Below are 144,179 nucleotides of genomic sequence, written 5' to 3'. Positions count from 1 at the left end.
TCTGGTGAGCACTGACCTAGAGGAAAAGTGAAGTAAGAATGGATTTTACTCCCCCGTCGAGTTCGTCTTACTCATTGGCCACAACTTCCCACCCTGGCCCAGAAACACATACACTGACGATCCTCACATGCTGGCCTCAGCCCCCCTCCCCTGTATCTTCCATCCACGCCACTCCATACATTCATGTCCCATCCATCATGCTCACAGTGTACTTACCTGTTTGTCTGGAGGACCGTAGAGTAGCGTGTACTTGGGGAGGACCCCAGCCACCAGGTTATCCAACTCCTCTGGGGTGAAGGCAGGGGCCCTTTCCCCAGACACTGTAGCCATTGTCGCTTCCAGACTCAGGTCACAGCAGCACTTGCAGTGTAGGTCCTCTCCTGTTGAAGGTCAGGTGTCAAGTGAGTGAACAGATAGAAAATGGCGGTCACGTCCACGGCGGTGCGTACCGTCACCGCCGGCGTGCATCGTCATTGGCTCCTGGAACCCATAGGGCCCAATGATAACCAATGCTGAATTGTGCAGTGGTCTTCGTCCCTCTAGTGCAACGCTGCACAATGCCAGTGCAGTTACCTCATTTCCCCTTGTCCTTCCTTACAGGTCAGGCAGCCGCCATTTCAGGGGGCCACATGGCAGGGCAACTAACTGCGTCACATCACTTTTGTGCAGGAATACGGACAGACAGCGCCACACACTGATTACATCACAATTGTTCAAAACACCCTTGTGCAGGCTATGTGGTGTATGACCCTCTGCTCACCCTTCTCCTCCATAGGGCACATCCGCTGGGGCAGATGATGAGATGGCATCATCCTCCGGTATACAGACCCCTGGTGGACCTGTCAACAATGGAAGACAGACACAGCATTATCACCTACAGACTTGATTATGCCACAATCCATGAACTCTGTGCCCAGTTGGAGCCGACCTGATGTCAGCTATCTGCCATCCCACAGGAATCCCTTCTCTAATGCAGGTCCTGTCAGTGCTCCATTTCCTGGCCAGTGAGTCCTTTCAAACAACAGTGGCCATGGCATCAGGAATGTCACAGCCAATGTTCTCTAACGTGTTGACCAGAGTGTTGTCTGCCCTGCTGAAACACATGCGCAGCTACATCGTTTTCCCTCAGGTGGAGGATTAACCCACAGTAAAAGGTGACTTCCATCCCCTGGGACATATCCCCAACATCATTGGTGCAATTGATGGTACACATGTGGCATTTGTCCCACCCCGCAGGAATGTACAGGTGTACAGAAACCGCAAAAGCTACCATTCCATGAATGAGCAGATGGTGTGTTTGGCAGACCATTACATCTCCCATGTGAATGCCAAGTATCCTGGCTCAGTGAATGACGCTTACATTTTGAGGAATAGCAGCATCCCTTATGTGATGGGGCAACTCCAGAGGCACCGTGTGTGGCTAATAGGTGAGCCCAAGGTCCCCACACAGTTTAAATCGGTGTCTGGGTCTGGAAGAGTCCATAAGGGTTGGTGTGTGTCTAACAGTTGTCCTTCGATATTTGCAGGTGACTCTGGTTACCCCAACCTGTCATGGCTACTGACCCCAGTGAGGAATCCCAGGATAAGGGCAGAGGAACGCTACAATGATGCACATGGGCGAACTAGGAGGATAATAGAGCGGACTTTCGGCCTCCTGAAGGCCAAGTTCCGTTGCCTCCATCTGACAGGTGGCTCCTTTTACTACTCACCGAAGAAGGTGTGCCAGATCATAGTGGCATGCTGTATGTTGCACAACCTGGCATTGCGATGCCAGGTGCCTTTTCTGCGGGAGGATGGGCCTGATGTTGGTCTTGTGGCAGCTGTGGAGCCTGTGGACAGTGACGAAGAGGAGGCAGAAGAAGAAGATATAGACAACCGAAAAAACATCATCATGCAATACTTCCAGTGAGGCGCAGGTAAGAGACTGGCACTGCTCCTCTCATATCAGACTACAGTAGGACATTGCATGATTCTGCCTTATTAGCTCTGTGTATGGACCCTGACAGTTCACTTTGCCTTTCCATTTCACAGATCTGGGTACCACTTTCTGCCTTCTGCTATGTTTACTGCTGTCTAACATTTGTATGTGAAAATGAACATTGACATTGCTATTTTTCAGAGAGGTTGTAATAACACATTTGTGAAAGTACAGACTGACTCCAGATTGATTTGTGATTCAAGGGTATTTATTTCAGTGCTAATAAGTGGAGGGGGCTGTGCAATGGGATGGGGAGATGGTGGAGGAATGTCCATGGTGGAGTCCAGTCTATTGGTATCACAGGTGCATTGTCCAAGGGGGCATAGGAGGTGGAGTAATGGCAGTTCAGGGTTGTCAGGCTGACATAGAGGGACAGAAGGGTGACAATCAGGAGAGTCTTATTTCCTGGCGGGGTCTTGGCAATGTTCTCTGTCTTGTTCCTGGATCTCAGGGACCGTTTGTGGGGTGGTTCTCGTTCTGCAGGGGGTGGGGTGCTAGTGGCCTGTTGGTCCTGTGGCGGGACCTCCTGTCCACTAGCGCCGGCGGAGGTTGAGGGCTGTTCATCATTCAGGCTAGTGTCAGGGGCCCGTTGGTGTGTCACTGTGTCCCTCATGGTGTTGGCCATGTCTGCCAGCACCCCTCCAATGGTGACCAAGGTGGTGTTAATGGACTTCAAGTCCTCCCTGATCCCCAGGTACTGTTCCTCCTGCAGCCGCTGGTTCTCCTGAAACTTGGCCAGTACCATGCCCATGGTCTCATGGGAATGGTGGTATGCTCCCATGATGTTGGAGAGTGCCTCGTGGAGAGTGGGTTCCCTGGGCCTGTCCTCCCCCTGTCGCACAGCAGTCCTCCCAGCTTCCCTGTTATCTTGTGCCTCTGTCCCCTGAACCGTGTGTCCACTGCCACTGACCCCAGGTCCCTGATTGTCTTGGATTAGTGGGGTTGCCTGGGGTCCCTATAATGGTGGACACACTGCTGATTGACGTGTCCTGGGGACAGAGTGATGGGCCCGCTGGGTGGGAGCTGTGGTGGTGTTTCCTGAGGGGGGAGGTTCAGTGGTGGGTTGGGACTGTGGCAGGGGAACCGACTGTCCATAGGTCTCTGATGGGCCGGGCTGGTCATCTTGATCCAGGTGTCCAGAGCTGCTGTCATCAGTGTGGGCCTCTTCTGTGGGAGGACTGGATATGTCTGGCACCTCCTGTCCAGTGACGTTGGGTAGGGGTCCTGTTGGGGTGTAAATGCATAGTTATTGTATCTGTGTGTGCCATCTTGTGCAATGGGTGAGTTACCCTCTACTCCTGTGCTTGCCTTATTGTCTTTGCCCTTGTGTGATTGGTGATCTTGGGCCTGGGTGAGTATCTGTACTGGACATGCTTTGGTGATGGGTGTCCATGCATTGGTGTAACATGCAGGGCTTGGTTTTGGGATGTGTGGATTGTGATAGTGGGGTATCTGTGGGGGGTTGGGGTGATGGGTGTGAGGGTTTGGGTAGGAGTTTGTGATAGCATGCAGGTAGGGTGGGGGGGATATAGTAGTAAAGATTTGCCTTACCAGAGTCCAGTCCTCCTGCTACTCCTGCGAGGCCCTCAGGATGCATGATCGCCAAGACTTGCTCCTCCCATGTTGTTAGTTGTGGGGGAGGAGGTGGGGGTCCACCGCCAGTCCTCTGTACAGCTACCTGGTGTCTGGATACCACGGAACATACCTTCCCCCGTAGGTCGTTCCACCTCTTCCTGATGTCATCCCGTGTTCTTGGATGCTGTCCCACTTCGTTGACCCTGTCGACAATTCTCCGCCATAGCTCCATCTTCCTAGCAATGGATGTCTGCTGCACATGTGATCCGAAAAGCTGTGGCTCTACCCGGATGATTTCCTCCACCATGACCCTGAGCTCCTCCTCAGAAAACCTGGGGTGTCTTTGAGGTGCCATAATGTGGTGTGGGTGATGTGTGAGGTGATGTTTGTTGTGCTGTGTGATGTGTTATGTTGGTGTGTGTTCTTTGAGGTGCGTGGATGTTGTATGAGTGATGGTGTTGTGTGCCTGTGGATGCTGGTGTTGTGTTTGCTAGTCTTTCTCTCTCTGCTTCTTCCAAAATGTTCACTGTAAGGGGTTGTGGGTAATGTGGGTGTGTGTTTTGTAGTGGTGTGAGTGTGTGGGTGTGGTGTGTGTATGTGTATCAGGTGTGTGTATTTTGAATTGTCCAATGTGGTTGTGTTTTGTAAATGTGTGTGTATTTTGAGCGCAGCGGTGTGTACCGCCAATGGATTACCGCGGTTGAATGACCGCCTAGTTGATTCGTGGGTCGTGATAGTGTGGGCGTATTCCTGTTGGGGTAACGGTATGGGTTTTGCTATTGCCAGTTCATCACTGACCTTTGGTGTGGCTGACTTGTGTGGGTGTCTGTATTGTGGTGGATTACGAGATGTGGGTCGTAATACCTGTAGCGGATTTCCACCGCATCCACAGTATCTTGACGGCCGTCAGCACGGCGGTAAGTGGGATTTACTGCCAAGGTTGTAATGAGGGCCTATGTCTGCACAAATGTAATGGTAATTTCAATTGAAACTGTGTTGTCTGTAATGGCAGTGCACTAACACACCATGCATACTCCACTCTAGGCCACTCCACGACACTCTGCCCCATTCATGACCTCCACGCTATGCCACTCTACTTCACTCTATGCCACTTCACTCTACAACACTCTTCACCACTCTGCTGTACAACACTCCACTATACTACACCAGACTCCATTCTATGGCACTCTACTCCTCTCTAAGCCATTCCACTCTGTGACACTCTACCCTTCACCACTCTATGCCATATTCTACACCACTCCACAACACTCTCCATCACTTCACTTCACTTCACTCCAGGCCTCTCTATGCCACTCTACTCTGCGACACTCCACAATACTCTATGACACTCCACTCTATGACACTCTATTCCACTCCACTCTACACCACTCTATGACACTCCTCTCTACAACACTCTAAGCCAGTCTACTACACTCCATGCAACTTTACTCCACTCTATGACACTCTAAACTATGCCACTCTACTCTAAGAAACTTCCCTCTACACTACGTCAGTCCACTCAACTCTCTGACACTCCTTACTACGCCACTCCACTCTAAGAAAACGTTACTCCACATTACTCCATTCTATACTATGCCACTCTACAACACTTCACTTTACGCCACTCCACTCTAAGCTGTTCCACTCTATGACACTTCACTCCATGATAGTGTACTCTTTGACACTCTATGCCACTCCACTCTTCGCCACTTTATTCCACTCTGTGCCACCCCAATCTAGTCCACTCTGTGACGCTTTACTCCATTCTATTCTATGCCACTCTACCCAATGACACTTTACTCCACTCCATTTCACTCCACTCCATGCCCCTCCACTCAATACCCCTCCAGTCTAAGACCTTCCACTCTAAGACACTCCACTCCACTCTACGCCACTCCACACCATTCTACAACACTCTACGCCACTCTATGCCCCTCCACTCTACGACACTCTATTGCACTCCACTCCATGCCCCTCCACTCTACGACAGTCCATTGCACTCCACTCTACGCCCCTCCACCCTACAACACTCCTCTCTACGATACTCCACACCACTCTATGACACTCCATGACACTATATGTCATGCCACATTACGCTACTGTATGACACACTACCCCACTGTGGATCACTCCACTCGATGCCACTCTATACCACCCCACTCTACGACACTCTGTGCCACTCCCCTCTATGACTCTACTCCACTCTTTGCCTTTCCACTCTATGCACCCACTCCACTCTACACCACTCTAATCCACTCCACAACACTGCACTTTACTCCACGACTCTCTACTCCACAATAGTTCACTCCACTCCACGACATCCACTCTATTCTACTCCACAACCCTCCACTCCACTCTATGACAATCTTCGCCACTCCACTCTCCTTTACACCACTTTTAGCAATGCTTTAGGGACAAACGCTGACCTATACTCACTGACAAGGGAAAAGCTTGCTTGCAATGTGAAGTCGGTTTATAAATGTTTGCCAAGGCTGATCTGGTTACCAGATCGGCCCTGCCTAGGACATGGTGGCAGTATGACTTATTTAGAGAAGATTTATGGCGTATTTGTTCCCAAATCACGATAATCGCTTAATAAAGCAGTCGGCGCTTGGTACACATTAACTTGGCAATGTCAATCTAACTTCCTCTTTTTTAAAGATGAGCAGATAGTCCCCTGTTGATAATCATGACTCGAGCTCCCTCTGCTCCCGGTCTCTATGGGAATAAATGACATAAGCACTTTAAAATAACTTTATAATAATGTGCTGCTTTTGGCTGGAAACAGCGACATTTGTTAACAGCTGTGCAGTACACAGAACATAACACAATAACATATGAGAAATTAACGGCACAACACAACAAAACTCGAAGCAGAATGCAACACAAAACAAAGATTACTACACAACGACACGCAGCGAAAACGCAGCATATCCATGCAGCTGATAATGGCTGCCCACACACTCATGTCCAGAATCGATGCAGGCAACGCCATTCTCTCATGCCTGCCTACTAAATCTTGCTGCCACTAAAGGTTATCCTCAGTTCAATGGCTCAGATAATCACAGAAAGGAACAAATCGGTTTACATCACCACCATTCTGAGGAACCTTCACTGACTTCATCTAGAAGCCCACATTAAGTTTAAAACCTGCTGCCTCTCAAACAATGACTTCACTCGGCAAACCAATCTATCTTGGTTGGTTGGCTGATCTCCTGAACATTTACGCAGCCTCAGAAATGTTCCCGGACCAAGACTTCGTTGCTCTTGGAAATATTCACATTGTGTACCGTTCTAGCTCTAAAACAATTCTGCTCTGGCTCTGATGCAGCTGGCTGATAAAATTTCTCTCTGCAGAAATGATTAGCACAAGGGTTGTTCGAAATTCACAAAATTATGCAAAATTTCGGAACATTTAAATTTCTCGGCTAGCAGAATATTTTAGCTCCAAATGCGTCTTTGCGTTAAACATTTTGTGCTAAAAAGTACTGCAGTTCTATTGTCGTTGTAAATATCTACCGTGAGCGGAGCAGACTTACATAATGTGGTGTAATTCTGGGAATTTCGCTCGATAGCAACATGAAATTACAATGCCAGGATTAAGATTTCGTCCAGGCCTCACTTCCACTGAACATCCTCTCATAATGAAAAGCCCTAAAGTCTCACCTGTTAAGGATTAGCCTTGGCAATTTTTTGTATTGTATTGTAATAGTATTTACCTAGTGCTTACTACCCCTAACGAAGTGTCAAAGTGCTTTTCGGAGAGTAGCATGCTACTCCGGAACCCAAGAGGAATTAGAGGTGGATTAGTATACGGAAATAGGAGTGCAGTTTCAGTACTATTATGAGTTAATTTGAGCAGAGGATATGTGAGTTTGTTAGTTTGATTCACTAGTGTAATGGAGGGACAGATGAAGGAAGAATCCAGAAGTGTTAACTGGGAGTTTATAGTAATAGGATGAGGCTTGGTATGAGGAAAGGAGAGATGGATGAGGGAAGAGTCTGTGGGAAGGGTTATGGAGAATCATAGTAGCAGGAGTGGTTTTGGATGAGTCAAAGGTGAGATAAATGAGGAAGGATTTAGTAGGGTTGTTTGGGAGATCATGGTAATAAACTGAGGTTTGGGTGAGCTAGATGTGGAAGAGGTGTGGTGAGCTTTGGCAGGGTTATTTTGGAGATGCAAGTAGTAGAATGGGGTTGGAATGCTGATGGGTAGACAAAGTAAAGCTTACAAGAGAGTGCATTTATCTTTTTTTATTTATTTATAATTTTATATATATGTATACTTTTGTAATCATTATTTTTCTTTTTCATTAATTTATTTATTCAATCAGTATTATTTTCTTTTTTTACTTTAATTTACTTATTTATAATTTGAATTTTATTGATAGATTTTATTATTTATTTTTATTAAATTCTTCTCTAGTACAATAGAACTAGAGAAATAAATAGATATGTAAATACATAGTAAGGGAATATATGTTGAAGGAATATAATAATGGGTATAATAATATGAGAAGAAAAGTAGTATTGTATTAATTTTCATTCTGTTACATTCCTTAGCATTTAGCTTTGATATTCAGTCGCACGCTGATACTACCTTCACCCTTACATTGGTTCCCTGGTTTTTCCTGCTTATGCTGTGACAGTTTCATGTTTCCTTCTCAATCTGAATCCTTTTCTTTCTCCGTTCGCTTCTCTTCCCTACCTTTTTCCTCTCCTAACGCCTATGTCCTTGTTCTGCCTCTTCCTACCTCAAGGCTACAGTTTGATTCCTTAAAAACTGTTTCATGTTTGTTATTTGTAAAACTCTGTTTTTTCTAAAGCGTTTTAATCCCTTCTGATGTAGCAACACTATAGACAGGCATTTGCAATGCAATTGGTCTTGTGTTTACGCGAGTTAAAGCTATTACCCAGGCGCCCCCCAGAGCCTGGGGAAGGGCACCCTTAGTCATGTCGCGGGCAGGAGCCCTTCTACCGCTCCCACCATGAAGGCGTTGAGGCAACGTACACGCGATATTGCTAACCAGAAGCACATCATCAGGGGGCGCGGAGGACCTGGGGCATGGAGGGTATTTACATCGTTGGAACCCTCGCATCGCCCTCCTTGCCCCTCCGATCACGGAAGGACAGTCACTGTCACGCCCAACAAAGGTTTTTGGACTGTCTTCATCGAGTTGCTGGAGTCCAGGAGGCAGTCCATCAGTGGAGTCCACCTTGCGTCCAGGAGGAAGACCATTGGTGGAGTCGTCCTCTGCAGGAAGAAGGTTAATGGGAGTGCGAGGGTGGCATGAGCGGGAGATAAGGGGGGCGCCTGGCGTAGCTCGTCGGTAAGGCAGGCTTCGTTTAGACGAACTGATTGAACTAGTATACCTAGGAATTGCTGTCCCAGGGTGTGATCCTTGTGATAACTATTTCTCTCAAATGGTCCGCTGTGCCTACGGGAGCGCTTAAAGGCCGAGGACAGACGCAAAGTGCTGCGTTGGAAAGGCAAGGTGGCAGTTAATATAAGGATAAGTGCACTGTAAACCGGCTCTGTTGTAAAGTGCAAAAAAAAATGTCGCTCATTGTCTGTAGCTTGTAAGATCATCTGGGTAGAGGGGAAGAGGCAAACCACCAGTATTAGGGGCCCGTTGGCTCCTGGTCCGAGTAGTCATTTCTCGTCGAGGTGCGCAGAATGCGTTAGATGCATGTCAGTTTTTGTTGTCTGTTGCCATTGGCAACAAATAGATGCGGGACAGAGAAGCTCTTTTGGGAAACAGCGACCTTCGGGTCATACACTGCAAGGCAGCATTAAACCGAGGCTACATGTGCAACGTCATTTGCTTTCCCCCTAAGGTGCGCTCGGGAGGGAATTTAAATTAGCTAACAACAATGTGATGGTTGTTCGGAGTACGAGCAGACCTCCAAACCAATGTTTGTACTTTATAATCGAGGACCAAAGACTGAGGTGAATTTTCATGTTGGCGATAATACCCAGCGCTTAATTGGCGTGGGGTATATTTTAAACAGGGAAATATAAAAAAAATAAAAAAAAGAGAGAGAGAGAGAGAGGCGAGTATGGTAATCAGTTATGGGGCACAAAGGGGCTTGGTTTGGAGTGCTGCATGCTTCCTTTATTATAAACAAGGATAGTAGGCCATGCAGGTGGTATGAAGTTGGGGGTGTTGGTAAGTACCCCCCGAGTTGTTTCACACATGCAAGTTAATGTAATAGAATGGTATGTCTTGACAGTAACTCCTTGCACGCCACATTTTGATGCACGCCTGCATGGGCACAGCCGGAAGCAGGGGGATTGGTGAGTACCCCCTCGGCACAATTGTGGTTTTCGTTTGTCATGCATGCAGGTGTTGTAGCTCGGAAGGGGGATTTGGTAACTACTCCCTGCTGCTTTTATATATATATATATATTTTTATGTTTATATATAGTAAAAATTGATATGTTGTCCTGGTTCATGGTGGATGGCATCTGGGTGCATGTATCTACCTAACGCATCCTTCTCTTCTATTCTTTTAGAATAGTAAGGCACGGACCCCAAGCATGTCCAAACATGGCCCCTAAGCGCCCGAGGCCGGCACCAGCATCTGACGCACCTATGTCGCATGCAGATTTCCGCTTCCTTGAAGCGAGTTGTGGAAGATGGCCAAGACCCATGGCGTTGATTGTGCCCTCCAGAATCTGGCGTAAGGTCCAGAAAAGAACCCACACTCGGGACCAGAACCCCCCCATCTAAGAGTCACAGCCCCCCAAAAGCAAGTAGTAACACGCATTCCAGTAAGCTTCCTACGCCCATCCGTCAACACATTCTGGCACACCTTCTTGGAAGGTACAAGAATTCGAAAGACACCCATACCCTGTATCACAGTTTTAAAGATGGATTCTGCATACCTTTAGGAGCCCCCTCTACTCCGGTCCCACCAGAGAATCAATTGTCAGTCCTGCGACACCCAAAGATAGCACATGAGAAAATCATGAAGGAAGTGTAGGCAAGAAGAGTAATGGGTCCTTTCCCCCCCCACCCCCCCCCTTAAGGACCTGGTCTGTTCACCCCTAGGTCTGGTCCCTAAGAAAGATCTCAGGAAATTTCACCTAACTCACAATCCTTCTTTTGTCAAGGCTCATCAGTCAATGAAGGTTTAGCCCAAGATCTCTGCTCGGTACAGTACACCACCTTTGATGAAGCGCTGGGCAAGTTGCAGAAGTTAGGCAAGGGGGCCCTGATGGCCAAGGCCGATATTGAATCAGCTTTTCATCTCTTGCCAATTCACCCGGAAGACACTCACCTTCTGGAGTTCACATTTGAAGGACAGTATTTTCTGAGTCATTCAGCAGGTTTCTAGAATGAGAAGTTAAAGATGTGGTGGACACAGATGGAGTTTTGCACTACCTGGATGACTTTTTTGTTCATGGGACCCACAGGCTCTACGGCTTGTGGGAAGGCTCTGCTGGGATTCTAACAGTTGGCCAGTGCACTAGGGGTGCCATTAGCCACTGACAAGACTGAGGGCTCTCTACACGGATATCATTACTGGGCATTGATATTGATTTTCAGGCGGGCGTGTGCAGACTCCCGGCAGATAAGGTCATGGCTTTCCAAGCCTCCATTGAGAGTTGTCTAGCAGGAAGGAAAGTCTCCTTGCGCCAGTTGCAAGTGTTAGTTGGACAGTTTAATTTTGCATTACGAGTTATTTCTATGGGAGAGCCTTTGAAAAAAATATTGCAAGGGCTATGGCAGGTCTTCGGTCCAAGCACCATCACACCAGACTATCATGTAAGGTCAGGGAGGACTTGAGGACTTGGAAGGGCTTTCTGGATAACTTTAACCGCACCCTCCTTTGGCAGCAGCTGTCACAATCTAGCACAGAGCTGACCCTGTTTACGGATGCGGCGGGCAGCGTGGGTTTTGGGGTGGTCTTTGGTACCAGATGGGGCATGCAGCACTGGCCAAAAGAGAGGAGGGCCTCTGGGCTCACACAAAACGTTACCTTTCTGGGGCTCTTTCCTATTATGGTGGCAATGCGGATCTGGGGAGGCATTTAAGCCAACAGTGGGATAGTGTTTTGGTCAGAAAGCATGTCTGCAGTCATGGCTATAAATAATCAGAGGTCAAAGTGTCCATTCGTGTTATGCTTGCTTAAGGCCCTGGTTCGCAGTTGCTTAGCCCATAGCGTGTTTTTCTCAGCAAAGCATGTCCCAGGGGTTAATAATGCGGTGGCTGACACCTTGTCTCGTTCAAAGTTGGTAGAATTCAGAGCACTGTGGCCAAAGACGATGTAGTCTTCCCACGGGAACTATGGAAGCTTGGTGCCCTATCGCCTCTGACCTGATCACAGCATCAGAGATGCCAAAAGCTAAACATATGTCTGAGTTGTCTTAGCAATATACAATGCTTCTTTGCATTCCTCAGTAGTGGTGGAGCGGTTTCATCCAGAGGGAGTCTTGAAGTTCCTGGTGCTGCAAAGGGAGAGTGGTAAGTCTCTGCACTTAGTACGGAGGCACCTTTCCGCAATTGCCTTCTTTGCTGGGTTGAAAGGGGTATCGGACCCAACAAAAGAGCCAAGGGTGCGGAGGACCATTGTGGGTTGGAAACATATGACCTCCCCTAAGGAAGACGCCAGGAGACCTACTGAATTGGCACGACTGGCTTGATTGTTAATGGTCCTGGCAAAGGTGTGCATTTCCCCCTATGAACTTAGCCTCTTCCGCTTTGCCTATTCGCTATCCTTTTTTGGTGCATTCAGGATTATCAGAACTGGTTGCAGCCTCCAAGGCTGCCCTGGGGTCAGGGATTGAGCTGTCCGACCTTATCATCACTGATAGTTGCATGCGAATGCTCGGAGATCTAAGACGGACCCACATGGTAAGGGCACATGGTTGTGCCTCGGTTCAGCCCCAGGGACCACCTACTGCCCGGTGGCACTGGCAGGCAAATTCCTCTGGGTGAGGTCAAAGGGGGGTTGCTCCAAGTTGCTGATACACAAAAATGGGTCCCAGCTCACCCACTATCAATTTACACTGGTGTGCAAGCGTGCCCTATCAATTATGGGTGAGGAGGGGTCAGGGTTTACTTTGTATTCCTTTCGCATTGGCGCAGCCACTACAGCGGCTGCTGTGGGGCTATCTGAGGATGCCATCAGGAGGGTTAGTAGGTGGAAATCTAGATGCTATGAAGCTGTGTGCACCCTCATTTGGTTTAGGCTTCATCTCTGACCTCGATTCTTTGCCTCTCTGTTCTAGTGGTCAAGCGTAGCACTATTCATGTGTGCTGGTGTGGACAATCCTTCATTCGAAGAGCCGCTCAATACTTTACTGACTCTTGCCTGCAGATAACCCTGAAGAAGTCGGTTTTCAACATTATTGGGCGGGTAATGGAGGCCTCAAGCTAGGCGATCTATTTCATCACCTCGCAAAGGCATTCGACGAAGGTGCTGTCCCTCCCCCTGACATCATTTTCATTCACACGGGCGACAACAAAATGGTGTCCCTAGGTAGGCAGGGCATTAGGGAGGCCCTCTTTTCCGCCTTGTCTAAAGTGAAAAATCGTCTGCCAACAGCAGCCTTGCAGTGGTCTGAAATTATTCCGTGGCTGGAGTGGCTCAGGGGGGTGTTCACCAGGGCAATCAAAATGACTCGGTTATTCGGTCAAAAAAATCATTGCGAATTCATCTATGCGCACGGTACAGCACAACCTGATACAGGTTACTAAACCCGAGTTATCACCATGATGGGGTGCATTTGTCAAATAGGGGGCCAAGAGTTGTTCATCCAGACCATTATTGGAGTTATAATCTGTCTTGCCCAGAGTCGTTGGGGGGGGAGTGTGAGTTTACTGGTTAGATCCTCACCCGGTGGCAGGGGTTTCGGGCGGGAAACAGCAGGAAATACTCTGAATATGGACTCTTGGCTGGACTGACCCCGGAGCGAGGCAGGTTTCTGTGGGCACTGGGCTGGTGAGAGAGGAGGGTTGACCTGCCAGTGGCCCTGGACTCTCTTGTCCTGGATCCCTGGTTGGAACTTCTGGGGGACTATGCCTGTGTTCAGCTACCCCTGTGGGGCCGAAGCGCTATGTGGTGCCCTGGGATTTAATGAGACCACCCTTCTGGAGGGAAGGGATGCAAAGTTGTTGTGCCAAAGACGTTTTGGTGATGTCATCTGCTGACTGATGTAAAAGCCAGGGTGGTGGTGCGGTTGGGGCCTGCTCCTACAATGTGCACTGCTGTCCTAGAGGCCACGAGACTGTCTACACGAGTGCTGAACTAATCGGCTGGCTTCCGGTCTTGTACAAACCTTGAAATGTTTGAGGTTATATTTTCATACTTTGGATGTCTCCAAAGTATTTGTATGACAATTGACAATATTCCTGGACCCGGGGTGGTGGTGTGTCTTTGGGTGGATGGTTCACAAGTGGTACGTGATTTTGCAATGCGATATAAGGTTTAACATGTATGACTGTAATACTGTAACAAAGGGCTACGCCTGGGCTTCCCACATACTTTAAACAGCCTGATATCTTTTGTTAAAGGGGGTGGGCGAGTTGCCCGTTGTGCGCGCACTATACCCAGGTTCCCCATCAGAGCCTGGGGGAGGGGCGCCCTTAGTCGCGTCCCGGGAAGAAACCCTTCTCCCCCTCCCACGATGAAGGCGTCGAGGCAATGTACACATGAAGTTGCTAACCTGAAGCGCTTCATCTGGAGGCGCGGAGGACCTGGGGCAAAGAGGGTATTTAAAGCTTCAGAACCCTTGCATTACCCTCCTTGCCTCTCCGATCCCGGAAGGATAGTCACCCTCGCACCCAACAAAGGTTTTTGGTCCCACCCACCCGTCCCTCAGTGCAGGAAACAGCAGGGAATACTCTGAATATGGAGTCTTGGCTGGACTGACCCGGGAGCGAGGCAGGTTTGTGTGGGCACTGGTCTGGCGAGAGAGAAGGGTTGACCTGCCGCTGGCCCTGGACTCTCTTGCCCTGCCATGAATGCTTGGTTGGAACTTTTGGGGTCAACGCCTGTGTTCAGGTACCCTGGCGGACTGATGCGCTGTGCAGTGCCCTGGGATTTCATGAGACGACCCTTCTGGAGGGAAGGGATGCAAAGTTGTTGTGCCAAAGATATTTTGGTGATGTCCTCTGCTGACTGATATAAAAGCCCGAGTGGCGGTGCAGTTGGGGCCTACCAGTACAATGCGCACTGCTGCCCTAGAGGCCAAGAGACTGTCTACACGCGTGCTGTAACTAATCGGCTGGCTGCCATCCTTGTATAAACCTTGAAATGCTTGAGGTTATATTTTCATACCTTGGATGTCTCCGAAGTATTTGTATGACAATTGACAATACTCCTGGACCTTGGGGGGATGGTTCACAAATAGTACGTGATTTTGCAATGCAATATAATGTTGAACATGTATGACCATAATACTGTAATAAAGGGCTACGCATGGGCTTCCCACATACTTTAAGCAGCCTGGTATCTTCTGTTAAAGGTGGGGACAAGTTAGCCATTGTGCACGCACTATAGCATTGTAAACTCCTAACCAGACTTTTCTTTCCACATAAACTGAAAAGTAAACCAGTTTCACAGAAGCGAGCCGACTGCCACCATGAGCACAAAGCAAACACACAAAAGGAAACAGAAGTCCGCTCGCAGTGAAACTTATCGGCAAAAGTGAAATTATCCATGCAACCGGCAAAAGTGCAAATATCCATGTAACAGGGTCAATGTCATGGGAACACATTTTTAGTGTTCTACCGGAAAAAAAGAGGCAAAGAGTGAAACAAAGCAGCATCTACTAAAATATCAAAGGGGCTGGTCCACCTAAAACTGATAGCATACCTGTGTACATGGACAAAGAACAGGGAAATACTCAATAAAAATCCTGACATGCTGGACTTGTTACAGGGTACAAAATATTATTTTATGAAAATTAAAGCGTGTCTTTAACTGGGCACAGAATGGTTTAACATAAGAATGGACGCAGGAAAATGAAGTGCTTGGTGTACCTACCACTTGAGAATGCTACAGTCAAGATTATGCCTCGGCCTCTGTGGGACTAATGGACAGGGCAGGCCCATGCATTGTAAAGACCAATAGGACGACCATGGGACAGAGTGGAAGAGCCCTGGTTCTCCAAAATATGTACTGGTGGGTCCACTGGTACTCCCCGGCGCAATGTAACCACTGGGTTAAGGAGTGGGCACTGTATGGCCATAAAGATAGGGTGGTGGGTAGTTATAAAGTAAGGTTTTATTTTAAGGTGTAGGTTTGCATAGGGTCAGTACACTTACTCTTGAATCTATCTTATTCAATGTAGTGGTAATCTCAGAAGTGGTAATCTCAACAGTGGTAACCCCTGCAGTGGTAATCTCAGTGGTAGTAATCACAGTAGTGGTAATCTCAGCAGTGGTAATCCCTGCAGTGGTAATCACAGTAGTGGTAATATCACTACTGGTAATCTCAGTGGTAGTAATCACATCAGTGGTAATCTCAGCAGTAGTAATCCCTCCAGTGGTAATCTCAGAGATAGTAATCCCAGTAGTGATAATCTCAGCAGTGGTAATCCCTGCAGTGCTAATTTCAATGGTGGTAATCTCAGCAGAGGCAATCCCTGCACTGGTAATCTCGGAGGTAGTAATCACAGTAGTGGTAACTTCAGCAGTGGTAATCTCAGAAATAATAATCACAGTAGTGGTAATCTCAACAGTGGTAATCCCTGCAGTGGTAATCTCAGAGGTAGTAATCACAGTAGTGGTAATTGAGCGATGGTAATCCCTGCAGTGGTAATCTCAGCTGTAGTAATCACAGTAGTGGTAATCTCAGCAGTGGTAATCCCTGCAGTGGTAATCTCAGAGTTAGTAATCACAGTAGTGGTAATTGAGCAATGGTAATCCCTGCAGTGGTAATCTCAGCTGTAGTAATCACAGTAGTGGTAATCTCAGCAGTGTTAATCCCTGCAGTGGTAATCACAGCAGTGGTAATCTCAGCAGTGGTAATCCCTGTAGTGGTACTCTCTGAGGCAGTAATCACAAAAGTGGTAATTCAACAGTGGTAATCCCTGCAGTGGTAATCTCAGAGATAGTAATCACAGTAGTTGTAATCTCAGCAGTGGTAATTTCAAAGGTGGTAATCTCAGCAGAGGTAATATTTGCACTGGTAATCTCAGAGGTAGTAATCACAGTAGTGGTAACTTTAGGAGTGGTAATCCCTGCAGTAGTTATCTAAAAAGGGCTAATTTCAATATAGTAGATACTATGTAGCTGTATATGAACTCCATTGTATTTTAGGTGGTGACATACAACCCTTCGTGCTGGGTCCTCGGTCTGATATGTTCATTGCATTTGCGTGTGAATAATGCTCAAACATTTTCTGGTTATAATGAGCTTCCCTGAAGAACATGTTTTAAACCACTTCCTCCTCAGCGAGAAAAAGGACCTCTGAACTGAGTACAGCACAGCGCCTTCCTGAGGGGCACCATCCTCACCTGAAGGTAAACATCTTCATTCGTTTAGTTTTTACTCAGCAGGCTAGGACCTAATAAAACAATGGGACTTGGATAGAATCTATTTCACAAGCATTTTCAATGCAATGGGTCTTGCGTTTACTCGAAGTTAAAGCTATTAGCTTGTAAACTCCTAACCGGGCTTTTCTTGCTACATAAACTGAAAAGTAAAACAGTTTCACATAAGCGAGCCGACGGCCACCATGGGCGCACAGCAAACACACAAAAGGGAACAGAAGTCCGCTTGCAGTGAAATTTATTGTCAAAAGTGCAATTATCGATGTAACCGGCAAAAGTGCAAATATCCATGTAATGGGGTCGATGTCATGCAAAGCACTCGACTATTGCTCAGCGAGATTGCGCTGCCTACGAAATAAAGAGAAAAAATAGTGCAGAAACCATATGAAAAACATGAAGCCGCAGATGTTTTCGGTAGTTGGCCTGTGCGCTCAAGGCTGGCTAAACACCGGAAGAGGCATGACGTATTGATTCGTTCCACTAATTAAATCAAGCTAATTTTAAAAGGCAAGCCGACTAACCAACCAAACGGATGGGCATGGTTAAAAGCCCACAGAGGGATTACACCAGGGACAGAGCACAAACCACTCTGCCCCTGGAGTAATCTCTCTTTGGGCTTTTAACCACACCCATGTCAAGCCCATCTGTTTGGTTGCTTCATCGGCTTGCCTTTTAAAATTAGCTTGATTTTATTAGTGGAAGGAATGCATACTCAACCCTAAAAAATGGTTAATAAATCATTAAAAACAGCACAAGAGCACAAAATCAACACACTACTGCAGCAAAATGTAACACAACAAGTAGACACAAAGGCACATATTTATGGGCTTTCGGCGCAGGGCAGTGGAGCAAGTCACCTTTCTGCACTGCCCTGCGTCGAAGGGAAAGGGCAGGAATGTGCTGTATCTATGGAATATGGCGCATTCCCGTCCTTTCCTACAGCGCTGGCACCATTTTGACAACCTAGCAGCATTGCAGGCACCCTTCCATCATGGTGCAAGGGTATCTGCATTGTAAGCAGGATTGTTTTTGTGCAGGAAGGGGCACCTTCCTGCACAAAAACAACACTGGGAGGCTTTTGCCTCTTTGTATGAGGCATATTTATACAGAAGTGGCACAGCATCACTTCTGAAATGGAGGGATGTGCTGTATTTACACAAATACAGTGCACTTCTGTGTTTCCCCTAGTGCTGGCGCTAAATTTATCTGGTGGCGCCAATGCAGGCATCCTTGCACCATAGTGCAAGGGTGTCTAAGTTCAAGGGAATGATTGTTTATATGCTGGAAGGTGCCCCTTTCTGCACACAAACAATCTACAATGGCGCTTTGTTACTTCTATTTGTGGTGCAGAATGCAGCACACAGAGAAGTAGCAAATCTTCATTATTGAATGATTGTTTATGTGCAGGAAGAAAAACTTTCCTGCACAGCTAAACTCCCCCGCAAGCTGGAAGTCCGGCTCGTGAGATGAATGTAAATTCTGGCATACATGCTTGCTTATGGCTAAAGAGTAGCACAGAGCTATTGTGAATGACAAAAAAATACAATTTCCTGAGAATAGAGTTTTTGAATTGAAGAACTTGCTTACTTAAGACATAGATTGTTTGACCTGAAACCGCAACAAAGATCTGCATAATTTGAAGAACTAAATGAATGGGATTCTGTCGCCACTAGGATGGTGCAACAGAAAATGCTGAGAGATCAGGTTGGTAAGGCTGTACATAGTTGGATAGATACTAATTTGCGTTTGAGGGAAAAGGCATGGCATACTGAAGTAGCTGAAACAGTGGGAGTGCTTCCTGTGACTGCTAATGATCCTGTAAAGAGAAAATAAAAGTAAAAATTAGACAAAGAGTGGTTTGGATGAAGAGGATGAAGTGATAGATGGATTGTTGACTGGGATGCACTAAACTTTGTCGCTGTTGGGCCGCTCCTGGGCCAATCACAGGGCAGGAGCCCTTTTAAAAAACTTTGCAGCGCTCCCACCTTGCGGGACGCTCGCGGGCGGTGCCCGGGCGAAGCCCGGGCCAAGGGCGGGTCAGTCCTGCGCCCGTCAGCGGCTGGCAGGGGCCGGGCTGGGCCACCCTCCTGATAATTCCTTTGTGATTCTACGAATTGGTCGCCAGGCCTCGAGCAGGTATTGCATCCTCTCTGTGATTTCTTGTGTTTGACCGCTTAAGCCTGCCTCCCAGCCTCTCAGCTAAAGACTTTCAATATTGTGAGAAAAGTCATTTTTCTTCGTCTTCCTTTCTCCTTTTTTTTCTCTTCATTACTAACAAACGTCTGCTACTATACCTCTCAGTAAGGAGCTTTTGTCTCTAGGCAACCATTACGGAACCTCTTTAATTAAAAATTAATAAGAATGGGGAAGAGGAAGCAATTTAGCGCAAAAGACGCTTCATCCCAGAAAGATCATGCATCAATATTAAAGTTTATTTCAGGAGCCATGGGGGTAATCGATAAACAGATTATTAACGTAGAAGAAAAGATATTAACCCAGAATGGGTCGCTAGGAGCTTCTAGCCCCCTTCCGCCAGTAATAACCCCTGTCAGCCCGGCTAAGCCTGTGGTAAGCAGAACTCAGTTTAGAAGCATTAATGGTTGTATCCAAGACACAATTGACTCCATCTCAGACGCTGATGAGCATCCACCTTCACCAAAACGCAAAAGGAAGCCTCAACTAGTAAAGAAAGATAATGCATCTAGACAAGAGCCACCCGTTAATACTAGACGTGATCGTTTGGAAGTTCAACTTAACGTATCCATGCAAAATGCACAAAATGGCTGCCAGAACATAAAACCTGGTCACAGGAATAAACAACACATGGTGAAAGCGAAAACCAACAACTCAGAGTCTACGAACGCCGTAGAACAATTAGTCAGCTCATGTTTTGATCAAGTAACAAAACGCTTAACCCAATTGGAGGGAAAAATTGACCTATTGTTCAATCTAATGAAGGCACAACCTGTAAATCCAATGGCTTTAACTACCCAACATTCTGGCGATATAGACTCCAATGTGAATCCTCCCGCAATCCATCAGACCTTTTCATCTACTTCTCAGATCACACAAAGATATGCTGGTTCTTGTGCTCCACCTGCTAGAACTAGCAATCCACAATTTCAAAAAATGATGTTAAATAGTGGGGAACACGCAAATATTGCGAAACCTTGCCGGGGTACTTCTCTAATATCAAAAGGAACACTTGATCTCCCGCCCGCGGCAATCCCCTACGTGATAGTCCTCGCTAATGTTCCTACCCTATCTGGAGATCACCGGGAATCATGGACACCTTTGAGGAATAAATCCTTGAACTGGATTGCAACTCGCCTGAAACCTGGTATGACAAATACACTTTTCGAGGACATTAAGATGGTCAGAAGGGTGAAATGGGTGGGCAGAAACCATAAAACGTTTAGGGGCGATTGCGAAGTCCTCTCATTTAAAACCCCCAAACTGGTTGAGGACATCTTAAGAAACCTAAGTCCACGGCAGATTATCGATCATGGCATTGCCCTGCTTCCTCTGGGTTTCTTTTATACGAGTATTACAGGTCATGATGGTCCTGGCCTTTATTCTGGGGAACAAACAAGCAGGCCTGAGAGCCAATATACGATCCCCACTGCGAATAGATTCCATGGGCTTAGCTCGGAAGAAATAGACTGACTAACATCTGACAAGGAATTCAGTAGGTCCAAGCACACTACAGAAATCATAGTCCCTGACCAATTAGATGGTGATAGCTTGGTGGAAAATTCTGGAGAAGAACAGACGGATATGGAATTTTCCCCCGGTCAACCTACCAAAGATGAATCGCTCCCATGTGGCTCCTCAAAAAAACTGTCCATTTGCGCATTTCGTCGATTGACCTCTTCTGCTTGCAAAGAAAGCAACACCATTCTAGGAAAAAATCAAGCAAGCAATAAGTTTCCTGTGGGGCAGGGTACTAAATCGCAGAGGAAGAACTTCTCATTTTTATTTTGGAACGTGGCAGGCCTCCAATCTAAAGCGAGGAATGAGGTCTGGTTAGAATACATTCAATGCTTCCCTTGGGTGTGTCTCCAAGAGACCTGGTCTGTGAATCCGACTTACATAAACGGTTATAGGACATTCCATACCCCTGCTGTCCCCTCCGCATGGGGCAGGGCCAAGGGTGGTTTATGTACCTTTATTTCTAATAAGTGCGATATAATCAAGGATATTGCTTTAATTTCCAATACGTTCTACTAGGTGATCACATGTGAACTAAAAAATACCGCACAATTGGTGGTCATTAATTTTTATAACAACGCCCCTCAACAAAGCTTCCAACTTGTACTCAATCTTCTACAGGAACATCTAGATTGAGTCTGCAATTCTTCGCATAAACAGCTTTACATTGTATGGGGTGGTGACTTTAATATATATCTGTGCCCTCAAATGATTAAGGGATTTTGCCCTCTCGCCTTTGGCAGAGATGATGATTTACTCCACTTCACACATAATAATCTAGGCAACTTGCTGAATGAAGCCTTATTCAGATATGACCTCCTTTTGTGTAATAGTCTGACTTATGGTAAGCCTCAATTAAAACCTACTTTTAATGGCAGGCATGCTAACACTATAATTGATTTTATTTCACTATCCAATAAGTACAATACTCAAGACACCACGTTCAGTGACCACAATCCTCAAACTTTAGGCCTCACATTCCCTCAAGCTACATCTAAACACAGGGATTCGGAAGAGGCGGTAGTAAATATTGAATTGGGAGCAAGAAATGGCTACACAATCCGGTGGTCAGAGATTGAACCTATAGGTTTCATGGAACAAGTAATGAGCAATTATTCCAAAGAATTTAATATCTGTCTCTCAGACAACACCAGTCCACAAGATTGTATTAAAGCTTTCACCGTAATCACCACGGGAATAAAACAGTCCCTTAAAGTAAGTTTTAGCAAATCGAGAACAGAGGCATATAAAGGCTGGTTTGATGCTGAATGCATACAAGTCCTTAAGAATCTAAAACACTACTTGCAATCACAAAACTCTGATAAACATGAATTAAGTCTTAAGAGGAAGGAGTACAAAAACGCTATAAAGAAAAGGAAACAGAACTTAAAAAACTAGGTATGGCAATCCCTTCACGACGCAAGCCTCCAGAACGACAATGTTAAGTTCTGGAAAATCGTGAATTCTCCCCTCCTATGTGATGGAAAGTTACCAACAATTGAAATTGCCATCACGGAAGAAGATCGGGTTGCTTTCTTCTCTGCTATATACTCCTCATAAAATCTGGCTTTGGAACCAAATCTCCCTAGATTAGACTCTCATCCCATTTCTCCACCATTCAGCCTAAATGAGGTTATTGATGCTATTAATGCCAGCAAAAACGGGAAAGCCCCAGGCCCAGATGGAGTCCCAGTTGATATTTATAAAGCCAACGTGTCACTCTGGGGCCCACTATTGACGCAGGTGTTACGCGCCTGTTGCTCTACAGCTTTCATCTCGACCTGGGTCGAGTCTATAATTATTCCAATCTTTAAAAAGGGAGATCGCCAAAACCCTGCATGCTACCGCCCAATCTCCCTGATCGACACACTTGCAAAAATTGCGGGACGAATTGTTCTAAACAGACTGCAAGACTGGACAGAGGACAACCATATCCTCTCAGACTTGCAATATGGGTTCAGGGCTGGGATAGGGACGACGGAGCAAGCTCTCAACCTAGATATCATACTTGGTAAATATACAAGGGCTAAGGCCGGTGCCCTATACCTTGTATTTGTCGTTTTGACCTCTGCATTTGACTGCGTGGTCCATTCTAAATTGTGGTCCATCTTATTGGATATGGGGGTTGACACTGCCATAGTACATTTCATTAGGGAATTGTACGCCGGAGCTAATGCCAGGGTCCGCTATGGGCTCCAGGGGGAATGTACTTCTTCATTCCCTATTGAACGAGGGGTACGTCAAGGGTGTGTGCTAGCTCCGTTATTGTTTGCCCTATATATCAATAAATTAGAGGTGGTTCTATCCGATGCCTGCAGAGATCTCCCACAAGTAGGCCCTCGAAAGATCCCAGCGCTCTTGTATGCGGATGATGCCGTTCTGATGGTCCGTCCTCCAGTAGCCTTGCAACGTTTATTAACAACTTTTGATAATTGTATGGATGCTCTGGGTCTCAGAATTAATTACTCTAAAACCTTTTCAATGACATTTAGCAGAAGTTCCATAAACAAATGTCAGATCATGTTAAAAGGTGCGAAACTAGTTGACATAGGATCATTTTCATATCTAGGTATAACGTTTGACAATAAAGGTACATGGGCACAAGCTATAAAAGCGAGGAAATTGTTATTCACAAAAACCCTCCCGGCCATAAAAAAAAATTCTAAAAAGGTTGGGAGAGTGACTCCTAAAGATATGATGTCACTGTACAATGCGAAATGCGTTTCGGTCGCACTGTACGGGGCAGGACTTTGGGGACACCGGGACTGCAATACTTTACAGCTAGTTGAAAATGCTTTCTTAAAGACAGTTTTAAGTGTCCCGATATCTACCTCAACATCAGTATGCCACTCAGAAATGGCAGTAACATACCTCACAGATTTTATTCGTGTTCAACCAATTTTACTCTGGCATAAAGTATGGACCTCCAATCCCGCGAGACTGAACAGGGCTATTATAGAAGATGCACTTTCTCATTCACTTACAATTCCATGGCTAAACTGCATAAAGAATTTTCTCGTGGAGCTGGGCCATTCTGAGCTGTATTTTACCCCAGACAAAATGAAAACAATCTCTAGGAAAGATTTGAAAAACATCTGCCTCACTCACCTGGCCGATTCCAGATGGGACATAGAGGTAAACAAATATAGCGTTAGGAGAAATTGTATGCTGCAACAAACAGATGGCATGGAACCTTACCTAAGCAACGTACTGAAGCCAAGACATCGGTTCGTCCTTACACGCTTAAGTTTAGAGATTTTCCATCGCCTTGTCAGCTTTCCTCTGGCTAATGATTGGTCCCTAGCTTTGCAAAAAATTTCCTTGTGACACAGTCTCTGATCAAAACCAATGCATACACTTTTCTTCTGTAAATGTTATTCAGCCCTGAGGAAAACGTTTGTGATACCACTTTTAAAATCTATGCATTTTAAACAATGTCAACCAGCTTTTCTGTACCTTTTGTCCCTTCCATCAATTATGGTCTGTGATGGATTAGCCTCATATCTGTGTGCAGTGATTAAGGCCAGACTACACTACGAGGCAAATGTGTGAGGTCTTTTAAGTTCTATAAGCATTTTATCAAAGAGTATTTCTTCTGTTTTAACTAAATTGTTTTATAGATTTTTTTACTAGCGCCATCCATCCTACTTGGCTATATTTATATTCTATCTATTTCGTACTTGTCTGTTTCATAATACCGTTTTTTTGCATGCATAATCGCTTTTATGATTGTTAAATTCAATCGAATAAAGTACTTTTGATGATGATGACTGTGACTACTTTGCCACCTTATGATGAGGTTGGTGAATTACAGCTGTGTCCTCAGACTGGAATTTTAGTAGAATAATTTTCAACAGAGAGTGGGACAGTAGTTGGTCATGATGGTCCTTTAATAAGTACATCAAATATGCAACAAATAACTGATTAAAAAGTAGATCAAAATAAGGTTAAAAAATTACATTTGATGAATTGGTGCATTTAAATGTGGAAGCAGGAAAGTGTGCTTGGCGTGCATATGAAAGACTTGAAAGATTGGAGAATGAGATGATTGTAGATTTAAACAAAAGAATAATACACAAGCTATATATAATTGAATAAACAGAATTCAGGTGAGCAAAGAAAAACTTACACAGTTGGGAGTAAATTTAAGGAGAAATGATTAGAGAATGAGAAAATGTGAAAATGTACAGGTGTGAATAGATTTCAAAGCCATTGAAGAATTGAAGAAGCAGAGCTATGAGTGACTCTGAGTGTGATACTGAGGAAGGAGAAGTTCCACCGACAGAAGTGCCAGAAGGTGTTCATGTGCCTTGCAGTTGACTTAATTCATGGACTTTTACAAAAGATTTTCCAAAACTTAGAGATGAACCTGAAAAATTGTATACTGTGGAAAGAATTGTAAGAGTGTCAAAGGTATTATGGGAAGGCGTGGATGCATTGTTTTCAGTTAGAGTGCCAAATGATTTCTAAATTGAATGCAAGAAGTAGCCAGATGAAGAACCACACAGGAGTCCACCTAGTTATAAGCATTCATCAGTGATGATGGAAAGATTTGCTGAGATTATTCAGCTTTTGAAGGGGAATGTTCCAGTGAAACAGGTAAAAAATCATGAGACTGATACAAAATGAAGATGGGTCAGTTGTAGCATATAATGAGAGACTGATTTAGATCCATAAATAACACACTGGAATGTAAGACCCAGCAGAGGAATGAACTATGCGTTTTATATCAGCTATTGTGTTGTGTTTGCATTCAGAGGTGAGTTTGCACCTTGAGCAGAGTGTGATGTGTAGGCAAGCAAAACCAGAGGATGAAAGTATTGCAGTCATTAATGTGATGCTAAAAGGAAATTGTCCGAAAAATTGATGTTGGCACAGACTAAATTCTTTCATCAAACAGGGCAAAGATTTACACCTTAAGGATGTGATGCACAGTTTCAGGGTCCTCTGAAAGTTGGTGGTGGTCTTAGAGCTGAGGCTTGTCGTATTTATGGTAAAGAAGGTCACTGGATGAAAAATTGTAATTTAGTGTAAAACCATATGCTATTGGGACACAAATGATGCTTCAAATGAACCCTGTGAAACAGAATGATTCCCATGGCGCAGCATTGGATGAGTAAGTCAATGCCACCAGTCCTACATACTTCAATGCAGAAAGTGCAGCATTTCGGGCAGTTCTACAAAAGTATGCACATGGCTCCATCTCTCCCGCCTCAGATGCAGAATAGTACAAAGGGACTGCCATAGGATTTCCAATTTCAGCAAAGTACAGTTGAACCCAAGTGAGAAATTAATTTCCACAATTTGTGGCTACACACAGGAATTCTGCAAGGACTGAGTAAAGCCAAATTATGGTCCCTAAGAGGGGAGAAGGGCTGCATGCTAGGCGCCGTAGAGGTAGGCCAGAATGGCCCATTTGTAAGAGCGGTTAATGGCAATCTTGTTTCATTTTTAGTTGATACTGGTGCTTCCCATTCCACAGTTAAGCCAATGGAAGTTCCTAACCTACCCCTCTCTGGAACAGAAGTCCAAGCAGTAGGCATTTCAAATGAACAAGGGATTAACAAGTTGTCAGCAAATGTCCCAATAAAAACAGGTTTAGACATAAATGAACATTAATTAATGATTAATGAAACAATTCCAGTAAATCTGTTGGGCCATGACCTATTGTGTACATTGAAGTGTGTAATTTATTGTATACCAGATGGTGTCTACATTCAAAGAAAAGGTCCTGATTGTGACTTCAAGATGGAATCACAAGAAGTAAGAATTTGAATATTCCTGGTTCTCACAGATGAGGACTTACTCCTACATTTAAACACACACAGTGAAACAAGAGGTTCAGGATTTTACTGGAAAAGATATTGGGCGTATTAAAAGTGTAAAGCCAGCACAGATTATCATAAAGCCAGAAGCTGTTCATCAATGCATACCCTATTATAGACTTTCTGGTAAAGCTGAGGAATGGGATTTATCTATGACTGAAAGGATTTTGCAGCAGGGCATTTTAAGACATTTTGTGAAACCTGTGTAACTCACCGATAATGGGTCTTCACAAGCCAAATGTGAAATGGAGGAAAGTTCAAGATTTGAGAAAGGTTAATGAGTCCCATGCTCCACATTGTCTTATGGTACCAAATCCAGCAGTGACTTGTTTCAGACTGCAGCAGATGGTGGCTTGTGCTTGAGCATGATGGCCGCCCAGTTTGTAAAGGACGTACAAAGAGCTCTGACAAGAGCAGAACACCGCATCTATTCCCTAGCACTCCCTCTGCGCACTAAATCCTGTGTTCACCAGCATGTCTGAAGTTTATATATTTCTGGCTCCTCAGCAAATCTAAGATGGTGGACACCATTGTTCTATTTGCGCCAGAGAAGCCTGATTGGAGAATTGCGGTTGCATAAACTCAACGGTGAAGAGCACGGATATCAAAAGGACCCACAGTGCTGGAAACAGACCTGTTCAGATTGCTGCCTTGCCTTCACAAAAGCCTCCAATATAGTGCCAGCCTATCATCTGATCCTGCGACTCCAATAACTGAATCAGCTGACAACCTGGACAATGAAAACGATGGCGAGGGATCTATCCTAGCCTGAGAATTGCAACTGTAGGGGCAACTTACACATCTTCAGCCTACCAGAAAATGTGTGGAGTGCAACACAAACTCCTCTGCTGAATTTTTAGAATCATGGATTCCACACTCCCTTTGGCTCATCTCTGAAAAAGTCTTTGAAATAGAGAAGGCACACAGAGTTCCTCTAGGTAAACCTTCCAACACATCCTCTGTCTCATCGATGCGATCAAGAACAGTCATTTTCTGCCCACTGCGCTATCCCCATATAGAAACGATCCTAGCTCATATGAGGAAAATCCAATACATTCAATGGAACAGAACCAAAACAGCCATAGTGCAGGACTATTCCAAAACTGTTGTTATCGGGAAAGGCTTTCTGGTCCTCCGCCAACCACTTCGAGATCTCTACATCCTTTCCTCCTTTGTGGGCCCTGCCAAATTCTGTATCCCGTTCAAAGGTAAACCAATGTTCTTCACAACACCCGCGGATCTCCAATCCTTCTTAGACACTGCAACTCAGACAGATATAGTTACTAGAGGTTGTGACAAATGGAGCCTCCTTGACAGCCTCTAATCACTTCAGATTCTATTTACACTAAGCTTATCACGTTATATGATGCATGACTCTCTCCCTAATTTTCATCCGGTGTGCTTTCACCTGCTCGGTATGCTTTTCAGTATGTTTATGTGGTGGTTGTTAGAAATGGGGTCTTTGGTTGGCAGGCAGGTTACCCCCTGTCCAAGCAAGGACCCTCACTCTAGCCAGGGTAAAAGAGAATCACCCTCAGCTAACCCCGCTCACCCCCTTGGTAGCTTGGCACGAGCAGTAGGCTTAACTTCAGTTAAGTGTTAGGTATAAAGTATTTGTATCAACACACACAGTAACATAATGAAAACACTACAAAATGACACAACACAGGTTTAGAAAAATAGAAAATATTTATCTAAACAAAACAAGACCAAAACGACAAAAATCTACAATACACAAGACAAGTTATCACTAAAAATGCAAAAAGAGTCTTCATGTAATTTTAAACACAACACTAATGCTGTTAGCGTGAAAATGTACCTTGGGTGCATCAAAAATAAACCTGCACGGGCGAATGTGTGTCAAAAAGGGCTTGCGATGTGTTGATTTCACTCAAGAGCGAGACCTTGTGTCGTTTTTCCTTTAGTCAGGTTGGCGTGCGTCATTTCTTCTCTCCGCAGGAGAGAGATGCATTGATCTGGTCAGCACTCTCGGGTCCGGGCAGGCTGTGCGTAATTTTTACACGCCCAGTGGTGTTTGCGTCGGAAATCCAGTTACACAATGGTCTGAAAACCACACAGCGCGGGTTGCAATCTCACAAGCCTCTGTCAGCAATGCTGTGTGTCGTTTCTCTAGCCCCGGGCATCGAACTTTGGGTCCCGTTGCAGGCGAGTGTAGATTTTCAGCCGCAGAGCCAGCGGTGCGTCGATTTTTCAGCCGCAGATCGGAGTCGCGTCGATCTTTTCCCCGCATGGCAGTCTGTGCGTGGATTTCTCACTCTTGGGCTGCCAGCTTCTCCTTTCAGGGCCCCAGGAACTGGATGGGCACCACTTGGCAGGGTAGGAGTCTCTCCAGAGACTCAAGGTGCTGGCAGAGAGAAGTCTTTGCTGTCCCTGAGACTTCAAATAACAGGAGGCAAGCTTTAAATCAAGCCCTTGGAGATCTTCACAAGAAGGAAGGCAACACAAAGTCCAGTCTTTGTCCTCTAGCACAGGCAGAAACAGCAGCTGCAGGATAGCTCCACAAAACACAGTCACAGGCAGGGCAGCTCTTCTTCCTCAGCTCTTCAGCTCTTCTCCGGGCAGAGGTTCCTCTTGGTTTCCAGAAGTGTTCTAAAGTCTGTGGTTTTGGGTGCCCTGCTTATACCCATTTTGCCCTTTGAAGTAGGCCTACTTCAAAGGAAAGTCTCTCGATTGTGAAATCCTGTCTTGCCCAGGCCAGGCCCCAGACACACACTAGGGGGTTGGAGACTGCATTGTGTGAGGGCAGGCACAGCCCTTTCAGGTGTGAGTGACCACTCCTCCCCTCCCTCCTAGCACAGATGGCTCATCAGGAAATGCAGACTACACCCCAGCTCCCTTTGTGTCACTGTCTAGTGGGAGGTGCAACCAGCCCAACTGTCAAACTAACCCAGACAGGGAATCCACAAACAGGCAGAGTCACAGAAATGGTATAAACAAGAAAATGCTCACTTTCTAAAAGTGGCATTTTTAAACACACAATCTTAAAAACAACTTTACTCAAAGATGTATTTTAAATTGTGAGCTCAGAGACCCCAAACTCCACATGTCTACCCGCTCCTTAAGGGAATCTATACTTTAATCAGATTTAAAGGTAGCCCCCATGTTAACCTATGAGAGGGACAGGCCTTGCAACAGTGAAAAACAAATTAGACAATATTTTACTGTCAGGACATATAAAACACATTACTATATGTCCTACCTTAACCATACACTGCACCTTGCCTTTGGGGCTACCTAGGGCCTACCGTAGGGGTGTCTTACATGTAAGAAAAGGGAAGGCTTAGGCCTGGCAAGTGGGTACACTTGCCAAGTCGAATTTACAGTTAAAACTGCACACACAGACACTGTAGTGGCAGGTCTGAAACATGATTACAGAACTATTTATGTGGGTGCCACAACCAGTGCTGCAGGCCCACTAGTAGCATTTGATTTACAAGCCCAGGGCACCTTTAGTGCACTGTACTAGGGACTTACTAGTACATCAAATATGCCAATCATGGATGAACCAATTACATCCACATTTTGTATAGGAGCACTTGCACTTTAGCACTGGTTAGCAGTGGTAAAGTGCCCAGAGTAACAAAAACAGCAAAAACAGAGTCCAGCACACGTCAACAACCTTGGAAACAAAGGCAAAAAGTTAAGGGAGACCATGCCAAGGATGAAAAGTCTAACAGTGGTTGGTCAGTTCCCTCCGATAATGTTAGAGCTGACATTGTAAGTATTTTGCACCTGCTTTATATGTCCTTTACGTTAGTCATACAATTGTGGTTAAGTGGATTACCCTACCTGGGTAGCCACCAGTTGTATTTTTATATGGATGTGCTTATGTTATTATCACTGACTTGGGCTTGGTCAATGTATGTGTTCATGAGATGGTGCTGAGACCTGCGTACTTGGGCCTGGCCTGCTTGTGGCCTACCTCTCTTCCACTTGAAAACAGGAGGGAAATGCAGCTTCTTGGGTTCGGTTTGTGCATAAGTTGGGGCTCTGCGATTGGCGTGTTTTCTTCTCTTTTTTTTGCTCTTATGCTCTTCTCTCCTCCTCTACCTCTCTTCTATCCTTCCTCTCTCCATTCCTGCCAATATACAGATCCCTTGGCAGGATTGTACTACGACTCCCCCATACTAAAGATGGTTCCCACATTCTTGGCAGTTACCCTCTTCTCCCCAGAGCAACCGAATTGTTATGAGTGCAATCGCTCATGCTATACAGTCAGATGCATCCATATTCAGGCAGATACAAGTGTCTCACAAACATGCTAGCGTAGAAGAGCTGCTTTCCTTTCTTTCTCCTACGCACACTCACTCAAGACTCTGTCCGACATATGGATGGTGCCACTTAAAATTCTCTCGCTAAATACTAAAGGCCTGAATCACCCCGTGAAACGCAAAAAGATCGCAGACTATTGTAGCAAGTTAAAAGGAGACAGAAAATGATTACAGGAGACATATATCTCCAGCAGAGATGCCAAATTATATTGTTCTTTGGTTGCCGAATCATTAATCTCCCCACCAGTAAACAAAAAGAGCAGAGTTATCATGCTATTTTCTAGGAAATTTGAAGTCACTGTTCTATCTCATATATACGATTATCAAGGCCTTTGGTTGAGCACTAAGGTTAAAAGGAAGAACAAGGAATTCACTACTGTGAACATATATGCCCTGTATAATAACTCAGTGGAGTTCTGGGAAGGACTCAATAAACGAGTTTCGGAGCGCCCTTATAAACTGGGAATCATCCTGGGTGAGAATTTGAATCTTCTGACGGAGGGAACTTTAAATAGACCGTCAAGACAAATTCTGGGCTCGCAGATCCCATAACCAAATGAAACTTTGTTGTAGGAATAAATGCCTAATCGATGTCTGGAGACTGTATAACCCGTTAGACAGTGATTACACATTTTGCTCTCCATCATACCACTCTCTCTCCAGGATTGACTATATCCGGGTCAACAAATCACTTTTACCAATTACCCAAAACCCAAAAATTGAGCCGATAATCATCTCGGACTATGCCTGCATATCTGTTGACCTCGAATTTACCGATTTTCCTCCCCTCCAAACAATGGCGCCCTGAATACGACCTCCTGGAGGATGACAAAACTAGGGACAGAATTAATACTGTGATTACTCAATTCTTAAGTGAAAATGCTCCAGATGGTACGTCTGCTCGTATCCGATTGGATGCCTTAAAGGCGTCATTTGGAGGGGCCATAATAAACCTTGTCTTGATAAAATTAAGTCCCTACACACACGTCTGACAGATATACAATTTGAAATAAAAACACTAAATGAGTGCATTAGACACTGCTGGTTTGAATGCTGCACCGACATTGTGCAATTTACAATAAGAATACAACAATATTTTGAGCAAGAGTGCTCAGAACTGGGTAGAAATCACTAATGCAGAGAAAACTATATCTAGAAACAAAGCTGGGAAAGTTTTGGGGGATTATTTGAAAAATACTAAGAATAGGGCCATCATTTCTGCTATTAAGAACAGCGCCGTTAAAATTCTTACATCTCCCCAAGACGTTCTGTAGGTATTTCACACTTTTTACGCTAACTTGTATACACCCAGCGAAAGGTTGCACCTGATATCTGCAACTCCGATTTGAGCTCATGCGCCATCCCTTAGGTTTCACAAGAGGACAGGGCTTTTCTTAATGCACCTATTGAGCAGTGCTTAATTTGTGCTTGTTGTTTCCGGTGCTGAGCACCGGCACTTATTTTTGAGGGCCGGGGCTTATTCTTCTGCCTTAAGCATTTGCTGTGAGCAAAAGACACATATGGGAAAGACGGAGGAAGACAAAAACGAAAAAGCGTCACAAAGGGAGAAAGCAGAAAGCTGCAGGAGTGAGCTGAAGGGACAGGGAGTGGCTTTATATCGATTAAAGAGGCCCGAGATGGCTTCAGGATTACGCCGCCTCAGTATTCCATGCTCGTACATTTAATTGCAGCATCTGCGTGTTTAACAGGGGGGCTTTGGGGACCAGAACGTTTTTATTTACAAATTAAGCACTGCTATTGAGAGATAGAAGATTGTGTCCGCTACTGAATGCATCAAGGTCGTGAAAGCCACATGTCCCAAAGCATTCTTGTCTAAATCTTATAAAATATTTTGGAATCTACTGATTGACCCCCCAGCCCCCTAAAATCTGTTTTTCATGGCTGTACTTCCTGAGGAATTGTTACAGACTCGGCATCAGAGGCTAAAATAGTAGTCATTTCCAAGGAGGGGAAGGATCCCTTGGAAGGTAGAAACTTCAGGCTGATTTCATTAATTAACATCGATTGTAAACTGTATGCCAAAATCCTCGCATGGAGAATAGAGAGTTATACTAAAACCTATTACTCCCACCCAGACTGGTTTAAGGCAGGTTTACTACCAACAACATTAAAGTATTTTGTCACACTCTCGTCAAGGTGCGCTATGCTAAACCCCCGACAGCTGCGTTAGCTCTTGGTGCAGAAAAAAAATAGCCTTTGACAAGGTCTCTTGGACTTTCCTGAGGGCCGCCTTGCTTAAATACCAACTAGGAGTGGAATTTACTTGCACGGTAATGGCCCTATATTCGAATCCGCTGGCGAAAGTCAGGGTCAACGATCATCGATCTAGACCCTTTCTGTTAATCCAGGGTACTTAACAGGGCTGCCCTTTATCTCCACTTTTGTTACTTTTAGTGATTGAGCCCCTCCTATTTTCCCTTAAATTCAATAACGACATTAAGGGCATTCACTTCCGCTCAGACAGCCATCTGGTTGTTGCATATGCTGAAAATGTGTTAATATTTATGTAAGAAGCAAATACGGCCATTCCTCAGATTATGTTTGAAATAGAAAGATTTTCCCTGGTATCAGGTTATTCGCTCAATAGAACCAAGATTGAGGTCTTCCCAATAAGTGTCCACTGCAAGTCATCAATATTGGACATCTCAGGCTTGAAACGGCAACCTGAGGCCTTTAAGTAGCTTGGCATATGGTTTGATAAAGACCTGAATATCTCCTTAATGATCAACGAAAATAAAACACTGTCCAGAATGAAAGACCTACTAAGCAATTGGTCTCCCAAAACACATTATGTTGTGTGGTCAGAGATACGATTAAAATGATGACAGTTCCATTGGTCAATTTCCTTACAAGTATGCTTCCCATATCCCTCTAAACCTCCTTTTGTAAATCTGTGGATAAACCAATATCAGAGTTCCTTTAGCAGGTTAAAAGGGCTAGGTTTTTCGGAAATCCATTGCAGCTGAATAAAACCAGGAGTGGCCTTAACCCGCCTGATTTCCCAAGATACCAACAGGCTTTTTCGGTGGCACAGGGCTAATGGCAGTTCAGGGAAGCAGGTGATTGCTCTACTCTATGGCTACAGATTGAATCTTGGTTAGGTGACCCCCTCCTTCTTAGCTCTATCCTCTATATTTGGGGTCTCGCAAGACTACCCTTGGATCACTCTAAGCACATACTATTAGACACGATTTCTGATTTACTACAAATAGATGAACTATTCAGTAAACTCATCTGGCTCAACTCTGGTCATCTTATGGCACAAACCACAAGATTAAACTAGAAGGGAGGATGGTGTTCTGGGAGTAGTGGGCAAACAAGGGCATAAATACAATAGGGGATCTAGGATGGCCCCTCAACCCCACCCCCTTTGCTGCCCTACATGTGCAATATGATATCCCCATCATAGAATTTTATAGTTTCTTGAGACTTAGAAGGGCCATCAGGAAACTACCAAGACCTCACACTCTTGACCTCCCAGAGCTATTGGGTAGTTTTAGGAAGCTAGGCCATTCAGCTCCAGGCCTCTATAAATTGTTCAAACCTTCTAGAAAGCACTTCCTTAAAGGCCTAATATAGAAAAGCCTCCCACATCACACATGCAACATGGAGTAGAATTTGGCACTCCCCTTTTATGGCACAAACTACCCCACACTAGCTCAATCTAAATTTTGGGTGATACATCACACATACTGGACACCATCCAAATTAAACAAATTGGGCCTCACCACAAGGGACAGCTGTTGGAGGTGTGGAGAGAATGTGGGGTTCTCTTGATCACATGTTTCTCTCCTGTAAAATGAATCAACCTCTCTAGTTTAAAATACAGCATGGAATTGAAGATATCTTTAAGGTACCATTGACAATCAACGTCTTGAAGATGACATTGAGATTTCCAGCCCACCAACACACCACAGATCTCCCTCAAAATGACCTATTATTGTTAGACCTGAAGTTAATATTGTGTGTCAAATCAATATTATTAGAGTGGAAGGCAGCATCCGAAGTCCCTTTCAATAAATGGTGGAATACACTATGCTCCACTAAAAGCACAGATAATATAATGTACAAAAAGCTACACAGTACACCTAGCGCAAACCAACTTTGAGAATCCTTCTATAAGTACGTACAAAAAAATCAAACCACCATGAGCACTCTGCAATCACACAGAACGTATAGTTAATTTGAGAGCTCTCAATTGGGTAGTGAGTATTTCAAATCTGCCACTCCTGGTGCTGCAAAGCTTACCATCATTACTGGATACCCCTCCCCACCTTCTCACTTTCCCTTTCCTATATATTATTTGCGTACGCTGCAGCTTTCCTTTATTCTTTTTGATTCCTTGACATGGCGCATTTCGATGGAGATACTATATTAGTTACTCTTTAGGGAAGTTTGCATTATATACCTTAGGGTGTTATTGTTGTCCTGAGCCCCCACACACCTTTACTTCCTCACTTTTGATTTATATCCGCTCCAATTTGTATGATAATTTTACTCTGCATGTTTAATGCTGTTTTGGATTGTCCTGACAGTTTGTTGCTATCCCCTTCCAACACGTACTGTGCAAGTCTTTATTATGCTCAAAATGACAATAAATTTGGTTGTAAACAGACTGCAGCAGATGTAGAGTAGGTCCACGTTTTTCTCCATTCCTCTACATGAGGACAGTCAGTATTGTTTATGTTTCAGATTTAAAGATAAGGTGCAGGTTTGAAAAATAATCTCAAAATGGTATACAATGTTCTTTAATATTCTTTCAAGGACTCCCATTGACTCTGGTTTGATCCACTCATGTCGCAGGGGAATGCTAGGTAGTAAGAATTGTGTGGATCCGTATTGATTCCAGTGGTTAATTTGAAAACATGTGATTTTAGGTAAGGTTTAAGGTTTGCAGGGCATGTGGGTAAGAAACCGTCATGGGATCCACATGCAACATGTCACCCTGGACTCCCCAAGGTGTTGTATTTCCAGCAATCTCTTGGTTAGGTAGGTTTCTCTAGGAGACAGCTGAGCTGGGGCCCAATTACTTTAGCTACCCTACAGCGAATGTCCTCACATTGAGGTTTGGGGGCTTTAGAGTAGTGGGTGCTACACTGAACTACACAAACGGGGCAGTGTTTTCTGAAGATGAGTTTCCAAGGAAGATAAAGCTAGGTGTCTGAGGCAGTTAATGCCATTCACATCAGTACGTATAGCTTTACATTATGTTGGCATAACATGAGAAGGTTTTCCTATAAGTAATGGCCCAACAGTCCCCCCCCCCCACTCCCTTTCAACACAAACATTTGGATTGCTGGGAGGATGAACAAAAAAAGTTCAAGACAGTGAAAAGGTTGGTTGTGCTAATTTCACAGACGTTCTTATCCAAAAATGTCATTAGACTGAACACTGGTGAATATGTGTTTTACACTTCATTGTTAGTACCCACAACCTTTATATTCAACAGCAATATTCAATCCATGACTGGAAGTAAGGCCAGACAACATGTTGGTGCCTGCCAGAACAAAGGTTGCCATTTCAAGTCCCCAAAAGAAAACAACTTGTAAATTAGATGTTATTTTTATAGAGGAGAAGTGATTTAGATTTTCATAATAGAGGCTTCAACATTCAATAGCAATGCCATCAATGGTCAGCACAGTACAATTTCCAAGATGTGAGTCAACACAAATATTATAAATTCCTGCGTGGGATGACCAACTGTCCACACAGGGCACCAGAACTCTTTGGTGCACCCATCCGTCCTCTGCCTCATACCAGGGTTTCTGCATTATTCGCTGCTTAATCACTAGTGGGTTGTGTCCTACTGCACTTGTAATAAGGTGGATGGGGTATCCTTGTCATATGCGACAGAGTATTCATTTGCCAAACTATAAATGAGGCCCTAAGAACCCTAATACATTAAGACACAAAACAATATAAAAGGGGAATACAGCATAGGGCAGAGACAGGTGAAAGGCAATTAAGTCACTAGCAATCATCAGATTAAGTCAACCTGGTGTTTGCTGGAGGGTCTAGGCTGCATTAGAGGCATTTGGGGACTCTCCTCTATTTGGTTATGCCTACTTCACTATAGATAGCCATAGGTCTGAGAATTTTGTTAGTAGATCACCTTCTGCAGCTGCAACTTCTCAACCCTCCAATTTACTTAAAAAATAAACATGGTGTGCTCACATGCACTTCTCTGCCAACAAAGTGACTTGACAGACATGTAGCTAGGCTATTAACCAAACTGCTGGTGGTTTCTCAGTTCGCCCTTGGGACGAAAACACTCAGGAAAAATACGACTGTATAGGGTTAGGGAGACCATGAGACAAGTCAGGGCAGCTCAGCGGTACAGTGCACTTAATAAAAGTCACAGAACACATGGGATAGAAGAAGAGTGTAGGAAGAATACTATTCCACATAGCCATGTGTTATTCCAATGTGAACAGTGTTGCTGTATACAACCCAAGCCTCATTGCTCAGTTCTCTGTCCAGCAGAGGAGGTAGCAGCATGATTTAGGCCAGCACAAGCTGGCCTACTGCTACTATACCTGGTCCTACTGCCTCCTTCCTGTAGTACTATTACCTTTGATCTTTGTTCTATCCAGCTGGTGGTGTGGCACCACTGACGAGAGGGTAATTGCTGAAATGGGATTAGGGAGTCCCAGCGCATCATAACCTTCCTTACTGTCGGGGAAAGAGGAAGCAAACACCCCCTAGAGTAAAACACCCACCTGTACATTCAGGGTGGACTGGCGACGCTAGGCCTGGAGCCTCTGTATACTCCTAAGACTGGGAGGGACAGATAGTGGACTGAGGTGCTCTGAATATCCCAGGACAGAAGTGACTGACAGCACTGAACAGAAGCCCTTATAGGTTCCCAGGGCCGTGATGGCATGGACGCAACTAACTATCCACAGGGTAGGAAGTGACTGGACATGCTCTGACTGAAGCTCCTATATTCCCAAGAGAGCGCAGAACAGTCTATGTCGTTAAATATAAATTTGACTTGCTGTGCAAATAAGCTTGTGTCTCAATGTGAGGGACACTGTGAGTGCTTCAGTAGGACCCGTCTGTGGGTGCCTAGATTGCTCATCCATCCTCTTTTGGAGCTACAAAATATTAGCAATTTGTTTGTGTGGCAATGTAAAGAGAATGCCAAGACAAGAGTGGCATTAAAGCCATGTGTGCTGAAGTCTGCACAGTTAGATCTGTGTACAAAGTTAGCCCTAGTTCTTGTGAGCGGGTTTGAAAGTGCACATGATATTACACAGTCTTTCAACCACCCAGGTTGGAGCAGATGGCTCAATTCACAGCTTGCATATCAGTCAACTCACTGCCAGAGGGATGTCACTGACTCGCAAGGCTTTACCTGACATACGCCCGTGCTGCCAATATACTGTAATGTATTATACTACACTATTTGTAAAGTGTATGTCAATAAATAACATGAGTGAGTCTAAATGTCAGCTATATACAAATGGATGCAGAAAGCCCAACCCACAGGTGTCACCTAGATTAAGTAGAGCTGTGCTGCTTAAAATGACTTATGCATGTTTGTGTCAGCTCACTGAGATTGTGCTCACCAGTCAAGACTTACAAACGAGTGTGGCTGGCGACCCAACGTGTAATCCAGTGTTAGCTTCCGGCCCTCACTGCTTATTACCTTTCCCATTCTCTCCCTCCATCTTTTACCCTTGGGCTAAAACGTGCACTCTAATTTACAAAATCCATCCTTTTGTGCCAAAGTTTGGAGAACAAATATAGTAAGCAAGTGATGTATGTAATGTGCATTAATGCCTCTATTTCCCTGCAAAATGGACAACTTCTGGTGATTTCCTTGTGTTACTACTTTTCTTTTGAGGCCTTATGTTCACTACAATAAAGAAACCCCAAACCTAAGTTCGTATTTCAACTTATTTTCGCTTGTTAAGTTAGAAAATGTCATTTATTGTGTTAGAATGTCAGTCACAAACATTTCAGAGCCTGCAGTAGCTTTGCTGGAAGCACGCACATCTCTGTTACCTTGCCTTTAAGAAAATAAAATGTACTGCTGAACAATTTGGGAGTTCGAGGGATGTAATATCTATGAAAGTACCCTGCAGTTACCGGGATAAAATGATGATGGAGGACCACGTGATGCTTACGAAATGACAGTTTGGATGCTACAAATGTACTTTGGGAGTGGTGTTGGAGAAACCAAGATCTATGCCCAAAGTCAAGGCAAATAAGGACAAGTGGGCGATTTAGTAATTGCACTGATAAACATGGATCATAAATTTTGATAACTGACACACTCCCTTATTGGGGATTATTTAAGCTGCTAAATCAAAAACTCATGGTGCAGAGAAATTACTCGTGAAAACTCTAGTTTAATAGAAGCTATAAACGTGGATAGTATGCAATAAAGATCAGTGTGTGAAGACAACAAGGGAGGAGTCCACTGTAAATGATGTGAAACTGAAGAAAGATGACATTCCTGTAAACAATAATTCTACGTCAAAGACAGGAGGTGGAAATAAATTGAAATGTTATAAATGTGGGAACTGGGAACACACATAGAATATGTTTTTTGAGGAACTTGCGGCGTAGAAATTGTGAGAAGTGGACACACTATACCATAGTACATCGGATAAATGAAGTTCAGCTGAGAAAAAAGAGGGGAATAATGAGGCAGAAGACAAAAAGGTTGTCTTGCAGGTGAAAGGTGTTGGAAGTGACGAGTGTGAGAAATGATTATGCCAAAGTGTAAATTAAAGTAGATAAGAACATCAAAGTGTTAAGAGATTCAGGACCTGTGTACATAGGAGACAAGGAGTTTGATAGTGACTTTACACCCATTGGTACATTTTTAGAAATAGATATTGAAGGATGTGGCAAAAGCAGCATTGATTTAGTAGGCTTGCTATTTCAGGAAGTGATATTTAACGGTAGAAAAACAGTGAAGAAGTATGTTGCCGAGAGGGGTGATAACTTGCTCAGCTAGCAACATCAGTCCGTCTGTGGGATAACTTTAAACCTGAATACCGAGGAACATGTAATGTTGGTAGCAAGTTTTCGAGTGTAAAAACATGGAGAAGCAGTGTCCTCTTCCAAACATTTCACGGCACATGGCTGTATTGAAACATGCAAGTGCCTTTAGTGTGTTGAGCATCTCATCTGTCTACCATAAGGTAAAGTTGGAAGCAGCAACTGCGTTTGAAAGAGAAATTAAAACAATGTTGGCAGGCACAGACAATGTAATGTTCTTTCAAGAATGCATTAGAATTTACAGTGATAGTGTGGCGGTATATCATACAGAGTTGTCGAATAGCCTGAGAAAATTGGATGGGTGAGGCTTGATTGTAAAGGCAGGAAAATGCAGTATAGTCTCAGATGAATATTTGGGACATACAATAATTGAGAAAGAGTAAAACCAAGAGCAAACTTGGACGAAGCAGTATCAAAAGCAACATTGTCTTAAGCTAAAGCGGAAGTAAAATCAGTTTTGCTCATTGTAGAGTATTACTGTAGGTCTCACACGGATTTTGCATATATTGTTAGTTCCATAAAAAGGTTGATAAAGAAAAGGTTGGTTTGCGGCGTGGCTTAGATGGTGGCCGCGACGGACGTGTTGTGAGGAGCTCCATCTGTAGCCAGGCCGTCATCCTGCATCCACGTGCCGCAGCTCACCAGGCATTCCTGGGGTAGAGGGGTTGCTATTGAAGAGGTGGTCGGGGCCTCCAACGGGCACAAAGGCCCCAAATGAGGAAGAGCCTGAGCAACGTTCACGGCCACTGAGGCGCAGGCCAATCCAGCAACGCCTGCGATGGGCTGGGCAGCCCTGACGTTTGTGGCAGCCAAGAAGGAGCAGTGGAGGCTGCAGTATTCCATACAAGGGGGCCCTACCCTCATGTAGGAGAGCCATGGGCATGGGAGAGGCCTGAGGAGCATGGTATGTGCGAAGTTAGAGGGCCCGAAGAGGCGAGGAGGCAGTGGGCAGCGGCCGGCAAGAGTGACATGGAGGCCAGGTTGGGTGCTCACACTGGCAAGGAGCACTGTGAGGCCTAGCAGAGCGGGTGATAAAACTGTAGACTTGGACGTTCAAGGCGGCAGTGACTCCTAATGAGGTAGCACGGATGGGGAGGCTTGAGCCAAACTAAGCCGAAGTAGCAGGAAGCCACGAAGGGGGTCAGCGGCACCCTCTTGCCTGCTGAGACACTCTGGGGCTGCCCTGAGAGCAAATGGCCCTCAAGAGGCCCTTGGTAAGACTGGAGATGGCAGAGGATGCTATGAGCACTCCCTGGCACTGAGGGGATGCATATACTCATTGTGGTCACATGAGGGAGCCCGGGGAGCACAGTGAGAACAGGAAGCGGCCCTCCGTCCCCTGGATCCCCTCAGTGGATGTGAATGTGCTACAGGACTCCTCTGACCTCCTGGCCAGCGGTTGTTGCCTTTCCCTGTGCAGCTCCACCTGTTGCTGCAGCCTCTGCCTTGGGCGAACTGAGAGCCTGCTTGACACTCAGTTCGAGGCCCACCTCCACCTGCAGGCTCCCGCCTTCCATCCCTAGTGGCCTAGTGGCCATCTGCAAGTGAGTATCTTCTGTCTCTTTCTACTCCTGCCTTTTTCTTCTGCCTTTACTTCTGTTTTTATTTCCTGTCTTTATTCCGTTTTTCTCCCCTTGCCTCTTTTCCCTTCCTTCTCTGTCCCGCATTTCCCCCTGCACTGCTGCTGCCCCTGCGGCCCTGCTCCTTCCCCCCATGTAGGGCTTTTCCCACCCTCACACCTCCCAGCTGACCGGATCCCCAGGAAGATCCTTAGCCTGCCACCGAGCCGATCCCAGGAACACTTATGGACCTTTTTCTTGCTGTGCCTGCTCCAGCACCCTCCAAGGACCACCTCATGATCTCGCACCAAGCACGGACGGCCACCTCAAGTGCATACTCCTCAACACATGCTCCCTCGTCAAGCATGCGGTAGAAGGCTATCCTGGACAACTACAAAATCATCCACAAGGACAGAATGAACTGGCCTGGAGGAGGCATTGCCATAGTCTACAAGAACAATCTCCCCCTGACAACCACCAACGAGTCGTAGTCTCAGTCAACCCATGAGCACCTACACTTCCAGATTCAGACCAGCCCAAACACCTCCATCCGGGGCACCGTCATCTACAGGCCGCCCAGATCCTGACCCCAGTTCTGTGAAGACATCGCCAAACTCGTTGCCCCCCAAGCGCTCACATCCCCGACAACATCCTACTCGGCAACCTCAACTTCTACCTTGATACCCACGATGACCCCAACACCATAAACCTCCTGGATGACCTCACAACTCTGGGGCTTAAACAACTTGTCAACGTCCCCACCCACAGAGCCGGACACATTCTCAACCCCATTTTCTCAGCAAGGGACAACATCACCATGTCTCACACCTCCGAACACCATTGGAGTGACCACAACTGCATCCACTTTACCTACACAAAGAAAAACGAACGCCACTATGCCCCTCGCCATCCCCCTGGCAGATGCTGGGGCAAAGTCACAGAAGCACAAATCACCAATGCTCTCAACCACTCCCTCCCACTGGACGCAGTGGATGCCAATGAGGCTGTATGCAATCTACACCGCTGGCTATCGCAGTGCGCAGACAACGTAGCCCCCGTAAGGAAAACAGCAGGACATCTACAGAGCAAAACACATAAATGGTTTACAGCAGACCTACAGGGATCCAAGCACTCCTGCAGACGACTGGAACAGAAATAGAGGATCAGCAAGTCAATCGAAGACCGCACAGTCTACAAAAATGCAGTCAACATGTACCACCAGAACATCAGAGCCTCCAAAAGAGCTGCCTTTTAAGCATGCCTCAACTCCAGCATTCACAACAGCAAAGAGTTCTTCGCCATCGTCAAAGGGTTCACAAACCCCGGGACAGACACCTCACCCATCCCTCCCTCCCAAGACCTCTGCATCGACCTCGCCACCTTCTTTCACTGAAAAATGCAGGACATCTGCAAAGGCTTCAGGAACCAAAACCCACCAGCATCGCTCACCACCACGGACCTAGCACCTCACCAGATACTCCTCGACCCCCATCACAAATGAGGACAACCACAGACTGATGAACTTCCTCCACTCAGGAGCACCCTTGGATCTGTGCCCTCATCATATCTTCAACCTGGCCAGCGCCACCAAAGCACCAGAGCTCTGCTGAACTATCAACTGATCCTTCAAGACTGCCACCTTCCCCTCAGACTGGAAGTATGCCAAAATCAACCCGCTACTATTTAAACCCACTGCTGACCCTAGGGAGCTGAAGAACTACAGACTCATCTATCTGCTCCCTTTCCCAACCAAGGTAACGGAGAAGGCCGTCAACCAGCAACTCACTGAATTCCTCGAGACACACCATATCCTGGACCCATCCCAATCCGGGTTCAGAAGCAACCACAGCACTGAAACCAAACTCTTAGCTGCCACTCATGACATTCACATCATACTGGAACCGCATCCCCTTCCACCTCAGAGACCGACACTGGCTCCCAGTCAACAAGCGCATCACATACAAACTCCTGACCCACACCTACAAAGCACTGCACAACTTAGGACTGGCATACCTCAACCACCCCCTCGACTTCTACGTACCCAACAGACATCTCCGCTCCTCCCAGCTTGCCCTTGCAGCGGTCTCCAAGATCTGAAAAAGCACAGCAGGAGGAAGATCCTTCTCCTACCTGGCAGCCCAGACAAGGAACATGCTACCTCTCAAGCTCAGGCAGATCGCACCACTGAAGCAGTTTAAGAAGGTCCTCAAGACCTGGCTCTTTGACTGAGTAGCACGCCCACAAACAGTGCATTGAGACCCTATGGGTGATTACCCACGCTCTACAAATCTATGATTGATTGATTGACAGGATTCAGAAGGGTGGCGACCTGAGAGATCAAGAGAGCTGCTGCCATGGTGGACTGAGCTCTGGGCCTGGGAGCCCTGAGGTAAGTGGAGGGTGCTCATGCCAGCAAGGTGATTGGGCTGATGCCCAGCGGAGCTCACCCTGTGAGTGTTAAATGACTGACCCCGGCTGGGGTTAGGAGAGGAGTCCCTGGTGGGGGCAGAGGGCCCACACTATCCCAGTGCAATGGAGGCATGCCGCAGACATTGTTAAGACATCAATCCTCATGCTGTGATTTATCCTGACGACCAAACTGCTCAGGGGTGCCCTCGGGGCTGAGCAGGGATGGTTCACCTCAAACCACAGAAGATGGGTCTAACGACGGACCACCTAAGACTACCAGAAAATGAAGGATGGACTCCACTGGAGGATGCCTGAGGCATGGAAGCTCACACAGTCACATTCTAGCAGCAGTTAAAGACAACAAACTCACTTTGGAGACTAAGATCGACAAATTGGCCCTAGATTTAAGCAAGTTTTGGGGGACTGAGTGAAGGGTGGAGGCGAAGCGACTCAAGCCCTCCAACAAACTGTAGCCCAATTCCAGGTAATGATCAAGGATGCACAAGGGCACTTGCAGCGGAACAATGTGAGAAAAGTAGGAGTTTTGTAATCAACAGAGGGGCCCAGTATAGAACTGTTCCTGGAGGACTTACTCTTCAAGGAGGTGCTCAAAGGCAGGGCATCAACAATTTTTACAATTGAGAGCACACATTGAGTACCCCTTGGCCCCGGCAACCGGGGCACCACCTTGACTAACAGTGGTGCATCGGCTCAACTTCCTAGTCCGAGATTACTTCCTACAACTGGTGCAGGCCTACAGGCTCTGGCGAATGGAATACGCCATGGTGAAATTGTGCACTAACTTTACCACCGCTGTTCAAAAACAGCAAAATACATTTCATCCGGTAAAATGACATGTCTGCACACTCTGGCCCCCATTACGAGTTTGGTGGTCACAGGACCGCCATGCTGGCGGTGGCGGTCGCACCGCCTCCAGGCCAGCGATGCAGATCGCCATATTATGACCACGGCAATGATCCCACCGCAACACAGCCAAGTCACTGCCAGTGCGGGTGGACTGCCGCCAACGGCGGTTGCTATCTCCAGAACGGCGGGGACCAATTCACCGCCAACCATATTACGAGTCAGCAGACCACCAGGATTTCTGGGGCAGTCCGATTGCTACGAAAAGCCTGACGGAAACTACCAGTATAAAGGAGACACTCACCTCCAGGTACACAGACGCATCCGCGGCCGCCATGAAACCCGAACTGGAAGTGTTCCTACTGCTGTATCTTGCCATATACCTTCAGGACCAGCGACGACGATGAAGACGACAACCGTAAGAACCCGCACCTAGCACACACTGGAGGAAAGAGAAGAATTACACACCCAAACACAACACACACACCCGGCACAGACAGCAACAGCCACACACACACGCAAACAAATGTTGCTCTATCAACACACACATCTACAGACACACGCACACACAAACTACACATACTCATATGCTAATTACACACATCACGCCCAACAGACACGTGACGGACACACAGCACACCACACCACAAGCACAAACCACCGCCACTGCCAAACACATCCATACACAACAACCCACAATCACACAACGACAACATCACAAACACACAAATGCATTGTCAGAAAGGCACATTAAACAACTCCACCGACAACACATACTGGCAGCAATACATAGCAACAACACACAATCATTTAATTAGCACAGACATCTGAATAAGGCCTCAGGTGACCAACCACGTCCAACCAACATACAAAGGACATCACAGATGTATCACTATACACACTGACGCACACACCACTACCAAACACTACCACACACAACCATAAAAACACATCACAACAAGAACATGGCACAAGTCATCAGCCCAGCGCATGCAGCAACACAGATACAGCCCCTACACATACAACACAAACATGAAAGTACACAGATATAACACAACCATGTTGAAGGAAATCCAGGACAATTTCTCAACCTTGACATCCACATCTACGTGGGCAGATATATTGAGTAAATTAATAAATAGTAAAAACTATGTACAAGTGAGGCCTACTTGCCAATCCAAATATCTTCTGTACTCCCGGCACATTGGGCACACTCACATGCCCCAACTTGACTCCTGACTGCAAACTGGCCTCCATGTGGCAGGGTTCATCAATGTGGCAGACAGGCACCTCAGGGGTGAGGGGGCAGTGGTGGTGGGAGCTTTTGCTTGGAAGGGGGGTCCTTGGGTTTAGGTTTGGGAGGGGGGGTTAGGCTTAGATTTTGATTGTGGGGGAGGGGGTTTGGATTTTGGGGTAGGAGTAGGGACCTTAGGCTTTGGAGGGGTGGTTTCTTTGCAGGGGGAGAGGCATGGGCACTACTAGTGGGGTCATGGGTGGACTGGGAGATGGAAGGTCTGGGATGAGGCAGGGAGACATGGCTCTTGGGGGCATCACAAGGTGGGAATGGAGCAGGGAACAGGTCAAGACTGGCAAGGAAAACATCTTTAGGTACACAGGGTGGTCATGGATAAAAGGCTAAGGAGTGAAGGTAGAGGGAGTGGTTGTAGGAGGTGATGGTGTGCTTGACGTGGATGCAGGTGTGTGCAATGTGTGCTTGTGTTTGCTGGGTATATGTTGGGTGGGTGAGTGAGAGCATTTATGTTTCTTGGGAGGAGGGGGGAGAGATGCGGGGAGATGGTATGCAAGATATGTGAGTGTATGGGTTGTGGCTGCAAGGAAGGTGGATGTGCTGCATGTGGTTGTGAAGGTTGTCGTGGTGAATGTGCTGTGTGGGGTAGATGTCTGCGGGTCTGCTCTTGTGGTGTCTGTGTATGACAGGACTGATGGCAGGATCAGGGAGTGCTGATGTAGTGATAGCTGCCGCTGCCGGGGACCTGCATTTTCCGCCCACCTGAGTGTGGGAAAGGCAAAGGATCGCGAGAGGAGGGGCGGGGCCCTCCGACCAAGCACGTAAAGCGCACAGCTGACTCCCGCTGCCGCTGCCGGGGACCTGCATTTTCCACCCACCTGAGTGTAGGAAAGACGAAGGATCGCGAGAGGAGGGGCGGGGCCCTCCGACCAAGCGCGTAAAGTGCACAGCTGCCTCCCGCTGCCGGGGACCTGCATTTTCTGCCCACCTGAGTGTGGGAAAGACGAAGGATCGCGAGAGGAGGGGTGGGGCCCTCCGACCAAGCACGTAAAGCGCACAGGTGCCTCCCGCTGCCGGGGACCTGCATTTTCCGCCCACCTGAGTGAGGGAAAGACGAAGGATCGCGAGAGGAGGGGTGGGGCCATCAGACCAAGCGCGTAAAGCGCACAGCTGCCTCCCGCTGCCAGGGACCTGCATTTTCCGCCCACCTGAGTGTGGGAAAGACGAAGGATCGCGATAGGAGGGGAGGGGCCCTCCGACCAAGCGCACAGCTGCCTCCCGCTGCGCAGGGCGCGCCCGGGCCCGCCCTGTGCCCGTGGGGGACCAGAGGAGGCCGGGCTGGCCCCCCCCTCTTACGCCTGCAGCAAAAGAGACCTGCTTACTGTCACTTATGAGGTCCCAGACCCATTCTACATTGAAGCACAGCATATGGCCATACATGGTTATTATTACAACCTGAGCAGTATTGTTCATCCTCCTTATGGTCGCTATTAATAACAGGCTGCTCCCCCAAGCCCCCCCTGCTGTTTTTACCTGGTGGTTACTATCTGAGGGCTGTATTTAAGCGGCATCTCGCTGACGAGTGGGACGTCTGCTATCACTCAGAAGAGGCCTGGCAGGCAGGGCCAGATACTTCAGTCACAGGACAATCAACATACAAGTAAGGAAACTTTCTCTTTTTTTTTCCTTGTATTATGTACTTATTGACTTTACGGTTACCTGCTTACTATGGGGAAAAGAAAGGCTGTAGACATACCTGTGCAAACCAAGGGAACCAAAATAGCAAAAATTCGCCCATGCAGATCTCTGAATCTGGGACTCCTGAACAGGTCAAACCCACTTCATGAAATAGACCTTCTACTTGAAGAAGTTGAGTCTATATTAGGTACACAATTGACGGGGGTAAACCATCCCGAGAAAGGTCCTCCTAAAGATAGGAAAATCCCGGAAATATTTAATAAGAAGGGGAAGAGGAACTCTCCAGATGTATCAACAGACGTCGATGGGGATGGGGGGCCTACATACTTGTAGGAACCCCACTTCAAGCCCTACATGTAGTACAATAAGTCTTCCAGTATCTCAGAGGGGCTCCCTACTTGCGCCGCAAACACCGCCTTTCCTTCCGTTAAGTCCGGTGATCAAGGTGGTTCCAAGTTTATTGTGTACCAATCGTTTCGAACCACTGTCGGCAATAGAGGAATTGCCTGCGCCTATGAATGCGCCCAAGTCTGTGGACGGAATATCTAATCCCAGTGCCACCCCACTGATCCCCCAGCTTGACCCGGAAGGCATTGAACCAGCAGCCAGTAGGGACAACCTGGCTACAGTCCTCCAGAGAGTGGATGAAGTCAAGGGGTTGGTCCTAGTATTAATAGATCTCATGAAGAGTAATATTGTGCACCAGCGTGGAAGCAATTGTACATGTCAAGGGGCTTGTGGGGATGCCAGGGGAAAAGAAGCATTTTCCTCTACTGTCCCAACTATGGGGGATGGGACAAGGGGCAATTTTGATCTCCCCAATAGAGGGGGGTTAACTAGATCAGGGAGAGAGGACCATCATTTCAACCCCACAAAAGATAATCCGAGACACAAAGGGAAGCCTGAAAATGTACCCAGATGCAGAGATCGCCAAAAAAATTGGGCAAGTAATTTTGACTATTCAAATGATGACAAAGCCAGAGGTAGGACCAGCGGATCTGACCTCCCGGAAATTGACCATGAGGATAGTTCCACGCAACCCTCTATTAGGCCATACAAAACCTCTTATAACAACAAATTCTCCTTCCGCGACAACACCGGGAATATAGCTAATAAAGAACAGGATTTGGGCTCGAGCTGTGGGACAAACAAAATTTATTTGACTGATGTTCCAAAATTGTCGCCAGGGTCGGTTGAGAACCAAGTCTCCCGACGAAATTGTCTCTCTGTTATTCGTTCTGACATATTATCGGCTGAGAGAAGTAGTATCCCAGGAACCAACCTTGATACAATTACCCTTTACTTCGAAGATAAGGCCTTGGTGACTCAACTAATGGACTTTGACTCTCGTACCTGCTTGAACAATGTGACAACTACGGGGAGGGATAAGACTCACACTGGACCCATTACATTTTAGACCAGATGTGGGATCAGATGGATTAGATGGCTCAATTAGTTCCTGTGGAGGTGACTCATGTATGGCAGCTACTGACCTCGTTTGATGCCCGATCCTGTATGACTGGTTACCGGACCGGTGATACATATGGTGACTTGTTCCAAGGTCCCACATTTCAAGGGGTGTGACAAGATACCATCATTAGATACCTGTAGTAACGATCTGATTCTGGTGGGCGCAGGCGGTTTAACTTTGGCGATTAATCCAGGCAAATATACGTTGGAATTCATGTGCTGGAACACTGCAGGTTTGGCTAAGAAATTGGATGATAGTGAATGGGCTATTTTTATTAAAGATATAGATATCTGCCTGTTCCAGGAAACCTGGGAAGAGGATGTTATTAATATAGATGGATTTCTCTCATTTAGTGCTCCTGCTATACCTCCAAAGAAGGGGTTGGGCCGGGCTAAAGGTGGGATGTTACTGCTTTTAAATAAGAACTTGCAGTGTGACTATAAGCTTTTGGAAATTGATTCTGTTGATGTAAAAGCTATGTGCATCACTTTCAAACGGGGTTTATCAATTGTTATTGTTAATGCTTATATACAATCGGTTTCATGCAGTTCTGAGTCCCACACTCTGGCTATTTTGTCCGAATTCGTAGAAAGCCTCCACCCTTCGACTATTTTAATTATAGCTGGTGATTTCAATTGTACATTTGAACCCTCTACCCTTTTTAGTGGCCTAACTGATGAAGAAGACGAGCTGTGGGGGATCCCACAGTTATCTACCACTCGGCCCTGTAAACGCTCTCGTGTGGCCATGCAATTAGCTTCACTATGTTTAAAACATGGCCTCAGGGCTTGTAATTGTAGAACACTATCTGATTTGAACATTGCACCAACGTTTAAAAGGGGTATGTCCATAAGTACTATTGATTACTTTTTGGTTGACGTTAGGCTGTGGCCTTACTTGGAAGATATGAAAGTAGAAGTGAGATGCAATAGTGATCACTTCCCCCTGCTTCTTACCTTGTCTGGGGAAATGTTTAGGAGAACACTAAATAATCATGCCACATTGGTTCCACCACCATGCTGGAACAATAATTTTACCAATGTTACCTGGCCAAAAGTGATATCCAACCAATATTTGATTAGAGCAATATATCAAACCTTTTTAGATAGTTTGGCTGAGTATGAACACCAGGCTGTGGAAAATATTCCGGTTCTCAAAATACATGACAGCCTGGCTATTCAGCTACAGGGTTTTTTCTACAAAGTGGGCCGGTCAAAGCCCTGCGAAGGGAAAAGGGCTCGCAAGTGATAGTTTGATGAGAGGTGCTGCAGGGCAAAGTCTAGGCTAAAAGCAGCAGTAATGTCTGGTTCTCAGGAGGAGATCAAACAAGCTAGGTGTACATACAAAGGAACCCTGTCCAATGCGAAAAAGCAGTGGGAGGATTCCCTGTGGCAGGAACTACTAGATGCCTCTAGAGAGAAGAACAACAAGCATTTCTGGGAACTTTTGTCTAAAAGAGAAAATGGAGGCAGGAATTGCCCTAGCAACTATATACAACCTGAAAGCTGGGTAGAGCATTTTTCCAGTCTTTATGGCCTACTAGAGGGCCCAACGGACACTAATGTAGTCCATCCTCCACCAACGCCATTGGATTTGAACCCTAGCCTGTCCCCCGAGAGGGGGCCCAGTGTGCCTTCAAGGGTCGTCTTATTTTTACAATAGAAGAAACCCTTGAGGCCATAAATAGTTTAAAACCTGGCAAAGCACCCGGACCGGATAAACTTCCTGGAGATCTCTACAGATCGGAACCAAATATTTGTCCTGGTACATTAATGCTATCTCAAACAGTATTGCTGCAGGGGGAAAAATCCCAGGTACATGGAAGGGGGCTGAAATCATACCAATTTATAAAAAAGGAAATGCTAATCTTCCAGCTAATTACAGGCCAATTAGCCTTATAGATAACTTACAAAAGATCCTTGCTAAACAAATTTTACAGAGGCTGACTAGCTGGGTTGAGGACCACCAAATTCTCTCCTCACTACAGGCAGGATTCCGTGTGAAAACCAGCATGGTAGACCAGGTCTTCAGATTTGCCATATTGTATTGCAAATATGTACTTATCGCTAAGCAGCGTTTATATGTAGTATTTATAGATCTGCGATCCGCTTTTGACCTGGTCCCAAGAGCTAAATTATGGGAAGTGTTGTGTAGATTGGGAGTTCCAGAGGATTTATTATTCTTGCTAAAACGATTACACGAAAATACCTATGCCCAAGTGAGGTGGGGCGAACAAGGCGAACTGACTGAACAGATCCCAATTAGAAGGGGATTTTGCCAAGGTTGCGTGCTAGCCCCCTTACTATTTACTTTATTTATTAATGAAGTGGTGAAGGCTGTGACCACTTGTCAGAACGATGCCCCTTCTCTGAGTGCACAAAAAAATTCCCATTCTCCTCTTCGCAGATGACTCACTCCTCATTTCAAAGACACCAATGGGACTGCAAATCCTTGTTGACCGATTTAATCTATTCTGTAGCGATCATGGGTTGGAGGTCAACATTAACAAAACTAAACTGATGGTGCTTTCCAAAGGTCCTAGAAAAAGATGTTCTATCTCTATTGATGGAGTTCCCCTGAAGGAAGTTAGCTCCATAGACTACCTGGTAGTCAAGCTAACTAGTAAACTAACATGGGAAGAGAAGATCATAAAGAGCGCAGGGCTGCTACAACATAGAGCTTCATCTATACTGAGCTTCTATCAAAGTTCCTTTACAAAAGTTGTATCCCCAGCAATAAAAATCTATATAGCCAAGGCACAAGGAGCAGCCTTATATGGAGCGGAAGTATGTGGATTTTCCAATTGCAACAAGATTTCAGTGGGGGAAAATAATTTCGCAAGGGCCTTGATTGCGTGTCCACGCACCACACCCCTGTTCCCATTATTCTCTGACTTGGGGTTAAGTCGAGTAACAGATTTAGTTATTCTAAGACCTCTTCTTTATTGGATCAGGATATGGACTACTCCTGAATTAGATATATACAAGACTTTATTACTCGATTTACTAAAATGCCAAAATGTTAATACTCTCCCCTGGATCCGACACGTATCTCACTGGTTTCGCTTGTTGGGTCTGGGTGATTATTGGGAAAATCCCCATAACCTAGAGAGACGTCACAAAAATGTTTTAAAGTCAACCTACTGGTCTTATGTCAGGGATAATCATATAACCTGTAAAACACATGGGGGGTCATTCTAACCCTGGCGGTAAAAACCGCCCGGGCGAATGACCGCGGTAGCACCGCCAACAGGCTGGCGGTGCACCGCTGGGCATTCTGCCGCGGCCAGAAACGGAAAGTCGGCGGTGTACCGCCGACTTTCCGCTGCCCTTGAGAATCCTCCATGGCGGCGGAGCGCGCTCCGCCGCCATGGGGATTCTGACACCCCCTACCGCCATCCTGTTCCTGGCGGGTCTCCCGCCAGGAACAGGATGGCGGTAGGGGGTGCCGCGGGGCCCCTGGGGGCCCCAAAAAGAATTTCAGTGTTTGCCTAGCAGACACTGAAATTCGCGACGGGTGCTACTGCACCCGTCGCACTCTAGCAACTCCGCCAGCTCCATTCGGAGCCGGCTTCATCGTTGCTGGGTCTTTCCCGCTGTGCTGGCGGGCGGCCTTTTGGCGGTCGCCCGCCAGCACAGCGGGAAAGCCAGAATGGCCGCCGCGGTCTTGTGACCGCGGTGCGGTCATTTGGCGGTAACCGCATGGCGGGCGGCGACCGCCGCCCGCCGCGGTTAGAATCACCGCCATGGTCGTTTAACCAATTATTTTATCGATTTTAAATGGTTTCCAAAGTTTGAACCCTATCTGGACATCATACCGGATTCGCAGGGTAAAAGTTTATACGCAAGGTATTGGTTTGGTTCTCTGCCCCTGATGTCATTGATCCATAGCTGGGGCAGATTAGTCTCCCTGACATATGCCCTGCTTGTGGTGGTACTTCTGAAACCGTCGAACACTTCGTGTTCTTCTGCCCAGCATATGTGATTCCGCGATCAAAATGGATCTGCAATACTTGTAGGGCTATGGGATTTAAAAACTGCTCCTCGGCTATACGGGTTTTAAAAAGTCATAATTCAGTTGATGTAACTCTTGCAGTAAGCAAGTACTTAGTGGCAGCATGGCGCATACGTTGCCGTTTTCCAAAAGTAATACAAGGTCCCATACAATCGATTTAGATACGTTTTTAGAGTTTTATGTGTAAATTTTATCTTATCATATGTTTTAATGATTTCACACTAATTTATAGATGTTATAGATGTTGTATTTAAAAGTGATTATTCATTTTATTTACTATTTATTGCTTTTGTTGCTTTTATGGTCAATTGATCGAATAAAGCTGATGATGATAGCTGGTGTGAGTGGTGATGTGACTGTGTTGGGGAGATTGTGGGGGTGACAGTGCAGGGAGTGAGTGTCTGTTGTGTCTGCAGGTGTGTGTTGACTGTGTGCATGCTTGTGGTGTGTCCTGTGGTGCCTCTGTTTGTCTTAGAGCACCTTGTCTGTTGTAGTGGGTGAATGCTGGTCTGTATGTGTGCTATGGGTGTGTGAGGGAAGAAGGGTGTTAGATTGGGCACAGGTAGCTGGAGGGCGGACGGAAGATGAAGGGACACTGGCTGCCATCAAAGAGGAGGCCAGAGACTGAAATGATCTCTGCAGGCCAGCCAAGGCACTGCGAATGCCTTCCAGGTAGGCATTACTTTGTTGCATTTGGGATGCCAGTTCCTGGATGGCATTCATGATGATTGACTGTCTCACAAAGGTGGACCTCAGGAGGTCAATAGCCTCCTCATAGAGGGCAGCAGGGCTGACTGGGACGGGAGCAAAGGTACCTGTGGCGAAGGAGACGCCCACCCTCCTGGGTGATAGGGCACGGGCACCGTGGTGGGGAGCTACAGGGAGGGCGGTGCTGGTAAGGGGGTGGCAGACAAGGATGGTGCTGGGGTGGACCCAGATGGGTCCAGCACCGCCAGGGACCTTCCATCGGAGGAGGAATCCAAAGCTGATGTAGCTGTACCGGTCTCCTCCGTAGTACTCCCCTCGCACTTCGTCCCACTGGCCCCTTCGACATCGTGGTAGACTCTGCCGCCTGAGTCCCTTGGGCTGCAGTTTCCCCACTCACCGGTACCCGTTCTCCTTCTGATGCACACAAGGATAGAAGAGAACAGGGAGAGAAAGAAATGGAGGAAAAAGTTAAAACTTACCCATCTAGTACACATACCAACAAATAATCTACTCCTCCTCTGGCGTCGCAAGGAATGGCTATGATACATTGTCCTCAAATATTGGTCATGAAGACATAACCTGGAATTCAAGCTGTTACCTCCTAATTCCAACAAATTGACTAGTTTGGACATGCTGCAGCCTGTCATCAGTCGTTCTACAATGGTAAAAACTACCAACTACCCACATATACTTACCAATCTGACACTTTTGACACATTGTTTATCAAATGTCCTGGATAAGTGCATTGCACACAAAATATAGGACAGGTTGGTATAGGACTCACGATGTACATAAGTCCATTGACAATGCAATGATTTCACAGTAGAAGTTCCCTACTCACAGGACTTATTACCCAATATCAGCCCTAACTGGATGACATTGGCTAACTAAAGCAGACTCAGGGATAGGGAATTAAGGTTTGGAAATCACTCAACATAAGAGTGTGTCTAAACGTAACTGGACAAGGAGGAATAGCACCAACATATTACTGCTTGCATAGTGTTTAAAAGCACTCTTACACCACTTCTAAACAGTGGAAGTAATAGCCAGGACTATAATCTTATCTAATGTACCCTACAACAGATGGGGAGGACAGTTACAAAGAGGCTCACGGCCGAACAAGGCGTGTAATCAAGAGGACCTTAGGGTTACTGAAAGCAAGATTCAGATGCCTACATGTGTCCGGTGGTGCCCTACAGTACAGACCACAGAACGTCTGCCAAATCATTGTAGCATGTTGCATGCTACACAATCTTGCCCTGAGAAGACACATGCCACTGTTGGATGAGAAGGAGGTGGCAGCTGGACCAGTGGCTCAGGCTGATGACTTTGGAACTGACGAGGAGGCAGATGAGGAGGATGCAGCTGACTCTAGGACTGAGTTGATTCAGCAGTTCTTCCAATGAATGTCAGGTATATATGGTCTAAAGTTAATGGAACCTCTAACCCTGTCTGCCTAGTGACATTATCCTTCCTTGTATTTTGCATCAGGGGATATGATTGCACTTCATTCATCAGTCTGTGTTATGCATTTTGATGGGATGCTGACTTAACATCAGGGGAGGTGTAACCGCTATACTGCCAAAACCATGTGGTACTTGCTGTTGGCATGGCAAGACTTCAGCATAGGGTTCCCCATTTTGTATGGTTTCAAGACTGCAGTTTGGATGTCAATGGTCTGGCCTAATCCTATCACATAACAGTCCAGCTACCCATCCACACTGTTCCCAAAGGTGATATCTGATACCTACCTGTTTTAGATATTGCAAGATAGGTTTTCTGTTGGTGACGTTAGCTATGAGGAATGGTTCTTTTACTCTGCATGTGTGTAACCCACAGACCTACCTTTTAGATCTCCCCACTGTGGTGATCTCCCCACTGCAACATGATTCCTGTGGATTGTTTTATGTTGTGTATGTGTAATGGGTGGGCAACATGGGAGACATCATTGAAGCTTTAACCTATCTTGATCTATCTTCAGGTCAGATGTATGGTTCCACTCTGCTTTCTGACATGACTGTTGGCACCCTTGGCATAGGATTACAGTACAGGAAGCATGTCATGACACACCTGCTGGACATTCCTGCCACATCTGTCCACCTGTCAGACTTACTGACACCTATAAGTGCATTTCAATTTATATCTTTTACATTAAATGGTACTGGTGACAATGATTACACGTAAGCAAATGCTGGGCTGAAATGTGTTTATTGTGATTCAAAGTGCGTTGCTAAGGAGTTAGCACTCAAGGAAGAATGTTCAGGACAAAGTTCACTTTCTGGTGATGTTTTTGGTCTTGGCTTAAGGTCTTGCAGGATGCCTGGATGGACGACTTTCTTTGCGTGGGGAATTCTCAGCTGCAGGGGACGGGTGCTACTAGCCTGTGGGTCCTCTGGCTGGGCCTCCATTGCAGTAGCTGTGGTGGACGTAGGTGGCACAGGTGTTGATTGGCTACTGGTAGGGGCCTGCTGGTGGATGGAAGACGCACACAGGATGCTGGAGGCCATGGCGGCATTGTGTGCCTGCCACTACTGCATGGACTCCTGGTGTTATTCCCTCTGCAGCCTCTGGTTCTCCTGCAAGGTTGTCAGTATTTGACCCATCCTGTCCCTGGATTGCTGGTATGCTCCCAGGACTCTGGAGATGGCTTCCTGTTCAGTCGTGTCCCATTGGTGCCTCATCCCTTGACCCACAGTTGCCCTCCCACTGCCCCTTGCCCCCCTGTGACCCAGGCAACGTGTGCCCACTCCCACTGACACCAGGACCTTCATCGTCTTGGATGTTAGGGGTCGACTCAGGTCCCTGTACTGTGGGGCACAATATAGACTGATCTGTCCTTGGGACACAGGGTTGGAGAGGAGGGGATTCCTGTGCTGTGGTAGCCCCAGAAGTGGGGGACTCAGATGTGGGCAGGGTGAGGCTGGTGGTGGTGGACTGACCAGTCATCCCAGATGGGCCAGGTGATGCTTCCCTTTCAAAACATCCAGAGTTGTAGTCCTCAATTGGGCCTACTTTCAGGGGCTGACTGTCTGTCTCTGGCATCCTCTGCTGGGTGGCAGTAGTAGGGATACCTGTGGATGGAGAGGAAGTGTGCTACATTGTTGAAATGTACTTGTTGGTCACATGGTTGTGTGCAATCATAGAGTTGACATGCTTTCCAGTGATGGCAATGACTGCTGCTTGACCACTGGCAATGTTTAAGGGCTAATGGATAGTGCTGTTGTATGCTTGTAGTATAGAAGTTTGTGGTCATCAATGCTGTCATTGCCATAAACTAGTGAGCAGTCCAAGTATTCTGTAGGTGAAGCGGGTGACATGGTTATATGTGCAGGTGTCCTAATGTGGAGTGGAATTAGCAATTATACAAGGGTGGCGAGTGTTGCCTTTTCATAGTTGTAGTACTTGCTAAAGTGGGAGACACCCGTGCACTTGGTGGGCCTGTGTTGGATTAGTGGCAGTAGAGAGGTGTGGTATGTAAGGAAAGGTATTGGGTTCAGGGTGGGCTGGTGCACATAAGGGTGCTGTGAGGGGGTGTAAGGTTGGTGGGTGTACATGCTGTCCAGGAGTACATGGTGCCCAGGGAGTGTTATTGACTTACCGGAGTCCAGTCCTCCTGGTATTCCAGTCAGGCCCTCTGGTTGCAGGATGGCCAAGACCTTCTCCCCCCAAAGATGATAACTCTGGGGGAGGAGGTGGTGGGTCCACCACCAGTCTTGTTTATGGCTATCTGGAGTCTTGCCGCCATGGACCGGACCTTCCCCGTAGGTCATTTTACCTCTTCCTGCTGTCCTCTCTTGTGCGTGGGTGGTTTCCCACTGAGTTTACCTGTCGACGATCCTTTGCCATAGCTCAGTTTTCCTGGCTATGGATGTATGCTGGACCTGTGCTCCAAACTGTTGTGGCTCCACTCTGACAGTTTCATCTACCATGACTCTCAACTCCTCGTCTATGAATCGTGGGTGTTTCTGTCGTGACATGGTGGATGTTTTGCGGGTGGTGTTATTTGTAATGTGTAGGGGTGCAGGTGCACTGTTTGGTGAGGTGGGGTTGTGTGGTTCGGTGTGTTTGTGGTGGTTGTGTGCAGTGGCAATGTGTTTATTGTGTGCAGGGGTGCAGTTGTGTAGTATGTGCTGCATGTTAGGTGTGGTGGTTCCTATGGCATCCAGGTGCGTTCTTCCCTTTCTCTGTGAAAAATTCAGGATGCCGGGGTTTGTGGGTATATGTGTGAGGGTGTTTTATAGTCCAGTGATCAGGTTTGTGTGACGTATGTCTGTTAGGTGTGGGGTATTCGTACTATCCAATTTGGTGTTGCGTTCTGGTGGAGTTGAGTTTTTGACCGCATCGGTTTGGAGCGCCAATGGATTACAGCTGTGCAAACACCACCGTACTGATTTGTGGGTCGTAATTTGGAGGGTGGGATGTTGCTGGTGTGGCGGTGTTGGCAGTGGAACTGCCTCTCTCCCACCTTTGGTAAGACCGATGGTGTGGGATTTTTGGCTGATTTTGGGCAGTCTACAGTTTGTGACTCGTATGACCGCACAGACCGCGGTCTTCTGCTAAGACCGCCAATTTCATAGTGAGCACCTCCGTCTGAAATACACTCTGTCTTTCCCAGCAAAACTGCAGGTGTCTGCCGGCGGGGATGCCTGCTCTGCTGGGGATGCTTGGGAGTGGGTGGAGGGGGGAATACCCTCTCCTGAACCACGGTGTGCAGCCCACAGATCAAGAGTGGCAGATGTCGAGACAGAGATGGGCAGACAATCAATGATTGGGCTTTCATATCTCAACAGGAGCCCTCTGTGATGGCAGACAGGAGAGCAATGGACCCCAAAGGGTATGCCCGGAGTCTATACAATAACAGAGGTCTACCTCCAATGCCGACACCTATGGCGGTAACCATTGAGTCCTGGTGAAAAGCCATGAGGAAGCTGGGCTGAGGGGTAAATTAATGTTGGGGACCACCTATGGGCCTCTGAGCAATTGAGGGGGGCTATGGGCTGTGAACGGACACACCAAATGGGATATGATAGGGATATCCAAGGTTGGGACATATGGAGGGGGCAGGAGATGATACTCTACCAAGAGCTCCAGGTCCTGTAGAAACTCTCCTTTTACCAACATTTACATCACCTACTTCGACATTATATGGAGCCCCTGAAAGAGGCCCCAGATGAATGTCCCCTAGAGTATAGAGTGCTGTTGGCTGCCCTCAATAGCCATGCGGTGTCTCAACTGTACTCAACCCTACTACAGAACAATGTTCCCCACACTGGATCACCTCCAGGAGAAATGGGAGGGTGAGCTGGGCAGGCTGGAGGGTGATGACTGGGGGGGCCACCTGCAGATACTCCAGAGGGGCAGCTAACTAGTACAACTAAAACTTTTCAATTGGGCCTATTACAACTGATTGAGACTGCTCCAAATAGGCAAGCCTGAAAAAGACAGATGTCTGAGACAGACGGGAGCCCTGCTCCACACAATTTGGGAATGCCCCCTCCTCCAGAAGTATTGGGAGGGATTAGGTTGGCGTCCCTCAGAGGTCCTGGACTGCAGGATTGCACTGATGCCCCAGTTGATAACTGTGTGTATATGGGGCGACCAGTCGCTAGACAGATACACCCTCCTCTTTTGCAACACATCTCTAAAGGTGGCTAAACGGGAGGTCATCAGAATGTGGGGAAGGGATGTATGATGGAACCATGCATGCATTTATCATGTATGCCTTTACAAAGGGGTCACTACCACGCCTGGTTATTACCACACATTCATTTACAACAAAAGATTTTACCATGCATATACCTTTACCACTCATGCCTTAACCACAAAACGTTTGTTGTAAAGGCATGGTTGGTAAAGGCATATGCGGGGTAAAATGGTAAGTATACAAATATATATATATATATATATATATATATATATATATATATATATATATATATATTAATTACCTGGTGGCAGTGGCCACTAGGTAATTTCTATCGAAAAAGCGTTTTTTACGTGCCTATATCTTTGGTGCCGGTTGATGAATATTCACAAAAAAACTATAGAAATTCACTGAAAAAAAACAAAGGTATCAGGGACATTATACTTAGGCTCACATTTTAAACATACTAAACCATAGAAATTCACCAGTTAGAGTTATCTCTATATCTCGTGCCCTAAGGTAACTATAACTTGCGCCCTCACCATGCACTGCTAATTACCCCACAAATTACGGCACTCATGACATTTTGGATAACATAATTGATAATATCAATGTAATATTTGCAGTGAAATTTTTGATCCAAAAAATGTGCCTGGCGGGGGTGCGAGTTATAGTTACCTTAGGGCACGAGTTATAGTTATTTGAGATAACGGTAACCAGTGAATTTCTATGGTTTGGTAAATATATATTTTTTTAAACACACACACATATATATATATATATACACACACACACATACATATATATACATATATAGATGCATATATGTGTGTGTGTATATATAGTTAAATATATATATATATAGAGATATATAGATATATATGCACATATATATATATATATAATCACCTTGCCACCCAAAAACGCTACCCACCCTAAAACATAAAAAAAAACCTTACCACCCTAAAACCCATACCCAACCTAAACCCTAAACACCCATTACGACTCAAAAAACCATATCCACCCTAAAACCTAAAAGCCCCTACCACCCTAAATCCCATAACCACCCTAAACCTTAAAAACCCCTTACCACCCAAAAACCTAAAAATGCCCTTACCACCCAAAAACCCATTCCCACCCTAAAACCTAAAAAGCCCTTACCACTCAAAAACCCGTACACACCCTAAAACCCATAATCACCCTAAAACCTAAAAATACCCTTACCACCCAATAACTCATACCCACCGAAAAACCTAAAAATGCCCTTACCACTCAAAATGTATACCCACCCTAAACCCTAAAAACGCTCTTACCACCCAAAAACCCGTGCCCACCCTAAAACCTAAAAACCCCTTACCACCCCAAAACCCATATCCACCCTAAAACTTAAAAAGCCCTTACCATTCAAAAACCTATACCCACCCTAAAACCGAAAAACCCCCTTACCACCCACTAACTCATACCCACCGTAAAACCTAAAAATGCTCTTACCACCCAAAAATGTATACTCACCCTAAACCCTAAAAACGCCCTTACCACCCAAAAACCAGTACCCACCATAAGACCTAAAAACCCTGTATATATATATATATATATATATATATATATATAAAACACTTGCTACTTACCTGCAAAACCTTTACCACACATACACCTTTACCATTCATGCCTTTATGAAAATTATAAAATTAAAAAAACAATACTTTCCTTAAAAACCTTTACCACGCATATGCCTTTACCATTTATGCGTATACAACAATATTTGTTGCAAGGGCATGCGTGGTAAAGGTATAGTTGTGGTAAAGGAATGCATGGTAAAGGCATATACGTGGTAATTGCTCTGTGGTAACGGCCATGCATGGTAATGACTGGGTTGTAATGGCTTTTTCCCGTGGGGTAGTAGCAAGGTCCCAAGAAAGAAGAGTTGGGAGGCCAATGTAGACTGGTGCATGCACATTGAAAAACGGGTACACAAGCTGCGTGGATGTCATAAGAAATTTGATAAGGTGTGGGGACAATAGAGCCGGTCATGGAGGACACGTCTATGACATCATAAATTATGTCATATAACATGGCATGAGTGGTGTAATATGTGAAGTCATAAGCAGTGCATGCTGGTGGTGCAACGTACAGTTAGCACTGCTAACCTTAACTGGTGAATTTCTGTGGTTTTTTTTTTAGTTCAAACCGTTATGTTGTCATTCACAAATTCACCTAACAATAACATTGAATTGCCCTTTATTTTTTTCAGTGAAATTATAAGTTTTTAAAAAAATTAAAACAGACCTTTATAATCACACCGAACGATAACATTACTTTAACCTTTGTTTTTTGTGAATTTCCAGTTTTTTTTAAAGTACATTTATTATTTTTTGCATATATCTATAATAGAATGGCTGAAAAATATATTTTGTGTGTGCACATCATTCTGGAAGGGAATTTCTTTGTATTGTAACCTAACAGGAATAGGTGCACAGTTTGCAAATTCTTTCTAATAAATGATGTCAAAATAGTAAAATGTGGTGTAATATGCAATATTTCAGTTGAGATTGCCCATCTCCTCTCTTCTTGTAATAGTAGCACTGCAAGATCTTCCCAGCAAGTTCGTTAATAATCTAAAGGCAGACTTTTCAAGGGCTTTGTCTTTATTTTTACATCAAAGAGATACTTATAATTCAGAAAAAGGGACCAGTTTTTGCAATAATATATACTATATTAGTTTTGGCCATGTAAGACTGTTTTTAAGGTGTTTCATTACTCTCAGGGGAGCAAGATGGGCCAAGGGAAATAAAACTCCCTGGGTCAATAAGAACAGATGGACTGGCCTCTCCTTTGAGACATCTTTCAGATGACGTGTACATAGTAGGGTGTGGGGAGGGACTGTCCTCTCCTTTCAGTATTCTCTGCTGGATAACAAGTGTGTGTAGTAGAGAATATGAAGGGACTGGCCTCTCTGATGAGACCTCTCTCTAATATGATGAGTGTCCATAATAGGGTGTGCATGGGGACTTGTCTCTCCACTGAGACCCTTTTATGGTATCACGGCTGTACGTAATAGGGTGTGACGAAAGTCTTAACTCTATAATCAGAACTCTTCCCAAGTTGAAAGGGATAAATAGTAAACTCTGATAAACAGAATCTCCACTAAAACGCCTTTCTACAGAGCGTATTCAAAGAACACCTACTTCTTTCTATTTTTTTGTTTTGCAATCCTGCAAGAGTTTAACATAGAAAAAAGAATTAACATTCTATTTTTCATAGTACTTATGTCTTACACACCTCTTCTCATTCAAAGGTGCACAATATCCATTTTTCCTAGCAGAGTGTATTGACAGTTCATCTACTTCTTTTTACTATTCACGATCCCGAAAGATCGTATATTTTTTTTCAAAATAATATACTTGTATTTTCACAGTAGTTATGCCTTAGCAATCTCCTCTTCAAATCTAAGGGGACAGGAAACCTTTCTCCTGCCCCCGTACATAGATGTTTTAATACAATACCTGCAATTTTTCTCATTAAACAATAATGGCAGCCATTTCATTTCTAACTGTCCAAGGGCCAGCCAACCAGAGCGCCAGCTCTCGCAGGACTCATGGGAGTGTCTCGCTCCCACAAGAGCATGAAGGCTCACAGGAAAAATGGGCCTTTTGACCAATCACAGAGCTCCATTTTTTAATTGTGCTCCTACAGGACTGTTGCAACACTCTAGCGCACTCAACCGTCCAGATATACATTTATTTTTCAACATCAATTCCTCAAAAACTACTGATTTAGACCAAATAACATACTGCAGACCAAGATCTACCGTCCTGCCAAATTTGGTGTTATTGCATTCAGCAGCTTTTGCTGTAGCCCTTCTTAAAGAGGTCTATAGAAAATGCATGGTGATTTCTGTTTTGGGACCCCACTTTTTTTCGGTCCCCACTTGACTGATCACCTCCAAACTTTCAATGCACACACTAGTCACAAAGTATTACCTTTTTGAAGTTTTGTGGAGGTTCATCAAACGGTGCCAAAGTTATAAGCAACACAAAAAATGGTTTTCCTATGGAACTGCAGACCCCATGCTTACTACTTAGTAGCGACCACCACAAGGTTTTATATATATAACTGCCACCTTTTGACACTATCTGGCGACTGCGAGTTGGAGATTATTGAATCTCAGGGCATGCGGGTATTTAATTGCCTCCTATGGATGTTCTAAATGGAATTACAGAAATGTGCAGTTGGACAAGGGAATATTCGAACATGAATACAGATAAGGGCGTGTAGGATTAAGCACACATCTGCAAACTTTACTTTATTGCTGACATTTTGCCCACAAAGGTAATTTATGGCAGCTCATGCCGAGCATTATTTTTCAAGAGGATTGTAATTAACTGTTGAAGAGTGGGTAAAATAACAACATACCGGCTGCCTTGTATATTCAATTAATAAGAACTGAATGGTCTTAATTGACATTGAGATCCGTTATTGGTAGCAGGCAGGTCGGTTGAAAACAAATGAACACTCAATATGGTGGCCTAATGATGGGGTATTGGAACCTGAAGGTGCAGTCCTCTTTGTATGTTTCAAGACAATCTTCCAATGGGATAATGAACAAGTCAATGTACTACCTGCATGCATTGAAAAAGGCGACAGCCTAAACGCGTCTGCTGCATTAAAATGTTTGGAAATAATTCCGTGAGTGCCCGTTATTGTTCTTTGGTGTTAATACATATCGTGAGACCAACCTCACACATGGAGACACCCGTCCCCTCAATTGTTCGGCAAGTCTGGTGGAGATCGAGTGGAGACATATATATATATATCTATACATACACACACACATAGAGAGTGTAACATATTTACATCATAAAAAAATATTCATTTTACATTGTTTATTAATTTATTAATATGAAAATATATATCTATTTGTAGTAATACATTTAAAATATTAAAAGTAATATAGTCTAAAATAAATAGTTGTCTTAATTATGTTAGACTATATATATATATATATATATATATATATATATATGTATATATATATATATATATATATATGAATACTGCATACATAATGTAACCATAAAACATATTTAAAAAAATATTAGGATAAAATATATGAATTAATGTACACAATAAAATATTACACATTGAAAAATCCCAAAAACACTTTTATAAAAAAATTACAAGCATTAAAATAAATTTTACATCAAAACTCATACTGATAAATATAAACAATAAAACAATGAATGCTGTAAACTCTATCTGGAAAACATTATTAAAACTATTAGAGTTTAAGAATATTAAATATTATGATTATGATTATGCAACGGTAGGTAAATTGTTGGACTCTGGAGGGGTAATGTGCACTATTCCCCTTCAGTCTGTGCAACAGTAGGGACAGCGTTGGATTTCAGAGAGGTAACGTTTATTATTCACATTCTAGTCTGTGCAACACTAGGGCAAGTGTTAGATTTCAGAGTGGTGAAATTGACTACTCTCCATTCAAACAGCACAAGAGTAGGGTAAGCGTTAGAATTTGGAGGAGTACAAATTTACTATTCCCACTCCAGTCTGCGCAACAGTAGGAAAGCGTTGGTTTTGAGAGGGGTGAAATTTACTATTCCCGCTCCTGTCTGTGCAACAGTAGGGAAAGAGTTGGGATTTCAAAGGTATGACATTTACTATTGCCACTCCAGTCTGTGCAACATTAGCGAAAATGTTGGATTTCGGAGGGGTGAAATTTACTATTCTCATACCAAACAGCACAACAGTAGGGAACGTGTTAGACTTTGGAGGGGTAAAATTTACTATTCCCAATCCAGTCTGTGCAACAGTAGGGAAATCATTAGATTTTGGGGGGTGAAATGTACTATTCCCACTTCAGTCAGTGCAACAGTAGGGAAAGTGTTGGACTTTTGAGGGGTAAAATTAAACATTCCCAATCCAGCCTCTGCAACAGCAGGAAAACTGTTGGACTTTGGATGGGTAAAATGCACTACTCCGCCTCCGAACAGCGCACTAGTAGAGAAAATGTCAAAATGCAAAACGCTAAATTTTATGTTCATACAGCACTCTAAACAAGAGCAGGGAAAGTACTTCAATTCAAAACATTACATATATAAGTAACACCATGAATGTAGAAAAAATATGAAACTTTTAATATAAAAATATTAATTTACATAAATATGTATGCAAAAAATAAATAAACAATAATTTTACATAATTAGTATTCGTTAAGATTATTATCAATTAATAAATAATTGTCATTTAATAATTAACGTCTCACCCGATAAACTTACAAACCTTGCAGCCCACTCCTAAAATATAACTTTAAAAATAAGTATTCCATAATTGACATATTTAAAATCAATTAAATAATATTAGCAACTAATTGTTAATTCTAATTTAGCTTCCCAACCTAGGCCCCTATAAACTTCACAGTCTGTAACTAAAATAAATAAATAGCCCATAATTTAAACATTTAAAATTCAATTAAAAAAGTCAATTACAAAAAATAGTAAATTAATTCTTAAATAACCTCCCATCGATACCCCTATAAACCTAGCATCCCACAACTAAAATATTAGTACAATAATTCAGTATTCCTTATTTCACATAATTAATTAGTTAAAAATGATTATTAAATGATTAATTATTACTTAACTTCCCATCCTAGGACCCTACAAACCTAGCAGCAGGTAAGTAAAATTCATAAGTATTCAACATATTACATATTTGAAATCAATTAAATAATTAATGAACAATTACTTAATAATTGATTATTACTTTATGTCCCACCCTATTCCCCTACAAACCCAACAACCCACAACAAGACTACAAATTACCATAAAAAAAGTTAATAAAAAATTCTAAATTACTATTATAAGCCATATTTTAAAAAAATAACCTTCATCTAAACAGTAACACATAAATATTATATCAACTAAAGCACATTCAAATAATGAAAAATGTATATTTGCCACTATATTATTGAAACCAGTAATAAAAACATAATTATTATTAAAAACAATATTACCTTAAAAAGCAAATTTTTTGTCAAAGATATTTGTGCATCATGATATTTGTGCATCATGGCATTTATAAAAATATTTCTGCCTCCTGATATTTTTGTATTCCAACATTTTGTCCAAATACCCCTGGAAAGATGGGACTTTATTGATGAGGCACTATTTATACCATAAAAAAATTGTGCACCTTTTGTGAAGCTGCATGTGGTCTACTGTTCGCTTGTATTTGAGATAATTGTGCTCTTGTATAAGAAGTCAGGTTTGCTACCAATCGGGGTATTTAGACATCAACTGTAAATGTCTTACAGTGAACTCAGTGGGTAAAAGAGCTTCAAAGTAGGTTCCTTGATGGCTGGCTCTACAGGCATATTAGACTGGTCCAGGTTGTTAACAGACTTCCATTTGAAGAAAAGCTTCTGTAATTGTGGTTCTTACTGAGCATATGGATAAAACATTACTATTACTTCCACCATCGGTGTTGATGGTCCAACATCTGCAGCCTTCAGAATTGACCAAAATCACTGTCAAATGGTGATGTCAGCTGTAGAAGCATCTCCGATATCTACCTTCCCCTGGTTCACCTCTCTGCGCACACACATGTGATCCACAGCCTGGCCAACAAAACATTTACAAAAAGCCATTTGAGATTTACAATTGTAGAAAAGTCCAATTGCAAAACACAGTACCCATTAAAAAAGTGGATAAAATGCCCATAGTTTGGGCTGACAACTGTCACTAGACAAAGGATTTTGTACAGACCTAAAAGTTCTACATCTACTACGATATTCAAGTAAACCAAATAACAACAAAAATGAATTGTAACAGCATTAAAATTAGAATAAGAGGTCAACACAATCTACACAGCAACAACAGATTAAAAATGGCACTTGACTGTTTCAAATAAAAATGACTTATTCCTTTACAGTCATAGGTATATAAGTAAGGTATACCAGATAAATGATTATTACTATTGGACACTGTTGTAGACAAACCCCACCAGTACAATTGCAATTAACTTGTAAAAAATGTTTCCTTTATCAATTAACTGAACAAAGACTGACATAAAATATAAATCTGATTAGCTTTTAAATGTGTCAAAATAAGCGTTGTAAATTGGAGAAAAGTGAATAGATCATAGGAAGGCCATAAATTCAGGACACAGAGATAGAAAATGTAAATTCAAAACTGTCATAGTAGAGTGTGGCTGTTTAAACTGCACAAATGAGAAGATAGAAAGCAGTAGACTTATACCATGTTGACAATCAAAACAAAATCTAGAGTCCCGCCATCCTTGTCCTTTGTGCTGTGAAAGGTTATCTTTCCAAGTATCATACCTCCAATAGAAGGACCAGAGAAACTTGACACCTTCATTCTCCACAGTGGGTCCGGCTGTAAATAAGTAAAACATACTAGAACAATACAGCCTTGTTTGATGCCAAAAAGCGGATGAAGAATGACATACCGAGAGAAAACTCAAAACATTAGTAAATGCAGCACAAATGCCATAAAGACATGCTTAATGGAATGATACTGTTTGAATAGTGGGACTGTTGAGATTCCTGTGATGAAGCGGATGTTTGATTTTTCCACCTATCTGGTCACTTTAATAGTCTTTTGCGCTTTAATTGAAAATATTAATGGAAGAAATGCACATTCTTATTCTTTCTTGATCTGATGAGATTAGCCCTGAAGAAGGGGTATAGTAAGAACGGTAAAACATGTGTTGGTTGTTTTATGTAATAGTGAATCTTTGAACTGGAGGTGAATAATTTGAAAGAAATTATATTCTGTTAGGGAAGCAACATGTCATACATTCCATGCAATAAACTGGTAGACTGAGGTGTAAATGATAAGTGTTTTGTTCTGATTGACAGAGTTATGTTATGAATAGGGCATATTGCTCATATAAGTTTGAAATTTGTTGAAATTAATAAATAGTTTTGTAGTTTTATAATTCTGACTTTTAAAGTTTGTCTTTCACTCCCACCAACTGGAATAATTGGTGGGTTACTAAATGAACATACTGGACTAAAAATACTGTTTGGGGGAAAATACAGGCCATTGATATATATTTCATTTTTCGTTCTTGTTTTCAAAGAAATTCTCCTTGTTCTAAGAATGCCTGTACTAATTCAATTTTAGAAGTTGCAAAAGGTTTTCAGAGTCCTAAAATGGCATTCAGAATTGATACAGATACAGTATATGGAAAGGAGTTTTGTTGGCGCCATTTCCAAATACAGAATTGGTGTCATATGTATTTATCAATAATGTGTTACAAAAAACAGTTTGCAAAACATTGAATTTTACCAACACCCTAGGTGGGGTGGTAAACCAGCCACAAAAAGGAAGAGGTGCTGTAGGAGGTTGGCCTGGTTTGTAGTGGGTACCTAAAGTACTTACACCTTATACAAGGTACAGTTATCCCTTATTGGTGAAATGAAGACAGTGTTTAGAAGCATGGCTCTCTAGGGTTAGTGTGGGTAAGCAGCCAAGGCCTAACTAGGAGACCTGTAAAGCTCATGCAATACCACTGTAGTCACACAGTACTCACACACATGAAAGAAAATACTCAGTGTTACAAATATAAAGGTACATTATTTTGGCGACACTAATGCCAAAAATACCATAGAGACTATACTCCCCTAGGAGGTAAGTAATACACAAATTATATACACTAGTAGGTGGAAATAGCTGTAAAACAGTTAGAAAACACAATAGCTGGAAATGGGCCTAGGGGGAACACAAACCATACACTAAGAAAGTGGAATGCGAAAGTCAGTTTTCCACCTAGGCAAGTGTAGTGTGTAGAGGGGCGCTAGGAGTATTAGAAAACACCAAAGGTAAGTAATAGAACCCACTGAAGAGCCCAGGAAAGCAGGAGTAAACCACAGTAACTTTCCTAGAACACACAAGAACACAAGAAAGAAGATATTGCAAGAACCAGAAGAGACTGCAAGACACCAACAATGGATTCCTGGACCTGAAGACCTGTGGAAGAAGGGGACCAAGTCCAAGAAGCACTGAAGAGCCCAGGGAGAACAGAAGCCCCTGCTAACCCAGATGAAGGTGCAAAAGAAGTACCACCGGTGAAGAACAACAGTCAGTCCTGCACCCAAGAAGACAGATGCGGGTTCCTGATTGGTGCAGATGATGTCCCATGCCGGATGGATGATTGGAGTCTTGTTTGCGTCACTGGATTCCGCCAACGAGCCTTGGACCACGCAAACCTCGCGGTTAGCAAAATATTGTGCTGCTTGGGACCAGGAGGCACCTGGTGGACTCTACCCAGGAGGGAGAGTTAGAGGGGGCTCTCAGCGACTCAGAGAGCCCTCAGAAGACCGGGCAGCACGCACAGGAGTTCCACAGCATGAGGAAAAATAAGGTGCAAAAGGAGGCCCACGAAGCCCTACAACAAAGGGTCCCATGCCACCGGAGAACCACGCAGGAAGCTGTGCATCGCAGGAAGAAGTGCTAGGGGCCCGAGCTGCATGGTGCACAAAGACGTTTGTGGAAGGATGCCAACAAGCCTTGGCAACTGCAAAACACGCAATGCACGGGGTTAATGTCTTGCGTGGGGAGGCAAGTTCCTACCTCCACCAAAGCTGGACAGTAGGACGTCAGGACCACTTCAGTCCACCACCCGTGATGCTGGATTAATGCACTTCGTCAGGAGAGCCGACCCACGCCACCAGTCAATGCTGCAGAGGGGTGCTTGCTGAAGCAGGGGAGTCACTCCTTCACTCCAAGGGAGATTACTTGGTTCTTCTGGTGCAGGCTGAAGACAGGCTGTCCTCCGAGGATGCACGACCTGGAAACGGTTGTAGTAGCTGGCAGGAGCTGAAGATACAATGTTGCAGAAGTTGTCTTTGCTTCTTTGTTGCAGTTTGTAGAGTTCCTGGAGGGTCCAGTTGTAGTTTCTTCGGTAAGAAGGTGAAGTAAAGGATGCAGAGGATTCCTGCTGGAGTCTTGCAATCAGAATCTGAAGAACCACCCAAGAGAGAGACCCTAAATAGTCCTGAAAGGGGAATTGGTCAGCTACACAGGTAAGCACCTATCAAGGGAGGACTCTGACGTCACCTGCTAGCACTGGCCACTCAGATGCTCCCAGAGTGCCCTGCCAACTTGGAATCCAAGATGGCAAACCCAGGGACCCTCTGGAGGAGCTCTGAACACCAGCCCTGGGGTGGTGATGGATGGGGGAGTGGTCACTTCCATTCCTTTTGTCCGGTATCGTGCCAGAGCAGGGACTGAGGGTCACTGAACTGGTGTAGACTGGATTATGCAAGGAGGGCACTATCTGTGCCCTTCAAAGCATTTCCAGAGGCTTGGGGAGGCTATCCCTCCCAAGTCTGTAACACCTATTTCCAAAGGGAGAGGGTGTAACACCCCTCTCTAAAAGGAAATCCTTTGTTCTGCCTTCCTGGGCTTGAGCTGCTCAAGCAACAGGAGGGCAGAAATCTGTCTGAGAGGTGGCAGCAGCTGGGGCTGCCTGGAAACCTCAGAAGGCTGTAATGGCAGTACTGGGGGTCCTCTAAGGAGCCCCAGAGTGCATGGAATCATACAACCAGTGCTTGCAAGGGCATTGGGGTATGATTCCAACATGTTAGATACCAAACATGCCTATGTTCGGAGTTACCATTATGTAGCTGGACATAGGTAGTGAACTATGCCCAGTACACGCGTAAAATGACATCCCTGCAGTCACGAACTCTGGGAAAATGGCCCTGGAGGTTGTGGGGGCACATCTGCTAGTACTTCAGATTGTCTGCACCATGCTCTCTGGGCTGAAGGGCCTGCTATAGGGTGGCTTATAAGTGACCTGGTGCAGTGTAAACGGCAATGAAAGGGTGCATGCACCTTTTCACACAGGCTGCAATGGCAGTCCTGCAGAAGCCTTTGCATGGGCCCCCTATGGGTTGTCAAAAGAAATGCTGCAGCACATAGGGGTCCCCTGGAACCCCAATACCCTGGGTACCTAGGTACCATATACTAGGGACTTATAAGGGGGCACCAGAATTCCAATTTTGAGTGAAATACTGGGTTACCAGTGTGCAGTGACAACATTTAGAGAAAAGAGAACATAATCACTGGGGTCCTGGGAAGCAGGATCCCAATGAACACAGTCAAACACACTGACATCAGGCAGAAAATGGGGGTAACCAAGCCAAAAAGAGGGTGCATTCCTAGAGGTGCCTTTTTGTACCCTGTCACCTTTCGGACTTTAAACTAACAATGTTTGTTGGACAGTACACCAAAGCTGCATTTACAAAAAAAAGTGTACTTTAGTGAAGGGATATCACAGATATGGTTGTGCGCAGACTCCACTGTGCCACTACAGCAAATCAAAATTTTCTAGACTGACCTATTTATACACAGGACTGTCTAGACATTCATTTACATTTTTTAAAATCTTATTTTTGGTTGCAAAAATACTAGTTGCAAGTTGTGACCAGTATTTTGCGAGCAATAACTATTTCAACTGTCTCCTACTTCTGCCGAATCTATATCAATTATCATGGTTGCCTGTAAGCAAAAGAATTATGTTGAAACTTCTTAGATCTATGCAGCTTCTCCTACTTTTCAGCTGCAAAATTCAACTGGCATTCACATAGATCAAACATATGATCATCCAACTGATTTTTGCTACAGAATCCTCAAATAAATAAAGAAAGCCCAGGAGACAAGGTGTTTGTGAGGAATCTTTCCTTACCTTGGGGCGAAACGGCTACCTCCAGTGTGGGTGCATCAAGGAGCTCAATTCAGCTCGAGGAAGCAGCGGCGTCCTCAGCCAGCCACATCTTGTTTCTCTGCGCGTCTGGTCTCTGACCATGCAGAGAATTATGGGACAAGTCTCCTTGTATGCCAGCCACCTGAAACCCTGAATGAAGAGATAGTGCCATACGCATCTAGGGTATTTAACTGTCATTACATTTATAGTACAAAATTCACAGGGAATTATGGACTACTCCTGTTCTTGACAATTGCTTGTAGAAACATTATTGCATATTACATTTTTCTCTACTCCAATCCAAGATGGCTGAATATCTTTTGAATATTATGTACTGTTTTCCACAATAAAAAGATTTCCATTTTGAAGTCCCGTTGTTTTGCAATTGTTCTTAAACGATTGCTCGCTTACTGGACCCAGTGGATTCTCCGTGTTTTCCAGTTCCTTGCCTTTGTCTACAGCTTGGCCTGGCCAGCTAAAAAGGTTTATCTGGCTTTCAGTTTTCCTTCTTCTTGTTGGGTTATTTTCTGCATCAGTGCTAGATGTTCTATCCAACCTGGAGTCTGATACTGTCCGTGAGGATAAGCAGCCATTTCTGTGAAAAAGCAAGACCTTGTATGCGTTGCCCAGAAGACCAGCACTTGAAACTTTCTGTAGCAGCAGCCAAACTGTGGAGTTCCGTTCCATTTTTACTATGCTCCTAGCCGTTCCTGCCCACTTGAAGAAACAACTAAAAACCTGGCTGTTCACACTACTGTTAACTGTGAGGTCAAAAGTTGTGTGATGGATTCTTTAGCAACAAGAGGTTTAGGCAATAGTGTGCTCTACAAATAGCCCATAACAATAACATCATTAGCACTAGAGTTAAATAACTCCTTTATTTTACCAAACGAAAGTCATGGTTGAAGGGTAAAACCAATTGATTATGTCTGAAGCATGCAAGCACACTATTTAAGGAATTGGATATCAGGTACCACAGGAATGCACATTGCTGGTGCTTTAACAGCCAGTGACCAAACTAAACTGCACTGAGATGCTTTCTACCTAGTAACCATTACTGCAGCCAACTATCTAGCATACTTTCCTAGTTCTTAATTTGGTGGATAAGAGTAGTCCATCCATCATGGCAAATGACGTCATCACAGCCCGCCTGCACAACTGCCTTATTATTCACAAGTAGGTTTCAGACTCCCATTGAAACATTGACCTCCCCAAGCTTATCTGTGGATTCCTCTTACTTTGTATTAAGCTGCACCACAATTTGGGTTACTTATTAGCAAGGATGTGACGGAAGAAAAAAGAAGAGCTACATTGGGAACAGGCATGTGAAGGCATGACAGAGACAATGGAAAAATGGTAAGGAAATCCATGTCAGTGGAGCAGCCTGAGATATGACAGGAAGCACTTGCAATGGCAAAGTGTGCTCTAAAATTAATGACCAATCAGTCACATGTCAGAAATCACAGTGATGGGGGCTAAGAGCAATCAGTGATGGTCAACGGCATTAAAACACAGACCACCACCGGGCATGATGATCCTGAAGACAATGAAGGTGTTCGGTGGAGAAGCTTGGGTCTTTGGGGACTTGAGGGGTATTCTGAATCATAAAAACAAAATATTTTGAGCAACAATATCCTCTACTGAACGGAATAAGACATGAGCAACCTGAGTTCAGCAAAACTAGGAGCTGTCTAGAATACAACTAACAGTCAAGTATATGCAGTAGTTGTATTAGATCTACTCTAAGAAAGTTTAACCAGAGGTCTGTAGCTGCTGTATTACCCAACAGACATTTACAAAGGATCTAAAGGATAGGTCTTGGTTATTCAGGGGATATAAAGGCATTGATAATGTTGTGAGACCCATCTAGTTGTTTAGGTACTAACTTTGGATTTCCATAAAGCACTGGAATTCTGTGCGTTGCACTGTTTTAACAAAGTGTTCTCATGAATGTAGTCATTGCCTCTGTCTCTTCCCTACCCCATCTTTCACTAGTACCCTCTTCTGCTATGAACATCCCAACATCTTTTGTTCAGTAAAGAATTCCTCAGTCTACTTTCTGATGAGTGCTGTTCAAAAGCTTCAAGTCAAAAGACAGAAGACTATTTTTTCCAGTTGTGAAACTATCATTCAACTACCATCCTCACTTACCTAAATTTCGATTCTAAAATTATATGTATCGAGAAGTAGAGAAATTGGATGGAATATCGCTCTGTAATTATTTTCTTTCATACAAAGAAAAATAAATACAGTTTTTATTACAGAAATTTTAAAGACAGGAGGGATAAATAATATGCACTGTTTACTGGTGCAACCAATCATTCTGAACGTCGCAACTTTGAAGCACCTCGGGGCTTATGGGTGCCATACAATAAGTGACCTGTATGGGTGTCATGCACAATGCAACCTGTATGTTGAAGTCACACAGAATCCGACGTGTGTATGGGTGACATGAGAAAGTAGACTACCCTGCCTGCGCGTTCTGCATGTCGCCAGTTAACTCCCTGCCTGAACTTCATTGTGGGATGAAACATGTGTGAAGCGGGCAGGGAATTACATATAAAAGACACACAGTGAGGGTGAGTTGCGGGGACTAACAAAGCCACTAGTAAACACAAACAAGCACTGGCAAAGCCAATCGGTCTCGGCAATACCTGAGCTATTGGCATTTTCAATGTGGATGTTTTACTATTATTGAGAAAATAAAAAGTTACAGCAAGGTAATAGTGAAACATTTCAGTTGGGGTGAAAGTAAGGAAACAATTATCTTCATAATTAAAAACAAACACAGATCTGCAGATTTTTAGCTGAAGACATTTAGGTGGATTTTCTAAAGTCTATATTTTATTTAAAGTGTGCATTGATGCAAAGCCTGTGGAGGATAACAGTGGCAGGATAGGAAAGAAGATTAATAAGCGAAGGTTGTCTCTTCCTGCTTCGGTGGATTGTAAAAAAAAAACACACACAAAAAATATATGTTACAAAATTGCTGAGTCTGTTTTCTTGCCAGTGAAGGTTGATGAGCCTGCATTTGGCTCTGACTGGAACAGTCATTACAGAAATGCAAACAAAGTGCCCAAGCAGCAAATGCTTGAGCCCAGCCCCCATTTCTGCTCCCTGGCGTGGTAAATTTCATGGCGCGTGACCAACCCCCACATCAGCCTGGCTTGATAAACAACATGCCTTGCGGAAGAAGCGTAGTTGTAAAAGACTTGGGCCTCAGCAAAACATTAACCGCCTAGCTGATATGTGTGATGAGGCACAAAAGTTTGCGTGCTGCTCAAAAAGAATTAAAGACTTCGCTGGTGCAAACGCCCTCTCTTCTCTCAGTCTGATGACACATCTGATATTTAAGCTAGCGGTCCCATTACCCCATGAACCACTGCTGCAGGTATTCTGAGCCAGCTACCCACCTCACACAAACACACCCCTGAAAAGCTCACCAAATGTATCAGTGCTCATGTTGGTGCGGGGAAGTATCAGTCATGATGTACCACAAACAACAGCCAGAGGAAGTAAGCGCCACCAATCGTAGGCTGGAAACTGAAGCTATTCAATGAAACGCGAGGGTTGTTTTGGAGGGAGTTGGGACGGGTGGCTGGAGATGGAGCTTGTAGAAGAACAAGCACTTGTTTAAAGTGCTCAAAAACAAAGTAAAAAAAGCAATAAGGGTTTTGGGGGGTGCGTGGGCGCAGATTTAGCTGGTAAATACACAAGCACTCGTGTAGAGTGCTCAAAAACAAAGAAAAAATATCTTCTTAAAAGGGAGCAGTGGAAGAACATCAGTAATTGGTCCACGCTCTTGGGGAGGGCTAAACACAAGAGGAATCATGACGTAGGCATGCCATGGACAAATGGGGACAAAGGATATGAGGGCAACGATGGAGCCAGCAAATGGTAAGCCTATGGGGGAGGGTGAAGTCCACAGATTGAATACAACACATCTCTTTGAGACAGCGCATACGCTCTCTAGCCGAGACATAAAAAGGAGGTGGGCTATGGGTATGGAAATGGAAGCAGTTGCAGATCATGGCCCACCCCATAGTTACACCACCCTTCTCAGAACAAGACAGAAGGTTCCACATAAGAGCAGCTTTATAAAAAAGTAAAGTGAAGACACTGTACTTTTTTTTATAAAGCCTAAACGCAAATTGGCATAAAAAGGCCAATATGTGTCAGCAGGTTTCCGTCAGAGAGACAAATCCATGAGAAATAGGATATGCCAATCAGTTACACCATTAAAGTTTGATATACTGTCTGACATTCCAGGGAGCATAAAATGTAGCAGCTGGATCAACATCTTTTTGTTTTCTTGAGCTTGAACCTGGACGGTTTCCCTTAAAGTACAGGTGTGTGCAATTTATATCGTTTGACACTCCAGACAGGGTTTACTACCGGGGACAAGAGGTTTTAATACCTTTTTTATTGAAAAGACAAGTGAATGTTCTCATTTGCTCTCCTCCATCTCATATCACTACGCAGCCAGATCTTTCCCACTTTAATGTAAAAATACTGTGAGTGTTTCTTTTACTCAAACCTAGCCAAATGGCAGTAGAACTCTGTACAAGATCAAAGTCAAATGAACCACACTTTTTCAAATGTGAAAAAGGTCCCTTTAATGAGTGAAGTGCATGTCACAACATCAGTAGTGGAAACTTTCTTACAGACTACACAAAAGTCACTTTATATCAACAAAACATACAACTCCCCCACAATTAACACCCTTCAAAAAAGCTTGTTTGGCTGGAATCCCAGAACATCAGTCTTAAAGAACAACATTCAATAACTTGAACTCCAAGCGAACACATTCATTAACCACATAGTCAATCGCTGCCTGCTTCACAATCCCTCGCCAAAGGCGCCTCTGAAACACCGGTCCATCAACACTAAGGAAGACCCTGACCATAAATTGTTATTACTGTAATTTCACTATACTGCAAAGGCGCCAACCCTTTTGACTGCACCCAGTGGTTTTTCCCTAAATGTAGCACGCACATATCAGCCCCTAAGTTTAAACAAATCTGCCAGCAATAGCTGTCCACGCAGCATACCCCTTAACACATCATTTTGATCTGCATCATAGTGTTTTTTCAAAACCAAGCTGCCGTCCAAAGGGGCGTTGCTCCGCTTGCCTCTCAACCTACTTAACATATGAATGTCCACATTTCCAAACCTATATCGTTGAGATGGTTGGGCTAGGAACAAATCCTAGAAAATAAATATTAATGCAACGTATCCATCACTATCCATAGCAGTCACTCATAATACCTGTCACAGTTTGACGTCCATACCCAGCTCGCTAATACTTCACAAAGAATAAGTCCCAAAGCACACTTCTATAGCTGCACCTATCCTAAATGTGAGCCAAATTCATCTGCTGGCATATTGGCAGTCAACAACACCTTCCTCAAAATGTTCAAAAACTGAAAACTGGACAATACTACACCATTCTTGTGCTACCTCTAGCTAATCCAACCACTCAATACCACTTACCATAGAAAGCGATGGCTGACAACTTCAACACAACTGTAACTACCAACAAACCTCCATCAATCATATCCATATGTTATGTTATGTGTATTTATAAACCGCACTATCAGTTCATTGAAAAGTCAGGTTTTCAGCATCTTGCATAACTGAAGAAGAGAGGCAGGGGTTCCAATGTGGAATGAGAGGCTGTTCCCGCCTTTAGGGACAATGAAAGAGAAGGCCTGTCCACCTGATCTAGTTCTATGTATGTTTTCAATGTGTGCGAGTACGAGTCCTGCTGAGCGGGGGTGTCTGGATGGTTGATGGAAGGAAATGTAACTATTCAGGTAGGTGGGACCTGAGTTGTGCAATGCTGTGAATGTGTATTTAAGGAGTTTAAGTTGTGCACATTTGTTCACCTGGAGCCAGTGTAGATCCCTGAGGTGTGATGTGAGTTATGTGTAGGGGGTTGAGGAATCTGGCTGCCAAGTTCTGGATGGTTTGTAGTCTTTTCGGGCCACATGTACAAAGAATTCTGTTTGCGACTTCACAATTGTCAATCTTTGCAATTCTCAATTAGGAAGTCGCAAACAGCGATGTACTAATGTGTCTCAGACACATTTAGCGATTCCCAGTGGGTTGCAAATGGACCTACCTCATCAATATTCATGAAGTAGCTCACAATTTCCGACCCTTTGGGAATGGTCATAAATCACATGGATGGTGGCTTGCTGGGGTCATCAGACCACCAGCTCTGTGATTGTTTTTTAAATAAAGCATTTTTTTAATGGAGCCCGTTTCCTTAAAGGAAACGGGATGCATTTCAATAACTAAAATGAGAAGTGTTCTTTTCATTTTTTAAGAGTAGGCAAAATGTTAGCACCCACATTCACAAAGGGGAAGGGGTCCCTTGATGGGCGGGGTGAATGAGTTACCACCAACTTGAAGTTGGTGGTAAACTGCAAATGATTTGTGACCGCATTCTGGTCACAAAAAATTCATGCATCCACCCTGCCAGTCACTATTAGGAAAGGAAGCCCTTAACACGCCCCTGCCTAATACCGAATTGCAAACCTATTTTGCGATTCTGTAATTGGTTACCAAATTGTAACTAGAGTTTGTATATCCCTAAATTATTTTTGGCGGTCACAAATGGCCCGATTCTGTGAATTGGACCGTTTGTGTCCTCTAAAAACCTTTGTACATCTGGCCCTGAGTGCGTTGCTTGGTGATCCTGGTGTAGAGGGTGTTCCCATATTCCATCCTGCTGGTGACTAGAATGTGAATGACAGTTTTTCTAGTGTTGCTTGGAAGTCATCTGAAGACATTCCTCAGCATCTCCATGGTCTGAGAGCAGGATGCAGTGACAGAGTTGACTTGTGCACTCATGTCGAGTTTGATGTTGATGATTACTTTGAAGTTCCTGAAGTGGGTCAGAGTTTGGCCAGCCACCAGTTATATTCCTGTAAGGAGGTGTTTTGCCTAAGATCACTAGTCTGATAAAAGAGCCTTGAAGCACTTCACAGATGAGTTTGCTGGCTTCTGAGGAGTAAAGGTCTAGGCTGACCACTTGTGTTTTATCCATTAAGTAGCAGATCCAGCGGAGAGCGGTCCTTGGATGCAAATCTCGTGCAGACGTCTTATGAGGATGGGGTTGAGACTGTATCAAATGCTGCAGAGAGATCCAGCAGAATGACAGCTACTATATCTGTTCTGCCAATAATCATGTGGACGTAATATGTGGTGGCGATGGATGTTGTTTCTGTAATGTGGTTGGGCCTGAATCCGGACTGCATGGCGTCAAGGAGATGGTGGTTGCTGAGGCGTCAGTTGATTAGTTTCTCTAACAGCTTTACCGGGTATGGTAAGAGGGAGATGGGTCTGTAGTTGGAAAGCTTGGCTGACTGCTTGAGCAGAGTCATGATGGTGGCATGTTATATGGCTGGGACAATAAAGGTGTTGGGATTGGTGTTAGTGCTTTGCTGATCTGTAGGACTCCTTTGGTGAAGGCGTCAGAGCACCCCTATTGAATGGTCTTCATGGTAGTAACAATTTCAACTGTAGTGAAGGCAGGTCACAAGGTCAGGGTTCATTCATCTTCCATGATGAGTTTAGTTGTGACAACGACAAGGTGCAGTTGTTCGACCACGTTGCTGTACATGGAGGTGATTTTCTTACAGCAAAAAGCTGACAGCTTGTTGCAAAGGTCTTGTGAGGGGGCGATGCTGCTAGAGGCAGCAGGAAGTATGGTGAAATCTTTGTTGGTGAAGACTTCCATGCTGCTGTTAGTGCTGGTGTCGATGCAATCTGAAAGAGCTGTGCACTTGGTGTTACATATCTGCTGGTGGTAGTGACTTAGGGCTGATTTGAAAATGTCTTTTTCTGTGGTGTCACCACTTGTTCTCCATTTGTGCTCCAGTTGTTTACAGTGGCATTTCGTCAGCTTGAGGTTCTCTGTGTACCAGCTGGGGTCGGGCTGTTGCCATTGGGTTGTGCTTCAGGTAAGCCAACATGTGGGCACATGTAGTGATCCAGCTGTTGAGGTTTTTGATGGCTTTCAAGTCACTGGTGTGCTCAGGCCAGTGCTCGGAGAAGGCAGAAGCCCACTCCTCAACCGAGAAGCTTTTCCAGCAGCAGCGCGAGGTTTAGGTGATGGTAGATCTATGATGGTGCAGGTTGAGTATGTTGAAACTGATGAGGGTATGGTCTGTCCAGGTCATAGTTACTGGCATGTCCAATTTGATGTTGTTGATTGGGGAAACAATTAGGGCCAACAGGTGTCCAGCACTGTGGGTGGGTACAGTAATGTGCTGGGCGAGGCTCATGTTTATTAGGAGGGCCACAAAGTTTGGGTCAGTGGGGTCTCCTAGGTGAAAATTAAGGTCTCCGATGAGTGTGAAAGAGCTGACATTGTTGATAAAGGGGGTGACGGGGCCTGTGATGTCACTGGTGAAATTGGTGTGGGTCCTGGTGGTCTGTGTAAGATGGTTCCATCAAGGGAGAAGTTGAAGGTGATGCTTATCTTGAACTTGATGTGTTCCATGTTGCTGGTGGGGTGCCCTTGTAGGTGGTGCAGCTGATGGTATAGTTGAATATGATGAAGACTTCACCAGAAATTCCATGGGCATCTTATCTGGTCCTGGCTTGGGTTAATTGGATGGTAATACTTAGATAACAAGTTCACAGTACTGCCTCATATGCAGACAGTGTCTGCTGGAGTTGGGAATGGACCAAGGGACACTAGCAGAGGGCTTCTTTACTATGATATTGGTGTCAGACTTCCTACAGGATGATGGGAGGGGGGATTGCTGCTGTGATGTAGGAGGATGGATGTGCCTTTGGATTGTTTTGATTTGTGTGATGTTCTCAAGTGGTACTGTTTCCCATCCTGCTGGAACTCATAGCAAGTAGATTTCATTGTATACGAACGTGTGGGTTGCTCCCATTACATACTGATAATAGTGCATATTTTCCTTTTTCTTCAATTTGGATTTTAACAGTGTACCCTCTGCTATAGGTGATTTGAACTGTATCACTGTTACCTTTATTTTCCTTGTAATATTGGAGTTATTGTACATATTTACCAGTACAAATCGGTTTACAAAAAATGATAGTAACTCAACCTCTAGAGTTGTGCTGACAGTACTGCCTAACTATTTCTTGTACTCAATGGGGATGGCTGTAGACATGTTTGGTGCCAAGCTTGGGTTTGGCCATGTTTCTGTGACAAAGAGCAAGTCCGGAGCATGGTTGAGCTGTAAGATCCATATATCTGTGGTGTATTTGGTGAGCAAGTGGGTTTTGAGGAGCATGAATGTGAGTATTGTGAAGTGTTTGAGTGGTGTTTAGACTGTGTGTGAGGGAGCGGGTGGGTGGTTTGTGAGTGTGAGCAAGTAGGGGGGCTCAGTGCTGTTGGTGCGGGAGTGATAAGTGTAGGGTGTGGAAGAGTGCAGAAGAACTTGCATTAGACCCACATGGCTGCTCCTTCTGAGTTGTGTGGTGTGGCAGCAGGATGGCAAGCGGCATCCAGAGTTAAGAGCATAAAGGAGCACAGCAAAATATTAGTGGTTGGTGGGGGGGGGGGACCTTGGTTCTTAGTATTGGGCACAGTCCAGGTGCAGACAGAGGCATACAGACTTGTCTTTGGCATGCCAAAGGAGTGCCTGCTCTGCAACAAAGCACTGAAGCCGCCATTAAATATGTTCAGGAAGGAGGGAAGAATGCAGGTTACCATGGGCGGGAAAAAAGTGATGTCACTTCCTGTGCAGATGAATGATGTAAAATTCAGTGACGTCACTTTCTGTGCAGATGGGCAATAGGAAATTAAGTCCTCTTGTTTGGCTTCTTCTTTTGAAGACAGTTGTGGCAGGAAACCAGTGATGTCACTTTGTGTGCCGTTCAATGCTGTGAAATCCAGTGATGTCACTTATTGTGCAAATGGGAAATTATGTCCACTTGCTTAGCTTCTTCTTTTAAAGATGGTTTTGGTGGGAAACCAATTATGTCAGTTCCTGTGCAGATGGGAAATAAACGGATGTCACTTCATGAGCAGATGGACATAGAAAAAATGCAACTACCCTGCTGTTGAACTTGGACACTTGCACTTCCTGACAATAACTTGCTCCTTTCTGAGTTTGATGATACAACCTCTTTTCTACTACTGTTCCTCTGTATCAAGCCTACTCACCTCCTTGCACAAAATCCCTTCACCTTTACGCTCCTCCATATCTCCTTGTTTATGACGCTCTGCTCCAACTACTTTATTTGGGCCCGTAGCCCTTATACTCCATCCACTTCTCCTGTCTTCCATCTCATTATCTCTATAATATTTCTCTTTTCGCTTTTTGCCAGGTCTGACCTCCCCCTTCTGCCTTCCTCCCCTCTCTATATCTGTTTGAATCTCCTCATCAGTGACCCACTAACCCTTATTGCAAAAGCACACATGGATTTAGCCACGTAATCCCCTGTGGAGCCTAAACACATTAGTCTTTCCTCTTTTTTACTCTTTTTAACCATCCAAATCACCATGCTGATGCCAATAGACCCCTTCACATAGAAGGTTGCCACATCCACAACACTGTTTGGTGAGAAGCATGCAACATGCAGGGCCGTTTCAACTTTTTTGTGCTGCAGCATCCAAACCGTTCATCCATTTATAGTGCTCGTTTGCCTTCTACCCAATCCCACATCACCATCACAACAATATTCTGAGTGTAGTACTTTTCTGCATCCATGACACAAATTAAATAATTTGTTCTTATAGTGCTACAAACAGCACATCTCCCATTTCTTAACTGATGTATATATTCTGTGTTTACTTCTACACCATTATCTCTGTCCTGCATCCAATTCTGGGCCTTTACTCCCGGTGTTCATTACCAGTGTCTCTTGTTCCATGGACGTTCTCATTGGTGCTCCCTGCAGTACCTCTGCTTTCACCCAGGGTCAGAATGGGAGAAGAAATAGGGCTGGGCACCAAAATAAAAGCAGCTCCTGTTAGGGAAGCAGATAGCTAAAAGTAGTAATATCAGGAAAATCAACAGTAAAAACAGGCCCTCCTGGCCATAATACCGGCCCACATACGGATCTCTCACACCAGCCTATCAGGGACTGCCTGATTGTCCTGTAGGCTAGTCCGACCCTGCTTTCTTCCCATCTCTCTACTGCTGCCTCAACTTACACGTTATTAGTCTGTCCTTCGATTTTGTGAACCATGTCTTCCTTTCGTTTTACTAGTGCTACCCTGCCTTTATGCACCTTGGCCTCTACTTGAAACACCTCTCCCCCACAGCAATATACTCTGTGGCACTACGCTACATGTGTGAGCTCCTCGGTAAATTATAATATGATTATCAATATTATTACTTGTTTTTAAAAGAGGTTCACAACACACCTACAATTACCTCTACATCCCTCGTCCTTGCCTCACTCCTTAACCATAAGGTTAGTTATCCAATCCCAGGACAGGAAACAAAAAAGGAAATGCTATAAGCCAGACCCCACTCCACTGGGAACTACAAGAGCATAGCACTCACTCAGTATATCCTGTTTTGTTTCCTGTCCTGTGGACTGGGACAGGGAATGCTATGGAGTAGTAACAACAGATGCGAGTGATGTGGGCTAGGGGCATCACTTGGGACCATCTCAGCTCAAGCAAAATGGTCTGGGACAGAAGAATGGTGGTCATTAAATTGTAAAGAATTGATGACAGTTTTCAGTGCCCTGTATCACTTCAATAACTACCTGTTCCACCGGCACAATACAGTGACAGTCGCTTATATCAATCATCAGGGGAGTACTCGTAGCATATCACTGAATGAGTTGGCCTAGAGTCTATGTCGGTGGGCAGAAACTCGTCTCCGCTCATTTACAGCTGTTCACATCAAGGGACTGGACAATGTGGTGAAAGACACACTGAGTTGGAGGTTCCCCCCTTCCCAGGATTTGCAGCTGACAAAGACTATTTTCAGGGACGTTTGCAGAAGTTTTGGCCTCCCATGTCAGGATCTATTTACCTCAAGGCACACGGTGCTTCTCGCGAGCATTTGCTCCAGGTTCCAGGAGGGAGCTTGGGGTGTGGAAGCACTGACCTTGGCTTGGCCCAAGAAGCTTTTTTTTGCCTTTCCTCCTATGATACAGACGCTCTTGTGCAGAAATAAGCAGGGAAGGCCTAAGTAGTTGTGGTGGTTCCTTACTGGCCCAGACGCAGTTGGTTCCTGCTCCTGAGGCGCATGGTACAGGGCCTTCTGTGGTTCTTTCCACTCTCTCAGGCTTCCCTGGCATTTTGCACGCTGCTTCAGCTTCGTCTTTCCCTCTCAGTTTGGAGGTTGAGAAGATAAGGTTGGAGGAACAATGCTCCCACCTCATATTATTGATGATGTTCAGAAATCAAGGATATCTTCTACTCTTGCTTCCTATTCCAAACACTGGAAGGTATTTGATTCCTGGTGTTCTGCTCAAAGGTTCTCTTTGGTGGACCAGTCTGTCTCTTCTATTCTCCAGTTTCCATTGGATGGGTTTCATCAAATCTTCCTATCAACCTTGAAGTCACAATGGTATGCAATTAAAGCATTCCATGTGAAGCATGACCTGGTCAAAGAGGCACTGATCTCCCTAAACCTGCTGGTCTGCATGGCCATTCCACGAAGAGTGCAGCTGCTTCTTGTGCTGAACTTCAAGGTGTCCCTTTGGGGGAGAATTGTAGGGCTGGAACTTCGGCCTGATCACACTTTTGTAAGACATTACTGGTTACATGAACTGTTATAGAGACGCCAGAATTTTGGTTCTAGTGTATTACAATCGGTATTAATTTGATGGGTAATGTTGGCTGATTGTTATTGTTCAGGGGATTTTTCTGCATAAATCGCTTGATGTGCCATCATGTCTGACTCTTCGGCATGTGATTTATCAAAAGGCCTGTAACCCTGCTTTTGCATCTAATTTTTAAGGTCTGGGCTTAGGACGAAGAATGTAATGCCCTTATTACTTACTGGTAATCATTACTCTTAGTCCTACTCGTTCTCATTCCCACCTTCCCTGAGGTAGTGGCCTTATGATCAGTGGCTTGGTATTACAGGACATTCTAGTGGAGGGCTATTTCTTGTACTTACTAGTGGAAGGGGTGTGACTTGTAGCACTTCATGTTTTGTTTTCTGTCCTGGGATTGGGATACTAACCTCATCGTTAAGGACTGGGTCGCGGAGGAGTAGGACTAAGAGTAATCAATCCTTCCAAGTTTCACAATCCATGTGTGATGTGCTGCTCCTGTGCAAGCTTTTTTCTTTGAATTCTCTGGGATTTATAGTATTGATTCTTCCATTATAAAGCAGGACTTTACCTTTATAGAATCGTCCCTTTAAAATCCCTGACCACCTGCAATTTAATGAAGGCGGTTGGTGGTTATGTAAATGTAATTATAATACCATAATACATTGTGCCTCGAGATACCCCTCCGTATCTTGCCGGACAACAAAAACTCCCCTTACGGATGTCACGCCCGACCTGAGCTCCAGCAGCCAAAAGGACCTACCCAACTGCCCGTGACCTACACGAAGTCCAATCATCGCTCGTTCTGAGCACCCGGGAGCCCCACTCTGCCACGTCGCTCTCTTACATTTCAGCGAGAAAGGCGGGCGACAGAAAGTTACCTCGATGGGGCAAGATACAGCGTACCACCCATGTATACTGTGAACTCACTTAATTGGGCAACAGCACCTACTGTAGGAGGATAGCTGGGACTAAAACGTGCGCAGGCTACACAGCCAATCAGCACTTAGAATATAGGGCGACGCACTAGGATTGGCTGAGGAGTGGTTAGTGCTCCAATTACAGGCTTCCTCGCAAATTAGCAGCGCCGTTTGGTGGCGGATGACTCTTCCGGCTATGGTTAGCTGGCTGGTTGTTATGCTACCCGGAAGTACTAAATATTGATAACTAACTTCCTTTAAAGCACGAGAAACGGACAACGGAGATTAGGTTGATTTCTCGTATGGCCGTAAGTAACGGTAACGTGTCGTCTATTTGCCTTAGGGGAATGGTCGGTTTTTAGTGCGGTTACAGAGGTCCATATCTGTTTACATTTCCACAAGGTAACAAAGACGTTTACAGTGTACAATTATTTTTTTTAACCGAAGTTTGTTGGAAAAAGAACAAAATTGAGTTCCTGTGCATCATTCACTTTTACAAGTACATTATAGAGTTGTGAGCAGGGAGGTAAAGCCAAATACACAGTTTTACAGATTAAGCAGGATCAGCATTAAAAAAAGCTATAAGAACTTCAGCGTGCAGACCTAATTCTCAGTAAAGAATGTAGATTTTATTTAAAATATGTGAAGTTTGTTAAAAATAAATATTGATTCTTGAAAAACCCCGGAGAGCCGTATCTCACACCTGGCTATGAATGCAACAAAAATATTGTCTGGTTGCTGATATGGAGTAGGTTACTAAACACTAATGCCCTGATTACTTACCGGTAATCCTCATTACTCTTAGTCCTACTCGTTCTCCACCCAGTCCTTAACTCATGAGGATATGGGGAAGATGTTGTCTGATTCTGTTCAAGTGGATTCTGCGGTGGCCTCTGACCTTATTTGAGTTCTTAATTTTAATTCATAAGGGGACACGTAAGAGGTTCGATGGACCTTTTGATTGCGCTTAGAGTAAATCCCACCTTAGGAGTCAATTTCAATACAAATCAATAACAATATTAATCAATAGTGTCAATCTTTGGAGTCAGTAATCTTACACACCATGACCCCTTTGGTTATGAATAACCACACTTTTCTTGTAAAAGTTAGAATGTTTATTTCCCTATATTAACAATGCTAATATCACATAGCTTAGTCTCAAAATCAAATGATATACACACAGAAACAACACTGATTGACCAAATCTTCTAAAGAATCTCAACTTAACCAAAGTGTGAATTACTCACTCTAGAGTTACAGTACCAATCAATAACAAGGACAGCTGCGTGATAGAAATAGCATACATTTAGATTCAGAATAGCATGTTTGAACTTCATGCAAAACAATTTAGTCAACACAAATTTGGAAAAACATCTAGCTAGGGCTCTATCAATATTAGCGGTTGGTACCTATGAACAAATTACGTCAAACAATAAGAATTGATTAATACCTCTCCTCTGTATGGATCAGCAAGCTGCGACTGTTTTCGTCAATTGGACATCTGTTCGGTCAGCATCAGCATCGGTCCATGAATAGAATGGTTCAGAACAGGGAACTCTACGTTATTGAAACCATTTGTAAGTGTGATCTAAGGAATCCTCATTCTGCATCAAAGTTTAACAATTAAGTTAAAGCTAGACTTATCTAAATAGCAGAATCAATGCAGGTACACCTGATCGGTGGAGAAGTAAAACAGGAATAATCTAATCCCTCTTGGTGCGGTCAGGCTAAGTTTAAATCGTCTAAAACACTTCCGACGTCGCCATTGGTCAAAGAATGGCACGTTTACGTTTAGTCCGTTGAAAGCAGAATTTCAGATCTAAGATATAACTAAACTGTCTTTCACATGTCGATGATTGGCTCCTCTCCTCCTGTTCCCATCGTCGGACTCGTCAGGTAACAATTTTGTATCTCTGTCCTTCAGTCAGTGCATCCATTGTTAGCTCCTGGGATCATCACTTTCTCACACACTAAACTTTACATTATAACGATAGCAAATACAGCATGTTCTAGCAAGCAGTTCTCATGGCAAAAGAAACCATCTACTAGTGTTTGGTCAACTCAGTGGAAAAGAACATTTCAGGTCTTAATTTCTCCAAGCGAACATTTTCTCACAGCATTATCTTAACAGTACAGTTTAATATGAGGCTGCGCAACTAGGCCCAAAACCTCGCTAACTTAATGCATACAATTTAATAAAGCAGATACATAGTAAGTAATCATTAATATAACATACTACTACATTAATCGAAACATGAGCACATCAATTCATTTTAATAAGCGATTAATAAGGCCACTTCATGATTAGTGGCGGCCACTCAAGTAGGCTTGATTTCCAAGTCGTGCATTATTTTCTATATTAAATCAAATTCTATGCAGATTCAAAATGCAGAGTACAAGAATATTTATTAGTAAAAATTCAGCGTTCACACCAGTCCGGTGGATAGGTCTTCCACGGCAGAGTAAAAGGCAGAAATCAATAAAAATTCAGCCTGCTGCTCCATAGACTCAAGAAGATCCATGTAGGAACCCCCCTTCTGCACGGTGGAGACAGGGTTTTAAGGTCAGACAAGAGGGACTGAGACACATACGCCCCATACACACCAGCCTGCACAGCGAGATTTGTCCCTGCATACATCCTTTTCACAGAAGAGTCCACCTTCTTGCCAGCCCCATCTTTTAGGATGCTCTCTTCAGCCTTGGAAGGAAGACCAACCCACCAGACTGGCCACTACAGAATCCACTTGTACAGAATCAGGCAACTTCTCCCCCATATCCACATGACGTAAGGAATGGGTCGTGGACGAGGGATGTAGAGGTAATGCTTATTCAGGTCAAGACAGTTGATACATGAAAACATTAGAGAATGTTTACTTTAATGTTAAATATTAAGTTTCAAGTGAAAGATGAATCGTAACCTGTTGGCATTCATTGATTTTGTCTGGAAAATTTTTCAGTGAAAGCCAGTAAGTTCTGTGCTAATGGTAGTTTAATAGTACTGAAGGCACACGATCTAAACTAGGATACATACAATGCTCAAAATGTATTTGTGCATGATGATGGCTATCAGCATCACACAGGTGACTGCAGTCAGTAAGATGTATTATGTTTCGGTTATAATCATTTATCCTGTTCCTGCTTGAACAAATTGGCAACACTGTCAAAAGGACTTTTCCTAATATGGAACCTTTGACAAATCCAGTAGTCACACTTTATAGTGGTACAGACAATTCACGAGTAGGGGATTGAGATGAAGCGTGTCATTTTCCCTTTCATGTTACCGAACCTCAAATAAAGTGTGCAAGATTGAAAATTCTTTCCAATAGCTCCAATGCATAGGGGCACACAAATTTGAGTGACATATGGCTGGAATATAGAACTTCACAGTATAGCCACTTGCCTCGTGGTTTTAGTACCATATTACTTTATATCTTATTAAGTGTTCCAAACTGTACTTACTGCAAGATGTTAAAGGTCATCCATCATCATCAGAAATGTTATAGGCAGGAACGTTGAGTCTTCAAAGGAATGCTAGAAAACTGCAGCTATTGCTAGGAAATTCAGCAGCCAATGAGATAAATCCCAAAGCACCAGTTGATGAGATTGTAAGGCTGCAATTAAGTTACTAAAAATAAATAAACTCTATTATGGCAGATCAAAACAAAGGCTGACGTGACATTCAGCAACAAGTTTTGAAGACACCAGAGTTTTGGCCCGTTTTAGGAAAAAAGTTTGGCACTTGTAGAGCGGTGAATAATATTTATATCCTCTTCCTCCTCCTATACAATATTTATAAAGCAGTCAAACTACATTTGAATTTAGCCTTGAATGGGATTCTTTTAAACTATTTTTTTTTTCAAGTGCATTAACCATAATTAGAGACACAAGAATTTCATGCCTCAATGGGTTGTTTTTTGTTGTTTTAAAGAATCCATATTGTGGACAACTACAATAAAAAAAAAAAATGTATATATATATATATATTTGTAGATTAGAATTTCTCACTCCCACCTAGAAGGGAAATATTTTACAGACGATTTACAAGAGCCAGACAAATGCTGTTCTATAGAATTAATGTTTGAAACTTTCTGACTGGGTCGAAGCCTATTGCCTATTCACTTTCCCCAAGTAGGGTTTCATCAGAAACAGTTCTGCTTGTGATAACACTATAACTTTAGCCTTTTTGAGAAGAAAGGGTATTCTGAAACGGGTACTAAATGCGTAAGTCTGTTACATTAATTACACATTTTATTTGACAGTGTGGCGAAGAAACCCCTTCTGAGCTAAACATGTAAAGTGGTGCCTCAACAAATGCCCACACTCTTTAATTGTATAGCTCCAGTAAGTTAAAGTAAAATTGGGCAGTGGCCACAGTTTATCTGCAAAAATGTATACAGCAAATTAATTAAAACATGGATGTCCTCTATCTCCGCTGCCTGTGTCTTCATATAGGTAATCAGGTCAAAGCTTGGAGCTTTTTGAATTGTTTTCAGCCTTAGTGAGCTTACACGTTGTGGGTTTTCTTTGAAAGGTTTAAACTAGGATACATAGAATCATCTAAATACATGTGAGTTATTGTTAATTAGTCTTTTAAGCCAAGAGGGTAATTTATTAGCAGTGAAAAAGCGGATCATATGTACTACCCGTAGTCTAAACGTATTTGAAACTGAGCATGCAAGGAGGGAAGTTAATTCAGTAATAAAAGTCCTGTTTAGTTGTGTGTTGCTTCTTTATCTATACAGAGCGCTACATTTCACATTAGAAACTGTGCACTTAACAATTGCGTTTTTACAACTTTTTGATTTACGTCTTTCAGTTCCACAACATCTAATTGGATTGTAGCTGCAGGTAAAAATAACATCGACTGTAGCAGGCCAAATTATTTTCAATTACTATAAACATTTGGCATAGCAGATGCCAATACCTTAAAAAAATATGTAGAATACGGTTTCTAATACTTCATCTACAGTCATTGATTGTAATTATCAAAATATTGTGAGTAACAGAAAATGATGATTTTAAAATAGCTGAAACCTATAGCTGTAAGTAGGCACTCCACCACAACTTCCAGTCACCTGAGTGGCATAAGGTGACAGTTGAAATGTTCACGTGACGTGGCATTACATCATCAGGTGAAGGAGGCAACCCCCAGGGAAAGGGGCGAGGGGGCAGGATGGGGAAAACCATTTAAGAAAATTAGGGTCTAACACATCTCCTTATCGAACGAACAAAACAAAAAAAGGCTTATTCCCTAACCATCATATGGAGTAAACAGTAATATGCTGATATTTAATAACAATAGTCAATGAGACAATAGTAATAATGAAGTTACAGCATGCAGATGTGGAAAAGAGAATATGGGAAGGAAGAGATAGTACACCAATCAATCCATCACTTCCCAGTGTCTTCTTTAGCATGTGTTGTCACAGGAACGTGTTCGGGTAGTAAAGGGCAGTAGCTGGTGGCACACATACCAATCGTATCTACTCTCCATGATTGTCCATTTTCTAGGCCTCGAAAAATCTACTGGCCTGCCCACTCGCTATGGCAATTGAGATTTTATCAGGTCGAGCTATTTGTAGGACCGGTCCATTCTGGTGAGTGAACTTGAGCTGGAAGGTGGTGTTCTGTTCGTTCAGAAAATGAGTGAGCAATAAAGATGCCTTTAAATCTTGTTTTATCTTGACACATTTGCTGTCTGTTTAAGGACAGAGGTCAAATGTCAGTTTGTCTTTCTACTAAGTGCTGCTTATCCTATCCTGAGAAATGGTTTACTTTTTATTTTTACTACAGTTATATGATTTTGTAAAGGGAGCTGTCTACAATCATTCTGAAACAAAGGGTTGTAGGATGTCAGTTTTTACCCTAACACACAACATTTAAATAGCTCCTAAATAAATAGTACAGATATTTCTAAATATATTAGGAATTAGAAATTCACTATTTTGTAATTCAGAAGTGTGATGCAAAGATTTAAATAGGAGCAAAACAAATCAGGACACTTTCCTTGGTGATGTTCAAATGAGAAATATTTGCAGAAACTCGATTTCCAGACATTACTGTTTGGACACTATATAGTTTTTATCAGTAAAACCACATATTACCTGAAAAGTTTGTGGCGGTCAATGTAAAATGTGCTGATTAGAAATGACAGAAGGTGGCCCCTTCAAGCTTTAGGTATATATTCATTAAAAGTGCTAGTTTTGAACCATAATTAGAGAAACATTCTTGCCCTGCCCCGATGACAATGCTGTTGATGAACTAAGAGCAGGGTCACTGGATTTATGCAGCAAGAACAGTCAAAATTATGCGTCAGAGTTGAGTAAATTATGCAGCATGAAAAGGTAAATTATGCAGCATAATGAAACACATTTTGCTATAATATTACTTCAATGTTTTGTCCTTTTTAAATTTGGTAAGTCTCTCTGACCATAGGGTGCCCTCTTTAGTACCAATGTAACAACCAAATATAGCAAAAAGCAACAGATAGGTGACCAGTCCAGCATTGCAAGTCCGGTCCGGCCTTTCACTGAGCAGCAACCTGTGTCGTCATATATTCAGTAACTTTTGAACCATTTGAACTAGAAACAATTAAAAATCTGCAGATTATGTGGCAGATGATGAATTATGTGACAAATCTAAAACCAGGCAAAAATTGCCGCGGCCACACAATCGCATAATTACAGTGGGCCTGACCAAGAGGCATACTACATATGTGGCTAGATTTGTAATAAATATGAAGCAAACATTAAGTCTATTAGACAAGTGTTTTTTTCTACAACAGACATGCTGCACTAACATAATTAAAGGTTCTATAGTATGTCATAAAGAAGAAAATGGCAGCTCAGTGAATTAAATGAAATACCTAGTATTACATAATTTGAAACCAGTTTATGGGTCAAGAGCATTACAGTTAGGTCGCGTAGATTATTTAGGTCACTAGACCTGCAGGTCTGGTAACATTTTTATGATTTTTCGAGGTCTGGTGATGATCTTTCTACCTAGACTTTTGATTTTAACAGGATGGGAAAACTTGCTATTTCCACAAATCTCTTCTTTAGCAATTTCACCTTTACCCATTCTCCTACTTGGTAATTCGGATTGTTGACACATTTTAGATGATCATATCTTTTCTTGTATCTGTCTTGATGAGTACTTACTCTTTGCGTACGTTATAGTCTGTCTATGTTGACTGAAGTACCCCTGTACCCCAAGAGGCTGACATTTTTGTGCTTGGTTTTCTTCCCTTCAATGATATGAATGACAGTACACACATGACACTATTAGGAGTGGTCCTATAAGCCCATATTGTATCCTGTATATCCTAGTTTATAGGAAAGCACTGTCCTCTGTATGCAATCTTTCACGTCAACCAAGTCATTTGCTTTTGGGCAGTATAGTGCAAATCTGAGATGTTTATGGACATTTCATTGAGAAATTCTTGCATCTGGTAAGAAGTGAACTGCAAACCATGGTCTATAATGAGGACCCCCGGTATGCCTTAATCACAAAATATATTTCTCAAGACGTTGAACAACGTGTGTGTGGTGACATTGTGGACGCATTTGGTAACTATACATCGCATGTGCTAATCAACCAAAACCACTATACAGCGTTCTGTAAGAAATTTAAGGTTTATAGGGATGGTGATATCCAGTGCCAGTTTTTGTCCATGGTCTACATGGGACCTCAACTGGGGACAAAGGAGGTACATTGTTTTTAAGAGGGTTGTCCCTGTTGACACAGTCAACACAAGCCTTCACCCCATTCTCAACCATAGTGTCCATGTTTGGCCACCAGTAGTCTAACCTAACTTTTTTCTTTGTCAGACTTTGCCCAAGATGGACCTTGTGAGTAAGGTCAAATAATTTCTCTCTCATTTCACAAAGCGTGATTATTTTTTCTCATCGAAAGATGATTTCTCTGGAATCACTCGGTTCTAGTCTTCCTTCCCAATACTTTGCAGTGGATTTGGGCAATTCATTTTTATCAGTGGGCCAGCCTTGATGAATGTACATGGTCAGTAATCATTTCATCATCCTTGTTCATTTTTCGTTCCCACTCATTGGAATTTATACTGCCTGTTTTTATTTCCATTACAAATTTCTCAGAGGTTTCTTCTTGCTTTCCTAGGCTAGTGTTGAGGGGATTGCGTGAAAGGTAATCCACAACTACTTTCTGCTAATCCAGAACATGCATCATTCTGAAGTTGTAACCTTCCAGTCCTAGTACCCAACAAGAGATTCTCGGTGTTGTCCCCGCTAATCCTTTGGTGGCAAATGCAAAAATCAAGGGTTTGTGGTCTGTTCTAATGGTGAATGGAATTCCCTGTAAGAAAAATGTAAAATACTTGACTGCCCAGTAGCATGCCAGAGCTTCCTTCTCTACTAGAGAGTATCCAGATTCTGTTCCATTTAGTGCCCTGGAAGCAAAAGTCACAATCTGTTTGATGCCAACTACCTTTTGAGTTCGAGTTGCCCCTATTCCTTTGTTGCTGGCATCTGTGAGAATTTGTGAGGGGGCTATTTGGATCACATTTTCCTAAGGGTTGGGCTTTTTGTAACGGCAGAATTGATGAAGTCAAATGCATATTGACAGTTCCCCCACCCTCATTACAAACAGACCCATGCCCTTGAGTAAGCAGCATATGGGTTCTACAATTGTAGCAAAAGTTTGGACAAATTGTGGATAAAACTCTGATAACCCTAGGAATGACTTGAGTTCTTCTTTATTGGAAAGGTGCTGGAGTTTTATTAATTGCTTCTACTAAGTCATGCTTTGGTTTAATTCCATCTTGGGAGATGGTGTTCCCTAAGTAATCTACAGCTTTCACTCCTGTGTGACACTTTTTCTTTCTGAATGGTTAGGCCTGCATCTCTAAGCCTAGTGAGAACCTTTCTAAGAGTGATGTTAAGGTTTTCCTCATTGGTGCCATAGATTAGAATATTGTCTTGAAAGCACATGGTGGGCTGGCGCTGGAACCCTTGCAGTAGATGTTGCATGATTCTTTGGGCCCCAGCCACCACTGACGCAAGGCCAAAGACCATATGTTGGTATTGAAAGGCTCCCAGGGGTGTGATGAAAGACGTTAGAGTGACTTTATTGGGGAGCTAGCTCCAATTGATGGTACATGGCAGAGGGATCTAGGAAAACAAAGAAGGAAGCATCCTCAATCAGCGTGGGGCAAAAGGTGTCTGTCAACAAGAATGTTGGAGATAAGGTCCCACAAATCGACACAAAGCCTTATTTGCCCTTTGGTAGACTTGTGGGCTATTACTGTTGTGGCCAGCCATTCTAAACTTTTTAATGGCTCAATTACATCCTGGCTCAGTAATTTCTTATTCTTCCTTGAGGGATGTATGCAACAATAGACGTATTGGCCTCACTTTATGTACAGGTCTAGCTTTAGCTTTTAAGCAAATGTGATGTTAGTAATCCCTTAGTAACCCCAATTCATCCAAAAACACCCTGGGGAATTCACTGCACACTTTTTCTCCCAATACATAGGGTTTACAAGCAGAACAGGTTCTAATCGGCTTGGGTCCAGCTTCATACCTAATTCTTTTTGATGCCTTCGCCCAAGCAGATTTGTCCCTTTATTGGTTACAGCCACTTTTCCCACTGTATTTCTGCCTTTGAAAACAAATCTGCCTTATTTTAATCTGTCAGTGTAATCCAATCCCCATTGAACCCCCTGGTGTGATGCCTGGTCTTTCTAGTTCTTCAGTACTACCAGGAAACATACTTTCAAAAGATTTCTTGTCTAAGAGTGTATAGGGAGGACAGGGTCCACAAACTCAGTAGTAGGTTCAATGTCTAAGATAATTTTTCATGATGAAAATTGTGTGTCTTCTTCCTTCTGTTTTACTTTAAATACAAACTTCTTTTTTACCTGATTATCTGGTTCCACCATGTGTACTTGTTTATTCTGCAAGTCACTGCATACTCTTGCAAAATGTCCTTTAGGAAGGGCCCTGGAGAGAGAGACTCGAGATGGGATGTGATGCGAGGCTAATCAGGTTTCAAATCATTGCTTTTAGGTTTAGCTACATTCTACCAGAAAGGACATATTGTGGCTTTCATGAACAGTGAGCTAAACCACAGGATGTTTCTTTTGTGAAATAAGCTTATTTTAGGAGCCAGAGGTAAACGAGGACAGCACTGGAATAAAGCCAAAACAAAATGTCAGCGACATGGGAGGAACTGAATGCTGCAATAAAATGCAGGCAGCTACCAGCCTAAAACACCCACAGTGAAAGAGGAGCACCAAGGAAATAACAAAAATAACCCTTCACAGTAACAGATAAAGAAACCAAAGTGGAATAATACAGTAGTTGGTCACTGCCCTGAAACAGGAAAAGGAGTGCGTAAAAAGCAGTACTGACCACTAACGAGCAAGAATTTTTAAAAGACACTGCAATCAAAAAATGAAATACCTTTAAGCCATAAGAAGTATACTAAAAGTATACAAGAGGTTGAGTGCTTACGTTCAACCTAATGATACCTGTAGCAGTGTACTGAAATGCTCCAAAATAGTGCCTAGGTTGTTGGGCAGGATAGCAGACTTTTTATTTATTTAATTGTTTTATAAAGCAATAGCTTGTTGCTGTGTATTGAGTTGCATTGCTTGCCTTTTAGTTGTTACCATTATTGTTGTTAATTGTCACATGTAAAGCAAAGGCTTATATATTATAAAACCATGTGGCATATAATTGGGCCAGATTGGTGCCTCTTCTACTCACAATGTCATAATTACGTCTATTTTTGATATTCTATTATTGGAAGGGCAGGAATGGTATGTGAAGACACTAAGGAGGTCATTCTGACCCCGGCGGTCATGGACCGCCGGGGCCAGGGTTGGCGGGAGCACCGCCAACAGGCTGGCGGTGCCCCGCAGGGCAGCGGTCAGATGCGGAAAACCGGCGGTCTCCCGACGGTTTTCCGCTGCCCTAATGGATCCTCCATGGCGGCGCAGCAAGCTGCGCCGCCATGGAGAATCTGACAGCCCATACCGCCATCCTGTTCCTGACGGTTCTCCCCCCAGGAACAGGATGGCGGTATGGGGTGTCTTGGGGCCCCTGGGGGCCCCTGCAGTGCCCATGCCAGTGGCATGGGCACTGCAGGGGCCCCCGTAAGAGGGCCCCACTTTGTATTTCAGTGTCTGCTTTGCAGACACTGAAATACGCGACGGGTGCAACAGCACCCGTCGCACCTTCCCACTCCGCCGGCTCCATTCAGAGCCGGCGTCCTCGTGGGAAGGTTGATTTCCACTGGGCTGGCGGGCGGCCTTTTGGCGGTCGCCCGCCAGCCCAGTGGAAATCCCAGAATCACCGCAGCGGTCTGACGACCGCGGTGCGGTGTTCTGGCGGGGGTACTTTGGCGGGCGGCCTCCGCCGCCCGCCAAGGTAAGAATCACCCCCTAAGACACTAAGACAAGGACTATTTGGAGAATCAAGTCAAGTTACAATGTGGTATTGTAGAAGTTTGTACAATGTATGTAAATACTGTTTAGAATCATGTGGTATCATTTTTGTAAGAGTATAAGAAAGTAGCAGCATTGTGATGCTATTGACACATAAGCATTTGTTGTTTTGATTGCAAAACATTGAGATTTGCTTGCATAATAATCTTGTTATGGATGACTGGCTCCTGCAATGCAATATGTTTTTTTTGTCTAAATATTGGAACTATTATATACTGTAACTGTGGATATAACTACTAATATTGTGTGTTGTTTAGGTTGACTTGTGTAGTAAGCTTCTTTTACTGAAAAGAAACTCCTAAAAATACAGCACTCCCTCACAAGCTTTTCAACCCTCAGTCTAAGTTCATAGAATTCTGCCTCAAAGATTGTTTGTTAACCAGGCAGTGAACAAAAGCTATTTTTCCTCTGGCCTTTATTTAGTTTAATTGTTATAATTTGTAGGGATGTCATGATTCTGGCTCCTGGTCACTCTAAGCAGCTAAGGAGAAAATAATCCATTTTGGTTAAAAATAGGTTTTCATTTTACTGAATTTGGGTTGGGACGGCCACCAACAGGGAAACTGACAGTCACAGTGAAGGAATGTGCTCTCTCTGGGGTAACCAGATTATTTGGAAAGGTGTGTGCCTCTTGAGAGTAGTAAGAGGGTGCATGATGTTTTTATTTTTTATTTTGATGAAGTATTGTCTATTCTTATTTTTGGGAGGGCCTTTCTGATTGGGAATGCTAGCCTCTTGAGAAATTAATGATTGCCAATAGGTGATTCATGGCAGCGATTTGTAGAAGGTAGTATTAGTCCTTTTTGAGGAGTTGCTCATTTTGTTGCTAAGTTGCATAGGGTAGGAGACAATCTTCTGTTGGGTGAAATTACACAGCTTTAAGCGGAAGGTGCCCACTTCTTGCTTAGGCTCCTTTGGATGACTGCAGATATGTGGACATCTCCCTGCTAGGTGAGAACAATGCAGTATTCTTTGATGACATCCGTTGCTTTTATGTTGTATTACTGTTTGTATGAGGGGTGTTCCTTTCTTTTATGCAAACAATAAGTCCTTGTGTTCATGCATATCTTGAGAGAGTGCCTGCTTCTGTATGAGGGTCTGCATGTAAATGTTCAGGCAATGCTTGCAAGTGCAGTATTGCCCTTAGAGGTGAAAGTGGTTAATACAGGTGCGGAGACTGGACCTGTCTCATTGCCTGTTTCATACTTTATATATTTCATACATATTAAAAAAAATACATAAATATGCTTCTGTCTAAGCAAAATCATCCAGTAAAAAAATGGAGAAATTGCTTTCCTCCCGCTTCACATGGCTACATCCCAGGCTGGGGTATAGATGCAACAACTACCCTCTCTCCTAAGTCAGTTCCTGTTTTAGGGGGGCCAGGACAGAAAGCTGCAGTCAGTATTGTAAGAGTACAGATAGATGCTTTATGTAAAACAATGAGAGAACTCATCCACAGGAAAGTATTTATATGCGTGTTTTACTCTTTCAAACTCTTTCTTGGTAGTACCTTCCATTGTGTTCTATGAGTGGAGTGTACATGCTCATGGTACACTTGGCATTCTTTGAGTATGTTTGTCACAGCATCAAAAGCAGGAGAAAAACTACCCTGCACTGAGTTTACAAAAAATATGGTCATTATAATGAAGTACCTACCATCCGATCTGTGAGGGGAGAAACTGAGCACTTGGAATAAAACACCATGGAGAGCTGATAGGAAAGAGATGGAAGACATGAGGCATTATCAGTTTGGTAGGAAGCCAGGAGTCAGTGTGTACATCCATTTAATTTGATTTGATTGGGTGCTAAGGATTGTAGATTGATTTATATTCTAGGAACAAGTTGTATAATCTGTTATTAGTACTTTACCTGTGTTGCTGGTTCCGTGCATTTCATCACTTTTCTGTGTGCTTTTTTTTTCTTTTATTTCCAGACAAGATGCCACCTTCCCAAGATGATGAATATGTTCTGACAGGGCCAAGATGCAAACGAAGGAGAACTTCCGATTCAGAGTGCTTCTCCTGGGAGATCCTGCCTGTGCTTTCAGAGGAGGAGTGCCAAGGCGTGGAGCTTCTCCCAGCCTATGCAGCTCCAATTCTTTGTAAGAAAGAAACCTCCCGCCTGGTTAAGGAGGTGTCAGCCATCTATCCGCTGCCTGGTCTTCAACATCTAAAGAGGGTGCGTGCTTGTAAAGAGGAGCCTCGCCAACATGATGTAGAAATATTAATCTGCCTTGCAAGCCCCTTGCAGAAAGAGGAAAGTGCTCTGTCATTGCGTGAACTTCTTCCTACTGTTAAAGCAGAGTGCTCTAGTCTTGGAGAGCCCTTTGTTGTGCAGGTTCCTGCTAGGCCCCCACTGACTAGGCCTCAGTTTAGGGAATCCAGTGCTCACTGGCCTACATCTTTTCATGAAAATAAGCTGGTGACCAAGGCCCTTGACGGACAGCTGTTCTCCTGGGAGGAGAAAAACAGGATGCAGAAGTACATGGATCAGGCCATACAGGCCGCAAAATGCGGGGCAGCAATAGGTATGGAGGCAGTGGGGGCTGTTGTCGTCAACTCTAGCACTGGAGCAGTGATTGCTGTGGGACATGACTGTAGACAAGGGTGTAACCCCCTGCTCCACGCGTCCATAGTGGGAATTGATCTGGTGTCTCATGCACAAGGTGGAGGGGTGTACAACTATGATATTTACCCAGACTGTAAATTCTTTTTATCACCTAACAACAATGAATGTGCAGAGATAGATGCAGTAGATTCTCCAGCTGGTACTCATCCCACTGCAGTTGGGCTTCCATATATATGCACAGGCTTTGATTTATATGTTACCCGGGAGCCATGTACCATGTGTGCTATGGCGCTGCTGCATTCGCGGATCCAGCGAGTATTTTATGGCACTCCATCACCTGATGGAGCTCTTGGATCAAAGTATCGAATCCATTCCAGGAGGGACTTGAACCATCACTTTGACGTTTTCCGAGGCATACTAGAAGACCAGTGCCAAGAGCTTGGAAATGAGTGTCATCAGGTTTCATAACATCTGCCTGGGCAGAGGTGACACAATAAGTAGTTCTTCTGCAGTTACACTGGCCAATTCCTTGATGTAGATGTCAACATTCTTTCTCTTGGATGAGATGGCAGAGAGATGAATTCCAACTTTGAATTGGCATTAAAATATAACAAGGACTTGACTCATACCAGTAAGTTGAATAATAGGGAGATTCCTTGAGCACGCACCTCGTACTACAACTTGCGATTCCTATGCAAGAAACCCTATCACAGACCTTTACCATTGACCTTTTATTTCAGCTTCATTCATGATTGGAATGGATCTGCATCAAAGACTTGAATCCTGTTCAGGCTTTAAATTGCGCATTTGCTTGCTACAGTAGGAAAGGCAATGGTCACATTACCTTACCCTTCCATTTGGTAAGGCACTGCAAGACAGATTCTACTGTTGGTGGAAGCATTACTGGATTTCTCCAGAGAAAGTGATCTTGCTTTACCCCACTGGCAAGCACACAGGCATTCTCCTGTACAGCAAACTGGAATCTGGAGCCAAAGCCGGTAGCTCCCTTAATAAATCCCACTCTTTTTTTATTGTCATTTGACTTGACTCTCTTCTTTTTTTAAACTTTGTTGTGCAGTAAATTTTGTTCTACAAGCACCGTTTGGGTAATTTATTTATTTGTATAAACAATGTACTTGGGTGCGCACCGTCAGATTCAGATGTTGGAGTCCAGTGTTTTACTTCATACGCAAAATCAAAAGGATACTTTCATGGAACAGACATAAGATTGCAGACCATAATGCTGTAGGCTACCATAGATACATCAGTGCAATAGACTACAAACACACAGACTGGGTTGGTGAATTGCTGTAGAATATTCACACACCAACAGAAAGACGTATAGCAGGATATTTGATCTACAAGAGGCATTAGATTATGAATTAGTGAGATGGAATGTAGGAGGAGCTCAGCTGAAGTAGTGTATAATGAAAACTTAGTGGGATTGTATGAAAAGACTTGGTACGTTTGTTGGTGAGTTCATTGATGGTTATACTTATCAATAAAGAAAGGGGGCTGCAGCTAGAGATTGGCTGCAGTATTATGCAAGCTAGTGAGGACTGTTTGCAACAGAGTATTCACACTAGTGGGGGGATAGTAGCACTGGCAGTGGGGTTTTAGCAGGAGACTGGGTGCAGTAGAGTATCTACACTAGTAGGGGGATGGCAGTTATGTAGAAGGAGACTGAGTGCAACAAAAGATACATGTTGGTGGTGTTGGGCATTTAGCAGGAGGTTCAATGGAAATGAGTCTAGATGGCAGTGGGTCAACTAGCCAGAGACTGGGAGCATTATAGTATAAATTCTAATGGAGGTGGACTCTGAAAGAAGACTGGTCGCAATAGATTGTATAAGCTAGTGGTGTGCACCATAGCAGGTGACTTAATACAATATGCATCTAGTAGACATGCCAGTGGGAGGTAACAAGAGACTGAGCCCCTCATTATGAGTCTGGCAGTCATAGGACTGCCAGACTCGCGGTAGCGGTCGGACCGCACTGGCAGTTTTCTAACCGCACGGCTTTGGCAGACGGGTGTTTTTGTCCGCCAAAGTTGTAATGAGGGCCTGAGTTCCATAAAGTACAACAGCCAGTATGATGGACTGTAGCAGGAGAGTGTATAAGTTGGTGCACTGCAGTCCAGAATAGACTGTTTACAGTTGAATATACACTCCAGTGAAAGGGTAGCTATTGTAGCTGGCTGGGTGCAGTAAATTACACATCTAAGTAGAGTGGACTATAACAGGTAATGGAGTTCAGTAAAGCAGAGCATAGGAGTAAACTAGTACTGGAGTGAAGTGTAGTATCAGGATAGGTCCTGAAGAGCATTCACATAAGTGCTGGAGGCTTGCAGTTGAAGACTGGATCAGTGGACTGTCATTTGAATTAGATGGCATGCATTTTGCAGATGGTTTTAATTTTTTCCTTACCGCAATATTTTTTTACCACCTTTCCTTAGTTTTGTCAATGGAATAGTGAAGCATGTCGATATGCTAATGATTAAGGCAATAGTCCTTTTCTGGGTCTATTAATTAGCAACCATTTTTGCAGTGTATTGGTGGACTCATTCTAATCACTACTCTTTTACTATCCTGGAACATAATTATGATGCTGAAGCCTCATCAGGACTTTGGAATACCCGCAAATCTCTGCGATATGCACATTTTAGGTGACCAAAAACCATATCTTGGGAGCGAGTGAAGTGGTGAAGGGATAAATTAAACAAGAGTGTGATTGACAAGGGAGTTAACCAGTTGTGGAAGACAGCACTGTTATTGGACCTCTAAGTAAGCAGTCATCAAGCTGGATTCCTAGGAGAGTGAAGGGGAGCGAGTATAGGATAAAGCGTCATCTGCTCTGCATTATAAGGGTATTGCAAGTGACAGAAGCTTCATGCCCCTCTAAAGGAGTGCATCTAAGAGCAGAGTTAATTCATGAGCTCATAGAACTATCAGGTAACTTGCAATATAAGTTTAACTCATGGCAGAGGGTGCTTTATTCATTTTAGTACACAATAACACCATTACAGTCTCACCAAAAGATGAAGTCATTGGTATCTTGCTCCTTGGTATGAATGGACAAGGTTCCAAATATGTAGAATGTGTACTGTGTCGCAATTAAGCTAGCCAAAGCACAGTAATTTGTTGCACAGACATCAGCAGTTTAATGTAAGTCATTTAAAAATGCTTTCATTATAATGTGATAACATAAAGAGCAATTCATGCTTTCCTGTTTTGCACTGTTACCCTGCAAAAAAAAAAAAAAAGAGTCACTGTTCTGCTAATGAATGTTAATTCCTTTAGAGGGGCATGAAACGTCTGTCACTTGCAATACCCTTGTAATGCAGAGCAGATGGCACTTAATCCTATACTCCCTCCTCTTCACTCTCCTAGGAATCCAGCTTGATGACTGCTTACTTTGAGTTCAGAAGAAAGGAAAAGCTGTTTTTCATTTCTGTTCATTAAAAAGCAGATATACTCTTGCTCCGTGACCTGCCTTTCACACTGTCTCCTGGCTTTGCCAGGAGGCATTATGGCATAGTAACTCAACTGTAATGACTTATTACAGTTGAGCAAATGCTCAAACAATTTTAGGTCTCTGCTACAGAACGCTTTAGTTGCCTGGCGATAGATATTGTAATCACTCAAAATACTCATACATATATTTTTGATAACTGCTTTCGGCCATTGGCAACTGTGGGCTAACTGGATTTAGACATTGGTCCACAAGGCTGATATGACTTTTCACATATGTAAACATGTGAGAAGTAATGCCTCCTATGCCTTGCAGAGTTTTCTGCTAGTGCCTCTCAACATGTTGCTCTACTGGGTAGTAACATTGATATGCGACTCGCATCTTGCATCTTGCAGCCCCCTTTCTCTTCTTCCCACGAGGCCATCTTCTTAATCCGTGTTTGCAGAGTCCATCATGCAGCTCCCCTTGCTCCCACCGGGATGGCTTTTCCTTGCGCTCTCCTTCTGCTCACCCTGTTCCTGTCATATGGTACTGCTCCATGTGCGCGCAGCACGGCAGTTTATGTAGCTCTGGCTCAGGGGCAATTAAGGGGTGAGCGGCATACACCCACTATTTTCACTGAGTTGATGCTCCCCCTCACCCTGGCCAAGAAGTAGGGCTAATGTAAGGATCACGCAGAGGGCACTAGCAAGGCTGAAAAACATTTAAAGCCTGCATCAGGTCTGCCCTGTAATATATAAATATATATATATATATATTTTTTTACTGTCAGAAGCCCCGAATAAAACAGAAGGAAGAAGACTAAAAAACGCCTACTCTGAGATGAGATTCTCCCAGAATGCAATGTGCCCAGAAGCTAGTAGATCAATTTTTGTTACACACCATCTAAAAGGGTGGACTGCCAAAGTGTTGGTCTGTTTATTCCTGAGCCTCTTCATTTGCCTTAGCCCTCCTGCGTGTTGCCTTCCAGTGGCGTTGAAGCACACATTGCACACCGAAAAGGAAAGAAAGAAGCCTAAAGGAGATTGCTGGTGGAGAATAGTCTGCTCTTTCCAGGTCTTCATTCCAGCTCTTGGTAATTACTAGTATCCTAGCCTGACTTCACCCATTCCGGCTGCAAAGGAAATACTATTTCTTATCTTCGAACAAAATCCTACTCCTGTAATCCTGCATTTACTTGGTATGTGACCCGATTCCAAGGAAACATTTCCAACTCCAAAAGCTTGGCCCAAAGTACCATTACAATCACCCAGGCTCCAACCTTGCTTTCATATCCTTGCGTCTACTGGCAAGTAATTCATGCAACACAATTTGTAAAGTCTCTTCAAAATTCAGAAACATGTATTTTGTTAAAATGCAGAAATGTTATACCATAGTATTTCAGAATATATAATTGTATTGACAGGTATTGATTTAAAGTATTAGTTTGAATTTAGTGTGAACTTGGAAACATTTATCTCTCCTGTAGGAAATTAGGTTATTGGCTGAGAGTGCGGGAATCCTCACGAGCAACACCCAAAGTCCTTGTCAGAGTGAACTACAAAGGTGACTAAATTAATTAACCTGTGCTTAACCTTCTGTTAGCTTGGCCTAAAAGCAGTCAGGCGTATCTTAGAGGCAATATGTAAAGTATTTATGCAGCACACAAATGGCAATAAAGTGAAAACGCAAGGAAAATTTCAAATCAAGGTAGACAAACAGAGCAAACTTTAATAAATGAAATTCTAGAACAACAAAAATCCAATCAGTAGGACCAGAGATAATAAAGTTAAAATGTATTGGTGAAAATAGTGGCAAGAAACACAAAAGCTCCACTCATGGTTATCTAGTCTGTCTAGAGTGGGGGAAAGTCACAAAGTCAGGTGGACCGCAATGAAGCATGGTTTGGATACAGGGCCCAGGTTAGTCCAGCTGAAGAGTTACTTTCCCCGGTCCTGCAAGAAGAGTTCCATTAGTGTTGGTCGATGCTGCGAGGAGGGGACTTTCTGCGTGAAGAACAGGTCGAGCATCGTGGAGGGTCGTTGCTGCAGTGCTAACAGCTGGTCATTGCTGGAGCTTCGTGTTAGTTGATCATCACTGATAGTCGCTGTTGACACAAAGTGAAGGTTTTGAATTGTTGGTCGTTGCAGACAGTTGCTGTCAGTGCAAAGAGCAGGACCCACCGGGGCTTCATGTTAGTGGTCACCATGGGAGTCAGTTTTGGTGCGAATAGGCCCATTTTACGCCACAAAGAGCCAGCACTTCAGGATTTTCAACTTTTACTTCAGGAGGAGCTCTCACTGATGTCAGTCAAGTGTCTGGGACCTGGGTGTCGCACCTCTTAGGAATCAGGACTCATCCCAGAAGAGGGTAGCAAAAGAACTCAGGCGGGTCCAGGCATGTCCAGTTGGTGCAAGTATGCTGGGCAGTTGCAAGGGGGCCTCTGGAAGCTCGTTGTTTCTCTGTAGCTCACACCAGAGGTCAGTCAACTGATCCTTCGAATCACTCTTGGTAGCCTGGGATCAAAGCAAGCAGGTCCAGTCTTCCTTCTTCACACAGCAAGGCAGTCCTTCACACAGTAGGTCAGTCCTTTTTCTGAATTATTCACAGGTCCAGGAGTGTTCTGATGAGTGGTTCTGGATGTACAATATTTATACCTGGTTCCAGCCTTGGTGTGGGAGACCCTTACCTACCCTAATACAGGTTCTGGTCAGTTCTTCAGCTCGTCTTTGCTCCAGTCTATATAGGGAGCCAAAGGCAAGAGCAGGTCTAGTTTTGGTTTCCTTTGTGTGTGCTGTGGGCAAGGGGCTTTGAAATTTAATCAGGGCAGGGTATAGCCCCTCTTCGACCATCCTGCCAGGAAGACCCACTCTCAGCTACACCCAGGTCTTTTTGTTCAGTTTGAAGGCCCAATAGACTTTCTTGATGGGGAACCATTAACAGGCCCAGGTAACTATAAGTTAGGGGTTACTTATAGATATTAAAAAAGAAGGTGTAGGCTTGGCTAAAGGTTTATTTAGTCAGGTCGAAATGCTAGTTTAAAGCTGCACAGTAGGCTGCAATGGCAGGCTTGGAACATGTTTTAAAGGATACTTTAGAGGGTGGCAGAATAAGTGCTTCAGCCCCACTAGTAGTATTTAATTTGCACACCTTGTACATGTGGTACCATGTAATAGAGGCTTACTAGTAAATTAACTGGACCAATTTGGTATAATGGCAATGTAACCATGTTTTAGAAAGCAAGCACACACATTTTAGCACTGGTTAGTAGCAGTAAAGTGCACAGAGTCTTGATGCCAACAAAAATACGTACAGCAAAAGAAGGCAAAAATCTGCGGTGAGGCAAAGGGACAGGTCCAACATCCTCCCCCTGACTCTGGGAACAATGCTGTTAATGAACTAAGAGGTAAGGAATTATTGATGTGGCTTAGATTTGTTCTGTACATGGAGCAACATTATAGTCGGCTGCTGGAATTATGCGGCATGGTTGAGTAAATGAAGTGGCATGGTTGAGCAAATTATGCGACAAGAAAATGGCAAATTATGGGGCAAAAAGTAATACTATACAAAAATATGTTTTGTATAGTATTACTTCAGTATATTGTACGTTTAACACCTGTTAACACTGTCTGGGCATTGAGGCACCTCATTAGTACCAGTTTAAGACCCAAATTTAGCAATAAGCAACAGAAAGGTGACCTGTCAAGCTTTCTAAAAGGCCTTCTACTGCGAAGCAACACCTGGTGCTCAGTTTTTAGTAAATTTTGAACCCATTGAGCTAGAATTTTTTTTTTGTTAAAATCTGAAAAATGTGCAGCAGATCATGGATTATGTGACAAATCTATAATTATGCAAAAATGTCTGCAGCCGCACAATCACATAATTCTAGTGGCCCTGATTATAATCCACACTCCCTCTTGGTAGCTTGGGCAATGATCTGACGCTCACCAGTATATAGACAAATATGTTTAAAAAAGGGTAAACGGTATCCACAAAAGGTGCTTCAGTGCAAGGGTCCGTACCAAACCACCTGATTTGTATACCATCTCCCAGTAAAATGGGATTAGTCATTCTGTAATCACAGCATTCTATGAGCACTCAATGTAAGAGTATAATTCAGTGTCCCAGCAGTAAGGCTTCTTGGTGCTTTTATTTCAATGTCTTCTCAGTAACAAGGCATTTTAGTGTAAAAATCTTGTCTTGATCAGGCACTGATCATCTTGTGGTACATATCATATCAGTGTTCCATACAGAAAACAGCCACAAAGTACAGACAACATGTGTTTCATCATGGCAATAAGCCTAAACTTCTTCAGGGCTGTAGTAAAAGAGAGGACTTCAATACAAACTCAAAAGCGAGGTCTGGATCGTGACCAACACCCAGTGTTTATTACATGCTGGACAGAGAAACAGGAAGCTACTAAGAAGACACAAAGCCACCAAGATCAAACAAAAGAAAAAGAGAGAGGGTTGTGTAGTCCATGCCTGTTAGTAAACAGAATCAGGAAAGGGGAGAAAAGACACGTGAAGGAAAAACACTAGTGTACAGGTCTAATCTCAAGGAGAGATTTATTAGACAAATCCCACAGGTCAGTCCATACCTATACAAATATATACATATGTGCACTGCATTCCAACAGTAACCTTCAAATCGAAGTATCGCCTCACGACCAACGTGCAAAAGTAAAGTCCTCATAACCTGAATGTGGTACACATTACTGATCCCCCAGTTTCACAATCCTATCAATCACTTAATATTCAGATTTCATAGTATCCTCTGTAGGTAATTATCCTTCACAAATCACATAGAGAATAACTTTAAGAACTACACTATGTACAGAACTGGTTATCATTTATCAATATGGGATGTCATCAATCTGATTGGTTGGGCATTATTAATCGTCAGGCAAAACTGTCATACATTACTTCCATTCCTGATATGTGTATACATAATCATTTGGTAAATTCAATCCAATCACATCCAGTTGTCATAAGTATGAGCAACACAATCTGAACATCACCCTGTAACGGCAGCAGCTCTAAAGTGAAGTTCCAGAAGTACCCCAATAACAACACTACCATGTATATAGACTTAGGTGGTCATTCTAACCCTGGCGGTAAAAACCGCCAGGGCGAATGACCGCGGTAGCACCGCCAACCGGCTGGCGGTGCACCGCTGGGCATTCTGGCCGCGGCCAGAAACAGAAAGTCGGCGGTGTACTGCCGACTTTCCGCTGCCCTTGAGAATCCTCCATGGCGGCGGAGCGCGCTCCGCCGCCATGGGGATTCTGACACCCCCTACCGCCATCCTGTTCCTGGCGGGTCTCCCGCCAGGAACAGGATGGCGGTAGGGGGTGCCGCGGGGCCCCTGGGGGCCCCTGCAGAGCCCCAGTAAGAGGGCCCCAAAAAGAAGAAATGCACGACGGGTGCTACTGCACCCGTCGCACTCCAGCAACTCCGCCGGCTCCATTCGGAGCCGGCTTCATCGTTGCTGGGTCTTTCCCGCTGTGCTGGCGGGCGGCCTTTTGGCGGTCGCCCGCCAGCACAGCGGGAAAGCCAGAATGGCCGCCGCGGTCTTGTGTCCGCGGTGCCGTCATTTGGCGGTAACCGCATGGCGGGCGGCAACCGCCGCCCGCCGCGGTTAGAATCACTGCCTTAATGTTAAATGTCAACCTACTCCAGAGCATATCCTCTGTTACCCTGAAAAGGCCAGGGGTCGGAAGGGAGGAGCAAACTCACCTCAAAATCTTCCCATCTCAAAACGGAGAGTGCTCCTTATGAGTCTCGGCGTGTCCACCAAGCTCCATCTTGACAATTACATCTTTTACGCTCACGGCAAAGAAATAGACAACATACCAGTATTATCCACAATTGTGGTGGCCATCTTGCAAGGTGTCCCAATTTTAAAATCGGGATCTTAGGCTGTGTTACCATGCTCTCTAACTACATAAATATACGCCAAAAGAGGGGTAGTCCCTGTAACCAGGCTGGATAGGGGACAAAGAGAAAACAGAAAAACAAAGTATCCAGCAAGGATGAATATATGTTAATTGCCCAAGCAAAAACCTTAATTTTTTGCCGAAGAATAATTTCTTTATTTAAATTAGATAAATCAAATCCAAAAGACCAAATAACACCTGTACACATAACCTTAAGACATGTAAAAACAAGTACAAAATTAGAGACAAAAGCACTGTGAAACATAAGAAGAAGAGAAGCTGCTAGCCCGTCTAGTGGTGAGCAGTCATAATTCCAGGTAGTAGCTGTTGTGGGAAGGACATATCCAAAGTGATGAAGACAAAAATTCACTGAGATAAAAGTTCAATCCATTCCCCAAATTGTTCAGTCTTATTCAAAATTCCAAGAGCCACTCCTTTGTTTGATATAGTCGACGCGTTTCGGCCTTATCACATACGGCCTCCTCAGGACAAAAAGCAACAGTGCCTTGATGATATACACGGGGCGCTAGAAAAACGGGATTGTGACTGAATCACTGCATGTTTACCCAAGATAGAATTAGCCGGCTTAATCACGGCGCCTCTCGCATCAAGGAAGACGCGAAACTCCAACTACATAAAAGCACCTGCATTAATATCCATCTTTAGATCATAACAATGTTGCCGTTATGGATAGAATCCACTCAAACTCATCACAAAATCTATGCTAACCCTTGTGTGCACAAACAAGTGTCTTCATCATTCAATTCTGCTCAAAATCTGGCTGCTGTCTCCTTACTCATACAGACACAAATCTAGTAGCTGCTGCGATGTATGAAACAACATTTGCGATGTGCGTATCACTGCAAATCCCAAGATTTTCAATTTAACCATCATTCCATAAGTGACCGTAATCATAATGGGGAATAATATCAGTCAGTAAAAGAAACTGATAGATCAGAGAGTCAGTAAGTACAATAGAGAGATATGAATAGGAATCCCACCCCTATAAATCCCCCGTAAATTGTGAAAGTAAAGAAATAGTAGAAATATATCTGACTAATCCTAAACACAACATATGTTGAGAACAAGAAAATGTACTGCAAGGTTGATCCGAAAACGTGAATAACCTTTTTTCAGGATTTTAACAGATCCTGTCACATTTCTCAAATTAGACATAAACATTAAAACAGTAGTCATCATGATACTCACTAATGCAACTGTGTCAATAGAGCAACCCATTAATGCAAATCTGTCCATCTTACACACATTATACAGTTCCTCTATGGTTATCATTGATGAAACAGATACATTCAACATCTAGTCCCCTAAAAATATTGTAATTCATTATCAATATTGAGACCTTGCTCAACTGCTCTAAGTTTCATTATCCAAGTGGCCTCACAGCGCCTGAGCAGAAGTTCTTTATGGCTCCCGTCACATTACTTTTAACATAATCTATTCCATGAAATCTGAAATTAAGTTGGTTTCCTCCAGTTCCACAATCCAGAGTATGTAAGGCAATCATATACTTCATATTAAATTGTTAGAGGGCTCTGAAATGTTACGCAATCCTTTCCCTCATCATCCTGACTGCAATTCCACGTGCCCTCAGCATTTCTCCAAAAGGCGTGGCATTGATTTGTGTCCTTGGGTGGGAACCAGAAGCATGTAAGAGTGCTTTACAATAGGTCTTTTTCCTGTGCATTGTTCTACAGACCTTAGTGTCACAAAAAGTTCAATATCCAAAAATACCATCCGTGTCGTACTATGCTCAAAAGTGAAAGACATATTGCGGTCGTTCCCATTCAGATGGGTAAATAATTTATTAAGGGACTCAACGTCTCCCGTCCAAAGCATCAAATAGTCATCAATGTATCTACCCCAACAATAGATGTACTCTATTCCACCTGGCTCCTCGCTTACCCCAGATCCTTTTGCCTCAAACCATCCCATAAAAAGATTTGCAAACGACTATGCAAATCCAGAACCCATTGTTGTCCCAAGTAGTTGTCTGTACCAGGAACCATTCAATAGGAAAACAATATTTTCCAGAATCAATTTAGTCATATCCAGTAACATCTCGGTCTGTTCCATGCACTCCATAGGTCTTGTACTGAGAAAGTCTCTCTGTGCTTTAATACCTAAATCATGTGAAATGTTTATATATAAAAACACCACATCCGTGATTACCAGAATCGTACCCGGCATCCACACAACATCCTGCATTAAATTAGGAATATGCCTAGTGTCTTGAACATAGAAGGGGAGGTTCATCACAAAGGGGCTCAAGAAAACATCCACGTATTGTGCTAAAGATTCAGTAGGTCCTCCTATACCGGACACTATTAGCCTACCAGGGTAAAAATGAAAGTTTTTATGTGCTTTAGGTAGGGTACATAGACAAGGGTAACGTGGTCAACAACTACTAAATATTGGTACTCTTCATCATTAAGTAATCCCTAGTCATGCCCTATCCTAAATTTTGTGTTGATTTCCTTGGTAATCTGCGGGATCAGATTACTACCCAATTCCTCATAATGTTCTGCAACCCCCAATTGAGAGTATAGCTCATTGTCATAGTCCGTCTTATTCATCACAACTATGTTGCCACCCATATCTGCCGTACGAACAATAAGTTGTCTATTATTTGGGATACTCTTTAAGGCAGTATGTTCACCCTGAGATAGATTGTCATGAAAATACACCCTTTTCTTACAGCACATCTCATTCATCCATTTATCTAACTCTGTGTTCAATGCTTTATAAAACAACTCAATGTTATTGCCCTTTGTCAACTGTGGAGTCCAGTTCGTTTTGGCCTTTAAACCACCTCCACATGTAGATCCGTACTCAATTCCAGCTCAGTAAGTAAGCTACTCATAGCATATGGATTATGTTCATGTGAGGTCAGGACAAAAAGTGTAGTAGAGTCATGTATGTCAAGTATTGTTAAATTACTCAATAGTGATTTCTCCACAACAGGACTATCCTTTCTTGGATGTAAAGTAAAATATGTTTTCAATTTCAATAAACGTACAAATTTGTACAGATCAATTTTTACTTCATGTAGATTGCAGTGTTGTGAAGAACAACAATTCATGTCACGTCTCAATAACGAGTGCATACCACGTGTCAATACCATAACAGATAAATTAATCACATTAACATCAAGAGTCACATCTTTCGAAAAATCCACACTTACGTTTTCTTCCATGATCTGGTCTGCATACCCCTTCTCTCGCCTTGTTGTCCCTTTACCTCTGGTTCCCCTTCTGACCATGGTACTTGTTTCTTGACCTTAAGTTTATATCTGTTGCCAATTCGTATACGAATGACCTCCCTTAAAAAAAGGACTCTTTTTTGTTTAAACCAGATGCTCCCTCACCTAGATCCTCATGGTCGCTAATCAGCACTACTTGTGGAGGTAGACACTCCACTAGCAGTAAATGATCCTTGACTGCTACTCTGGCCCTCATCTCTCTTAACCAAATGGTCAAAGTGTTTGGCAAAGGCAAAAGCCCTTCCACTATTGTAGTCCATCTCATCTCTCTTAGGTTTCCTAGCTTTACTTTGTTTAACTTCATCCTGGTGTTTACAAATGACTTCCTCCAGAATAGAATAATACTTGTTTGTTGGTTCTGGCATATTAAGGGGGTTATTACAACTTCATCCCAAAAGTGACGGTAAAGTGACGGATATACCACCAGCCGTATTACGAGTCCATTATATCCTATGGAACTCGTAATACGGCTGGTGGTATATCCGTCACTTTACCGTCACTTTTGGGACGGATTAACACCTCCTCCAAAGTTGTAATAACCCCCTAAGTGTTTTAATCTCCTGTTCCACTTCTGCAATCTGTACCAGTAATTTAGAATTTTTTCTTTCTGCATTCTCAATAAGTATATTCATGAGATTCATTGAACTGCCAGCCAAGTATTTCTCCCCCCCGTGAATAAATCCTCTTCAGGATCATTGTAAGTAGGCAGAAGCTGGGACAGAAAGCCACTAGGCACTCTCTCCAGTTTAATGTATTGTTTAAGTGTTGGGGCATCCCACCACATGGATATTTCTTCTTTTCTGAATCTCTCCAAACGTATAAACTTATCTTTAAGTTCCTCATTGTTTCTAGTGTTAATTCTTGTTTAAGGCCCTATCAACCGTGCCGCCAGTACTCAGGTTGTTAAATAGATCATCAGCCATTTTCTCCCTATCCAAAGTATTACTCATGTTCAATACAATTGTGTACTATCCCTGGAAGGAGCACAAACCCGAAAATGTAATCCACGCTCCCTCTTGGTAACCTGGGCAATGATCTGGTGCTCACCAGTATATAAATACAATAATAAAAGGGAAACAGTATCAGCAAAAGGTGTTTCAGTGCAAGGGTCGGCTACCAAACCACCCTACTTGTATACCATCTCCCAGTAAAATGGGATTAGTAATTCAATAATCACAGCAGGCTCTGAGCACTCGATGTAAGAGTATCATTCAATGTCCAATGTCCCAGCAGTAAGACTCCTTGGGCTTTTATTTCAATGTCTTCTCACAGAAGAAGGTGTTTCAGTGTAAAATTCTTGTCCTGATCAGGTTCTGATCATCTTGTGGTACGCATATCAGTGTTCCCTACAGAAAACAGTCACAAAGTACAGCCAACACGAGTTTTGTTGTGCAATAAGCCTATACTTCTTCAGGGCTGTAATAAAAGAGAGGACTTCAATACAAACTCTAAGGCGAGGTCTGGATTGTGACCAACAAACTCCCATAAGTATTTATTACACACTGGACAGAGAAACAGGAAACCACTGAGTAAACATAAAGCCACTAAGATCAAACAAAAGAAAACGAAAGGGGGCTGTGTGATCCATGCCTGTTAGTAAACACAACTCAGGAAAAGGGAGAAAAGACACCTGTGCATGAAAGTCACTGTAGTGTATAGGTCTAATCTCAAGGAGAGATTCGTTAGACAAAGGCCACAGGTCAGTCCATACCCATGTAAATATATACATATGTGCACTGCAATCTTACAGTAACCTCAGATCGAAGTATAACCTCAAGACCAACATGCAAAAGCAAAGTCATCATAACCTGAATATGGCCTGCGTACTGATCCCCAGTTTCACAATCCTATCAATCACTTATTATCCAGATTTTGTTGTATCTTCCGTAGGTAATTATCCTTCATAAATCACAGAGAGAATCACACTAAGAACACTGTATATAACTGCTTATACTCTTTTCAATATGCAATGTCATCAATCTCATTGGTTGGGGGCGTGTCCAAGATGGCGACGTGAGAAGATGCTCGGCTGAGAGCTCCGCTCACGGCCCACTATAAAGATCCTGTAAACGCCTGAATCCCGGACTCCCTGACTCACCCAAGCAGTGTCGGTGGCGCTGTGTATCCAGCACACCACGGAGCCACCAGCAGCGTCGCGCGTCGCCTTGAGTGCGACCCAGACGGGATCCGCGTCGGCCGCGGAGCGCCGTCCGATGCCGAGACCAGCTGAGGCCTAATGCTATCCGGCTGCCAGAGCCGGAGCCGGCGTGGCCGAGAGCGGAAGACGTCTGTGCCGGGGAGACGACGTGGGTGTCCGGCCCCTGCTTTGGATTGATGCCACCGTCATCCTGGAGGTACAACCTATGATCCGCGGACGACGCGAGCGTTGAGCCGGGATCGGCCCAGCGGTGCGAATAACAACAGAAGCAAAACGGAGACCGACTGAAACCAGAGGTACTGAGGGGCCCTAAACTGCGTAAAAACTAAGCGGGCACTTACAGGAACGAGACACAAGGTTTGGGCAAGGGGAAAGGAAAAAAAAAAGAAAAAACAAAACAAAAAACAAACAAAAGAACTTACCTGCTGCCCAGTGTGGTCCGAGCGGGCAGTGAGACGTAGTACGCCTGGCCGCGGGGTGTGAGTCGGAGGAGCGCGGGCCGGGGCGCGTGGAGCCGCGGGCGGGGGCCCAACCCGGGGGCACCGGAGTAAAGCTCATGGAGGACACGGGGCGGAAGCCCGAGAAGAGGCAGTAGCCTGACCTGATCTGGCGTGGTGGTGCCGCTGAGGGGCTCTTTCGGCGGGTGACTGGGGTCCCCGGGCAGGCCCTCCCCCGGAAAGCTTTCTGAAGACATTTGAGCAAAGACTAAAGCATATGAGAGCACACATGTCCAGAGCAAATACGATTGATCACTCGTCGTTCGGCATTTGATCGGTGAGGCGCACAAAATACTAAACTAGGTACAAACTTAAGTCCATAATTAATGCACAACACGTCCAAAGCAGATACAAACATGGTGAAACCGAGACCCCCAAAGAGCCAACTTGAACCCACAACCCCATCATTACAAACAGTTACAGAACTTAGCTCAAACGCATTACGCAAAGTGTCGGAGGGTAAAATAGACTCAGTGGTGGCAGAAGTTAACATCCTCCGAATGGAGCATCGGAAACTAGCAGTCAGGGTCACTACAGCTGAAACAACCCTCGAAACGGCACAACCAGACATCGAAGAAATGAAACTCCGTCTACAACACCAGGAGTCCGAGATACAACAGCTGCACAAGCGTGCAGACGAAGCAGAAGGCAGTTCTCGCCGCAATAATGTGAGATTCCTAGGGTTCCCTGAGAAGATCAAACTGCCAAGCGCAAATCATTCCTAGAACGTTGGCTTAAAGAAACCATATTAACACAAGACACTCCACCATTCCTAGTAGTGGAACGTGCAAATCGAGTACCGGGGGGCCCCCCTAGCCCAGGGGCCCCACCACGCCCACGAATTGTGAGATTTTTAAATTACCGGGACAGAGATCAGGTACTAAAGGGCTTCCGCACGTCAGGCCCAATAGACATTGAAAATGCAAAAATCACGGCATACCCGGACTATACAGCTGACGTACAGCGTAAGCGTGCCACTTTCCACTCACAAAACAAGTACTGCGCGATAAAAACTACTCATACTCCCTAATGTACCCGGCCAGACTACGCGTTGTGGATGGCGACAGATCTCACATATTTCCAACCTCGGAAGATGCATGGACTTGGATTCACGCGAAGGGACTCGCAGGCCCTACAACAGAACCTTAAGAACAAAAAGAGTGGTTGTCCCGACAACCACGCCGAAAGGAAAGGCCAAAACCCAGAATTGAATCATCCCCAACCAAGTCACAAGCAGCAGTTGAACAAGCTCAAGTCTTAAAAGTAGTGAACAGATTCTCGTGCATACGCCCACGACCCAATCAATACACCAACGATTCGGGCTCTGACTCGACGGGCAGTCACTGCGGCCCATTATCATTGCAGCTGACCTCTGGCCCAGCATTCACCCCACGTTCAGCAGATGACATCTAAAGTAACATGTGTGGACTACAACCGAACAAATCCAAGTGTCTGCACTAAGGTAAAAGCACAACAAGGGTTACACAAGACCAGTTTCCTCAAGAATCAATGGCGATAAGTCAAACTCGTCCATAATCTCCCAAGGTACACAAACAATAGACACACTAATATACATCCTACTGCAACACGAGAGTAAAGCCCCCAAAAGGCGCAACATAGAGACTGAGCCGGGAAATGGCAATATCCGTATGGGGCACAACACAGAAGCTATCTTGGACTATATACCAACACCCCCCTAACCCTGTTGGGTTACCAAATGGACCTAAAAGGAACCAATGTTTACAGTTGCACCAGTTGTGCTTGGCAGTTCACAGTTAGATTAATAACTGTAAGTTGTATCTTTTCTTCTTCTTTCCCTCTTTTCCCAACATGCTCAACACTTATATACGCGGGTGGGGCTCGGGGGCTCGGGCGGGGCAGTGGGGACTCAAGGGCGAGCCAAGACTATTCCTGGGGCGGGCAACACACTACACTATGACTCTCAAACAATATGATGTCATATAACATAATAACCTGGAATGTTAGGGGCCTAGCCAATACAATTAAAAGATGCAGAATACATGCCTACCTTAAACGCCATAAGATACATATTGCTATACTACAAGAGACACACGCAACAGCACACGAACTGAGCGAAATCAGCAAAAACTGGTTGGGCATGGTATATGGAACTAAAACATCAACACATGCGAAAGGTGTATTAATTTGGATTGCCCCTGGTGCCCCTTATGCAGCCCAAGAAGTTCATATAGACAGCAACGGCAGATACGTCTGCCTGGTCGGATATTTAGATGGTAGACAGCTAACAACAATAGGGATATACGCACCAAACGCGGGACAAGGAGAGTTCTTTCAGACTACAACTACACAAATCCCGCACGACCCGTCCATACTTACTATTTGGGGGGGAGATTCAACAGCGTGATAGAAGTGTCAATGGACAGGTCCCACCCCCCACTAAAGGGTGCCCAGTGCAGGAACCTTTCTTGTGCGCTGGGTTCCTGGATACGGGAAAGGGAACTACAAGACGTGTGGCGTTGTCTACACCCCACAGATAAAGAATACTCCTTTTACTCTCCGGTACACCAGCTCCACACGAGAACAGACCTGCTGTTATGCTCAACCAGGTTAACACATATGATACACAGCGCATCATACATGGCAAAAACCCTATCAGACCACAACCCCTTAATCGCATCACTAAAATGGGACACGCGGCCCACGCGCATCTCCACATGGCACCTACAACCCACTCTACTACGCGATCCCCCTTTTCCGAGACAAACTAGCGGAAGAAATAAAATCCTACTTCACAATGAACACAAAGTCGACGATATCACGTGCGCCAGAATGGGACGGACACAAGGTAGTCATAAGGGGCATGTGCATGACAATGACAGGAGGGGTTCGTCGTGAGTTAACCACAGAGCTACACAAAATTGAAGGGGAAATATGGGATTAGGAACGCGATCTGGCTTCGGGCAAGTATAACAGCGACAAATTAACTAATCTCAAAAAACAATGGAAGGCAACTGAGTCCCGTCTGCGAAAATTCGACTATAGACACTACACAGCACGCTTGCACGCTGAAGGTGACCGTTCTATTAGAATGCTGGCATGGCTAGCAAGGGGGACACAGAGAACCACCCCTATAAACGCCATTAGACTAGACACGAGCACGATAGTAAACATGCAACTAGAGATTAATGACGCCTTCAAACAGTACTACAGCACACTATACAGAGCTGAGCCCCCCCACACCCATCACAATTGTCAGAGTTTCTCAGCAACACCCCACTGACGCAGCTACATGCAGCACAAATAACAGAGCTAGATAAGCCCATAGAAAAGGAGGAGATTCTACAGGCAATACAGTAACTAGCCCACAATAAAACTCCACGGACAGACGGACTACCCATTGAATACTACCAGACTTTCATGTCACAAACAATCTCACCATTCCAAACAATGTTACAAGAAACATACGAAATTGGGAAGCTTACAGATTCACAATGGGAAGCGACAATCGTTGTCCTATATAAAAAAGGCCGAGATCCCTTGGATGTTCTCTCCTACCGACCCCTATCGCTATTAAACTCAGACTTTAAAATACTAGGGAAAGTACTAGCGAACCGTCTCCTACCATTGATGACCACCCTGATACACCCAGATCAATCCGGCTTTATACCTGGGCGCAATACTTTTATTAATATTAGGAACTTACTACGTATAATGGCCGAGACCCCTGAAGCAGATCACTCCCGTGCGGCGGTGTCACTAGACATCGAGAAGGCCTTTGACACGCTGGGTTGGCCCTTCTTGATGGCAACCTTACAAAAAATGGGATTTGGCGCTGGGTTCATGCGCTGGAAATCCATATTATATACCAGTCCCAAAGCAAGGGTCAAAACTGGTGCCATTATTTCGGAGAAAATTGACATAGACAGAGGCACACGTCAGGGCTGCCCATTGTCACCACTTTTGTTCGCATTAGCAATAGAACCTCTAGCAGCAAGATTACGCAAGGAGGCAGCGAGATGGGGTATCCCAGACGGAGAGGAATTCTGCATCGTCTCCTTATACGCAGACGACGCATTAATATACTTTTGCAATAATACTGAATCTCCACCGCATATACTACAACTGCTTAATTACTATGGGACCTTGTCTGGCCTACGTGTTAACTGGGCCCCAATCATGCATATTCCCTATGCAGCCACTTCCAGAACTACGCGATAACACTGTAGCCGACAATGACTTAAAATGGGAACACACCACTTTCAAATATCTGGGTGTCCACATATACCACAGTGCCTCCGATCTAAAATTAGGCAACTTAGACAGAGCAATCAGATCAATAAAAGGGTCCATACCCTTTTGGTGCTCCTTGCCCCTCTTACCCATGGGCAGAGTGGCTTTGATTAAAATGATTGTACTCCCCCGATTACTGTACTACTTCGCTGCACTGCCACTTATACTGCAAAAACATTATTTGCACATTTAACCAAGTTACTGACTGAGTTGATATGGGCCAACGGACGCAGGAGAGTAGCCATGACTAAGATCTGCCAGAAGAAAAAGGGGGTATGGGTGCACCACAATTCGAACTCTATTATGCAGCAGCACAGCTGCACTGGATCATGGTCTGGCTACAAGACCCCTTAAACCCGGAGGGTCGCAAAGTGAGGTCGCACCTGGGACGCACTGATGTGCTGGGTTGGCTTGTAGGCCGAGAGCCCCCTTTACCCCTCAACAATGTCCTGATAACAGTGGCTGATCGAATATGGAATCACTATGTCACAAGAGGCGCCCACACACCATTATATTTACCCAAGATCCCATTATTAGCCATACCAGGGATAGATAAATTACAAGGCAGATTAGGCCCCATCCCGTGGACCGCAAAGGGCATACAACTGGTCGGTGACCTGTTCGTGGATGACCATTTTATCCCCTACATGGAGTTAGCAGAAACATACTCGTTAGGACTGGGCGGATTCATTATACACGGGGCACTTAAGCACCTAATACACAGAACGTGGGGCAGCGGCGATTCAGAGCCACCAACATCATCTACTCTACATGAATTATTGATAGGCGCCGGCACACAAACAAGTATCTCCTGGATATACCACACTCTACAGGCCTACCCAGAAGAAACACAAATGCAAGCCAAGTCCAGATGGGACAGGTCCCTACAAACACCCCTTACAGTGGAAGAATGGTCCATGGCCCGTTCAACCACTCGTGAAATATCGCATAACGCCCGCTTCAGATACACCTAACTTAACTATGTACACCAGACATATTTAACTCCGACTCGCATAAAACACATGTTCCCACAAACTACATCTGAATGCCCAAGATGTGGAAACTCGGAGGCAGACTTTTACCACATGATTTGGAATTGCCCCCCGCTACTCCATGTGTGGCACGACGCTACACAACAGATTGCCACGTGGTCGGGTTTGCCTCTGATCTCCACACCCGAATCCTGAATATTAGGAATACGCCACAGGCGCAATAAAGACAAACAAAAACGTAGATGTGCGGATTTAGCGTTTATCACACTTAAGCGACTCATTGCAACACAATTGAAGTCTCCTGGTGCTCCAGAGACACGTAAATGGACCAAAGACCTGATTCACTGGGTCAAAGCAGAGATACAAGTGCTACATACACTTCGCGACATTGGAATCGAGGACATATGGGACACTTTCCTAGACCAGATACAGGAAAAAGACGACACTCGTCCACCTTAGACTGTGGACATAATATTCATGTAAAAAACTAAAGATTTAAGACACCTCGTCTGGGAAACCCCTTTGTTCTCACACTCCACCCCCCTCCAGGATTAGAACACGTGCCTCCTCCCCCCCACCACTAACACCCCTGCGTGCCCACTCACTTCCCTAATCCTCAGAAAACCTGTATTCAAAAGCCTTCGCAGAGCATTTCCCTGACCACAACACTCCCTCTTTGTTACTCCTTTCAGGAACCTCCCCCCTAATTTCCCCGTTCTCTATTACAATTTCCTATTCTTTCTTTACTAAACTACGACGAGCGATGTAAATTATAGTAAACACCAAATGTATAAAATATTAAACTGAACAACAGAAGAATTGTAACTTCCAGGTGGTGTAACCTGTAAAACAGCTAGACAAAGTAATGTGTTCGCTTGAAAATAATTGAAAACTTTAATAAACAGATAAAAAAAATAAAAAAAACAATCTCATTGGTTGAACATTACTTATCGTCATGCAAAACTCCTGACATACATTACTTTCATGTCCTGATATGTGTATACACAATCATATGGTAAATTCAATCCAATCCCATCTCGGTGTAATAAGTATGAGCAATACAATCCCAACATCACGTTGTAACACCAGCAACTCTAAGGTAGCGTTTCATAAGTACCCCAATCACATCACTACCATGTATCTAGACTTAAGTTAAATGTCAGCTTACTCCAGAGCAAATCCTCTGTTATCCTGAAGAGACTGGGAGTATGAAGTGGGGGAGCAGACTCACCTCTAAATCTTCACATCTCAAAACGGAGAATGCTCCGTACAAGTCTCGGCGTGTCCACCACGTGCCATCTTGACAATTACGTCTTTTTTTCACGGCAAAGCAATGTACAACATACACGTAACATCCACAATGGTGGTGGCCATCTTATAATGGTGTCACAATTTTGAAAAATCGGCATCCTAGGCTGTATTACCATGATCTCAGACTACATAAAATCACCTGTATTAATATCCACCTTTAGATCATAACAATATTGCTGTTGATAGAATCCACTCAAACTTGTATCACAAAATATATGCTAATTCTCATGTCCACGAACCAGTGTCTTCATCATTGAATTCCGCTCAATATCTGGCTGTCATCTCCTTACTCATACAGACACAAAGCTAGTAGCTACTACGACTTATGAACCAACATTTGTAATGTGCATATCACTGCAAATCCCAAGATTTTCAATGTAACCATCATTCCATAAGTGACCGTAATCGAAATGGGGATTAATATTAGTCAGTAAAAGAAACAGATCAGAGAATCAGTAAGTAAAATAGAGAGCTAAGAATAGGAACCCCACACCTATAAAGCCCAATAAAACAATTGTGAAAGTAAAGAAATAATAGAAAAATATCAGGCATAGCCCAAACACAACATATGTTGAGACAAAAAAAAATAGAGCAGGTTTCATTAGAAAACGTTAATAAGCTTTTCAGGTTGTTAACAGATCCTCTCCCATGTGTTAAAATAGACATAAACAATAAAACATTAGTCACTAGTAGTCATCATTATATTCATTAATACAACCATCACAATTAGAGAGACCCATTAATGGGAATCTGTCCATCTTGCGTATATTATACAGTTCTTATATGGTTTTAATTGATGAAACAGGTACATTCAACATCTAGCCCCCTAAAATATATTGTAATTAATTGTCAATATTGCGACTTTGCTCAACTGCTCTAAGTTTCATTATCCAAGTGGCCTCACAGTGCCTGAGCATACGTTCTATATTGCCACCCCTCAAATTACTTTTAACGTGATCTATTCCATGAAATCTGAAATTAAATTGGTTTCTTCTAGTTCCATAATCCAGAGTATGTAAGGCAATCGGATACATCATATCAAGTTAGTCATGATCTAGACCTCGCCTTAGAGTTTGTATGAATATAGCCCTGAAGAAGTCGAGGCTTATTGCCATGAGAAAACATGTTGGCTGTACTTTGTGGCTTTTTTTTGTATGGAACACTGATATGATATGTACAGCACAATGATTTGAGTCTGATCAAGACAAGAATTTTACATTGAAATACCTCGTTGCTTTGAGAAGACATTGAAGTAAAAGCACCAAGATGCTTTACTGCTGGGACATTGGACATCGAATTATACTCTTACATTGAGTGCTCAGAGCATACTTTGGCTCTGGTTATAGTCTATTAAAATCAAACCCAAGAGAATGATTTGCCTAGAATCACACAATTCGTTCAAGTGTTGAATTTCGAATGTTTTCTGCTTGTGCAATTCAGCCACTAGAGGGTCATTGCTTTATTTCTCCTGTTTTACATTATGCTTTGTATTTAATTCTTAGTACATGAGGTTAGAGCGTGGGTGGTCAATTGTCATGGGCACCTAATATATGGGCTATATTCTTATTATACATGGAGCACCATTGTAGCCTAATAAATCAAACATGAGAAAGATTTGCCCAGGTACACGCATTTTGATTAAGTGAGGAAGCCAGGGATGTCCCAGGTTTTCTGCTTTCACATTTTGCCATTCACCTACTTGATGGAAATACCTTTTTTTCTCCAGTTTTACATAAAAAATTAATGCTTTGTCTTTGTTTCTTGGCGCATGAGGTAAGTTTGTGGGTGGCAGAAAGATGTGCACCGTATACCTGACCTAGATTCTTACAATACGTGGAGCAACATTATAGCCTATGAAATCAAACATAAGAGAATTATCTGCCTAAGATCAACAATGACAGCTAAGCCTCTGGTCACCTTACACCTAGTGCTGTATGTTTGTGAAAGAGCATAGACCGATGTATGTTTACATGCACATTTGTCACCTTGAACCAATTGCTTCACGTTTGACCAATAGCAAAGATTGTTGCTCACTTATTTGACAACTTGTAAAATTGTGTGCTTGTTTCTTTTCTCTTCTATGCTGCAACTGTGCATTTCCCCCTCAAATAAGGTCAGTGTGCCGAAGTATCTAAATCAGTCACACCACAACAAAAATGATTTCCAAACATTTGATATGTGCTTTGCTAGTTTTTAGGTGCTAAACGTTGAACTGTTTTCCTTGAAAGAAGGATAAGATATTTCTATATCTCACCCGTTTTCACTGGCGATACTGCAGAGTTTTTAATGTACTTTATCATAACACCAAAACACAGGGTGGCTTTGCTCTTAGAATGCTCTTTGCTCTGGCAGGCTGATATATCGAGGTTGTGCTATTTATGAAATGAAAGACCATGTGCACTTACATAAGGCTCACTCTTTCAGGATAAGGTTATATTGAATATACAAGCACACATGTCACTGATACTATAAATGGGTAGGCCTTCTCCAGTGCACTATGTTAACAGTGTAAAATATCTAGAGTGTGCAAAGTCGTTAATGAGTGTAGTCTAATATCAAACTAGCAGTATTTCCTTGTGAAGGCCAATATTTTCTTGAAAGAGCTAGTTGGGACTTAAAGGTAAGTGCTCATTTCTTGTGAATTATCTTTATTACCGTTTCCTTCTCGTTCTTGAATACTGGGCATCTTGCACTTATTTTGATGTGCAGCTGATCCCTCTTACTTTGACTGTGAAATTAATGGTCCATTCATTGTGTGGGTATTCAGTAGTATTGACTTCAGATTGCGCAGTCCTTTAGTTGTGCTGATAAATGAGGTGGGTATATATAAACATTAGAGATGCCTGCTGCGTAATGTTAAGGTAACAACATTTTTGGGAGGCAGTGTGTAGTTTGTAAAAACATAAATGCAGAGCCCCAGATGTTTCCTTAGGGTCCTGTTGCTGAATGCAGGGGTTGCCATTACCTTTTTTCTATTCCTAACTGACAAATGCTTTGGCTTTATCTTATTCTTGTAAGTTCTTTTTTCATCCTGTTTTCTTCCTTCACCAATGTTTTTCTATGTCTTTCTCCTTCTCTTTTGCCTTCCTGACTTTCTCTTGCTCTGGGTCATGGTAAGTTGGTGAAAAATGAGACCCCGTCTCCTAACAAGCGTGCAGGTGCCCAACACAGGCACATTAAGTGGTGGGTAGGACTGGGTAATCATACTTTGAATAGAAAAGTGGTCTCCCCTCTGGAGAGCTCAGGCAGGTGCAATCACACCTACTTAAAAATGTGCTGCACATGGAATAGCACACCTGGTGGAGCGTGCTGGTGGCAGAGTTAGATTGTTTACATGTCTAAATAGTTTATTAGAATTTATGAATAAATGCAATACAGTAAATATACAAATAAGAGAGCAGAATATAAGTAATTGAAATATAGAGAATAATAAAGGCAGCTATATTAATGATGAGACCGACTAATATTCTATAACAGTAGTGAATATTATAACAAAACTAATGAACTAATTGACGAATTACAATGGTATCAGTACAGAGTGATATTGAAATTCAACATCATATTACTATCTTATGAAAAATTAGGAAGTGTGGAAAAACATAGTCATCAAATAGTTTCCAAAACAATTCATGTTCATACAATGCGAGTAGGATAAAAGGACAATATCCTGTCACATTGTCTTATGAAATATCCATGCCCACCATTTAAGTGTTGAAAACAGCTTAGCGTCTTTCCAATTAGACATAATAGATTGTATTGCTGAAGAAAGTAAGAAAATAAAAAGTGTTTGGTTGGACAAAGATAGTCCGGAAGATTGATTTACATTTAATAGAGTATGAAAGATTATCAATAACAGTAACGATTTTTACAAATAGTATCCCATTCTTCAAACCAAAATGTAAATACAATGGGGCATTCATGCAACATATGTTTCATCGAACCATCACTAGCATGACAAGGTCATCATAGTAGACTATCATTTAATTATGTTTTAAAGAGTATAGTAGGAGTCCATAAGAAATTATATAAAATGAATAGATTTGGTTGATAAAAAGAAACTGGTAACCAGACAGATTTATTACATAAAATAATGTGTTCCCTATTTTGGGGCGAAAGGTTGGTATGTAGTTCAGCATTCCAAAACCTTCAAATATTATATATATGTATGAAATGAGGTGCTATATTTTTTTATATACTTTTGATGTTTCAGGACTATAATGAGGATAAATATTTAAGGTTAATTCTATTCCAGGTATGTTAGCAACTGGGACGGTATTAGGGAATACATTAAGAATGGTATTAAATAAAATTCCGTATTTTGAGAAGTCAGTGGAAGATAAAGCAAACTTACATTGTAAATCTACATTTAATACAAAAGTATTATCCTGTGTTATGTCAGAAAGATAAGAGATTCTAGCATCCAACCACTTTTATCAATATCTTTTATTATGAGTCAATTTAATGGTACGGTAGAACCATAAGGAGAACTGCTTGGAATATGTAATATTAATAGTAAATAAAACATTGTGTGCTATGAGAACTTGTTGGTAGAGCCAATAATAGGAGATTGTTTAAAATAAGTTTTTGTATTGGGCGTAGCAAGGATGGGCTTTAGGGGAAAAGGTTTAGCTAAATCTATGTCAAGTACTGTCCATTTAGGAAGAGAGAGTGAAGTGCTAGTTTGAAACCAGTAGGAACCTTGACTTATAAGAAAAGCTGTATGAATAAAGCTTTTCTTATATGTCAAGGTTCCTACTGTTTTGAAATTCCAAATAAAAGTGCATATTACTTTTTGTATCTTTTTATAAAAGGATAGAGGGAAATACATAGGGAGCATACACAGGGAGTAATGTATTCACTAATAGGTTTTACAGTATGTTACAAAGTATTTAAAAAGAGAAAGCCCAAGTATTTTAATTTATTTGAACTCAAGATAATTTCATATTGTTTTATCATTTCTAACGTACAATGAACATATAAAGGAAAAAATATCTGTTTTGCCTATTTTTAATGTGTAGGCTGAGACAGTTGAGTATTTATGGATTATATCCAGGATAAAAAGAAATTATGTTTCTGAATTAGAAATAAATGATAGAACATCATCCGCATATGCTGAGGTTTTCACAATTGTGTTATTAAGTAATATCCCTTTGTTGCGTGGTATGAAAAGTGACAAATGATGCAGTAGTTAGAAGAAGGACAAGGGGCGAAAAGGGGCATCCTTGTCTAGTACTTCTCTAAAAACACAACAAAGTGGAAGTGTAACCATAACGAAGAGTTTAGTTTGTGAGAGAAATTGAGAGATTTAATAATTTCAATAAATAGTGGGCCAAAATGACATAACTCCAATACCTTAAATCAAAATTGCCAATCAACTTTATCAAATACTTTTTCTGCATCTAATGCCAACAATCCAGAAGGTGGATCCATATTAGATATTGGCAAAATTACATAGAAGAATAATCTGGTATTGTGCACAGAAAATCTGTTTTTCCTGAAGTCATCCTAGTCAGTGTGAATTAATGGATCAGAACCTTAGATAATCTAGTAGCAATAATTTTGATATAGCTCTTGCAATCTCAGTTGATTAGTGATAATGGCCTTTAACTGGATATTATTGAGGGGTCTTTATCGGATTTAGGGAAAACACTAATTGGGGATTCAGAGAAGGAAGGAGCAACAGAAATGTTTTGTACAAAATCTGTGAAGAATGTGAGAAGATGTAGTGCCAATTTTATGCTGAAAAGTTTATAAAATTCAGCAAGAAAACAGTCAGGGGATTCTCTAGAGTTAAGTAAAGCAATGGCAAACTCTTTCTGCTAGTAAATATGGGACATCCAAAGAGCCTCTAGCTTCTTGTGTGAGGGTAGACATATTATATGATAACAATTCATCAGTCATTTTAAAACAGTTGGGTTAGAATATAATTTAGAAAAATACTTCTGAAATTCAGCCAATATATTTGCGGAGGATATCAACTGTTATCTGAATGATTAGCATAAGTATGCAATTTATCATTTTTAATACACAAGCAGTTTTGCCAGATCTGTTGGCTTGAAGGTAGGTCTTACCTTTATTGTTTGATAGATGGATACCTGCATGTCCTCTAAGCACTGAATTATATTCATATCTCAGTTTTGATAGGTGCAGTTTGTAATCTAGTATTTGAAGAAATATACAATCTTTTATATTAATAAATTTACTTTTCTAAATGGGTGATTTTAGAATGAAATAATGTATTCTCATGAGCCAGAATTGGGATGCTAGTGCCTTTGCTATAAGCCTTAAACACATCACACTTGACAATGTTAGAGGTATGATTGTCTGTCTTAAGGTCAAAGTGTGACTGCATTAAGTAACTTTGTTTTATGTTTATCTTTAAAAATAATATCAGTATTCAGTTTTCAACAATGCATAGGGAATGAAAGGTCTTCAATTTATTTAGAAAACATATCATGGTGTGGTCTGAAATATCAATTTGATTTATCAGAAGGGAGGAAATGGATTGCCAGGGATTTCATGAAGTTAATTGGTTATCTCTCCTGGGATATGATGAATGAGGATTTGAATACAAAGGTACTTTTCTCTAGTTGGAAAGTGAAGTCTCCAGATTCCTAATAATTCTGTATTTTTGACAAATAATTTAAAACTGTGAAACATTCACGAATGTTGAAACTTAAATGCATAAAGGCTATTCAGTAGGGGATCTGTGATGAGGTTGAAATCTTCCTCTAGGGTTAAAGGAAGACTGTCTAATCTAATTTCCAGTACTACTAGCTTACCAAAAAATGAATTAATCTGCTGTAGGGCCATATAAATATATTTACCAAATGTAATACAAAATTCTCAATTTGCAATGTAACTATTAAAATCCTACCATTAGTATCACTATGTTTGTGTAAAACATGTAAAGGAAGTACTTCCAAAAAAAGAATAGCAACACCTTTTTTACTTTCTACCCTCTGGTGTTGAAAGAAACTTTCCAAACCAACCCTTAACCATTGAAACCATTCGTATGAGTTTCTTGAAACAAGCAAATATCAGCCTTTTTTTGGTCCTCATTTACCATCACAATCTGACTCAGAGGGGAAACCCAGAGAATATCAGCCTTCTGTCTACTGACATATTTAATACTCTTCTTTCATTTGACTGGCAGTCTTAAGCCTTTAACATATAAAGACATAACTTTTTAGTTGATTAGCAGGAGACATAAAGACATGAAAAGGAGCAGTAGAATCGATGAAATGCTGATAAGAGAAATAAAAGAGGGCAAAAGTAGCTTAAAACAGGACAATAAATAACAAACAAGCAAACAACATATAACAGAAAAACACAGAAAATAAACACTCAACAATACCGAGGCCCAGTGGCCACATGCCAGATGGATATGTGTTACAGCACTGTAAGTTAGTGTAAGGAAATGCCTCCTTGGCATGGTTGCCCCCTGACTTTTTGCCTTTGCTGATGCTATGTTTACAATTGAAAGTGTGCTGAGGCCTGCTAACCAGGCCCCAGCACCAGTGTTCTTTCCCTAACCTGTACTTTTGTATCCACAATTGGCAGACCCTGGCATCCAGATAAGTCCCTTGTAACTGGTACTTCTAGTACCAAGGGCCCTGATGCCAAGGAAGGTCTCTAAGGGATGCAGCATGTCTTATGCCACCCTGGAGACCTCTCACTCAGCACAGACACACCGCTTGCCAGCTTGTGTGTGCTAGTGAGGACAAAACGAGTAAGTCGACATGGCACTCCCCTCAGGGTGCCATGCCAGCCTCTCACTGCCTATGCAGTATAGGTAAGACACCCCTCTAGCAGGCCTTACAGCCCTAAGGCAGGGTGCACTATACCATAGGTGAGGGTACCAGTGCATGAGCATGGTACCCCTACAGTGTCTAAACAAAACCTTAGACATTGTAAGTGCAGGGTAGCCATAAGAGTATATGGTCTGGGAGTCTGTCAAACACGAACTCCACAGCACCATAATGGCTACACTGAAAACTGGGAAGTTTGGTATCAAACTTCTCAGCACAATAAATGCACACTGATGCCAGTGTACATTTTATTGTAAAATACACCACAGAGGGCACCTTAGAGGTGCCCCCTGAAACTTAACCGACTATCTGTGTAGGCTGACTAGTTCTAGCAGCCTGCCACAAACCGAGACATGTTGCTGGCCCCATGGGGAGAGTGCCTTTGTCACTCTGAGGCCAGTAACAAAGCCTGCACTGGGTGGAGATGCTAACACCTCTCCCAGGCAGGAATTGTCACACCTGGCGGTGAGCCTCAAAGGCTCACCTCCTTTGTGCCAACCCAGCAGGACACTCCAGCTAGTGGAGTTGCCCGCCCCCTCCGGCCAGGCCCCACTTTTGGCGGCAAGGCCGGAGAAAATAATGAGAATAACAAGGAGGAGTCACTGGCCAGTCAGGACAGCCCCTAAGGTGTCCTGAGCTGAGGTGACTCTAACTTTTAGAAATCCTCCATCTTGCAGATGGAGGATTCCCCCAATAGGGTTAGGATTGTGACCCCCTCCCCTTGGGAGGAGGCACAAAGAGGGTGTACCCACCCTCAGGGCTAGTAGCCATTGGCTACTAACCCCCCAGACCTAAACACGCCCTTAAATTTAGTATTTAAGGGCTACCCTGAACCCTAGAAAATTAGATTCCTGCAACTACAAGAAGAAGGACTGCCTAGCTGAAACCCCTGCAGCGGAAGACCAGAAGACGACAACTGCCTTGGCTCCAGAAACTCACCGGCCTGTCTCCTGCCTTCCAAAGATCCTGCTCCAGCGACGCCTTCCAAAGGGACCAGCGACCTCGACATCCTCTGAGGACTGCCCCTGCTTCGAAAAGACAAGAAACTCCCGAGGACAGCGGACCTGCTCCAAGAAAAGCTGCAACTTTGTTTCCAGCAGCTTTAAAGAACCCTGCAAGCTCCCCGCAAGAAGCGTGAGACTTGCAACACTGCACCCGGCGACCCCGACTCGGCTGGTGGCGATCCAACACCTCAGGAGGGACCCCAGGACTACTCTGATACTGTGAGTACCAAAACCTGTCCCCCCTGAGCCCCCACAGCGCCGCCTGCAGAGGGAATCCCGAGGCTTCCCCTGACCGCGACTCTTTGAATCTAAAGTCCCGACGCCTGGGAGAGACCCTGCACCCGCAGCCCCCAGGACCTGAAGGACCGGACTTTCACTGGAGAAGCGACCCCCAGGAGTCCCTCTCCCTTGCCCAAGTGGAGGTTTCCCCGAGGAACCCCCCCCTTGCCTGCCTGCAGCGCTGAAGAGATCCCGAGATCTCTCATAGACTAACATTGCGAACCCGACGCTTGTTTCTACACTGCACCCGGCCGCCCCCGCGCCGCTGAGGGTGAAATTTCTGTGTGGACTTGTGTCCCCCCCGGTGCCCTACAAAACCCCCCTGGTCTGCCCTCCGAAGACGCGGGTACTTACCTGCAAGCAGACCGGAACCGGGGCACCCCCTTCTCTCCATTCTAGCCTATGTGTTTTGGGCACCACTTTGAACTCTGCACCTGACCGGCCCTGAGCTGCTGGTGTGGTGACTTTGGGGTTGCTCTGAACCCCCAACGGTGGGCTACCTTGGACCAAGAACTGAACCCTGTAAGTGTCTTACTTACCTGGTAAAACTAACAAATACTTACCTCCCCTAGGAACTGTGAAAATTGCACTAAGTGTCCACTTTTAAAACAGCTATTTGTGAATAACTTGAAAAGTATACATGCAATTTTGATGATTTGAAGTTCCTAAAGTACTTACCTGCAATACCTTTCGAATGAGCTATTACATGTAGAATTTGAACCTGTGGTTCTTAAAATAAACTAAGAAAAGATATTTTTCTATATAAAAACCTATTGGCTGGATTTGTCTCTGAGTGTGTGTACCTCATTTATTGCCTATGTGTATGTACAACAAATGCTTAACACTACTCCTTGGATAAGCCTACTGCTCGACCACACTACCACAAAATAGAGCATTAGTATTATCTATTTTTACCACTATTTTACCTCTAAGGGGAACCCTTGGACTCTGTGCATGCTATTCCTTACTTTGAAATAGCACATACAGAGCCAACTTCCTACAGTTAGTCTGTGTAATTGGTATGTGATGAAGGACTAAACAATTCAGTGTGAGGAATTAGAGACCTTGTCTTGTCCTTCCATGTTAGTAGTATGATGCTGCTCAAGAAAGCTAACTAGGTCTGTCAGATTGCTGGAGGATTTTGTTGTACATTCTTTCCAAACTCTCATAGGTGAAGGGTCAAATAAATCGTACTTATAGCCTAGTTGTTTGAGTTGAGGTCGGAGAGAGGCAGTTTGTTTGCTGAGAGTGATAGTGTCCTTAGCAATATCTTGATGAATGTAGTTTTATGATGATGTCAAACAACCTTAAAAATGGCTTGTTGTAGTTTGGATTGACTTAGGATCAGATTTGATAGAACATAATGTGCTTTGTCTATACAGTATTGACACAGCAATTTTGGCCTTCAATAGTTTCTGGAAGGTTGAATATACAAAAGGTAAATATTCTGTTGTGATTTTTTGAGAAGAGGAGTGAATTGACCAATCTTAAATTGATCATCTCTTATTTTGATCTCATTGTCAAACTTTCATAAAGAGTACAGCAATCATTCTGTGAGTATGCTTAATGTCAAGACTCATGACGTCAGTATTAGTAGTATCCTCTGAACTTCTTCCAATATTTTATTAATTGGGCATTGTTCAGATATATGGCAGCAGAAAAAGTGACTTATGCAAGTAGGGGACGCCCTCGAAAGTTTCGAAAAGGTATGGGGCCCATGGAAGAGTTATTATAATTCAGACACCAAGAAGGGAACAATTCCTGGTTGCCCTAATGAAAACCCAGAGCAATTTGGGTTGCTGTCCAATCGCTTATTCTGTCCTCTCACCACCCCCCATTACCCTGTCCCCAACCCCCTTACCCCTTCTCCCTCTCCATGGACTCATGCCTCCCTGTCCTCTCATCCACTCCGTACAGTGATGCCACGTGAAGTACTAGATATGCAAAGAAGTTTAATGTATGTTGAACAGCTTCATGGTTCTGTAATGGAAATGGAACTAGTGTATATGCTCCAGGTTGTTTTTCTTTCCTTTATATTTTCTGTGTTTTCACTTAGTAAAGATATTTCACTAAAAATAGAGCATTCTGGTGCCTCCACCCATGAGGTTTGTTTGTGAGAGTGAAGACACTTACTTAAGTTTGTTTGAGGAGTTATGCGTTGATTTGTCGTGCTATATTTAAGACTAACAAACACTGCTGAGTTATAGTAGATAATTGTAAGTATGAATGCAGAAGTCAGTAAAGGCTGAAGATAGGGAATTAAGAAATATCGTAGTCAGGTAATGATTAATCTTTGATAATCCATATTATCTTGAAGCTGTGCCAAAATGAATAGTAAAGCAGTGAAAACTACAATTGTAGAGATTAAGGCCCTCATTCTGACCTTGGCGGGCGGCGGAGGCCGCCCGCCAAAGTCCCGCCGTCAGGTTACCGTTCCGCGGTGGAAAGACCGCGGCGGTAATTCTGACTTTCCCGCTGGGCTGGCGGGCGGTCTCCTTCAGACCGCCAGCCAGCCCAGCGGGAAAGAGGCTTCCACGATGAAGCCGGCTCGGAATCGAGCCGGCGGAGTGGAAGCTGTGCGACGGGTGCAGTTGCACCCGTCGCGTATTTCACTGTCTGCGCAGCGGACAGTGAAATACATTTAGGGGCCCTCTTACGGGGGCCCCTGCAATGCCCATGCCAGTGGCATGGGCACTGCAGGGGCCCCCAGGGGCCCCGCGACCCCCCCTACCGCCATCCGGATCTCGGCGGTCCGACCGCCGGGATCTGGATGGCGGTAGGGGGGGTCAGAATCCCCGCGGCGGTGCAGCAAGCTGCGCCGCCGCGGAGGATTCAATGGGGCCGCGGTACACTGGCGGGACCCCGCCAGTGGTGCCGGTCCGACCGCGGCTTTACCGCCGCGGTCGGAATCCCCATTGAAGCACCGCCGGCTTGTCGGCGGTGCTCCCGCGGTCCTCCGCCCTGGCGGTCAAAGACCGCCAGGGTCAGAATGAGGGCCTAAGTCATTTAGAAGTAAGATATACAATCATTGCAGACTCAAAAAGGTTTGTTCTGACAAACCTCTGTGCTGATTTGTGGTGAGAAGAGAGAGGGGCCAGCCTAGACTCAGCTGTGTCCTTTCATGAGGATGTTGCCACCTCTATGACTGAAATTCCAGATCAGAAAATGACGCAGCACAGGAGAGTAAACCCTCTTGAAGATATGCTCCCACACAGCTGAAAAAGGGGGTCGTTCCTAAAAACAGAGACAAGAAACAGCAGCTGCCTTCATTCAAGCTGCACTCTAAGTATGAGACACACACTTCGTGTCCTAGGGCCTGTTGGAGAGATCATCTGTAAGGCTGAGTGATGAGAGCTCTCAGCACTGTGGCCATCTTGGTCACACACATGCATCTGTTATGCTGAGTTAGTTTGTTTAATCCTTGGGTTAAGAAAGTTTTACACTGACAAAAAGTAATATTTATGTGTAGCTTACAAAAGTATAAGTCTTCTGCCTAAATCAAGAGTGGTGGCGTATAGTCTTCTTGTCCCTTGGCTTCATAATCCACTTCATAATCTCTGCAAACATATTGGATCGTTTCCAAACATGGCAAGAATGGAGTTCATTTGGTGTCCCATGCCTTGACCATTGTTCTCTCAAACAAGTGGTTGTAGTGTTTTCGGAAGTTATTATGGTCTCAGGCTAGTTAATGCACCTTCCATATAACTGTATATGTTCATTATCAGCTCACATCAATTTTTTTCAGTGCTGAAAGTTTGAGTTGATGTTGCTAGGATTCAAAGAAATCTGCATGCTTCACATGAATCTCTGCAGTAGTAAACTTTTAACTCAAATAGCTAAATGATCAGTTCCCCATTCTGTTCAATATTTTAATTTATATATTTAGGCCTTTTAGGACTTCAAAAATGCCCCCGCCACACACGTTTTATATTTCTTCTTTACTGATGTTGACCACTTGGTTCTTGGATACAGAAATATTCTGTATTATTTTACACATTTTTCTTGGGACATTATAATGTGTGAGGTTAGAGCTCAAGGATTCACGCTCACAGGTTGTGACAGTATAAGGGATCTTTTTTTTAGCAATGTCACCCGCCTCCCCCATTCTACTAATGCTGCTGGTTTTTCGGTTCTGAGGTGCAGTGGGCTCTGCTGACCAGGCCACAGTGAATGTGCATTGACCCTTAAAATTATATGTGCAACTGGCTAATATCCGATTGGCATATTGAAATGGCCCATACGTCCCTAGAACATGGTTCAAAGTGTACCCAGAGCTAGTAAGTGAAATGTCACCAGTAGACTGCAGGACTTATTGTGCCATTACTGCAGGGACAAGGTGAAAACGTAGTTCCAGGTCTGCCTTTGCAGCCTAGTCAGGCAGCTTTTAAACTGCCAACTCAACATGACAAAATAACCCATTTGCCATGTCTAAACCTTCCTTTTTAATATTTGCACGTCACCCCTAAGGCAGGCCTTAGAAGTACATTAGGCAGGTTGTTGAACATTAAAAAGGACATGTAAAATGTATACTTTATGTCCTGACAGTGAAAACTCACAATTGTCGTTTTCACTGTAGTAAGGATGTAGTCCCATTGGCTAACATGCGGTTTCACCAGCCCATCCGCTAGGTGCTAACTTCCATTTGGGGCTATCAAACATCGCACTGCATGGTATCAAATTAATTGTTACATTAAACCTGACCTACTGCTAAATCTGTATTTAAAGTAACTTTTGATGCAAATGTGACAAAGTTCTTGTAGACATTTCTGATTAACTGTGGCAGCTGTCACTTGCAAAGAGCCTGCTGCCCTCATGCCAAGAGGTGTGACCTTCTCCAGAAGGATGACCAGTGGACTGTGGCCACAGATGGTTCAGCTTCAAAGAGGTCGTTGCCTTCGACAGGCCAACGTGAATCACACTGCAGCCTGCCATTCCCTTTGTGTGGGTAGACAGGCTGGCATCCCTTCCAGAAGAGGAACCTATAACAGAACCGGTTTTCCAGGAGGGGTGGCTAAGTATACTGGACCCACTTCAGGGGTGTGCCCATGGCTCAGGGTTAAAAAGGTCCCAACATCTTGGATTTGGACAGAGAGTTGCACTGTTGGATTGTTTGACATAAAAATGGGAAGGGTAGCCCCAATGTAGTGAGTGCTCCCCACCCACAAACTTGACATTGGTGTAAAAGTGGCATCCCTGGTTTCCAGCACAGAACACTACTGGACTAAGAAAGAACACAAGAAAGACAGCACCTGCTGAACCTATAGACCTTTGAAAGAAAGGTTGCACCAAGTGAGATTGCCCCTGCTGAGCCAAGATAGGACTTCAAAAAGAAAAGAGCTTCTCTTGCTGTAGAAGCAGTGTAGATAAACCTCCAGAGCCGGACCTGCTCCCAGTCATTCAAAGGACCAGCGGTGGGTTCCAAGGGCTCATTGGCTAGCCCCTTGTTAAGCTTCAAGGACACAAATATAAAATCTAAAGCAACCCCGCACCCAGAAGGGACCCACCTGAGCAGTTCTCCATGGACTTCTCTCATGTAGCATGAGAAATCGAGTCCTAACCCCCCCCAACAAGATGCCTTTTTTGTCCTAGCCCCTTCACTTGTGCTAGGTTATACTCTTTTAAAAAGGTTCTACGTTTAAAGGTAAAATCTTGATTGGGACTAATCTGGGGCCTGTGTCCCAGCTCGAATTCCATCACATTCGACCTGAAAGTGACTTTGCCCCAGACCTCGAGATTTGAGGCTCACAGACTACAGAGAAGAGTGACATTTTAAGTTTTTGGAATGAAAAACAATGATTTAGGAAAACCTTGCAAAAAATTGTAACTCTGGTGCTCTTCATTTTATTTTTGTCATTTTGGTATCTACTTAAAGATAAAAATATGTTTTATTTTTATAAAGCGGTGTGGCATATTTATTTTGTCATGTTTCTTATGTAAAGACTGCTTTTGGTACTGATAAATGCTTTACACTTGTTTCCTTTGAGGTAAGCTTAACTTCTCTGTGCCATAGCTACCCAGGAGAGAGCTAAGGTTTAATTTAGAGCAAACCTGATTAGACCTGATACGCATTAGTGACATTATTACTTGTTAAGGTCTCACAACCACCTCAACTATTATTCCACTTTTCTCAAAACAGGCTACTTAAGTATGTTCAAGAGGTGCTGCCTGCCCAGGTATATATGGACACAGGTAACATGTGCATGTATGTCCATCATATAAGAGCTACACTAATGGCTGCAGAAACACTCACATAACAGCCCCCCTCAAACAAATGCAGAGTACTTTTGAGTGTGTACAATTTGTGTTAGTGCTTAGACATATAGTTAGATGGCATTGAGGTTTTGTGCAGTCTCTGTTCTGGGTTTTATGGTACAATATGGCATTCATATGCTTGATACTATGTCTTGGTGCAGTGCAATAGGATCTTGACAAAGGCATGCTGCTTAGGTAAATCGTCATGTAGTAAGGAATGGGATGAGAAGGGGGATGAGGATGTAATAGTTGGATTAGTTACTGATAAGCTGCAGATCTCTAATTCTCACTTCTTCATTCCAGTATGTATGTTAGCACTCTCCTGTCTGCAAAAGTTCTTTCCTGCATGAGTATCCTCTGTTGTGCAAGGTATTCTATCTATATTGTCTCTATTCCATGCACTAGAGACAACAAATGTTTGTATGGAACTGATCTACTTTTCAATAAAGGAAGCTTGATGTGATTTTCTTTTCCTTCAGCACCCAAATACCTACATTTCTTTAAAGTATCAATATTTCTATGTACTATAGCTTGATGGATATCAATGGAATGACCTTATAGTGTTTCCAAGGGGTGTCTAATTAGAGCAGCATGGTGTTGCATTTACTTCAACAGCCAAAATACTTACAATCTTCTAATGTATGTAGCTGTTTTTATGTGCCATAGCTATCAGATGTTATCTTGGGAGTCATCTTACTCAACAGAGCCGCCCCACCTTGTGTACACTCCTGAAGCCTGAATGTGTTGTCCAGCTCATACCTGCTATGATTCATCCTCCAACAGCACATGATGACTTTAGATCTCATACACATCCTGGAGACCGCATAGATGTCAGACGTCCACACAACCAGCTGCTTCCAGACAGGGAATGTTGCCTCCACTCCAGATCCTGAAGGCTGCATCATTGGTAGCCAAGAGAGGTAAAAAAAACAGTGCCAATATATTTTTGGTCCATGTGTGACCACATACTCTCCTACATTATGTTCTTGTTATACAATATAATGAACCTGTTCATACAGGTAATTTTGCAGCTAATTACATATTAATATACAAGAAATTTATTTTGAAGAGCCTTTTAGTGGCTTCCTCTTGGTTAATTTTTAATTCAACCGCATACCTGGATGGGTGGAAAATGTAGCAAATAATTAAAAAAACATTGTTCCAAATGTATTGTAAAGTCTTTTCCAGCTCACCAAACAACAGGAAAGTCTATATTGGGGCGAAAAAAGCAACAACAGATAACTGACTCCATTTATTCTAATTTCCACATAATTTCATATAATGCGGAACATTGTTCTAATCTCAGTGGATTAAATAAAATCCTGACATCAGGAAATTTGAATTCATAATGTAGCTGATGTTGCAGATGCCGCTCAGAAAATTGGAACACTTTCAGAAGCAAGGCGTAAGGATAATGTAACACTGCCATGAGCTTACCTGCTCATCAGTTGTGCTGTGAGGCTGGGTGCAAAGTTTAGAGCTACGAGGTAAGATTATATAGGAAGCTGAACATGCCACTGAAAGTGGCTCATTTAAAGGCGTGGCAACCAACATTGAGGAATTTTGTGGCCAGGTAAAAATAACTGTCCCCCAGTTTTTCCAAAATCTGACAGATAATGTGCACTCTAGATTGTATGCACAGTTATCAAGAAGTAGGTCTGGCACGAAAACTCTAACATATTTATTTTTGACTCTTACATCTAAGATATATATGATCAATCCACATAAGTGGAAAAGCATTGACAGCCCATCGCATAGGAGCAATTGCACAACTTGTGCAGGAGATTCTCTCCTAATTAAGAACTGACAGCAGAAGATTTCAGAGACTGTATTGTCAATGGTGGGAATAAGACTCCAGAACAACTTCAAATTGTTTTGAGAGCAATAAACACATTACCCATGACTTCAAGCGACTGTGTAAGGGGTTTCAGCACCATGAACTTGATATGGTCAAACTTTCGAAACTGTCTTGTTGTTGCGCAGCTTTCTATACCAATGTTCATGAATCTCATTGGCGCGACCCTGCCTCTTTACAATCTATTTCCATATGTTGACAAGTGACTGACTTACCATCTCCAGGACAGTAGATACTACTGCTCATCACAATAAAAGATATGCAAATGCCCAGGATGACATTGAAAGTGATTTTGGTACCCAAAGATTATATACTGGATGATGTAAAAGAACACACTAACAACTTATTACTCATTTGTTTACTAATGATCAAAGTGGGGTACATTTGCCAATGTATATAAAGGTACTACATTAAGTAGGGTAATGAAGTTTATAGTTTAAATATTTTCAGTCGCAACACCTACAATTTTAATGCAATCTTGGCACCAGGTTTAGTATGCATTGTTTGTAGCACTGTATATGTCTTGTCTACTGTAGTTAATCAGACACTGAACTTCATCCATGTTCAGGTTAATTCCTTCAAACAGGGAACTTGAGGCACAGGATTAAGAACTGATCAGCTTTCACCACTTAAATCTCGTAATGTGGTCAAATATACTCATGATGGGCCTGTTAAACACACACTTGTGGTCTTAAGATCTGACCTATAGGTGTTATTTATTATGTCACACACAATGAAGCCACTTCCTGTGATGTCATGCACCACAGTGGCTCCTCCTTTGAAGTCACAGGTTGTGCTATCACCTACATAAGACCTAACTAGGTGAGTTCCCCACTTACACTTTTTAGGAGTTGTTCTCCTTGCTGCTGCCGCCGCTCCGCTCCCTGTGGGCCTGACTGGTCTGATTATGCAGCCCTTGTAGGTCTCGCTCCTCCTGTCGGATTGGTCCTTTCCATGCACACCATGCAGGCCTCTTCATTGTGAACTGAAAGCATTAATGTAAAGCAGGATGTGCATTCAAAGTGTATACCTTTAGCTGGCACTTGTGTACAAATATCTATTTAACTCTTCAGAATGGAGGCAGGCATTTCTAAAACACATTTGCAATTGGAGGCCAAAAAGAAAGCAACAGGGTGAATTTTCTGCAGCAAATTTTAATCTGTTGTCAGGGTAACATTAAATTATGGGTAAAGGTAATGGATAATCAGGATTTGCACCACAGTGAAACATCACACAAAGTATTTTTGCTGTGTTTACTTACAAAATGGAGAAAATGTCAGCTTTAAAATGTGAACCATGGGGCTATCTTCAAAACAAAAACAATTTATTTCATAACTAGAAAAAACAGTGTCAAACTAATGTGCTTTATTTTTGTAAAAGGTTAATCATGGACAGGGGTTTAAATGCTAAAATCTATGTGATACCCGTTGAATTATATGTAAGCAGAAAAGTGTGTTGTGTATTGTAGTGATGCTACAACTCTATCATTTTTGCCCTGGTGCAAAATTAAGGCTGTAATTTGGAATACGGCAAAATGTGTTTGCTCCATTCTGTATTACGTATTCAATAAAACAGCGCAATATTGCCTAATAATTAGTCAAAAAAGTGGTGAGAATGTGTTTGGGGACTGCAAGAAGTACCTGTTTGCCTGCTCCTTGAAACAAGCATAGGCAAGGTCAATAGGTCTCATCCTTGGGCATCTACAAGGTGCAGATGCATGCATCATGGCCAAAGTTAGAAAACAAAACAAGAAAAAACACAATGACGTAACTTCTGCATTTTTTTTATTTTTATTTTTTTACTCCAAGACGAATCTGGAAATATGGAAAATTAAAATAAAGTATGCGGCGTGAGGAGGATAGCACGGGGTAGGAGGAGAAGTACACAAGTGGGAAACCAAAATGGATCGCAGGGGAGACGTACATGAGAGACTGTGCAATTTGAGGGAGGCATCAAAATGGAGCGCAGGGATGGGCATTTGATTGGGGAGAGTCACATGAGGGACAGAGCTGGAAAACACATGCCCTCTCATAAAGGGCATAAGCAAAAAGAAACATTTGTTCTGTGAAAGTGAGCAGTGGAAGGATAAAAATCAGTTAGACAAATGATAAAGGGACTGTACTACAGAGCAGGGACTAACACAAGGTGGACAAACTTGGACAAGGAAAGCCACTGAATAGAAAGCAAGCAAATGAGTGACAATAGAGCCAACCAATGGTAAGTAATAGGCAAGCCGTTAGCTTTTCTCTGGGAGGATCGACCTAAAAAGAAACACCAATGGCCTAAATACCAAATTCTGGTACATGGTTTAAATATGGTGCAGCTTTCATTGTGCGGAAAAGGCACTGCTGCTTAGATAATGTGCTCCCTACTAATACTGAAATGGCTCATAACTCAGTTAGTGCTCTCACTAACTCAAACTGTGAGGAAACTGCAGATATGTTTTATTTCATCCACAGATTTCAGCTGTGGGAAAGGGGGCTCTTGGGGATGAAGAATAACAGAGGAATTGGACCTGGAATAACATATTTGCCGTATAATTTATAATTCCTCAGAAAAACTCCAGGGTTCCTCCTGTAATCCCATTCATTTCACCGTGGAATTGCCAACACTTTCTGTCATCAGTAACTGGGGGGTGCCTTGGGTGAAATCCAGGGTGCTCCTAATGAGGCCCTAAGTTGAACTACTTGGGCTCAAGGGGAATCCTATTGTGTACCTAAGGATATTGTCTGAAAGCAAAAGGTTTGCCTCCGGGAAGGTAGAGATTCTCATAGGAGCTGTTTAGGAAGTATTGATGGGATTGGTATGGAATCCTCTCTGAGAGGTTATTTACCTGTCGTCTAAAAGTGTGATGTTACATCCTACCCCCCTGACTCCTGTGCCTTCACAAGTCCTATCCTACGGGTGTTGCGATCAGTAGTGTGTAAAAATAAAGGAGTAAAGTAAGGGGCCCAAACTTTGCCTTAGAAGCCTGATGCAGGTGTTGCAGAATGCTGGGTTTGTTGACTATCAGGGTTGCCTCATCTTGATTCCACCTTGTGTCTCTTTTTTTCCCTAGCCTACACTTCCAGACTCTTCCTTTTCCTAGTGTAGTTACTTTTAATTCCTGCTTTCTCCCTTTGCAGTTGTTTTCCTATCCTTGTGTTTCTCCTCCTTCCCCGCCCCCGAGCCTTTTTTGTAACAGTCTGTTTCTTGCTTTGGGTCAAACTCTGATGATGAAATGACATGCATTAACTTGGCCATTGACAAAATGTGTTACTTAAAGATGAACAGCCCAGCAAATAAATGGGGAGAGCCAGTCCCTGAGGTGCAACAAAGGGCTCTGATGCTTCCACCTTGCAGGAGGGCCCCTGGGTCTCCTAGAAATGGAGGGGGCCATTTCAGCCTCCTTGGCAGTAGTGATGCAAGATTATTAGGAACAAGATTAGCAGCAGCTTCTGCTTGGAGGCCAGCGCCTGCTGACAATCAAATCCAGGAAAATAACATGACCCAGCGCTTGAGGAGAGAAGGCCTGTTTTTCCTTCTAAGAGTGGGTATGATCTTCTGATGTTCAGGGAGGGAAATGATATAGCCCCACCTTGAAAGTGGGAGCAGAGAGGGTTTCTCTCTTGTCTATTCCCTCCTTCCATTCACAAATGGTGGTCTCCACCTTGCATGGTTCTCCTGTCCCTGCCAGCCCCACCCCAAGCTGAATAAGAAAACCTGGGAGGAGGGGTACCTGTGCTCTGCTATAAAAAAATATTTTGACGTTCAAATGTTGTGGCCATAAATTACCTCTCCACAGTCAGAGGCGTTGTAAAAACCTCCCAGGATCTAGATCTGGGAAAGCAAAGAAAACTCAGTCATGCTTGCCACATTTATTTCATGTTTCTTGGCCCAGCTGTGTTCTTGAGGAGTGTAAGCTTATGCACCTCACTGCTTTTTGCCTCATATAATGAGTGTTATTTGTTTTACTATTCACATTGAAATCAAGAATAAAAGCTCCAGTTAGCTCTGCAAAGATTATTATATATGGATTATGATTATGCATGAATCACAGCAACAAAAACATGAAACTGCTAACCTATTATACTTGGATTGCAGTGTGTGACCTACAGCTTTTACATGACTTAGTCACATGTATGCTAATTCTCTAGTGTTTTATTATGACAATGTAAAGCTTTGAACAGCCGATTACGCATACTTAACTGCAGTAAGTGCATTAACCACAACATTTGTCTTACCAGGATTGCAATCAGACTTATTTGATTCAAACATTTTGCTGCAGTGGGCACTCTGACCTCCAGGGTTCTGCAAAGTCGGTCCTGGAGAGCCGGGTCCATGCCAGATTTGCATATCCACATTTAGAAAAAAGATGTTTCAGAAATCTACAGTTTTCTAAATGTGGATATGCTAAAAATCTGGCATGGACCCGGCTCTCCAGGACCGACTTTGCAGAACCCTAAACTGTTGCTCAGGTGATGCATTTGGCTAGCATATTTAACTCCTTATTGAGGGCAGTCGAAAAGCATAGCTTTGAAACATTGTGGCCAACTGAGCCTTCCATCGTTCTAAGAGTGATAAAATATCTATTATTTACACTGCTACCTGACTGTCATAGTGAGTTCTATGTAAAAGAAAAAGTAGTACAAGGGTGTGTATATGATACGTAACAGTGGTCTGTGAGATTTGTGTACTTTCTTGTATAATTCTGTGAAATGCAAAACCGGCATTTAGCACTATATATTTGTTTTCAAAACATTTTTTATTGCATGTCCAACATATTCCAGCCAAAGACGGATTATAATAGCACATATTCACATAGCCATACAAAAGTCCCCCCAACAACCCCCCTGCCCACTTCTCCAACACATCTTGTACACAATACAATTAGTCATTACATAGACAAATTAGATACCTCCTACACATCAACATTTAGTACTTCAATATCAGCTTGGTGAGACCACACCTGGGGTAAAGGAATGCCCCTATAATCTGCCCATTTTTGCAAAATCTTCAAAAGTTTGTGTGATTAGCCCCACGCTTGATATATAGGTATTTCCAAGGCCATACAGTGGTTCAGGCCTCGTTTCCAAACGCTA

General features: G+C 43.6%; 1 protein-coding gene across 3 annotated transcripts; it reads left to right on the top strand.

Moving 5' to 3' along the window:
- Positions 1-86,118: 86,118 nt before the first annotated feature.
- Positions 86,119-101,035, top strand: ADAT3 (adenosine deaminase tRNA specific 3). 3 transcript variants are annotated; one of them, XM_069231451.1, is made up of 2 exons: positions 86,119-86,347; positions 99,364-101,035. In XM_069231451.1, exon 2 carries the CDS (start codon positions 99,369-99,371, stop codon positions 100,464-100,466), a length of 1,098 nt encoding a protein of 365 aa, XP_069087552.1. In that variant the 5' UTR covers positions 86,119-86,347; positions 99,364-99,368; the 3' UTR covers positions 100,467-101,035. The 3 variants fall into 3 exon arrangements, with proteins under 3 accessions (XP_069087552.1, XP_069087551.1, XP_069087553.1); XM_069231450.1 differs by having other exon boundaries at positions 86,134-86,263; XM_069231452.1 differs by having other exon boundaries at positions 86,169-86,253.
- Positions 101,036-144,179: the final 43,144 nt, after the last annotated feature.

The sequence above is a fragment of the Pleurodeles waltl genome, chromosome 4_2 (genome assembly GCF_031143425.1).
Source record: "Pleurodeles waltl isolate 20211129_DDA chromosome 4_2, aPleWal1.hap1.20221129, whole genome shotgun sequence".
Lineage (NCBI taxonomy): Eukaryota > Metazoa > Chordata > Amphibia > Caudata > Salamandridae > Pleurodeles > Pleurodeles waltl.
The sequence above is the reverse complement of the archived record's forward strand: the minus strand, read 5'-3'. Positions and strand labels throughout refer to the sequence as shown.